The 111,382-nt window shown below is 39.0% G+C and overlaps 2 protein-coding genes across 5 annotated transcripts; one reads left to right on the top strand and one right to left on the bottom strand.

Moving 5' to 3' along the window:
* Nucleotides 1-5,064: 5,064 nt before the first annotated feature.
* Nucleotides 5,065-66,750, bottom strand: LOC121871263 (protein fantom-like). 4 transcript variants are annotated; one of them, XM_042373477.1, is made up of 22 exons: nt 66,671-66,750; nt 63,671-63,747; nt 59,082-59,211; nt 55,749-55,908; nt 54,875-55,060; nt 52,298-52,405; nt 51,346-51,574; nt 45,530-45,645; nt 43,008-43,139; nt 37,427-37,585; nt 35,902-35,988; nt 33,635-33,763; nt 30,930-31,356; nt 28,923-29,107; nt 26,077-26,199; nt 23,293-23,964; nt 18,377-18,512; nt 16,615-16,688; nt 15,510-15,668; nt 12,765-12,963; nt 10,518-10,656; nt 5,065-5,241 (listed from the first exon to the last, which is right to left on the bottom strand). In XM_042373477.1, exons 2-22 carry the CDS (start codon nt 63,732-63,734, stop codon nt 5,163-5,165), a joined length of 3,693 nt encoding a protein of 1,230 aa, XP_042229411.1. In that variant the 5' UTR covers nt 63,735-63,747; nt 66,671-66,750; the 3' UTR covers nt 5,065-5,162. The 4 variants fall into 4 exon arrangements, with proteins under 4 accessions (XP_042229411.1, XP_042229414.1, XP_042229412.1 ...); XM_042373480.1 differs by having other exon boundaries at nt 23,383-23,964; XM_042373478.1 differs by having other exon boundaries at nt 55,749-55,872.
* A 2,199-nt stretch (nt 66,751-68,949) lies between these two features.
* On the top strand, nt 68,950-75,832 carry LOC121871264 (NADH dehydrogenase [ubiquinone] flavoprotein 2, mitochondrial-like). Its single transcript, XM_042373482.1, has 7 exons — nt 68,950-69,083; nt 70,126-70,185; nt 71,466-71,528; nt 72,991-73,181; nt 73,723-73,930; nt 74,843-74,995; nt 75,670-75,832. Exons 1-7 carry the CDS (start codon nt 69,045-69,047, stop codon nt 75,685-75,687), a joined length of 732 nt encoding a protein of 243 aa, XP_042229416.1. The 5' UTR covers nt 68,950-69,044; the 3' UTR covers nt 75,688-75,832.
* Nucleotides 75,833-111,382: the final 35,550 nt, after the last annotated feature.

The raw sequence follows: 111,382 nt of genomic DNA, 5'->3' as shown, positions 1-111,382 counted from the left end.
CTCATCAACCATTAAAAAATTGAAATTTCTGAACTGATATTTCAACACATTACACAGAATTTCCTCATGACCTCAGACTTGACCCCAGTAAGTCAGGGAAATAAACCATTAAGACAAACTAAATTATCTACTGTGAAATATGAAAATACTTTGACACAGTGGGGGTTATGTTGGCTCCCATTGGCTTGTCACCTGCAGGCCTGGTCCGAGGGGCACGTGCCCCCATAGACACGTGCAAATCTGTTTTTGTGGCCCTGAAAGCATCATTTCACAGTCCACATAATTTAAATGTTTAAGTGTCATTGAGGATAGACTCTATAATTTACTAATGTTTTATGATGGGATAAATACAGTACAGTAAATCCTCAACATTTGTGTGGGTTAGGTTCTCTCAAAAACATCATGAATGTCAAATCTGCGAGTGTTAAACTCAAGACCTTATGGGAAAAATGGGGTTAGGGGATCCACACCCTCAAAGAGGTACCTTTTATGAGTAATATTGTAAATCATACCATCATAATTCCTTTTGTTGAACATTTGCTATGTTAATTCAAAACTCATTTCTCACCAGCTCAACAACATGCTCTTTTGGGGATGTCTCTTACTCCATCTTTTTTGATGAATGACTCATAATAGAGGAAAAAGGTTTTGAAGTACAATCAATGGTCAGTGATCTGCTAAACTCTCTGACAGTTACAATCTGGCAAACCCTCCCTTTATTTTATCCAAACAAATATAGTATGCTCCAAGTCAGTGCAATCTTACCATTCACTTCATGCAGCTGTGAGCATTTCTTCAGTCAACTGAAGAATCTCAAAAGTTACCTGTGCTCTACAATGAAACAAGACAGATTAAATGGTCTTGCCTTGTTTAGTGTTTATAGAAACATAAATATAGACATAAATTATCACTAACTTTGCTTGAGCTTATCCAAAGCGGATGGAATTAGTAGATATTTGGGGTGATAAAACAATATCAGTCATTGTATGATCTCTTCATATTGGCTATGTAAACTAATCCTGAATAAAGATAATGAATTGCTTTGATTTTGTGGTTACATTCATTTATTGCATTAAGTTTCAGTTACTTTGATTCATTGTGTTAATCTTTATGGTTTGGAGTACAGTACAGTACTGTATTGTAATGACGAGTGTGCAATATATACGGTACAGTATTACAGTACGTATATTCTTTAATTATTACGGTAGTAAAAGATCTGTATTATCCTATCCTATTAAGCAGTTGTTGTTTTTTAATTACTTTCAATTAAAAATTTAAGTATACCATATGTACACTTGATGGTCCAACTGTGCCCACCTCCTAGACTCTCTGTCTGTGTCCGGCCCTGATCTGTGTCTGTATTGGAATGTTGACAGAGATAAATTAACACTTGTGACATGTTAAATATATTTTTTCCCCTAAATATTAACATTAAGGACTGTATGACTTACCCCGAATCATTCTTAATTTGCAGAGATGAAACATATACTATTCGCATATTTGTTGTACCTGCAGAATTGCAAACTGTGGGACACCAAAATTTGTATGGTGTGGCCTGGAAGACCTGCATGGCTGACCAAGACAACAGATGACAGGGGCAGGTGCTTCTGTGACATCAGTACTCACCCAATCTCCTCTCTACTGTCCATTACAGAAAAGTCTTTGCTTGTAAACACCTCTTTTCAGGGCTATAGTTACTGCAGGGGAGGTTTACTATTTATTTAGATTGGTTCTGGCTACTAATGTTAGTTATTATGGGTCCTAATACATACACCAATCACCAAGAAAAGGGTTGCTGATCATAAAACTTTCTGATTTGGGGGCATTCATTTTATCCAACTAAGATGAGATGGCGTGAGTTTGATCTATAAAGTCACTTCTAAAATGGACACCAAGGAGCAACATCATTCCAAAATGTTACACTGTAACTTACATATGACAAATTACTAATGTTCTTCACATTTGAAATGTGTTGCTTGAGGCACGGTTGAGATATTTTCCAAGAACATAGTAAAAAATGTGAAATAGTTGTAAAAAAAAAAGCTAAACCCTTAGGTTTTATTTGACATAATACCTAATGAAAACAAAGGTGAATTGGCTAATATGAATGATAGGCAGCTTGAAGCTTGATCTGCAGTGTAAGTTAAAACAGCCAGATATTGTGAAATGATCTGGAATTCAAAAAGTTGTTACTCTATCTTTTTTTACTTTTATCCTCTTCACCACTGATCGGCTCGTTAGCCGCTTGGGCAATCGGTCACGTCTCTGATTACTTTTCCTTTTCTTTTATCCTCTTCACCAAAAGATCGGCTTGTTAGCCGCTTGGGCGATCGGTCATGTCTCTGTCACGCACTGTTGGCAAGTACTGGGCATGCACCGGCTCCTGAATGTACCTGAACCCGCTCCAGTGTTGGTCAAGTCTTGAGTGTTTACAACCCTCACTCCGAAAAAGTTTGCCCTCACAGTTTTCTGGACTCGCGGCTTCTTCAATCTTGAGTCGAGACCCCTTGTGGGGTGAGCGTACGCCAGCTTCAAGTAAGGACACTCGACCGAGTATGCCCCTTGAGATGCTTATACACCTCAATTAGGTCACCCCTTGCCCATCTAGTATAAGCTAGGCAAGTTCAGGCGCTCCAATCTCTCAGGGTAGCTGAGGTGCCGAAGTGCAGGCACCAGTCTGGTGGCCCTCCTTTGAACATTTTCAACCAACTGACAGTCCCTAGCATATCTCGGGGACCAGACGGGGTGACAGTACTCCAGATGGGGAAGCACTTCACTCTTGAAGATCGTTACGAGGGACGTTCCGTCTAGATATCTGAATGACCTTCTTATAAGACCCAATAATTTATTTGCCTGATTTACCCTCTTGCAATGGCCTGAGAACTTCAGCTCATTGTCAACATGCACACTTAAGTCCTTCTCACATTCAGTCAATACAGTATTTCATTGTCTTGGTAACAGAAACATCCATTGAAGCACTACTATGGCAGATGATCTTCTTTTTCCATTGTTAACTTCTTGGTTTCATTTATAATTTCAAGCTTTTTAATGCCCTTCATACATTATTGTCCCGCATTACTTTATTAATGTAACTTTGTCTAACTTTTGACTCTGTCTTTAGCTATAATTTTAATTTTGGGTACTGTAGTTTGTTTCAAAATGCAAGTACAGTACTGTAGTTTAGATCTGCTTTTACAAAAGCAGGATTGGTAAAAACAGCCCCAAAATATTTAGAGGACTGTGGTCACCAGACTTTAGATATGAGGATAGTACTTTGTTTGATTGATTGATTACTAAAGCAACACCTAAAAAAAAAAAGAATTATTTAGCAAAAATGATGATGCTGCTGAATTTAGTTAATGTCTTAAGGTGTTGAGATGATCTTGTAATCAAATTATTTGCCTTCATCCCTGTAAAACAAAACAAAAATTCTGGAGGAACAGAAAATGCATAACCATCCCTAGTCCACCAACACCTCTCTACCAGGAAATGGTGCATAACCATCTGTTTGGCCACCTATACCTCCGTATAAGAATTTAGGACTTTATCTTCAAATTTGTGAACAGACCTGTGGGTGGGGGGTCATGGTTGCCACTGCTAGTAGAGGAGGAAATACAACATGACCATTGCCCTAATTCACCCACACCTCCCTACCAAGTTTCAGCTTTTATCTTCAAAGTTGTGGAAATGCATAAGGAACACACACACTGGATTTTATTAAAGGCCTATAAGTCATGAATGCAACAGGAAATTTGCTAATAAAATACAGCAAGACACGCAACTCCTGCTTATACACGTCTGACCCCCTGAACCGCCCTTATGCTTGTGTCTCGCTCTTATAATGGGCATCTCTCGCTAGCTCAGCATGTTTATCACTCGTCCATGCTCATTTAAAGTGAACGTAAGTACAGTACTGTATTGAAGCAGTGAGCTGTAACTGCAGCCAGCCGCACTCCCTCTCACTATGTCATCATGGCATACACAGCACAGCAGCCACACATGTCTCTTGAATTAGCTGGGTGACTGCCTGGCTGAACTGTGTTGTGTGTATACAATGCTGTACCAGTAAATGTGAAGAATAAATAAAAATAATAAATTTACTAATAAAAAAAAATGCTGCATCGCCATTTGGCAATCAATTCACTACACACAGGACACAGGACAGTGAGCAGCTGGGATCCCCAAGGCCACTCCCCCCCTCCCCCGTTGTGTGTACTACGGTAACTCATGCACACGAAAAAATATTTATTGCCTTTGCTTTAACCTGATGATAATATAAATTTTTTTGCACATTCTGTATGAAAGATTGTGTGTGCATGCAACAGCATAAAAAAAAATGTATATCTACCTGAAATTATGAGTTGAAAATCAGCCTCACCCATTCTGATTGCCAGCTTTAGTGGCCCTTCCCTCTTGCATTGATTCCATGAACATTTCCCAGACATTCATGCTGGAAAAGTTTTTCTTTACTTGTGAATTTTACTGCAATCCTAGCCCTTAAGAGGAAAATTAGTGGTAGTGTTCGTGGTGGTGGGAATGAGAAGAAAAACGTGCATACTGTGAGAACTTTTGAAGGAAAAGTTAGAAAATTTGACTTCCAAAGGAGTGGAGTATCAAACTCTGAAGTTGCAGATCGGTTACCTGAGTATAAGAAAGGGATTACAGGTATCCTTCAGAATACGAACGTTCGAGAATAAAAAATTCACTTTTACAAATTTTCTAAATTACAACCCGGCAAAAATTCAAATCACATGCCCCCAGGAGTCAGCTGGGCTGGCCACACCCCCCTACCACTCTCCTTACCAGGCTCAGGTAAGTGTTATCTTATGGTTACTCTCCAACTCATAATTTTGAGTAGATAAACAGAACGTTCTTCAATTTTTTTTTATTATTCAGTTATATGTAGGAGCACGGAGGTTGAGTGGATACAGATTTGCACTTGTACGGGGATCCCAGGAATGTAACCCTCGCATACTCTGAGACACTACTGTATAGTAAATAAACTTCTTTATTTACAAGAAAGCTGTAAAAGTTTTGTGAGGTTTTAAATAAAACAATACTGCAGTAAATCTATTAATTTTTAATAGTTTGTGACATTCAGATGTTTGAGGACTTCAACAATGTTAAGTGTCACACGTAGAATGCCCATTTGGCTGCCATCATCAGCACTCTACAACTAAATCTTCATCTTGTAGATCTTGCCCCTTTCTCAACAGTTCATGGAGATTCACAAAAGCATACCTGATGTGACAATGAAAAATACTGTGTTATGTATGATACAGTGAGTTCTGCTATAACGCGCGGTTTCGATAACGCGAATTTGCTCTAACGCGATTTATGAATTCGGAACAATATTTGTATAACGCGATCGCTATTTGCTATAACGCGATTTTTGCTTACTATTTCTCCAATTTTGTATTAACTGTGAATATGGTAAAGAAGAATATCTCCAAAGCATTCTGATGATAGAATTCCGTGATTATCGTAAAAGAAAGGATATAACACTTGAAGAGAAGCTGATGTTATCAACCTCAAAATCATTCTCCCCCATCAAGTTACATTATATATTTTTCAAGGTAAAGTGTTAAATTTACTGTATGATTTCATTATTAGATATGAATGTAACATTTATTTAGACTGTGCTATCCTTTGTGTTAGGCTAACTACTAAATTTTTTCGATTTCGAGTAATCTGCACCTAACCCTATTTTCTCCATAAGCCCTGTTATTTCTATTACCTGCGCGATTTTCTATAACACGATATTTTACAAGAACACAATTATCGCGTTATAGCAGAACTTCTGTACTATGATTACAAAACCTTGACTACAGTACTGTAGTATGTCAAATTAGTGGACACCTGAATGTTCAAAATATCGTAAGACTGTGGACTGAGAATTATCTAGTAATATGCAAGCTCAGGGGTGAAACTTTAAACATACAGTACATGTCTAGGACCAACAAAATGTTCAGGTTACCAAACATTATTGATTTATAGTTTACTGTAAACCTCTTAATATCTTTTCTGGGGGGCTGTATTGAGCAAAATTAGTAATTCAAGGAAGACAATAGTATTTTTGGTGAATACAAATAAGCTTGACGGGATTAATGAAAAATCATTACGTGAGCTGTAAATATAAGTGCATTTAATAAATACAGTAAAAAGAGTTGGGTTACCAAATAATGTATTGTACAGATTTACATCCAAATTTCAAAGTATGTTTTCTTCAGAGTTTGAAGTATACTGAACAAAAATATTATACAGTACAGGTATATACAATATGTTGATATTATTGTTTAATGCATATACTGTATCTTATGGTAGGCAGGTAATCTTTGATAACCACTGGGAGTAGCAACCCTGCCTTGCCAGCTAAGAGGGCACTTGGAAGTCCTTTACATAATACCTGTACATTACCCACTTCCCATTCTGTAAAAGTGGGTTAGAGATAGGAAAAGCATACAGCTGTACAACTTACAGTACTGTACTTCAAATATGACTGCTGGCAGACAGGACATCGTACCACCAGATAATACTGTACTGTAAAGGCAAATTCACACAGGCATGGACAATGGCCATAAAACAGTGATGATGATGGTGTTGGAGGAAATGTTAGCATACTTAATTATATAAATCACTATATTTTCTTGTATGTTTACACTTAAGAAAAATATTAATGTACAGTTTTTCCTCTTTTTCTAAAATATAGTCAACCCTCGTTTAACACAGCAGATATGGTCTGGGAAAACAATTTGTACTGTACTGTACTGTGTTGTGTTGGATGAAATAGTTTTAATTGAATACTAATTTTCCATTCAGAGACATGTGCGAAAAAGGGATGAGTGAAGGTGAAGAGAGGGAAGAGTAACATGTAACAATTAAGTGCTATGTACAGTACAGTATTATAAAATTGTAATACATTGTATTCAGTTTATAAAACATTACTAAAAAAACAAAAACACTTAAAGCTTTATTCTGCATCACTTGCAAACTTACCAGATTGTTTTTTTTTTTTTTTGGTGTCTAATCAATAAGCTCAACAGCTTTTGTATTGTTTTCATAATCAAAGGATGAGAACAATTAACTCTCATTGCACTTAATGGAGTAACACTCATACAGCTAACTTTTATTTTGTCTGCATTAGCAGGAACTGATCTAGGAGGTTGGCTTCATTAAGGTTAAGAGTGCACACAATGTTCATCAGACATTCACCCTTTTCCAATCTTTCAAAAACACAGTTTCACTTCCATCAAAATACTTGCAAATTTTCTTTTTCTTTTAGGCGTAGAGGCACTGAGCCCACGATTATTAAGGGCTGACACAAATTTATCAAGATAAACACAAAAAGCACAACGATAAATAAACACGATTACAATTGAACTGTCTCCGAGAGAAGGGATGCAACCTGCAGAGAAATGCCATATGTGGTGTGTTGCAGTTGATTTCTCAGGGACTTCTTCTCAACTGTGTTAAATGTGTTTAAATGAGAGAAAAACAATTGTATACAGTGAAGAGTGTTCCTATACTGATAAATCCAATTACAGTATAGCAAAATCTTGTAAAATGAGGAGTTACTCGAGATGTATTTATGAAAAGTTTTACTAGTCTAGAAATTATTTATAGAAAAACTTATGTAACCATAGGCAACCATAACAGAACATAACTGGAGGTACACTCCAACTGAGAAATATTTGGCCCTAAAACATAATAAAACTACAATAAAAATTGCACCAAATATTCCCATCAAATATTGTTATTTTAGACTGTTAAAAAAGAAATTTACCATGCATTTACAAAAGCAAAAGAAAATTTTTAATATGAAATTTAGGGAAATACTACTAAGTGATCATCAGTTGTCTGTCTCCTCCTCCCTCCTCGTGACCAGCAGTGTCATTTACTCTTTTTTTTTTTATAAATACTGTAGTGTACTGTAAACAGTGGTCCCTCGGTTAACGAACGGTTCGATTAAAAAAATTTTGGTTCACGAATTACCTCCCTTAAGGATCTTCAATTTGGTTAACGAACAAAACTTCGATTAACGAAATCCTTACGACAAACACATTTTGATGTGAGCATCAGCTGATGGGCTAGTCTGCCAAATCAGTAATCTGTTCTATGTTTACATTCGTTTCCAGTGGAGTAAATATCAAGAAAGTTGTGCTCTTTAATATTTTTGCATTTTTATATAAAAATTATTAGTCATTTTAAAATATAGTTAACATATTGATAATATATGCAGTACCCGGTAGTTTTTTGTGCGCCCATCAGCCGCTTGACTCACCCACCAGGCGTCAGTTTGGCTTAGTTTACAGTGAAGTGATCATCGAATTTGTTGGTGTCTTGAATATTTTTACATTAAAATTATTGGTCATTCTGAAATTTAGTTAATATATGATAATACAGGTTGTACCTCTCTAGTCCGGCATTCTGTGGTTCGGGAACTCCCGTGGTCTGGAACGATTTTAGTTTGTCCAATAGGTAGATAGGCAGCTTTTTTTTTTTTTTTTTTACTTATCTGAATTATTATTATTATTACAGGAGTATTAAATTTTTGCCCCTCAGATCCCAATGTGGGTCAGTGACCTATGCCCGGGTGGGTTAATCTCCGTAAAAAAAAACAACAACAAAGCCGCGGGAAATTAAGGTTTGTTTACATCCGGCAGTTCGGCTGCTCTCTCTCTCTGCTTATCTATACAGAGTACAACATTTAACCCTTCAATATATATGAGCAGTAAATAAGTGTTGCTTTCATATTCTTATGTAGAGTAATGACGATATGTTTTCACATGTGCGCACTAACATACGCGGTCTCACTTTTTTTTTACCATTAATGGTAAGCTACTTATATTGTTCCATTTATTAACATTAAAAAACATTACAGGTACTTCAAACAACCATATTAATTTTTTTACATTAATTTTACTACAGCTACAATCAGGGTCTTATTTTCTTCAGTCTTATATGTAGAACCAATCAGTCACTGGTTTTGTAAGCTTTAACAAAAACAATGCCGGCAGCCGTCTCGTCTCCTCGTGTGTTTTAATATTCCACGTATTATTAATAAATTGTATTGTTAATTTTGCACACACAAACATTAATTCAATAAAAACAAATTCAGAAACATTAATTAAAATATATATCAACAGTAAATAAGTGTTGCTTTCATATTCTTATGTAAAGTAATGACGATATGTTTTCACGTGTGCGCACTTACATACGCGATCTCTCTTTTTTTCTTTACCACTATCGTTAGCTACTTCTATTGTTCCATTTATTAACATTAAATAACATTACTTAAAACAACCATATTAATTTTACTACAGCTACAACCAAGGTCTTATTTTCTTCAGTTTTATATGTAGAACCAGTCAGTCACTGGTTTTGTAATCAACGAAAACAATGCTGTCTCATTTCCTTGTGTTTTAATTCAATCAAAAAGACTTTCAGTAATAAACAATAATGAATCTTTTGTACATAAGAGAAATGACGCTGTTTACACGATTGTACACGTCGTCTGAACGTTGGTGGGCCGTTCAAACCTGTCGAAATTCGAGTTTCCGCCATCAAAATTTTTAAATGTATTGTTTTTTTGGTGTTCAAATAGAAAACGTCGAATTAAAAACTCGCGAAATTTGAGAAGCTACTGTACGACATTTAACCCTTCAATATGTCTTCAAAGAGACCATGAAGCAGAGAAAGTGGTGCTAGTGCTTCCAAGCCAAGTCACTATCTATCCAGGAAAAGGGTGAATTTCCATGGTCCGGAAATTTCCATGGTCCAGCACCGGTCAGGTCCCGAGGTTGCCGGACTAGAGAGGTACAACCTGTATATAGCGCAGTGCAGTGTTGATTTAAATAAAATAATCTTGAATTACACCTTGTGAACTTAAAATTTTATTGGTGAAATTACTGCATCAAGCATGGGTTCCCTGAAAAGTGATTTCTCCTCCATCCCCACTTCCTTCTCTTCTCCCTTCTCCTCCACCCCCACTTCTAATTCCCATCATCATCAACCAGGAGCCTTCTACATACACTCCTCAAAGTAAGTGTACTTTACTGCATTTTTTTTTTTTTTACTTTGTGTGTACATTTCTGTGAGCTGGAACCAATTACCCAATATCTCATTGAAACAATGGATTCGGTTAACGAACGACTCTGGAACGAATTGTGTTCGTTAACCGAGGGACCACTGTATTTTGTTCTTAATTTTTTTGTGACATGTGGAAACCCTGCCATGATATATCATCATGATCCAATGATCTTTCTATCTTGAAAGAAAATGCTTATTTCCATCAGAAATTGTTCTCTTTTACAAATGATGAGTTCAGCCATCTGTTGGAAAGATAAACTACTTTTCCTAATGTAAATTGTACTAAAAAATAAATTTCATTATCCATATCAGTAGTAAATCTTTTGGCCAATTATTAATTGTTGATAAAACCTTACTAATTTTGTCTCACCCATAATATACATCATCTCACAACATGAGAAAAACTTTTATTGTACTGTATAACTAACCCCAAGTCTTGGCAGTCATGAATATCTTGGAGCTCTTCAGATGGTTCTGATGTTACAGTAAACTTGATGATTCCTCGATTCTTCATCAGGTCAACCAAGGCTTGCTCACGCTCTGGATACTGTTTGCTGATACTAAATTCTGGGAATGTAAATAAGTTAAGGACTAGTACTGTACAGTATATAAATACTGTAGAGTGTATCAAAAGATGGTTTTTCATTTTCCTATACGTAATTGTTTAATCACATGCATATATCACTATGCCCATGAAATGGTAAAACAGAGGACTGAAGTATGAAATCCTATCTTATAGTTGAAGGAAAGAGATGAGTGATTTGTGCAATTCTGCAAATGATACACCTCCTAACAGAACCCTGTGCTAGGACAAGAAAAAATGGGAAGAATTGTTATGTATATCTATTTTCAACTTATTTTCATGCATTAACATTATCTGACATTATTTGAACAAGGGACTTGTTTCTAAGCAATGTCCAGTACAGGTAACCCTTGAGATACGAGTACGATGGGGTTACGTTCCTGAAAAACCCATCACTTGGTGAAATATCATAGATCGAGAGCATTACAAAATGGGGTTCAATGGGATACATTCCCAGCCATTCCCCAAACATACATGTATCACTGAAATTGTTTTTCATTCAATACTATTATCAGTACAAAACAAGTCAACGAAACTCACCAAATCATGCTGGATAAGTCTGGTCATCATCACTTGTCCCCTTCGAGGCTAAGGGGACTCTTGTAGGTGGAGTGGTGACGTCACCCTGACTCCCACACAGCCTCTGGGGAGTCTCATGCTGCTTAACAATGTCAAGCTTCACTCAGAGACATGGTTGTCTTGGATGCCTCACTTCAGTCACAAAAACAGCGAATGATGATAACAAAAACAATGATACCCATCGACTGCTCACATTTTCAAAACAACAGAGTCGAAGCAGCTTACAGTCGCAAAAACACAGAAAATATCACTTCACAGTCACCAAAACACAGCTCAATCTCAATGTTAGTGCAGTCCTCTCACTAAACAATATAAGAAAAAACACACTGATGATAAGTACACCACTACTGGCCAATAATCGTGCAGCGATGGGATGGCAGGTTTACGATCGACAAAGAACCAGACACGGCTGTTGTGAGCGGGTTGGCCATGTGGCGGCACGTAGGTGGGCTGACAAGTGAAGGTAGAGATGCATGGTGCACAGGGTTAAATATTGTTTCCTTATAAAATGTAACTAACTTGATGCATAAAAATATAACTTGCATTGCTGGACTTGTTGCAAGGCGGCAATTAATTTGAGTATAAACAACCCATAGTTTGCACTGAGGAGAACAAAAAATTCTGACCAATGGATATCGTTAAAACGAGTTGTTTTGATCGTATATAGTGAGATGGTGTTAATTTATAACCATCGTTAAAGTGAAATATCGCATCTCAGGGGTTACCTGTCTGTAATCATGAAAATTGTGTGTAGTATTGTGAGGAATTTCTTCTAAAAAGCCATGTATTACTGACCCAAACATGAAAATCTCAAAATATGTGCATCGACAAGTATACTGTACTATAACAAGCCTGAATGTCTGCTTCATTGAGTTAGGCAGTCTGCCAAATGAATTAAAATCCTATTTTCTAGAAATGAACTTAATTCAACATGGTCAATTGTCCTGAACAGTAGTTTGGCACAGTGTATAGGCTATGTGCATGGTTCTAAAAGATCTCCTACCTCAAGATGACAGCTATTACACTAAATCTCTCTCATTAGAGGCTGAAGGTGTGATGGGGAGGGATTAAGAGATCAAGATGGTTGATATAATGTGGGGATGTCCAGGGGCAGGGAACCCCTTCACCAGCAAACCACAGTGTGAGAAACCCCTGGCTAAGAACTGCATAGAAGTTAGGACAGCTATATTATTTCCTGTGCATTTAAGTCTGGATAACTACTCAAAGTGGTTAGAAATTTCTTTCACACTCAGCACAAGTTTGAAGTTAAATAAAAAACATTTTATTCACGGTCATTATCTTTAGTTTAAACCACCTGACTGGTGACTATTTTTTTGTGTGTGGAATAGTAGATTTTTTTTAAGGTTGCTGGCTTTAAACTAATTATCTTTTGATAAAGAAGTGAAGAAATAGGGAGTTTGTTATCCTACTGCATAATAAATGTCAATTTAGAAAATTTCCATTGCAATTTCTATTATCATTGCTCAAATGTTTGAATATTGTAATTATTTACCTTGACCAAAGTTAAAATTGAGACTGCGTCCTGGGGGAGGCTTTGGAAGAGATACTGGAGTCTCTAACTGATCAGGAGGAAGACCAAGAAACCCATGGTAATCAACGAACAGGAATTCCACCGATGGGTCTTGAATCACGCTAGAGTCACCATGTAATGTCAAGTTACATACTTCAACGTAGATCTTCAATTGTTTATCCTGTAAAAATGTTATGGACTCAGGTATACAATTCCATTTTATTATTACAGTGTATTACAGTGTTGTTATTATTATTATTATTATTATTATTATTATTATTATTATTATTATTATTATTATTATTATCATCATCATTATTAATTTATTATTTTATTTAAAAAAATGTCTTTTTAATTATAAATTTTATTTACTATGAATTATTATTATTACATTTTCGCCCCCCAGGCCCCGATGTGGGTCAGTGACCTGTGCCCGGGTGGGCTAATACCTGTAAAAAAAAACATAAAAACAAAACACCTTCTGGTAGAACCAGCAAATTCCAGATAGCCATCACAGGCCAGGATACAGTTTCAAGACAGAGAAGGGATGATATTGTTTTTATGGTAAAGAGCACTTTTTTTTTAGCTAAACTTGGGTTAAACACTCACTCCCACATGATTTGGTGGGCTACTCAAGATTCAGTATGGTTTCATGTCAGGGGCTTATAACCTCCTTTGGCCACAAAAGAAAGATCATACTCACACCCTTTAAGTTCCTGTTTACTCCTAATCACACCAAGAGAGGTGGGAGGGAGACTAGTTCCTTCATTTCTTTTTCTGAGTTAAATATTGAAAGCAATATACTGTACAGTACAGGGTATTATGAACAGTAGTATTTTTATTAATTCTACACATTTACAGAAGAATACAGATTAGACTGCGGAGGGACAAAGATGCCACACTAATCGGCGGATACTCGAAATTCAATGCCGTGGTTGGTGAAATGGTATACAGAGTAAAAACCGTGGATAACCGGAATCCGCAGATGAGAAATCCGTGGTTGGCGACGGTCTACTGTATTACAGTACAGTATGCCCTGAAAATTCGCAGATTTTTAATTCGAGGACCTCAATTATTAGCGGATGACACCCTGGAGGTACCCAAGAATGTCTGTGGGTAGTTTTAATGTTGCTGGCATTTTTGTGGCCAGGACAGGGAGCCATTCATTCTACAGACAGTATCGTATATATGTGTGTGTGTATGTAGACACACACAGAACATACAAATAAAAAATAATGGGAAAATCCTCTCACAAATAGTAATCAGAAACAAGACAACAAAATTTATTAAAAATAGTCTACCCTCAAGTCAACTTTTACTTTTACTTTACTTTTATCCTCTTCGCCACTGATCGGCTTGTTAGCCGCTTGGGCGATCGGTCACGTCTCCGATTACTTTTCCTTTTCATTTATCTTCTTCATCAAAAGACCGGCTCGCTAGCCGCAAAGGCGATCGGTAACGTCTCTGTCACGCACTGTTGGCAAATACTGGGCATACACCGGCTCCTGAATGTACCTGAACCCGCTCCAGTGTTGGTCAGGTCTTGTCTTGAAAGAGCTCACACTCGGTGCCGTCACAACACTCTCTGGTAGATTGTTCCAAGAGTTTACAACTCCGTGCTTTGTTATTAAAGTTAGACTCTCGCATTTTTAATACATTTTGTTGTCTTGTTTCTGATTACTTGTGAGAGGATTTTCCTATCATTATTTATTTGTGTGTGTGTGAGTGTTTACACGCACACACATATGTACAATACAGGTTAAAGAAATAATTACCCTAAGGGCAAACACATAAAGGGAATAGACATTTCTTTGCACACAAGTAAGAATGTAACCCCCCCCCACCCCCTGGTCAGCAAATGTTTTTCAGGGATTTGACTATTTGCGGCCATTTTGAGAACCTATCCCCAGAGAATTTTAAGGGCATGCTGTAATCATCTAAAATGCATATCAACAATGGAAACAGAGCTATAACTGTATTATCATATGTACTGTACTGTAGTTAAATTATTTACTAGTACTATAAACTAATAAAAGTAACTTTGTGAAGATTTTTCAAATACAAGTCATCCAACAATTATTTATTTATTTTATTTTTTTAATTTGACGAGACCATGGACATTTGTGCCATGGACACTATCACTTGATGACCCAAGAGGACTACTGCTCCATGAAACACCCTTTGACAAAATGTAGTTACCCGGAGCCATTCTTTTAATATATGTTTATGGAATATATTATATTACAATGGCCAAATAGTAGGGGATATTCTCTCCTACCTCGGTGGCCATGAATGATCTACACACAAGTGTGAGAAGAACACTGAATAGTGATCACTGTGACAGCTGAGGTTTCATTTCTTGCAACTCATTTTCTCTATAACAATCCCACCTCTGCTGTCACTTTTGTATTTATAAATAATGATATACTGTACTGTCCAGCAGTGTATGTCTCTGAGGAACAGTTGCAGTAGGAGATGGCAAACAATCCTGGCTTCTAATGTCGGGTCTCCTGGGTCCAGGCCTATGGGTTAATGAATGAGCAGCCTAGTTTTGGACCAGGCCATAAACTGGTATATCAGGAGCATGCCTTGAGTTTTCCCTAATAATGCTTAACATATAAATTCATCTTCTTAAACAACATCCTCATTTCCAACATCATGATAAGAGGTCTTTTACAGTTTCTTTCATAAAGGATGTGTAACAACTAAAATACCAGTAATGTATACCTTCTTTATCTTTGAAGCAACCGCTACAACTCCTTCAGAATCAGTAGCAAGATTGGATTCAGTCAGAGACAGTTGGCTGTCTGTTGCATGACTTTTGCTACTACTTGTCCCAGGGCTGCTGGTAGATTGCACCTGCTGTACTCTTGTGCCATGAATACTCTGCAAATCAAAGAGTTTCTTAAAAGGCATTACAGTGGACTCTTGGTTATATGTATTTTGAATAACTGCAATTCTTAAGGATCCCAATTCTCTGGCCATCTCAACCCTACCACAGTTTTGTCAGTTACTAGAAGCCCAAAAATAACTACTGTACCTGTACAAATATCTGCAACAAACATCCTTCAAATGCCTAATCTGTGACAAAATAGTATAACAAATCATGGGAAGTGCCAAAAATCATAAGCTCATCCAATCAATGATGAGATGAAATGGAGTGAAACTCAGTGTATTTCCCTAACATGAGTTATGCAATTGTGACTAATACGAGTACATTCTTACTTTAATATTCTAAAAAAGTAGAAATGTGGCATTAACCTTTGTTTCAATTTAAAAATTTATAGATCCAACAGTTTAAAAAAATCAATACAGTACTTACACAAGAGAGTTATCCTGTATTGAATCACTTTATAATCCTGTGTATTATTTCACCTTTATACTGTACCTGTAGTTATTTATTGTCTGTAATATTGCACGAAATAATGCCTCGTGATATATTTCATTGTTTACTCTGGTTTATACCAGAGTACAGTACTTACTTTTTTTTTGTTTCAACAATAAATGGAATACTGTAATATGGTAAAATTAAACTTGTTCTTTTCTAGTTAATGCTTTATCAAATTAATACAGGATCCATGCAAAGTGTTCTATGTACTGTACAGGGGTTCCCTCATCTTGCATACACTTAATCAGTAAAATTTCTAGAACTCTCCCTTTAAAAAACCCTGGATTAACCACTGATGAATCTTCTGTTACTAAAAATCATAACCCCTACTGCCAGATAACCAAGTACAGTACATATAAAAAGAACAATAATCATAAGGAAATCACACAAAAATACCAGTACTGTGCTATCAACATAATCTAAAGTGAATTGTATTTTACATACCATATTACCCTTAATACTTTCTTTTCTTGTAAAGGCTTCGCTGCACTGGGCTTCTGCAATAAGTTGTGTGGGACCTGAGAATATAAATAAAAGACCTCTACACAACACAGTGGTTAACAATCAATAAACGTTTTCTGCAGATCTATGTCTATAACTAGTTATAAACCAATAATGTAGTGACATTATTAAACAGGAGGTATAAAAGGCTATGCCAGGGCAGTCAATACCTGTACAATGAAGTTTCAGTATAAGCAGACTGAGTATAGTACTGTACTGCACTCTTTAGTTTGAAACAGTACTGGGAGACAATGTGATCTATTACTGATAAAAATAACACTGTTCAGAGAACTACAACACTAATGGATATAGCTGATCATAGTGGTACTACATACAAGTTCAAATTGTGATTACCACCTTTATGTTCTCTTTCATTTACATTCATGTACAGTATACCTGCTCTTCATATTTTCATTTTATTCTTCAGTTATCTTTCAGCACCTTTATTTTCTACATTTTACTTCTTTTGTTTTTAAAGTTATATAAATAAATTGCACAATTAACCCAGAAATATATGTTTTTTGTGAGAATTTTGTCAGGTCAAAGGAAGGTACACAAGTAACCAGGATTCTCTATTAACTAGACTGCTGCAAAAAAATTCAATTAATCCAGTTAAGGGAGAGGGTACCATACTTACATAATGATATAAAAATATCTGTTAAATCCTTAATTTGGGCACCAAATCCCATTTAATTCCAGTACTGTATCTAATTTTTTTTATCCAGTACAGTAATTGAATTTGGGTGTCCCAGGCATCCTGGCAACTACTGCATTACTGTACCATTAATCTCCAATGTCTCTTTATCTTATTTTTTCTATCCATATCACAATCACACCTTTATTATGTCTTAATTATGTACTGCTTTTAATAGACTTCTAAATCTTGAAAAAAATCTACCAATATCTCCAGTAATTTTACACTCCCTATCAAACTACTACCCGGTAGTGCACGCCCATATTGCATTCATGCTTTACAATACTGTACACTGATTTATGGTAATCCTAATAACTTCTTCAGAACTTAAGCCTCTTGTTTATCTAACAAATCTTATGCATTAAAAATACATTTTGATTACCATATAAGTGAATCTTTCACTTCTCTCTAGTCTGTATCATCTGAACAAACCTTACACTCTAAATCCTGCACTGTCTCAGCACACAAGAAATAGTAAATAGTATACAGTACAGTACTGTACTCCCACAGCCTACATGTACTGTATATACAGTATACCTACATTGTCAATATTCATGTTGAACTGTATAACTGCATAGTTTATAAACATGCTTATCCAATTGTAAAACCTGTATGACAATTTTACTGAAGAAATATTATTATAACTGTATTATTAATTTCTGAGCTACCACAACCTTTTTTTAATTCCTATATTTGCAATGTTTGACATTTCTTGTGCTATTTCATCAATTCATAGTTTCATTTACATATTATATTTCTATCTTCCACTCCTATCACCCTTTACCAATGTTACTCCTTAACCTCTTGTTTATGGTGTCGCCTCTGAGCTAAATAAAATCATCTGGCATTAGCCAAATAAGATACTAGAAGTGGCTAAGTTTATAACAATGCATACACTTTACTCATCTTGTAAACACAGTAATCTTATTCATCACAGCTCTTTCCACACTCCAAATGTTCCATACATCCCTCAGTTCTCTTTACTAACCTATTCTAAGAAAACACCTTTACCTTTTTGGACCATCTTATGTTGTGACTCCCTGCTGTCAGTGTCAGACTCACTGGACTCTTCAAACATTGTGTCACTGTTGTCTTTAGAAGATTCTGGAGAGCTATTTTCATCAGAGTATGCATGTTGTCTGAAAACCTGAAAGACACGATAGTTTGAATAATGCTTTCTGTTGATAAATTAAGTACTGTACTGCACAGTAGACGAGACAGTAGAACGTTGATATAATGTAAGAGTGTAAGAGTCGCTTTAAACCGAATTCCCACTAAATCGAAGTGTTGTTTCAATGGAATAATTTAGTTTGGTACTTGAGAGAAACACAAAATACTAAAAAGACTGAGAGTCTCCCCAGATGTACCTTAGCCCATCTCCTAGAATAAACAAAACATTGTTTTTTGTAGTATTATGTTAAAACAAACACTCATAAATCAACACAGCTAAAATTAAGGGATGTGAAATGGTGTGTTTACTGGCTGGGAAGATGGGGGGGAGGGAGGGAGGGAGGTGAGGTGATATGTTTGACACTTGATGCCAAGGTCTAGTGCTTATTTATTTATCTGTCCTTAAGAGTGACTAAGTTTTTCTCTTATAAAATGTCACTGAACTGACATGGGAGTATTTAATTAACATTGCTGGAATTCTAATAAGATAGTGATTAATTTGAATATAAACATGGTATAGCTCGCATTAGACATACAAATTTTAGTTCTAATTTAAGAATTTGATTAAAAGAGCCAAAATTTTATCTCTTGTGCAAAATATATGACTATTTGCTGTCTTGCAAGGATTCCAGCAATACAAATTATATTCTCCTAACTTTAGTCTGTTACATTATATAAGATAAAAACTTTAAGTCTAAAACACCAAACCCTGGCTGGGAAGATGGGGGGGGAGGGAAGGAAGTGACATGTTTGACAGCTGGGCAAGGTCTAGTAAAAGTATTTATTTGTTTATTTATGTCCTTTAGCTTGAGTTTATGTTTTTTGCTTATAAAATGTCACAGAAGTGACTGGGGAGAATATAATTTACATTGCTGGAATTCTTAGAAGATACAGGTAGTGATTAATTTGAATATAATCATGCTATAGTTTGCACTAGACAAAAATTTTAATAATCATTTAGTACATTATTTTGAGTACATGTAGTCCAGCTTTGCCCTTAGGACAGTGTAGTCTGCCCAGAGAAATATTAGGCGCAAATTTTAAAATATGATGCGCCAGATTGACTCGCGGAAAATAGGAAAGATTCCCTTTAAATTAAAACATTTTCCTTAATTGTGGGTGTTGCTTTAATCAATAATCTTAAATTGAATCGCTTTAAATCGACGTTCTACTGTACGGTATGTAAGGCTGACATTTATTTGACAATTTATTTTTTGTCTTTCTTCATTCATCATTAATGTGTTCTGCTATGGTATTCCCTGTCCACAACAAGACCTCAAATATCCAGCTATTTCACCCCTGTTGTTTCACACAAGCTACCATCCACCCATAAGCAGCATGTCCATCCTCAAAAAATACTCAGTGCCACTTTGTTTATTCACGAACACTGCTCCACCCTTCACCCTATCCTTACAACTTTTTCCTCCTACTAACCATCCCTGCCTTATTTATTGACTTCCCATGAATTCTCCAGCCCAAGGAGGAACTATGTTTCAGAAGGAGCTTCATTTTGTTACAAGAAATCCTTTGCTTAGGTAAAACTGATATTACCTATCAACTTCCCTGAGATCAAACCAAAAAAACCAAAAGGGTCCTCATAAACAAAGATGACTACGCAAAATCCAGCCAGGAAGTTGATAATATTCACGATGTTGATCCTAACTTTAACTCTGGACCCCCCAAAATCCATGACCAAGTATTGTATTAAATACTGCAGTGTCCTTTGTTTAGGTCCACAGATCTCCAAGGAACCCTACCAAAAGCCTGAATGGGTCAACCTTGTCACCAAATCCTTTAATTGATCTGCTTGCACAGTCTGATAGTAAATGGAAGAACTTAAGAGAGAAAAACAATAACAGTACAGCTTCTAAGTTGCCATAACAGCTGAAACCATCTGTTTGGTTATATTCCCTGCAGTCAAACCATGGACCATGACCTTTCCAACAAAGATTGGCCCCCTAAATAATAGGGTACAAGTTGTCTTTTCATAGGAAGCACTACAAATTATTGAGTAAAAGGTCTGGTTCCTGAAATCAGAAACAAATGTTTCTGAGACATATTGGACCACCAGAACTCACCTCACCAACAAGGCAGATGAAGCATCATAGACCACTGACCCAAGCAATTTTACCACAATCTTGGGTTGTCTGCTTCTCTCTCCAAAATCTCCACAGCCCAATGCCATGATGCCTTTCATTTTACTACTCTGTCCACTTTGAACAACACTCTCAAATCACTGTTTTTTGTGATGATTCTAAAAACATTATCTAAAAGTTTCTAGCTGGTACCTAAGAATAATGAATCATTGAGGCAAGTGCTTTAAAAGAACAGTGCAATTGAATCTATGGACATGTTTGGTACAGTACTACATTGACCACCATGTTGGGATGAGATAACAAGGCTACACTGACCCTCAAAAAAACAAACTTTGGACTTTGGCCAGGGGCCAGTTCTGTATGTCATAATTCTTTGACCCAGCTTCAGAGAGCTCAGGGAGAGGAAAAAAACAACTTCTTTTTCTGTTGGCAACAAATCCACTACAGTACTGATTTGAGCTTGTCACACTGTCAATAGAGATTACCACTTTCTTCCTATAAAGGAAAGAAGTGGTAATCACAGTACAGTACTATGTGAAATGTTACCCAACAACTCAGTGCATTCATTAAATCTATTTGGGTCAAACCTATTCATACTACAATACCTACCATGACTAAGATAAAACTCAAAAGTTATCAAGAATGTGGAGCTCAAGCTCACACCTGGGAGTCCAGCAAAAGTCATCCATATTATATCACTGTAAAAAACAGAAAGGCCATAGCAAAAATCAATAATGCAGGATAACAGAAAACAGGGGAACACTTACACAGTCAAAAAATGCACAAGCATATTGACACGAAACAATGGGAGCAATTTAACCCTTTCAATGGCTGCTTGTGAGGTCCAAATCACACCCGTAGACAAAGCCGATGATGCTATCTGCTTCATCCAAAAATGTATAGATCATTAATTGTATTAATTTTTCATTTATCATTTCTGGGTAAAATTAAGCATTTTTTTATTGAGTTAAAAAGATAAACCATTTGACTATGTGATAAAAGAAGAAAATTGTTGTATAAATGATATGGGATGGCTGAAAATGAGTGTGAAAAGATAATATTTTACCCGCCAGATCCCCGAGTGAGTGGTCTGGCCAGCATGAGTGCTCAGGGTCAAGGGAGACCTCTCGCTCATCACGGCCTGTGTAGTGAAGCAAATAGTGTCAACGGCCAGCGAAAGGGTTAATAGCGTGGGGAATGAGATTTAATGAATTCCCCATAAATACTGTACATTACCTGGGCTTGAAGGTAGCTGACAGTTGGCACAGACATTGTTGGTGAAGGGTAACTCACTCTTGTTGGGAAAATAGACTGAATCAACACAGATGAACTATCCAGCTAGTAGCTACCAGATTCTCTGAATGATTCCTATGTGCCCTATGATTAAACATAATGGAAACCAGAATGACCCCTAAACAGAGAGAACACAAATTGACCTGGCTAAAATGGAACTTTTGTGACACATCATTTCAGAATACACTTTTAAGGAAACTTGAATATACTCTTCGCAATCAGTGTCCCCACACTCTGGAAAACTAAAGTTTTGATACATACATTGGATTGTTGACATGAAGATGGATAGTGAAAGTGCCCAGTCTCCTGCCTACTTGTGAATTACAAACTGGATGATTCAACAAATATGAACATTCATATAGCAAGATAAAACATACTGTAACTAAAGTATAATACTAAACAGCATCTCAGACTGTGGTAACCAGACTCTCTTTAAACAGACACCCCAAAATATGGTAAAGGAAGCACTTAGCTGCTGAAAACACTGAACCAGCTGAAAGATACCTAAACAGAAGGAGGTGTGATTAGGAATTGAAGCTGGATCTCCTTTCTATGAGTTGTTTGGATCATAAAATATATGCAAAGAAGTACGGCAGCAGCTGATTTTTAGCTCTCAGTCTCTGAGTATTGAGTCATCAGTCCTATTCCCTTTTTAGGGGCAGGCTGTTGAGTCAATAGAGATCTTATCATTACTTTTCTATTTGATTTCTGAACTATAACAGAGTCACACTTGTAGAGGAGCCTTGGGAATCCTGCGGTGTCAACCTACAAGCCTGGTGATCCGATACATTGATCACATCCGAAATACCGTACAGTAATGTCTCCGTTAGCCGGAATACAAATTTTCCGAGGAGCAAATTTTCCGGAAAATTCCCCCCAAAATTGCCGATACCCAGAAAATTCCGGAATGGGGGAGTTCTTTTCCGAGTTTGAAAGACGAAAATTAGGTGCATTTTCTGGAAATTCCAAGAAAATTTTTCCGATACCCGGAAAATTCTAGGGATGGGGGATATTTTTTCGGGTTCGAGAGATGATGTAATGGACAATTTCTGTAACTTCTGAGAACATTTTTCCATTACCAGTAAAATTCCGGGGATGAGGGATTTTTTTCCGGATTTGAGAGTCATCTCGTTACCCGGAAATCTCTCATTCCCGGAAGTGCTTTGCACCAATTGTTCCGGCTAAAAAGATATCACTGTACTATAATGCATAGGGTCACTTTCTTTTATAATTATCCTTCATTTGATTTAACAAAAATCCTGCTAAACAAGTATCCAAACATATATAATAATATTGCAAAGAAAAATTTTCTCTACACACACTGTATAGTTCTAATACATAAGTCTCAGAAATAACTAAACACAATACCTGAGGGTGATTTTTGTGAGGTATTGGAGAGGTAGCACAATTCTCAGGAATAACGGAGATTCCCTTAATTTCCATAGAAGATTCACTTACACTCTTGTCTGCAGCTACAAACTTAGGTTGAGTTGCTGTCTTATCAAGGTGAGGTGATTCTACATGACTGGTAGACTGGTTAGACTTGCTTAAAGAATCTGATTTAGATGTTCTTTTTGATTTAATACTGCTGTGACTTCTACAGTCTTCTTGATCACTAGTGTCATTTATATTTGTTTTAGAGGGACTTTTACCATTATAGGATCTGGCTGAGCTGACAGACTGTGACTGTGAACACTGATCTTGAAGCACATTATTGTTAGCTTCACCATCACTGTGAGAGCCACTTTTAACTTGCATTACAGGGGCATGTTTATCTGTTGGTGAAGGATATTGTAAAGTTTTCTGTTGATGTTTACTTATTTCACCCTCTTGGGATGATGTCTGTTGAGTTTCTAAGAGCAGAGATGCATGTGACTGTGATCTTGGTGCTGGGCTTGGATGTTTCACTTTTGATGCACGTTTGACACCAGTTTTTCCTTTGCTCATGTCAGAGGAAGACTGTTCTGCATTTCCCTGTTGTTCCTTATTACCATTTTTGCTCTGCTTTACTGGGTTCTTTGCCTTTATCGTCTTGGAGGCCTGTAAATATACCATTGCATTTTTTTTTAAATCTACTTACACATTATGCCATAAAAGATTTCTGAATTATATTACAGTAATTAAGAAAAAATACTCAGAATAATTTTAAGAGCAGGAAGGTACAACTGTAGGTGTGAAGGTGGAAAGCTGTTATGGTCTAGCAGTACAGTGTACTGCAGAGTACAGTAGTGTCTCAGTATTTTAAAATACTTGGGACTAGGCCAATTGTGATGTAGTGAATTTAGCAGAATGCTGATACTGTAGTTTACAAGTGCATGTACTGTACAAATGTCTTGAATAAAGACAAAAGATAAGATGTTCCATTGTTTCCCCTTTTCCTGTGTGATTTTATCAAGATTTATCTTATCCACGTTTCCATTGTGGATCTACATGAAATATCTGTAATAAATACAAAACTTCTATACAAAACTTCTATACAGTACATACGTATCACTGTGATACAGCAAGTCCTCGTTTAACAATGCCTCCGACAATGTTGTTTCGTTATAACGTCACTACTCTTTAGATACCCATGATTCAGACAACATCTCGCCGATTTTGTATAGCGTCGTCAAGGACTACTTTGTACAGCGCATCACCCTCTCTCACCCAGTCAGAGCGGGAGGAGGAGCCACCCTCCTCCTTTCCCGCCCTCCTCCTCTCCCACCCTCCACCTCTCCACTACCCACCACACACTCACTCCACCTCTGCCCTTCAGTGAGTGCAATACAAAATTATTTAGTTTATTTATTTTGGGGGATGTATAATATATGCTCTTTTCTATAAAAATTCCATTAGATTTATGTATATGTAATGTATTTTATGAGGCAAAGGGAGGCTGGGGAACGTAACTCCCATATTTTATGCATTTCTTATGGGAAAATTGATTCTGTTAACATCGTGGTTTTCAGGAATGGAACCATGACATTAAGCGAGGACTTACTGTAAATACAAAGCATATGGATTGTAAAGCTATGCTCCTGTATCTACTGCACTGTGATATACTGGGTCGTGATCAACTTTCTTAACAAATAAATGCACAGTTCATTAAAAGAGAAAATCCATTTAGTCCCAGCAGAGAGAGTGTGTGTGTGTGTGTGTGTGTGTGTGTGTGTGTGTGTGTGTGTGTGTGTGATGATGATGATGATGATGATGATGATGATGATGATGATGATGATGAGATGATGATGATGATGATGAAAAGAAACTGTACACTGTAGTATAGAGCATTATACAAGAAAGTGAAAAAAATGTAAGAATGATGAATATACAGTAGAGAGAATCTGAAGGGTCACTCGACCCACATGATATAGATACTGGTTTGACTTCTGTTATTCTACTAACTACACTTTGAGTATTGGTGCTAAAATATATTAATATACAGAAAAAGAGAAAAATTAACCATCATTCTGCTTAACTCTTGGAGGACAGTGATAACAACTCGTGGTCCTTACCCACTGGATGGTGAAATATCAGGAGGGAGGTCATAAAATATTTTAATACTGTACAGTAAGGCTGTATTACCATAACTCCTGATTTACACCATCAGAGTTCAAGGATCAGGGAGAACAAGCAAAAAATCACTTAAATCCTGTGTGAGAACCTCATGGTTGGACACATGGCTTAAAGCTCTCCCCCCAACACCTGCAATTTCCCCATCCTCTTCACTCTAACTCCCCTTATATTCACCACAGTAGATCTATTAGTCAAATCTTGAGGGAAGTCACCATTTCCACCTACAGTATATAAGTCTTATCATATATGGGAGGGTCATCCTTATCTTCAGAATCAATTATAAAAGTATCAATTTCCTTCTGCACAGGGCACCACACACAAGCGGATGCGGTATGTCTTGACTCAGACATGGTTCATCCATTACTAATGGGCGAGGCATCACCCTGCCTTGGGGCAGTTGCCAGAAGCCTCCATAAAAATGATCAGCCAATACAAAATACTGTATAGGAAATTTAAATTGGGTCCACATGAAATATATCGCACCAGTTTCGGGATATATCCGAAACAGTGCGACCCTCCTTACTGCAACTGCTGCAGGATATGACCACCAGGAGTTATATAGTGTACTACTAAACACAAAGTGTAATACAAAATTACCTTGGGAATGAAATCCTCATAATGTTGAGTCGACCCTAAAACACCAACTGTGCGAAGATGCTGGGCAATGACCTCCTCACAGGCACGTTGTAAGTTAAACCAATAACGTAGTGTGCCAATTACCTGTTAATGACAGACTTTATTAATACCATATGTCACTCCATATCAAGGATGACTTTTCTAAAATCTATGCTATCTTGTATTTGTAGTGATAATCCCTAGATGAGAAGGTTTATCCATCCACTATAGGTGCAGACAAGAAATGATAAGGATTTGACTTGTATCATGATGTTAGAAAAATAAGAATTTTGAAGTGGGTTGATTCTAGCAATTAGATGTCAGATTGTTTTACAAAGAAAGACACTTTATTGGTCAACTTTTAGAAGTACTGTACTGAAGAATTAGAAGGACAATTAAACACTAGATAAGACCTGTAGAGAAAATATTCAAAACACATGATTCTGTATTTTATGAAAAGGATACAATGAAAGAAAGGTGCAACAAAAAGGTACTGGATGGAAAAGTGGCATTATTGTGACATGGGAACAGCCTTGTGAGAGTACATAGAAAATTTTGCAGAAATTCAAAGAAGCTCTCATCAAGAAAATGCTAACATACAAATGCTGTGTGAAGAAGATGATGTAGATGAACGTGATGACCACAAGACAGCAGTGAGGGCAATGATATTTACCTGAGATTGGTCAAAGAGTAAAATATTTTCCATTGGGTGACAATCATTGGAAAGAAACAGTTAATTTAAGCTGTACTGTTAAATCAACAGGGCAGCACAAACAAGACAGAAAATAGTGTTCATAAAATTTTTTATAGTACATGTATTGAGTAGATATGATGAAAAGAGAATGAAACATGCTAAGTAAAAATAAAATTAGAAAACTGGAAAAGATTTAATGTACAGTATATGAAGTGGCCTCATGAGTTTCGTGATTACTTTGTTCTGGGGACCCCACGTGGGACTACTGAATCACGGAACTCGCAATATATGTTTACATGAAAAAAGGTAATTTTTCATTCTGGTGCTTGTGCCCAAGTCCTACTTTTTTTTCTTTTTTCTTTTTTTTCCCACCCCTTCATTCCCCTAATTTCAACCAGAAAACAATACTCTAATGTGGCTTCGAAATAAAGAAAATACAGTATAATATAAAACTATAAAATAAGAAAAATAATAAGTAGAAAGGATATGGTGGTTGAGGGTGGAATGACTCAGCATAGGTTCCCCCTCTGGGAGACTTCAGTCAGCCCGACCCCATTAAAACGGCACTATGTAATTTCACCATAATTCCCACATAACTTAGGTTCATTTGGTGCTGGGTTAATAAAACATTATCATAAATTAAAAAATAAAATAAAATAAAAATATTACCCCACTCAACCCAGATGAGTTATTGTGTCGTATTAGTTCCTGGTGATGTTTATATCGATGAGCAGCTGACCAGCCAGCCAGGGAAGGAGTTGTTTATGTAATATAGAACTTTTTTATTTTATTTTTTTTACAATATCTATGTGTTTCTGTATTTTTTACTTATTATGTACAAAGTTTAGTGTCTATTACAGTCTTATGTTACCAAACTATATTTTATATAACAAAAAAAAGTCTAATGTATCACACAATAATATTTAACTTATAATTTAGGCAAGGTTTACACACAAAAACTCAAGAGGTATAAGGTACAAAACACATTTTATTAGTACGGGGAGTGTGAAAGTCTGGAGGAAGGTGCGAAGATGTAATGAGGCGGGGAATTTAGGGGTCCGCATGAAATTCGTGAATTGTTGAACTTGGGCTGCGTGAAACTCACGAGGCCACTGGACTGGTCAATAATACAGTATACAGTATTTCCATTCATTGGGTGTTCCCAGACAACCATCTTGAGAATGGACCGTGTATGATGAAGGCAAGGCTAGTAGCAAGAGGTTTTGAGGAAAATAAAGACTGTGAATCCTTAGTTGAGATAACTTCAGATTAGGTGGAAATCCAATGAATTGGGAATTGGTGGTTTCATTGGAGCTCATATAATTCCAGGCATTATATATACTGTACAGTACTATGGTAAAATTATATAATTTTTATTATTGTTATACAGTACAATATAGGACATGCATACTGTATTGTATATACTGTATTTAATTAGAATAATTAAATTTGTTTTGGTCATAACAGCCATTAGTCTAGTTACTATTGTTCCGGTAAAGTACACCAGAGGACAATAGTCTGGTAAGGCAAAAGCCGGATGATGGTAAGTTTAACTATTGACATCAAATGCTGTGCATCAGAGATGTTTCCACAGTTTTCTTGATGATGCCAAATATCTTTCTCTTACTTATGTGGCTGACCTGGATACAACTTAACAGATAAGCCATTATCATTAATATAGGAATCTACAGGTATTAAGTGAAAAATAATAATAATTATCATAAGGTAAAGAGTTTTAAGAAACCAGAGTACAGGTTTTCACCGAGTGCAGAGTAATGCTGACACGGTGTACACAGTTTCATGAAAAACATCAGGAAATGTCAAATTGTATCAAAGATGCTATCAACCCTCAGTCTTCTCAGGTTTTCAATGGACAAACATGCCTGACTGATGATGACTTGAAGCTTAGTAATGGATTTCCTTCATTCTTGCTGGAACCGGGAACCTTAGATTTTTGTGCGGTTTCGGTTCAAGGTTTGGTTCTTCTAAAATCTACTGGTTCCGGCAGTTCTGGGTTTGGGTTTGGCAAAGATGCCAATGGTAACTATGCCCAATGTCGTCATTTATTTGAAGGTTTCATGTCACCATAACTAGTGGATATTTACAAATAAGTAAGTTGCATGTAGTCATATACCTGTCCTGGCTGTAAATACAATCCTGAAGGCAAGTGTTGCATCTCCTCTGCATCATCATAGGACACCAAAACTTGCACAGAGCCATGAAGGGTGTTGCGTGGATAGTCCAGAACCTCACAAAATGTTAACTGACATTCACCAATTTTGGTTGGATGGCCAGAATCCAAAAGAATATACACAGACACTGCAACATATAATTAACATCATTTACATGAATAAATACATAAAGAAAATCATAACAAAAATGCTTCACATATGATGAGATTTGTAATTAAGCTCAATACCATATTCCTCTTTACATGGTAACAGATGCATGATAGAGAACATTTTAGTCCTTAAGCACATCAACTATGCTAATACTGTACCAATGAAGCAGTATTTTTTTAAATATCTACAAAAAATTTCTGCAAGCTGGATCAGACATCTTATAAATGAAGCTATTGTCTTTCAATTACACAGTCTCTATGCTGAGTAAAAATGTGTCATTTAGTGAAGTGGGGCATTAAGTAAGTCTGACCTTAGCTGTATGCTGGTAATGTATAGAGCATTATGTACTCAAAAGAAAGGTCTTACATAAAGCAGCACTATTCATAAAACAAAGAATTAAGTATTTTATATATACTGTAAATTAAAAACATATTTGTAGTATATAAAAATAGCATATATGAATTGCTCACTCCACTGTGTCACTTGTAAATGAGGGACTGATCCTGAAATTCCAATTTACAACAAATTTGGATTGACTGACTCTCACATACTGTGTTTGCCCTTAGGACAATTATTTATTTTACTTGTAGTATTGTATATATATGTGTGTGTGTGTGTGTGTGTAGACACACACACACACACACACACAAAACACATACAAATAAACAATAATTGGAAAATTCTCTCACAAATAATCAGAAACAAATTTATTAAAAATGTGAGTCTACCCTCAAGTCCGTGCTCTATTAGTAAAGTCCTGTAATAGAGCATAGATTTGAGGGTAAACTCACATTTTTAATAAATTTGTTTCTGATTATTTGTGAGAAGATTTTCCAATTATTATTTATTTGTTTGTATTTTGTGTGTGTGTGTGTGTGTGTCTGCACACACATATATCTACAATACAGGTAAAGGAAATTAGTCTCTAGAACGAATGGCTCCCTGTCCCAGCCGCGAAAATGCCGGCAACTTTAAAACTACCCACAGACATTCTTGGGTACATCCAGGGTGTCATCCGCAAATAACCGAGAACTGCGAAGTAAAAATCCGCGAACTTGGGGGCCGCCTGTATAAGAATTTATCTGAATCCAAATGTAGCAGCAACTCAGTGAATGGCAAGGACTGGGCATGGATTATTTTTCTTATTACCATCTAACTAACGTAACCGAGAAAAAGCTACTGGAGAACATGCAATGCCTACAACAACCTTATACTGTGAGCTTGAATGATAGCCATTATTTTCTGGGAACCATTGCTTTGGGTTCTGGTTATGTAGGGAGATTATAGAGAAACATGTGAGTAGCCCCCAGCCATTACTGTTTGGGATTAGTCTGGATACTAACCCTTTAGACTTAGCTGCCATAATGACATGGGCCCCTATGTTAAACATTAAATTAGAAAAGTCAAATCACATCATCACAATAAACTTGAGAAGGTTGCAGATTTGCTATTCATATATTGATAGCTTAATATTTAACATAAGGCCACCATGAAGCAATGGAATACTCACTCAGTCCATTTTACCAATAATAGCCACTGCCCTAGACAATGGAGGTGAGTACATAAATCTTCAAACTCATCTGAAAGGTTATTTAGCTGAAACCATAATAAGAATTTGAAGGGGCTACAGCAAATCCTCCCTGAGACATGATGATGATAAACAGACTAAAGGACAACTGGAAGGAAAGACTGACAAGGAAATGACAAGCATGAGTGATGGTAACACATGTCAGCATAAATTTGGAGTGGGGGGGGGGGTAAAAACATAATAAGAATACAACAGTCTCTGATAACATTACCTGTGACATTATCTTCTCGCAATGACTCAAGATTTCTATAGTTCATCTGAAACCTGTAGAGTGCTGAATAATTGTAGTGAGCATCATTGCCAATGGCAACATTTGTATGCTGCAAAGGATCTTCCAACGAGAATGGAACTGTCCAAGAAGCAAATGTTTTTAATTGGCTGAATTCAGGACCTTCAAATACTATTTTATCTATGTGAAACTGTAGCACATTATCATGTTTGCCGAGGTTTAGAGTCTGTGTAAGGTTATGGCCCAGGCCATCCAACTTCTCCTTCAGGCTCTTGTCGGTGATCATTAGTATCTGATGTTCCATCTTCTCACAGCGTTCATCACGCCTTTTGATTGTCTCCTGTAAACCCTTGATTGACAAACACAAATCTTTTTCCTTTTCCTGGGATTCTTGAGCAACTCTAGATACCTAAATTGAAATTTGAATTAGTTTTTAGAAGCAGTACATGAGTTATATACAGTACTAATGAGGACTACTGCTGTGAGGGCAACACAAAAGGTATAAGTGGTGACAAAAATAAAAGGAATGACCATAAAAGGATCAGCACAGAACAAATCATCAATGTTGAGTACAGTACTGTACATAGAAAAAGAAGAGGTTTTGAGCCATAGGATATTTTGCAAAGTAGAAATAAACTTCTGTGAAGTGCCTCAACTGGGAAGGAAATTGGTGAACACCCTGGTAAGAATGTACAAGTAAAAACAGTAGTTAGATTCGTCCCTTATAATTAAGAGTAGGCTGAGCTGACTTGAGAATAACTTTGCAGCTCAGGTCCCAAAATTTTAAATATTCAAATATGACAAAACTCTGCAAGGCCTTAGAACTCAAAGAGAGCTACTGCAGACAACTGGTATGAAATAAAACACAAAAATTAGAGAATGGCATATTCTTATCATGCTTAGTCTTGGCCCTATCAAACAAAAAGGAGAAGGAAAACAAAATTCTGTATGATAATTGTACAGATGACTTCCTTGAAGTAGCAGCATTTGCAATAAATAACATGGCATGCAAATAGTTGATGGAATTTAAGGGAATGAACAAGTAATCAAGAAGGTGAGGATCAGTGCCAAGCACTTTAATATTAGTCCACCAAATGTGATAGTTGATGTCAACCAAAAACATAATTTAATAATCTTTGATTTACTACAAAAAAAATGACATAAATCTTAGTCTGAGAACAATCACTGCTGAAGTGCAATGTATAGCCAATAATACTGTAAGGGTCAGAAGTGTAGACACTTTCAGCAGACACCAGAATGAGGTTAGAAGACTTCAAAATATGGTGTTACAGGAGAATACTAAAGAGAAGTTATACACAGAGAGAGAAATAAATAAGGAAGTATTGTCTTAAAATTGGTTAAAACACAATTTTAAATATTGGATCCTTAAAGAAAAAGATAAATCCATGTGTATATTATTTTGCCTTCATATAGTTAGGAATGAGTGGATTATCATAGATCCAATAATGATTGGGATGGATAAATTGAATTAATAGTCGAATTCCCAAAGAAATGCAAAATCTGGAAAGGCTGGTAAAAGCAGCTAAAATAATTTTTTTTTAATGGAGAGCCATACTGTAGTCACCAACCCTCAGACATGAAAATGACACCTTGATTGACTGACAGATTAGCTAACTGTTTAAGCTTATAAAGAAGAGACTGATGGAGAAAATAAGGGACTATTTTATAATTATCTCCAGTTGCACTTGAATGCCCTGTCAAGACACAATACAAAAATTATCCTGGATGGTGTTAATACAAAGACTGGGAGTGACAATAATACCTGGAGACATTCAATAGGAAGAAAATCATTAACATACTAACTTTTATAGTAAATATCCTAAGATTAAACACTAGGTGACAATTTATCTTCCCTGAAAGAATATCTAAAAGGGCAGCTGGAAACCACTTGATGGGAGGACTATTAATCAGAGAGATCACTGTGTCATATCAAGCAGAGTTAAGACATCAGAAAATCAGACTAAGAAATCAAGAGACACAGGTCCAGACATCAGTTCACAAAGTTGATGTTATAAAGCTATTACTGAGCTTCAACAACTAAGGTCTTTAAGAGCATATCAAGGTTAGTAATTACATTACATCAACAATTTAAAATCAGGAGACAGAAATCTCTTTATCACAAGGTTCAAGGAGTACAAAGACAAATTAATATACCAAAGAAAAAATAAAAGATTTATGAATTCAAAATTGATGTGAAGCCTTGGCTTTAATCAATGAGAGGCACAATCCATGAGTGCATAGAGTGATGACTGTACTGTAGTTGTAGAAAAGATATGTGGAAGTCAAGTAAGAAGAAACAAATGTTGCCAGTTATGGATAAAAAAGGTTCTATTTCAAATACTGTATACAATAAAATGAATTGGATTAGGAGTTAGCAACATGCAGTAATACATTAATTACTGGACAAGAGCACATTGAGAATGGTGTAAGACCAGATGGAAATTATAAACTGATAACTGGTAAATTACCAATGAAATATTATGCACTTTGTAGCTAAGCATTATCCAACCACTAAGTTTGTTGTATGGCAAATCTGCCATTAAACTCTGAGTCCTCTCTGAGGAGTACAGAGAAGGTCACTGGTTGTGTTCTTTCATAGGTCACTTATGATGACTTACAGATCATAAATGTCCAATAAAAAATATAATAATAAGACACTGTCTCACCTGGTTCTGTAATGCCTTGTAGGTCTCTGAGTGTGTGGTGAGAGTTGCTGTAATCCTCTCTAGCTCTAAAGTCTTCTCTCTATATAGCAGCTGTAGTTCACTATGCTTATGTTTTGCTTCTTCAAATTCCTGCAATTTTTTTAAAGATTACAAACAATTTCAGCAGATCATTTTAGGAAAGTGCAAAGGATCTCAAAACATAAAGCATCAAATGTGAAAATAGGTCAGATGCTCACAACAATGCAGTGAAAATCAGCATAAAGTACGATTACATTAGTTATTGATATATCTAACAATGCTATGACTTTCGAAAAGGTAATACAGTACTGGAATTAATTCCCTTGTACAGTATTGTCCCTTTTATATCATGCAAGATAACATAGATAATTATTGTACTGTCTCTCTCTTAACCCTTGGCAGACATGTCCTGCATCAGTTGGGAGAAGGAGGGTCACACCATTATGGACATACTTTATCCTGCAACAGTTGTGGGAAGGAGGGTCACACCATTATGGACATACTTTATCCTGCAACAGTTGTGGGAAGGAGGGTCACACCATTATGGACATACTTTATCCTGCAACAGTTGTGGGAAGGAGGGTCACACCGTTATGGACATACTTTATCCTGCAACAGTTGTGGGAAGGAGGGTCACACTGTTATGGACATACTTTATCCTGCAACAGTTGTGGGAAGGAGGGTCACACTGTTATGGACATACTGTATCCTGCAACAGTTGCAAAATATTTCAAACATGTCTAATTTATATTTCCCGTGCTTTGCTTTTGCTAAGCATCTCTGTGGAGGCTTCTGGCAACTGCCCTGAGGCAGTGTAGGTGTCATCAGTATTGGGTGGACAAGGGCTGAGTCAAGATGTACGGTACATTTTCCACTTGTGTGATGCTCCCCACACAGAAGGAAATTGGCGTTATAATTTTTTAATTGGGAGACAAGGATGACCCTCCCTTTCATAGTGATAGTGATTTTAGTGATAATGGTGACTTTCCTCAAGATTTGACCAATGAATCTGTGGATATTTAAAATACGATATTTTAATATTACAGTACATTTAAAGCACAACTTCGGTGCTTCATAACTTACCAATAACAGAAGCTACTTATCATCCCCCCCACCTCCTCCTCCTTGGAACCAGGATTTTATTTTCTCTACAATGGTAAAACTGATCAATTTTCACAGTTTTTTTAAAACACTGATACAGTACAGTATTAACCTGATCAGCAGTCACGATTGTAAGTTGTGATAACTATCTGCAAAGGGTTAAACAATATACCCTAGGTCAGTGGTTCCCAAACTATGATCTACGGACCGGTGCCGATCCATGGCTTAAAATTTACTAGTCCATTGGTTATTTTTACTGTCACTTATTTTTTTTTTTTTTTTGTAAAATATAATAACCTTAAACATTGTGATTATTGATAATAATAATATTATACAATACATACTCAGTTAATTGGTAAAATCTATTTATATTTAATCTTTGGCCAATTGTAGCTCACGAGCACTCTGAACCTACCAACCTACTCACGCACCCGGCACGCATCCCTGTGTTGGGAACATGATGCATTCCTAAAAAATTCGTTTGGATACCCGGAATGGAGAGATTTTTCCTGGAATTTCTCGGAGTGCAAAAAAAAAAAATTACGGCAATTAGAAAACTCCAGGATTAAAGATTCCAATTAACAGAGAGATTACTGCATGTACAAAGATTACTCTTAAGAATAAAGTAGATACAGCATGTCCTTAAAATTCGCGGGGGGTTAGGTTCTCAAAATGGACGCGAATAGCCAAATCCGCGAATCACATTTGCTGACGGAGAGTTACATTTTACTCATGTGCAAAGAAATGTATATTCCCTTTATGTGTTTGCCCTTAGGACAATAACTTCTTTTACCTGTATTGTACGTGTGTGTGTGTGTGTGTGTGTGTGTGTGTGTAGACACACAAAACACATCCAAATAAATAATAATAGGAAAATCTTCTCACAAATAATTATCAGAAACAAGACAACTAAATGTATTTTTATGTTAGAGTCTACCCTCAAGTCAACTCCGTGCTTTGTTATAACTTTAATAACAAAGCACAGAGTTGACTCAATGGTAGACTTTCACATTTTTAATACATTTAAACCAATCACTTTCCCTTCCCCATCCCACATATTGGCATTAAATGGAGGAGATAAAGTTTAATAGTCATCATCTGGAAATCACTTATTAAATCACACATAAGTCCTAAAATATTTTACTAACCTTGAGAGAAATATTATGAGAAGCATCTTCCTTCTGTTTCTTAAGTGAACTAGTAAGGTCCTCTTCTGTCAAGTCCAGTAGCCCAGCCTAAAAATAATCATATTATTGACTTATCTTAAACAAACTCTTCACTAGTCTAAGGAGTTACAGGATTTTCTATGACAGACTATATTTTTAAGCAATCAATCTCTTTCCATTCAATATACAGAATAGAAGAATTAAAACACAGATCAGGAAAGGGAAAAAGTTAGATTCAGTACAGTATATTGTGTGGAGACAGAATTGTACCAAAGGATGCAGAGATAGGGATGTACAGCAAAACTATTAAGGTGAGTGGTACAGCAGAATCATGCATGCCTCTCATTACTATGTCATGAGTTCAATCCTGGGTGGGGTTTTCTCTAGGCTATCTGGTTTCTTCCAGTACTAACACTGGTTGCATGGGGATTGGCCCTCACTGAACCTTTAGGGAAACTAGAGTTATCCAACATAAATGTAAAATCATTATGTAAACATGGACTTTGAATACAAAAGGAAGGAGCAGATTAGAAGTGACAAAAATTATATGTAAACAAGGGTAAACAGGATGAATGAGAGAAATAAGGCGATAAAAGAAGAGTTTAGCAGAAAAGTGTTTACAAGGTATGGGTATACAGTAAAATACAGTACTGTACTGCCAAAAAAAGGGAAGAGGAAGCAAGACTTGTATTGCTCAGTGGGGGATGGTATGTGGGAAAAGGAGAAGGAAGGACTAGGTAAAAGATGCAGTAAAAGTGAGGAGGAGGGATGTCTAAGAAGCAACAGTATGGATGACTTGGTGAAGATGACTTAGTGAAGAGTAAAGTGTTCAGTGATTTTTGGAAAAGGGTTTACTGCTGATGGCCTTGTTATGCATGAGGAAGACCCAAGCAAAACATTCCTATACAGTATAGCAGTAAGAATAAATAAGTGAATAGCAACAAACAGAGGGAAAATGTGTGTGTATGTTAGTTTTGTGTACTACAGTATTAGTTTTTTATTCTGGGCACCCAGTAATAAGTGAGAAAAGACTTGAAAGAATAAACAAGTTTTGCAAGTTAATAAAACTTTGTAAAACAATTCTTGTATTGTTTACAGTGCCAACACTCCTATTAACAAATACAGGGCAGGCAGACACTTATTAGAAATAAAATTTCTATACAATTTAGAGCAGAGCCATGCCACAGTAACTCAATCTATATGCTTACATGAGCCTTCTTTACCTGTTTGCCTTTACTCAAAGGTGAATGTTACAATCCACTCTACTGTGACCTTTCAAGACATACAGTATCCCAATATACAAAAGAAAGAATCTAGTTTGCTTTTCATTATATAAAATTATAAATTAAATCAGTCACTACACTACATGACATTCCTTTTAAGTTCTAACATTTATCATTTATGTAAATTAGTGTATCATCTTACCTACATACAGTACTTTAGCATCTTTCTAATTATCTGTTCACACAATATTCCTACTTATACTGTACTGTATTTTATACAGCACCTTTGAAAAAATATTCAACTTCCGAGAGGTTTCCTCCAAATCTTCTTGAAGTTTGATGTTTCTCTCCCTTAGTGTTTTCACTTCAACCTCAACTTTAGCAAGGGCCTCCTTATCACTGTTCATGTGTTCCAAGAAAGTTCCTCTTTCAATCAGGTCACTCTGCAGACATATAAAAAGGAAAAATATAAAACATAGTCTGGAATATGACAAGAGAACTCTTCAAATATGACCAAAAGATTTATATTGTATAAATCAAGAATCAAATCCTGAAAACCCAGTTCATGGTCAAGTGCTGGAGATAAGTAATTGATTTACACTAGCCACCTCTTGTGATAGAACCTAACTTGGTATACTGAGATAGAAGTCATATGTTGTTTATTACATCCTACTCATAGTCATAGCTGGATTCCAAAGATAATACAGTACAGTAATCCCTCGGTTAACGAACGCCTCGGTTAACAAAATTTCGGTTAACGAATTACCTTCCATAAGATTCTTCAATTCGGTTAACGAAAAAAAATTTCGTTAACGAAATTCTTACAAAATCATGTCAACATGTTTTCGCTTGCTCACCAGCTGGAATATTAGTCTGCCAATACAGTAATCGGTTCTAGGGATTAAATTCATTCCCATTTGAATAAACATCAAGAAGGTTGTACTATTCAATAATTATCCAAGTTTTATATTAAAATTTTTAGGCATTTTAACACTTATTTAACATACCATAATTGCAGTACAGGAAACTAGTTTTTGGTGTGCCAATCAGCCACTTGACTCACCCACCAAGGCGTCAGTTTGTATCTCTGGTCAGTGGAGGTAACATCTTGCTTATGGCTCTCTTGAACATAAACTATTTTTTACGTTTTTACAGTACAATTATTGGTCATTCTGAAATTTATTTAACATATTGACAATATATAGGGCAGTGCAGTGTTGATTTAAGGAAAATAATCTTGAATTACACCAAGTGAACTTAAAATTTCATGGGTGAAATGATGGCATGAAGCATTGGGTGATTTCTCTTCCACCCCCACTTCCTTCTCTTCTCCCTTCTCCTCCACCCCCACTTCTAATTCCCATCATCATCACCTTGTGCGCACCATTTTCGCGCCTCTTACACAACATGGCGGATGGCGGGAGGTTTGGATCCAAAAATGGCGCGGCTTGCCAGCCGCTCTCCGCATAATGGCGTTCGCGACCGCGGAATGTAAGAATGTTAGGTTCTGGCAAGGCACCGCGTTAACGGTGAAATGCAGAATGCGGGACCGCTTAATGTGAGGACCAACTGTAATAATAATAATAATAATAATAATAATAATAATAATAATAATAATAATAATAATAATAATAATAATAATAATAATAATAATAATAATAATAATAATTCATAGGTCTAGGTCGTGTTACTCACTTTTTATCTTTTTTTCATTCTTGTATTTCTTTATTATTATTATTATTATTATTATTATTATTATTATTATTATTATTATTTTATTAATACAGTATTATTGTTATCATTATGATTTTATTTTGGTGTATTTTTTAATTAAAATTTGTCTTTACTATGAATAATTACAGGTATTATTATTATAATTATTATTACAGTGAACCCTCACTTTACGCGGTCAATTGAACCCACGGCGGCCCGCGTAAAGTGAGAAACGCGTAAAGTGAACAACATAACATATGGGATTAATTGAAATAAGAGACAAGGCCGACCCCCAAACTCCACTTTTTCAGACACAATACGTACGTTGTAGTAAAAATAACTTCTTAATTTTATGATGGTATGCACACACAATTAATAATTAAGAGAAATATCAATAATATTAGGTTTTTTAACACTTACATTAGTAGAAAAGATGGCTGGGCACACGGGGATGGGGGGGTTGGTTCCGAGGCAGAGGGCAGATTATTGGCCCTCACCTGTATCACTTGTATCAATTGTTTCACTATCCACCACAGAGGCTTGCAGGGCCTCTTTGTCAAACCCCTCAAAGTCCATATAAGTCCATATCCTCACTATCATTATCACTATCACTGACTTGGGCCGGCTGTGGTGGGTGGCGGGTGAAGAACTCGGTAATGTTTTGATGACTGGGCGACCTTGTGCGCACCCTGCTCGCGCCGCTCTCCGCGTAAAAGGGTACACACACCGCGGAAAGTGAGCATTCCGTGTTCGGCAGGGTACCGCGTAAACGTCGAAACGCGTAAAGTGGGACCGCGTAAAGCGAGGGTTGACTGTATTATTATAATTAGTATTACTATTTCATTTTTGCCCCCCAGGCCCCGATGTGGGTCAGTGATCTATGCCTGGGTGGGCTAATCCCTGTAAAAAAAAAAATAAATAAAAAATTGCTCCACAAAAAACTTTCGGTTTTCAGAGCTTTTCGGTTTTCGGAATTTCGGATAAAGGGTTGTCAACCTGTACAAATAAATAATAATGGGAAAATCCTCTCACAAATAATCAGAAACCAAAGTATTATAAATGTTGAGTCTACCCTCAAGTCCACTCCGTGCTTCGTTAATAAAGCACGAAGTTGACTTGAGAGTAGACTCACATTTTTAATACACCTGTTTCTGATTATTTGCGAGAGGATTTTCCCATTATTATTTATTTGCATGTGTTTTGTGTGTGTCTACACACACACACACACACTGTATACACAATACAGGTAAAGGAAATTACTGTCTCTAGAATGAATGGCTCCGTCCCGGCCACGAAAATGCCAGCAACTTTAAAACTACCCTTAGACATTCTTGGGTACACCCAGGGTGTTATCTGCAAATAATTGAGGTCAGCAAATTAAAAATCCGCGAATTTTAAGGGCATGCTGAGCTCCATTTGGGATAAGGTTTCGATGGGATTATTTTCATATTATTCGGGAAGGGTTTGTATCGGGTGTTTGAAATTTGGAAGAAAAGAACAGGATAGGGACAGACTGCTGCAGCTGGTGCAGGCCTCAGTAAACCCTGTCATTTTACCACATCATTCCACCACCCAAGACGAGTGAGCTTTCCCAGATGTGGTGACTAAGAGAACTCCCTATACCTGCAGTACAGATAGTCAGTTCTGAAGAAGCTGCCAACTACTGAGGCATTGGGTGAGGAGCTACTAGGACAGGTGCTGTAGGTGTTAGTTGGAGGAGCTGAGGACTGTGTGTGCAGATGGGAAGCCACTGATGCCCAGTGTGTTGTGGAGGAGTTGCTACTATGAGTGGTTGGGGGAGGTGCGGGTGTGGATGGTGTGCTGCTGACCTTCCTTGGTGACCTCTCCAGTACACATTTACAGTGTTTTAATACACAGTACGAGCTGGGGGTGACCTGGGCTATGGCCTCTCTGTAACGTCACTTCTTCTCGGTCGTGTCTCTTATATGGGGCCCCTAAGACGAACCGCTGGCCTCCACGTGGCAGGGTCTGGTAACTGGGAGTTAATCTCAGGCTAACAGTAGTCGCACATTTTTTTGCAAATAGTAGGTAGTAGGCAGCTACCAAACAGGGAGGTACTACTGCCTGGGAAGATATTGGAAGCATAATGTGTTGTCTAATGGTAGACCCTGCTGCCATATGGCATCACGAATATTGTGACAAGTCCCAGGTTGCTGATCTGACTTTCTGCCTCATTTACACACAATTGCAGAGTCTCAATTACTATTGACAACACAACATATTTATATTGTTTCTCACTTTTGATCTTTCTTTTTTTTTGTACTTATGGTTCTATATTTTTATTATTACTATTACTACTACTACTACTGAATTATTATTATTATTATCATTATTATTTTATTTTTTATTAAAAATTTTATTTACTATGAATTATTATTATTATTGCAATTTCGCCCCCCAGGCCCCGATGTGGGTCAGTGACCTGTGCCCAGGTGGGCTCATCCCCGTAAAAAAAATAAATAAATACCGTACATATTAATTTAAGAAACTGGAGTCTTTGTTCATCCTCCTCAGCCTAATCCATTGTGTGGTACTGTAACAGGAATCTGTCCCACAATAAATATTAAATTGGACTTGGCCTGGATATTCCCAAAGTGGATCTTCCAAAACATTTTTTTTTAACCATGGATGTCACTGCATACCTTTCCAATAATAAAAAATTAGACAAAAAGTGAATATCTGTACTGTATATGGTGTGGGGGGGAGGGGGGGGATAAAACTGCTTTTATACAGTATATATATATATATATATATATATATATATATATATATATATATATATATATATATATATATATATATATATATATATATATATATATATATATATATATATATATATATATATATAGTATACAGGATGGGTATCCCTTATCCAAAATTCCCAAGTCCAAAATGCTCTGAAATCTGAAAATCTATTTCATTAAATTTATGGTAGATAATACACTGAATATGGCATATATCATAATTTTTACGAAGGTAAATATGCATATGTAATGAATAAAGGTAAGACACAGGCTGCTTAGTGCCTCAGAGTCAGGCGTCATGGTGATGCCAAACAGACGGTAATGATTGCTTACCTTTCTGGGTCTTTGGTGTACTGTACATCTTATCATATATTTCATACCCAAAATGATTAAATTAAATTTTATTAAACTACCTGCAGAATATATGTATCCATATGTTGTAAATAAAATATAAATGAATTTTGTACATAGACTTGGGGCCCCATCCCTGCTGGGTGAGCCGACCACAATCCCCCACCCACAAGTCAATCCACAATTTTGAAGATATGCTCTGGATTTTGTTTCAATAATAACCCAGGTGAAGCCATTTACCTCAGTTAGTCTACTGTATAATACACAAGGAGAGTATGTAAGCCTGCAGTACAGCACAGTATATTCCATACACCAATATGCCAAAATAAACATGCTGGGGTACATTTATTAATTAAGGCTTTGAACAAAATCAATTTGGCATCTTAACCTGTTAAATCTGAATACACCATACATGATAATGTACTGTACATCCATGGTAACTGTGATAAATATTGTGTGGGAAACTTCAGACCAAGGAATGTAATCAATATAACAAAGAAATATTTTGAGCACTTAACCTCACAATACATCACAAGAAGGTGGACTAAATGGATGAATACAGCACAATACATGTTACTGGCCTGGATATTAGCAAGTAAATGAGGGGGGGTTAGAGTATGAACTCAACTTTATGACTGAAAGAAGGGTTTGAAAAGCATGAGCTAATGAACTTTAGCAGATGTAGTTAACTCTGAGAACTTTAATTTCTCAGTAGAGCACGAGTTTACCAATAGTCCTAATGGGTTTTAATCAATCTTGAATCAACTGTGTGAGAAAGACGACCTGTAGCAAAACTTAATTAGTTCATTTGGCTGGCTTAGAGTGTAACTGCCATTAAATTAAAGGCCATCTTTGGAGGATACAGTCAGGGTGTTTAGTGGTTTTTATACCTCACTGTTCACTTGCTCATGACCAATAATCATAAAATAATAAAGAATTATTTCACAATAAAATTTATAAACTGAGTAACTGGAAGAACTTTCACAACAAAACTAAAATATCTTGAGTGACCATGAAAAATGTGAAGACTTACCTGTAAAGCTGATTCTAGTTGTGCAATTTGAGACTTCAATGACTCATTTTCAGATGCAAGTCCTCTTTTTTCAAAAGTTAAATTAAGAGAAGTCAGACGTTCATTTTCCTTTTGGAGATGACTATTTTCATTCTGAAAGAAGGTACAGTAGTACTACAGTATTTACATACTATTCACTTGCCTAATCAGCTACAGTTTATATGTTTCCTTCCATACAGAGGCTAAGTCTTATTAGAACAGAGTCTAACCAATAAACATCAAACTTGCCAAGATATATTATCCACAGTTAGGATTTCCAGACAATACAGGTACTGCCATTTTAAACAGTTTATAGCTGATACTGTAATGCATAAGAATGGCTGCAACAACCTGGCTCCCCATGCTATGCTTATACTCTTTGAAAATTAAGTGTCAACCCCTTTAGTAAGCATGTTAGGATCTGTTAGCTAGAGTTGGGACAGTTCTAGTGTTATCATGTTATCATTTGGAGTGAGATGAATACCAGTTCTTCTATATGTTGTTTTATATGGTTAATTGACATATTTCACAGACTCTACCAATTCTGGGTTAAGCTAGAAATGGCTAGCCTTAACATTCAAGTTCAAAGACACTTACTTACAAACACCATACCTCAGTCCATATATTTTCAGGTCTGTTGATTTGCATGACCCAGGACTTGCTGCAGAAAGGTGATTTAACCCCTGGTGGATATATCCCTCAACAGTTGCGGTAAGGAGGGTCACACTCTTTTGGACATATTCTACATTTGTTGAAATATATTTCTTGCAGGCCCAATTTTAAATTTACCATGTTCTGTATTTCCTAAGCATCTTTGTGGAGGCTTCAGGCAACTGCCCCGAGGCAGCAGATCTTGGCCAAATCAAGATGTACAGCATCCACTCATGTGTGGTGGTACAATGGTGCTCCATGCAGGAGGAAGTTGGCTTTAATAATTATGCGCCAATCTGGAACTTTGATTTATCTGGACCACTCCCAACTGAACTAGTCTTTTATTCTTTTTCTTTTTTTACAGGGAATAGCCCACCCAGGCACAGGTTATCGACCCACAACGGGGCGAAAAAATATGAGTAAAAAGAAATTTAAAAAATAGAAAAGAAAAATATTATATTAATCTACACCACGAAGATGCCAGAAAACCGGCTTTTTGAAGTGAGACAGATTGTGTGAGGATGGAAACACAGAGGAAGGCAGAACATTCCACAGTTTGGCTGTGTGAGGAAAGAAGGAGGTACTATAACGGGTTATTCTAGTGTGACCGACGTCCACAGAGAAACTGTGGGCACCGTCGGGGAAGACGAGTGTTATGAGCCCACGGCCTTGCCAGCGGTACACAGGATGACAAATCCACTGAACATTACACGTTAAAGTACCTGTAAAAAAGAGAGTGAAGTAACATTGCGGCAAAGAGAAAGGGAAGAGAGATTATCAACTAGAGGAGGAGAGTTAATAAGACGAAATGCCTTTGATTCCATCCTATCTAACAGTTGGACAGAAGAAGAGCCACCCCAGATATGAGAGCAGTATTCTAAGTTAGGACGAATGAATCCCTTATAAACTTGAAGCAACTGCTCAGGAGTGAAGTAGCTATGGCATCTGTACAGCATTCCCAGCTTTCAGGAGGTAGCTTTAGGAATGTTGAGGATGTGTGGCTTCCATGACATATTAAAGGAAATAGTGAGGCATAGCATATCTATTTTAGAATTTGGCAGAATGATTGCGTCCTGAAATGTAATTGGTGGGACATCATCTAATTTGGAAAGTGTAATTGGTAAATACTGTGTTTTATTACTATTGAATTTAACCAAGTTTCTACCGCCCCATTCGGAGCTGCTGCACAGATCAGCATTGATAGATGAAGTGATATCAGCTCTAGAAACAGATTTAGTTTGAGAATTAGGGGGAAGGGAAAAATGTGAAGAAGAGTGAAGAGTAGAATCATCTGCATAAGAATGGATGGAATTAGTCGGAGTGTGAAGTAAATCATTGATAAAAAGAAGGAAGAGAGTAGGTGAAAGAACAGAACCCTGTGGGACACCACTATTGGAAGAGATAGAGCAACAGATCGATCCCTTGACAACAACTGCCATGGATCGGTTCTCAAGGAAGCTAGAAATTAGAAAACAAAGAGGGGGAGAGAAACCATAAGAGGAAAGTTTAAAAAGCAAAGTGCCATACCCTGTCAAATGCTTTGGAGATGTCGAGGGCCACAACATAAGTTTCCCCATAATCCCTAAGAGAGGATGACCAAAGATAGGTGCAGTAGGAGAGCAGATCACCAGTAGATCTCACTTGGTGAAAGCCATACTGGTGATCCGACAAAAGAGAAAAGGCATTCAAGGTGTCGGAGAAAATGAGTGTAAAATAATTTAAAAAATCTTAAGAGAGGGATGAAGTTACGGCAAGGGGTGATAGTTAGAGGGATTGGTATGGTCACCCTTCTTTGGGATGGGCTGAACCGAGGCATGCTTCCAAGAAGAAGTCTACTGTTCTACAGTACTTACCTGTAAAACGTTTTTCTTCTCTGTAACCTGCTGTAACTGTCCCACTGTATTTTGATGTTCTTGTTGCAATTCTCTTAACTGATTTTCAATTAACAGAAGTTTCCCAGTGATTCTTTCTGTTATAACAAAATGCAAAATGTAAATGTTCGAGTCAGTTGTACAACATTTAGGTCCATATTATAACAATCACACCAAGTATGACTGATGGCATTAAGTTTATAAACTGATTTATTCAATACTATATACTGTACAGTAGAACCTCTATACACCAGACTTTCCTTCTATTCACCAGAAATATTTTAAAGTCCGGAAAATCCAACATCAGTCCAGACGGTTTCCGTGTTCATATGTGCGATTGATTGTCTGTGCCAAGGTGTCTCACTCTGAGTCCTGCCTTCACACCTATCATATCAGTGTGCCGCATCTCGCTACCTACAATCATTTACATGATCTTTTTATGTACAGTAGAGTACATATTGTCTTTAATGGGGGTACTTGAGGGTTTTAGGAAATGGGTAAAATTATGTAGAGTACAGTACATATTTTAACCATTAAAGCACTGGTTATGTTCCTCTATGTCCACCATAGCAATCCTGAATGATGTTCCTCTGTACCCTTAATTTTCATGTCATAGTTTGAATGTCCAAGCGGGATAAAGTACTTTGTATAAGATATATATTTACTTGACAACTCAACTCCCACGTAATCTTTGTCTCAAGTCTAGTGGTCCAGTTACCCAACAGCTATCATGATCGATGCACATCCTTCAAAGTCTCATGACCCGCCTCACACCTCCACTCCCTCGACACTAGTGCTATTCATCAAGAGTCGCTTGATTTGAGTGGCACTGATATAGTATTGGGTGACAAAGACAGTGATTGGAGGAAACAGACCCAGATGATGTCAAGTATGCTGAGGCAGCCAGCGGTGAGAACAGTGATACAGACAATTGCGCTCACTCCCCCCCTCCTCACCCTTCATTAAGATCATAGTCATGGACATAAGGGACCACGTGCAGACAAACCACAACAGTACACTTGGAGTGACTGCACTACTTTTATGCTTGAAATACCAGTTTTAAACAATTTTCCCCCCTCCCCCCAAAAAATATGTCCACATAGGGGTCCCCCTGATGTGGGGCATAAGGGTTAATAAATGTGTACTGTAACATTAAAACTACTGTACTACTAGTACTACTACTACTACTACTACTACTACTACTACTAAAATATTGTATACTGTACTCCTAAACAGTGATCTAATCAGATATGATGTAGACCTAAGAAGAGTTACTAAGTATGAGAGCCAAGACACTATGTATGTAAACAAGCTGGGGGTGGCGGGAAGGGAGAGTACGTTGCCGCATTCGCCATGATTATTTATTGAATCAATATTAACTTCCCCTATGATCAGCCTCTTATGGTGTGTGATTCTTCATGATTAATATAAAATCATCACTCAGGATGTGTTCCTGGAGAGGGAGCTATCAGCAAATTAGCTTACAACAGGGTCATTATAACATAAAGTACTGTACTGTACTTAATACAGAGATACCTTCCTAACAACATTAGTTATTGCCTTTGAGTGATACATAATGGCTACTTGTACATTTCGACAACTGATTACAGTAATGAATAAACCAGGGAATATGCAAATGCATAAAACACTACAATATTATTAGTGCTGATAAATACACTACAAAATTATTTATTAGGTGATGATAATACAGTACAGTACTATTTACTAAGTGCTGAAGACAGATGTTGTGGTAAGCATGAGAGATGAGAGCGCTGGTAAAGGAGCTAGGACGATCAGCTGTTTGAGCTTTATAAACAAATGACCAGGAATTTAATATGACACAATGACTCATTTCGGACTGAATGTGAGTTTATTCTGAGGAGTGTTAATTATTTTGTGATAATATATTATCAACCCAGCACCAAATGAACCTAAAAATATGGAAATTATGGTGAAATTCATAAAGAATTGTTAAGGGATACTATGGGAGGGGGGGGCTCCCACCTGCACTATGAGATCACTCTTATTCCCACACACAATATACCCCGAAACTTTTATTTTTATTTTTATAGTACCGTACTGTACAGTATACAGTTTTCTCTTGATTCATAAGGCAAATTCTGTGATTATTTATAGATAACACTTTACAATACCGTATATCTCGGCCTACAAGGCGACGGGGTGTATAAGACGGCCCCCAAAATTTCCATTTAAAAAGTAGCTTTTGAGCCCTATTCGCTGTATAAGACCGGTACCCCAAATGTGACACTTACCATTGGGAGCTTACTGACCCAGTAGTCCTTTACCAACCATCCCATTGACCAGTGCTGTTTACACATCCTTGGTTTTTTAAAATAAAGCCAATTCACTTCAAGTAATGGCATCAAATTTTACTGGTTGGTGTAGTGTAAACACTAGTGACTCACTTAAAAGTTTGTTATTTAACTTGAACTAATGTCGGTGTCGAATACAATTGTTTCATTTACTTAAAATGGATTTACCGATTTATTTGTTTATTTATATCATACTGTAATATATTAAACACACTGGAAGTATTTTCTTTAATTTATAAGCTTGCTTCAGCGAGCTACAGTATTCTAATTCAATAGTGTTTCATTAGGATTTGAGTGAAAAAGATTACTGTACATACTTACTACATACATTTATTACACAAATATATATATACATATATATATATATATATATATATATATATATATATATATATATATATATATATATATATATATATATATATATATATATATATATATATATATATATATATTCACAATATTTTATAATTGCAGTCATGTACTGAATATTCTATGTAAAAAATATAAATTTTAAATGAATTATTTCTAGTGTGGTCGACTTCCTACACAAAGACAGGCTATAAATAGCCGTCTTATCTCCCCTCTGTTCTGAGAGAGAAGGTCTTGGTAAATAACTTTTGTTTGTTTATTTTCATTGTTTGTCTAATTTATCATGTTGTATCAAAGTAATATTACTAAAAGTTTTAGGCAGCTACCAAACAGGGAGATACTACCGCCTGGGAAGATATTGGAAGCATAATGTACAGTATTGTCTAATGGTAGATCCTACTTCCATATGGCATCACGAAAATTGTGACCAAGTCTTAGGTTGCTGATTTATCTTACTGCCTCATTTACACACAATTGCTGAGTTTCAATTGTTTCTCTTCCTTTGACAACACAACATACATACAATATAATGTTTCACCTTTGATCTTTTTTCCATTTATTTATGGTTGGTTATTTAAAATAATGCCAATTCACTTCAAGTATTGGCATCAAATTTTACCCGCTGGTATACACTAGTGACTCACTTAAGCGTCAGTTATTTAACTGGAACTAATGTTGGTGTGAGTAAAATATTTCCATTTACTTGAAATAGATTTGCCGATTTATTTGTTTATTTATTTAGCTATAATATATTGTAATACATTAAACACACTGCAAGTATTTTCTTTAATTATATACTTGTTTCGCGAAAAAGGAAGGCTACCATTATACCTGGTAGGTGAAGTTGACCAGACATTTATGATCATTAAGGACCAAACTCCGAATCCATGACGTGACTTCTGTTAATCATTCTCATCCTAAATTTACCACTGTCGGTAGTTTCAAGAATTAACGCAGTCATTTACTGAATATTCTTTGTAAAAAAATTAATTTTAAATTAATTATTTATAGGAGATAAGTATTATGATCAGTAAATATACAGATATGCATTACTGACCACCTCCGAACACAAGGACGGCTAAAAATAGCCACAGGCGGTCACTGTCAAGGTCGCTTTCCCTTTCTCGTCACTGGCAAATGGGGGGGGGGGTGATGATAGCAGCTGTGTTTATTACCGGGGTATATTGTTCTTTTACGGTATGTTAGACTGGTTTATAATACATTTTTATTATTTTAATATACCGGTAATCTTCATTTTAATCCAGCTTCCCAAATGTAAGTTTCAGTATAAAATAATTAGTGGTAGGACCTTGTGAGTGGTTTACCATGTTTCCATCACCACTCTTGACACGCTAAACCGCAATATTTAAGAGGTAAGAATTTTATCTCTGGTGCTTAAGACGACCCCCTAACTTTGGGCTGATTTTTTTTTTGTTCAAATTCCGTCTTGTAGGCCGAGATATACGGTATGTAACAATGATATCAGTGAAAACAGTTGTCGACAACCAGACTTAGTCTGAGTTTCACCCCAGAGAATTCTATCACTCATATTTTTTGTAATTGTTGACCTTAGTTGTTGAAGCGCAGTAATATCTTTCGCATTTTCCAGACTGGAGCCTGACCCAATTAGTCTGATGTATCAAGGTACAAATACTGTACTACAGTATTGAAATACAATTACTCGTATACAGTGGTATCTCCGTTAGCTGGAACAATTGATGCAGAGCACTCCCAGGAATCAGAGATTTCTGGGTAACGAGATGACTCTCTTAAAGCCGGAAAAAACCTCATCCCCGAATTTTCTGAATTTTTCGGGTAACGGAAAAATTTTCTCGGAAGTTCCAGAAATTGCCCATTACATCACCTCTCAAACCCGGAAAATATCCCTCATCCCCGGAATTTTCCAACATTTTCCAGGTAAGAGAAATTTTTTCTCGGAATTTCCAGAGAATGCGCCTGATTTTCATCTCTCAAACCTGGAAAAAACTCACCCATCCCCAGAATTTTCCGGGTACCAGGAAAATTTTCTCAGAATTTTCAGGAAAATGTGCCCCTTGGAAAATCGTTCGCAAAGCCAGAATTTTCTGGAAAATTCCGGCTTTGGGAATGATTTTCCGAGAAAATTTCAATTCCGGCTATTGGAGAGTTCCTGGTCTGAGGGATTCCGGCTAATGGAGATATTACTGTATAGCTATTTATTTGTTTGAAAGATTATTGGAAGAAAATCTAAGAAACTGTATCTTTAGAAGAGTCCTCAGAGAAACTAAAAATTAAATCATACTTCAAAATCAGGGATATGTAATGATGAATGACCACATGGTGAAAAATGAATGATTAATCCTGAAATCCTATTTTCTGGATGAGCTCAGAACTACTGTATTGTCGCTGGCTGAAACCTTCACCTAAGTGACCAGGAATAATGTAAAGGCAAGATGTACAGTTGTTTTTGTGTGGTGTCATTGCTGATCTGGTTTCCTTCCTCTCCTGTCCATAAGGGAAAAACCTTTGTTTTTAAACAACCATTTCTGGGGGTTATAGCTGCAACAAAGAAGTCTATACTAGAAGTCTATACAAGGGGGTACAAAGGAGTCTATACTGCTTTAGTCCCAGCCATGAATAAATGGTCTTCAGGGTTATAAACCAATGGCTTTGCAAGCACATATACTCAAGGGTGGCTGACCTTAAATGTTTATGGTTAGAGAAGATGGTAAACTATAGTGGTGGGCTGTCACTAACAGTTATTAAGGTCTAGAACTCTATATGTATATCAGTAAGGAAAGTTAAAATATAGCAAGACCAAACTGTATTACAATGGAGGAAAATTTTGTATGAATAAAGATTTAAGTTTCACTAATAAATCAACTTGGTACAGTGGAGATTCATAAAGACATAAAGTAGTTTAAAGTCTTGATGAAATTTTTTCACACTGAATTGACCTAAGAATACTTTTTTTTTTGAGTGGGGGGGGGGGGTTGAACTTATAGCACCTGCTCCTACCATTTAATTGAAAATGGGGTAAAGCTGATAAGCAGATATACAGTATATAGAGTACAGTGTTAAGATTTAATTGACTATTTCTTCATCTACATTTACCAAGTTCATTTTGTAGAGCCTCCTTTCTTGTCCTTTCTGCTTCAACTTTCTCCTCTGTAATTACCAGCTGCTCGTGAAGTGCAGTGTTGCGAGCAGAAAGAGTGCGAGTTTTACGTTCAGCACATACAACTGCTACAGAGTCATTTTCTTCACGCACTCCGCGATCCTGCAATTCGTCCTTCATCATAGCTATTTCTTGTTGCAGATCATACTCTGCATCTTCATATGCCTGTAAGACAGAGAAAATCTGTATTATTTAAATAAATAACACATTAAAGAGATAATACATTTACAAAATTAAAGCTAGACTCAGTAGTTCTTTGATAAAAGTGAGCATTATAGAGATGACACCCTCTTGTTCCAGGGACTGCTACAAGATCTGTTAATTCAGTGCATAAAATATCACATCAAGCAGGAAACTTGTCAATTTCTCTGCAGTGTTGTGTGGTCTTGTACCGTCCGCCAGCATTATCAATTACATATGATGGCTACAGGGATAGATGCATAGAAAAAACAGCCTTTGCAGGAATTTGAAATCCATAGAATTTAACCATTACCAGTGGCGTAGCGAGACCATACCGCTTGGGGCTAGACTTCCGAGTGCGCCCCACTCAAACCTACCCCCCACCCTCGCCACACCAGTGCCCACCACCCTTTGTCTGTGATGTGTCAGTTCCAGATTGACGCAAAAATGCAGAGTTTTGGCAGTTTAAGCATGAGAATGATTCGGTGGTAATCCTTTGAAGTGCTGTAACATTTTTATACATTCTGAGATTTTATTTGAGTATGGGACAATGTGTTAAGTGCTTGGGACATGACATGTAAGAGGGTCACAGTGACTACACATACAGTATTGTCATATGCTTCATTGTAATAGTGTTATTTTGAGATAGTGTGTGGTTGTATTCAGTGCCTCCCTATAAAGTAACCCTACCACATAACATTACTGTACCTGTTGTTTCTCAATAAGTTCTTCCTGAAGATCATCTCTCTCAGCTTCTAAAGAAAGAATTCTCCCTCTTGCTTCTTCTAGGATTTCACGGATTTTTTCTGGTAACACCTAAATAAATAAATTTTAATTAATTTGGGAAAAACATTGATTAAATTTGTACTTTAATAAAATAATAGTTTTACCCTCAAATTTTGGTCTCTTAGTTTTGGCATTGAATAGTTCTGATTACCTATTATCTGATAACTTCACTTAGTAATACAATAATTCTCCATTCTACTCTTCCAGTGAAGCTTTGGCATCTCACCTCTCTAATTTCTGAAGAAGAAAAAATATGTACAGTATGCCCCTTTACCATTTCATCACAAATCTCTTGAGATCACAGAAGTGTCTGCCATACTCAAAAAAATTCTCTCAACAATACTACTGTATGTTATCTTAAGTCTTCTTCATTTTAGCTCAAACAAGTTATCATTCTTTTTACAAAATACCTGTAGACACATTCCTAAAAAGTTTTACACTTCTTGAAATCATATTTAGAGAAAACTATTTACTTTTACTTTTACTTTTATCCTCTTCACCACTGATCGGCTCATTAGCCGTTTAGGTGATCGGTCACGTCTCTGTTACGCACTGTTGGCAAATACGTACTGGGCATGCACCGGCTCCTGAATGTACCTGAACCTGCTCCAGTGTTGGTCAAGTCTGGTCTTGAAAGAGCTTACACTCGGTGCCATCACAACACTTTCTGGCAGATTGTTCTAAGAGTTCACAACTGTCACTCCGAAAAAGTTTGCCCTACGGAAGAAAATTTTGTCCCAAGACGCGATGATTCTACATTAAAACCTCACTAAATATATCCATTAAATTTATTCTTTTATGCTGTTGAAACTTAAAATTAACACATACAGTACAATATACAGGGAAAATTTTTTGAAACACTACAGGTTAACTGCCAGCTGCCTGTCTCTCCTCCCTCCTGATGGCCAGCAATGTCACAAATTCAGAAATTTGTCAGGGCAAACTTTTTTGGAGAGAGAGTTGTGAACTCTCAGAACGGTCTACCAGAGTGTGTTGTGACGGCACTGAGTGTGAACTCATTCAAGACCAGACTTGACCATCACTGGTGCAGGTTTAGATACATTCTGAAGCCAGTACATGCCCAGTACTTGCCTATAGTGAGTAAGAGAGATGTGACTGACTGCCCAAGTAGCTAACAAACCCATTAGTGGTGAAGAGAGTAAAGCATTTACAGTACTCTGCTTACATATATTCTTGGCACTTGACATGACACAGCTCATGACATTTAGTATCTATAATACATACAAGCATGTATAGGACAAATATTGTTTTCATGCATATTTGTTTTAAATTACCAAAAACTAACAGCTGTATTAAGTGCAATAAACACTGCTTGACAGAGTAAATTTTACTGCTCGCCATTCCTGTTACAACCTGGCCCTCCCTCCCTCACAACCTAGTTATGTTAACGTTCTTCACTAAGTTCAATATCTATGAGATATTTTTGTGACTACTGTACTGTAATCATATACTGTAATAAGTAAAAATGTAAAATTACTTTACATCTGTACTTACTAGGGATGGTGGTTATATCTATACAGTATAAGGTAATGTTTAAAGACTGTATGAAATAGCTCCATACAGGCCTTGTGGTGCAGGGTATGATATGCTCTATTGACAAAATAAAAATATCGGGAATTCACTATAACAAACCAAATTTTAATATTAATGGCTTACACTAATCTGTTTAAGTAATCTCCCGAGAAGCAACACTAGCCCTTAAATCCCAGATTTAACCTTGCTTTATCCTTTTTGCTATTTTTCAGCTTACTAGCTGGTCAGGTGGCCAGCATATTACCTGTCATGAGCTGTTGGCAAGTACCATACTGGGCTTGTATGGGAGCTTGAATGTACTTGAACATGTGCCAGTGTTGGTAAAGTCTGGTCTTAAATGAGCTCACATTCGCTGTTGTCACAACGATCTCTGGCAGGTTATTCCAAGAGTTCACAATCCTTGCCCTAAAGTTCACTCTCAAACATGAGATCCCTCACCAATAAAGCCCCCAACTTTGTGCATAAGGTGAAGAATGTTCAATCTGATCTTCCTCTTGTCATAAAAACAAATCTGAACCTCTAATCTTTTTAAGAGTTTTGTTGTTTTGGGAAAGATTTACTTGTTTAGATTAGTAACAGCTACTGATGTCATGGTCTTTTGAATTACAGACCACTAGCATAGAAGGTGAATACTGTACCATACTCAAGTTCATGAACTTTGGCCTAAGTCATAAAATGAGATTTCAGGACTAATCCTGTAATTTTTTTGGTGTATACTGTGGTCATTTTTCTATACTACAGACTTTACTTCTTACTCTCTTCACTCTAATGTCCTTGCCTTTCAAAATGAATTCCATATGAACATCAGAATGGCTGTAATAAAGAGGAAGCACAAATGTAAAAAAAATGGAAGGGTGTTCAATAAAACTCCTAGAGAAAATTATGAATGGTATAATATTGATTTGAGAAAAGTGTGGATGTGTTTAAAATTCAAAAAAGACTTACAGGGTCTGGTTGATGAACAGGTTTTGAAGGTGAAGAACTAGGTTGAGGAGGCTGCCTCACTTGTGGGGTGACTGATGTACGTATTTGCTTTCGTCCACTGTCAACTCTTGGCCCCACATGACGAAACAACAAGGGCTTATTCTTTTTTGCAGTACTCAGTTGAATGCTTGCTAATTTCAACTTTTTCTGTGAAATAAATAAACTAATTAACTTGCTATGGAACTAAAAACCAGATGTAAAGAAATTTACATTTGGTAATTCTATTATTGTTTGTACCAGTCAAAATTATGAGAGCTGCAGACTGAGCTGAAGATTGCTTAAACAGTGCAGTAGCCTTAATGCTGCGTGTAAGTGTCTGGACACTGTCAATTCATCCTCCTCATTAATTCCCTGTAGCTAAATGGATATACAGTATTCCACTGAAGCATAAAAAATTTAGTAGTTCCCAGGAGACCAACCACCAAGTGGTCAATATTCAATTGCTCCGCCTATCAGCAAAACTGGAACAAAAGAGAGAGGCCCATCTCCTGTCTCTATTCTAACAGCCTTGAACTGTGTCCCCTTATCTGGCAAGATATCCAAGGGAATTAGACATGACATCAATAAAGCAAAGATTAAATATGGTGATTCCCCAAATGTGAAACAATTAACCACCTTGTCTGTCATTGAGCCAATCTTCTGTGTATCTGGAGTTTGAGAAACAAGTGAAATTTCTAAACATTTGGACTCCAAATTCCAAAAGTTTCACTGACTAATTGGGTTTAGAATAAAGGTATGTCCTAGTGAATCTATGAGTGCCTGGTGAACTATTGTGAACACAGGATGAATATTGATTTTTCATTGTGTAGAATGTCTTATAACATTGTTTTTTTACCTCCAGATGATCATTTTTCAACTGTAGATCCCTGATGGAGTGACGATGAGTTTCTAAAGCATCCTGATATTCTATCTCTTGAGTACTAAAGGATGTGCTTCCTTTCGTCATGTCAACTTTCTTTCTGTCCGCAATAAATTTTCGTAGTTTAGTTTGTAGCCTGAAACAGATATCAAGTTACACCTTTACAAGATATTCACTATGTAATAAACTATTGTTTGCTCCAAAGTAATTCATTTGATGCATTGTGGGTAATTACCATGGATCTAAAAAACAATTTAACTACAAATAAATGTGAAACAAATGATCATCATGCAAGCCAATGCCAAATATTCCTAAAATGAACATATGTATAATGTAAAAGAACTACAATTACAGTACAATAGATGGATACTGTAAATGGTTCGGGATAAAGAGTTGTGTGGTGCATAAATTTGCCATGAAATTATTTCTAAATATCATTTATGTTTCAGTAACATTCCAGTGACAGCTGTGAGTGAGGTGAAATAAGTTCTATATACTGTACCGTAATGATCAATACTTTGAAAATCAAACCATCATCCCTCATCCATATGAACCAAAACATTCAAACCCATTACAGTGCCTGTCATCTATACATCAACACATTTTGGAAACAAAATATAAACAATCATCCACCTTCTCTGCTATCGTTCCTTCCACTTGTAAAAAAGGGGAAGGAGCCGGGACTCACTAATGGCTGCTATGTTGATGTTATACCTAACCAGCTCTTTTGCCACAAGGGTGGTTTTTCTTTCAGGACGCTCATTTGTGCCAGTATCCAGGAGGGTCCTGACATTCCATGCAGCGACCATAAGAGGTTGTATAATTTGTATTTGTTTTGATCTGTGATTATGACTGTGTTTTTGACCGCATAAGGATGACCTTATTGGGTGCAATTGCCCATTCAGGCTGTTTCTTTAGGCAGGCTATGTTTAGGGCACCTTTTCTAGCCCCCTCCCAATGTGAGGTGAGCAGAGTGGCTCCTTGAAAGGGCTGCTCAGTTGCACAGACAGGACCGGAGTGCACTGCTGCCTAGATCCCAGTACATAAACAACCATCTTATCTATGCTGCCCAGGTGCAGAGTTGTGACTTGAGACTCCCGGTAGTTATCTCTGCCTGTCCTCGTCACCACTCGTCCATCGCCATGGGACTTTTGGGGGTATAGGGTCTTTGATGATGAGAAGTATGATGAGGTGGATGATGCCTGCTTGAGTTAATTCACGTGGTGAGGCAGGAGCGCAGTCGGCAACCACACATCTTGGCTCTTCCTTTCCCTGATCCAGTGGTGCAAGTGTTGCAATGACTGGGGAGAGGGAGAGTTGCAATGGACTGCCAATAGCCCAGTTTGTTGGGTTTCACCTTAGTAGCCTGTCCATCTTACATTGCCTTCATTCGCCAGTGTCGCCGTTGGGTTCACAAAGTGGTCACCCCTTTCACCTATAACGGTAGAACGTCAATATAACACTAGATACATTCCAAGAGAGGTCGCTTTAAACCGAATTCGCACTAAATCGAAGTGATGTTTCAATGGAATAATTTAGTTTGGTACTTGAGAGAAACACAAAATACTAAAAAGACTGAGTCTACCCAGATGCACCTCAGCCCATCTCCTAGAATAAACAAAACATTGTTTTTTGTAGTACCTGTATTATGTTAAAACAAACACTCATAAATCAACACAGCTAAAATTAGGGGAAGTGAAATGGTCTGCTTATGAGCGATCAGCTGTTGGAAAGATTGGGGAGGTGAGGTGATATGTTTGACAGTTGATGCCAAGGTCTAGTGCTTATTTATTTATCTATCCTTAAGAGTGTCTAAGTTTTTCTCTTATAAAATGCCACTGAACTGACATGGGAGAATATAATTAACGTTGCTGGAATTCGTATAAGATAGTGATTAGTTTGAATATAAACATGTAATAGTTCGCATTAGACATACAAATTTTAGTACTAATTAGGAAACTTATTATGCATGGCTAAAATTTTTATCTCTTTTGCAAAATATATGACGTTTATATTCAAATTATTCACTGTCTTGCAAGTATTCTAGCAATGAAAATTATATTCTCCTAACTTTAGTCTGTGATATTATATAAGATAAAAACTGTCAGCCTATAACCACCCAATCCTGGCTGGGAAGATGGGGGAGGGAGGGGAGGTGACAGTGACACGTTTGACAGTTGGGGCCGAAGGTCGAGTGAAGTATTTATTTGTTTATTTATGTCCTTTAGATTGACTTTTTGTTTTTTGTTTATAAAATGTCACAGAAGTGACCGGGGAGAATATAATGTGCATTGCTGGAATTCTCTTATTAGATAGTGATTAATTTGAATATAATCATGCTATAGTTTGCACTAGACAAAAATTTTAGTAATCATTTAGTGCATTATTTTGAGTACATGTACAGTACAAGTAGAGCTTTGCCCTTAGGACAGTGTAGGGTGCCCAGAGAAACATTAGGCGCAAATTTTAAAATATGATGCGCCAGATTGACTCGCACAAAATAGGAAAGATTCGCATTAAATTAAAACATTGTCCTTAATTGTGGGTGTTGCTTTAAATCAATAATCTTAAATTGAATCACTTTAAATCGACGTTCTACTGTACTGCCATTGGGTCTTACTGGAGCTCTATAAGCATGTCTGCTTGTTGTAGGGCTCAACAGCAGATTTTTCATTTGGAGTTTATTCCCGTGGCCTTGTACCTACAAAGGTTAATCCGCAAGGCAGTGGAGCAATGGTTGGTAGGCGCCAAGACGTGTCCACATGTCAGTGGGCCTATGCGCCATCCCTCTGGGGCCCACTGCTGCTCCGAAGTCCCCTGCTGGTCCAGCTTGGGCCCACGAGGCACCCAGTTACTGTGTGTTACCACGAGGAAGCACAGCAGCAGAAGTCTTGATGGTGAAGAGGCTGTATACTGGCAGGGGAGGACTTATGCAAGTTGCTTCCCTGTTTGCCACGGGGGCTAGCCAGCGGTGGTAGCTGAAAGCGAGAGGAGGCAAGCAGTACTTGCACCTTAACATTAACATAATGCTGCCACACAAGATGCATGGTTCATGTGATCTGGAAGCCAGTCATGTACAGTATTACAAATTCATAAGAGCAAAGTTACTTAAAGATCTATTATCTTTATCTAAATACATTCTTGCTGTAAATAACTATCTTACAAAATGATGAAACTTTTATACACATTATAAATTTAACAAAATATTTATAATTACAAGGAGAAATAATACAGTACGGTATTTGTGCAACTCACTGCTGAAAAGGTTAACAGAGTACTATAAAATTTTATGAAAAAGCTGAAATTTACTTTTTTATTTTGTCTTCTTGTTTGCAAGAAAATTTCTTTAGTGTGTAGAAATCATCCCTCAGACCAACATATTTTTCACACAGGTCTTCTTGGTTTAGGTGACTCAACCAGTACATCTCTTCAGGAGCAGCTGAAATGTAGGATGAAAGTTTTCATGTTACAGTATTTATATAGAATTTTAAAGTACAGTACAGTACAAGGCAATGCAAAAGCATCAAAATGTCAATCATTTCTTAAACTCAACAATACGTCCCTCGCCATCTGCGGGGGTTTGGTTCCTGAAAAAACCTGACGTTGGCACGAATAAAGGCTTATGAAAAATAAGGGGTTAGGTTCCATAGCCGCAGATAACACTCATCAAAGCTTAACTAAGTTGCCAGTTCCTTCAGTAAACAATACCTTTATTGTACACTGAGTTAAATTTGAGTCAAATGCATATAAAATAGCTCAATATAAATTAAACGGTAATACTGTATAAATGTTCCAGTACATCTCCATGGAGATGGCATGTTGCTATAAAATAAGAAAAATGAAGAGTATGGGTGTGTATGTGTGTGAAGTGAATGTGTTTGTGTGTGTGTTGACTTGGCAGGTCAACAAGTTAGATTGTCCCTGTAACTGCATCCCCTAACTCTCCTTCTACCAGGCCAAGCTGTGTTATGAAACGCCTCCTTACCAGACATATGATACGCCTCCTTACCCTTGGTACGCCCCAGGTGCATCCTCTTACACTACGTGACATTGAATCTCAGCACCCATTTCTTCGACCATTCTTGGAGATCACAGAGATCCTTCTGCAGCTCTTCACAGTCCGCATGGTTCTTGATTTCCAAAATAACTTGGCGTCATCGGCAAATATTTGTATGGAGGATTGTACAACGTCAGGCATGTCATTTATGAAACAAACAAACAACAGCGGGCCCAATACACTGCCCTGTGGTACCCCGCTTGTGACAGGTACGGATGATGATTTCGTGCCATTAATCACCACACACTGCTTGCGGTCATGTAGAAAGTCTTCTATCCACGCTAGGACATTTCCCCGAATTCCGTACCCTTCCAGTTTGATTTTCAGCCTTTCATGGGGTACACTGCCGAAAGCCTTGGCAAAATCTAGGTATATACAGTATTGTCGATATTACCAACCCGTTCCAGAATATGGGTCCAAATATCCAATACCTTGAGCAATTGTGTTAAGCAAGAGCGCCCCGGCATAGAACTGTGTTGGCAATCTTTTACATGGTTGTTTCGTAGTAGATGTTCCATCGTGGTATCTCTGATAATACTCTCAAGTACTTTATATATTATGCTGGTCAGCCTCACCGGTCTATAGTTGTTCGTGGAGTGACGATTGCCTTCTTGAAGATAGGATTCACATAAGCCACTTTCCAATCACTGGGGACCTTTTGTTCATCCAGGCATTTAAAAAACAGGATCTTCAGAGGCTCAACAAAATCGTTGCACAACTCTCTTAGCACTCTGGGATGCACCATGTCAGGGCCAGGACTCTTATGGACCTTTAGCTTTGACAATACCCTCTTCTGTGAACACAATGTGGGTCAGTGTTGTGTCGAACCGTCTGTCCTCAAACGCAGGAAGGTAAATTGCATCCTCTCTTGTGAACACCAAGGAAAAGAAGCTGTTCAATGACTCAGCTTCATCCTGGTCAGAATCTCCTGCTCGCGTTTTTAATTTTGACTTTGCATAGCGGTAAAACGCCTTTGGGTTTGACTTGACCTCACTTGCAACCAGCCTCTGGAACTCCTTTTCAGCCCTTCTACACTCTGCCTGTGCTTGGTTTCTGGCTCTTGCATACATTCTCCTGTCCTGCTATCGTTTGACCCAACCCACATCTTGAATTTCTGGGTTTTCTTCTTAACTTTGTCGACCGCCGCATGGTTCATGTGCAGGGATCCCCTAGTATTCCTAGAGGCACTGGGTTTGGTCTTGGGTATATATTTATCGATCAAATGGGTCACTTTACTAGTTATGATATTCAGCATAGTGTCTGCGTTCTTGTGCTTTAATGAGTCAGGCCAGTGGATACCCCTCATCTTGTTGTAATTTCCCATGTAATATTTGCACCTTGGCCTGGCCTTATCTTGAACTAGGTAACAGTTAAATCTGAATGACACCACTATATGGTGACTGGTGCCAACTGGGGCAAGGTGTTCCAGTTTGGCCACCATACCCTCCTCGTTTGTTATGATGAGGTCTAGTGGCTTGGGTGTTTGCTTCCCTCTGTAATGTGTCGGGTCTCTAACATGTTGGAACAGAAAATTATCTCTCAGTTTCTACAAAAAGAGTAGCAGGGTTATTCAAATCATTTGGGGTGAACTCATTTCTCCAGTCGATGTCGCCATAGTTAAATTCCCCATGATAAGGAGGTGGCTAGGGTTGAGCATTGCTGCATTGTCTATTAAGGCTCTTAAGTTCCTTTGATTTAGTGGGCCACAGTTTGGGGATCTGTAGATACACCCAACAATAAGTAGGTCCCCTCCCTTTAATTGAATTTTACACCACTTGGACTCTTCAAAAACATCCTCTCCCTGTACCCTCGCCTGGCTGGCTCTAAGGTCTTGCCTAGCATAGATAACCACACCCCTCTTGCAAGTTTCTTGAGAAAGGTTCATAAATGAGTCATATCCAGCAATACTAAACTCACATTCCTCTGGGTTGATTCTCCTGTTTTTATACAACAATTCTACAACTCCTACAATATCGGGTTGGTGTACCTTCAGTAGTGTTTCAAACTCCTCTCTCTTATCAAGGAACGAGTCAGTATTAGTGTCTCTGCTCTTAGTAGTAACTCCAGGCCCCCCTACATTCTCAGAAGTTGCAATATTTGCTAAGTACACTGTATTTTGCAGGGTGTGGTGAGAAATGTCATTGTTTACACGGCGCTCGCCTCCTCCAGGCTGGTAGGCGGAGCTGGTGCCACCTCCCAAGTGGGGGGTAGAGCGGGTGGAGGGTGCACTACTGCTCCCTGGCTCTGTGTCGGCACACTTGCTTCCACTACCCTCCCCCTGAATATAACCAATGTACACCCGTCCCCGTTCCTCCTCGACTCCTCCCTCCTCTGCTTCAAGCCCTGCAGGAGCTTCTTGTGCTGTTCCCTCTGCATTACTGTGCGATCTGGGTGAATGAATACACTCCGAGATGCCTCACTCCTTGCTAAGCTTTTTGCCTGCCGAATAACCTCCCATTTCTCCTCCTCACATCCTGAGGGATTGATGGCATCTTCAGAACCTCTGTACAAATATTCTTAAACTGCATCTTATCATGTGTTATCTTACTCTCAGTTCCATCCGCCTGCCTTTCAGGGACTCCAAAAACTATTACATTGTTCCCGTTGTTCCTCCTCTCCCCTAACAGTATGTCCGCTAATTGCCATTTCTTCGACACACTTCTTCAGAGTCCCTAGCTGCTGTAGAACCTGTTCTGATCCTGCATTACTCTCCACCACCTCCCATGGCCCTGCTAAGGCCTCAGCATAACTCCTCTTAGCAACTACCTCCATTCTATAGGCTACTTCCTCAGTCTTAGCAAGGATCTCTTTCCCAACTTGTTCTAGTTTGGCAATCAGCAAGGATCCAGATTCATCTATTTTCGTCCTCAGGGGACTCGTTCCGCTATGGCTTGCAATCGCCTCTTTCACCTTGACTATGCAGTCAGGGTAATACCAACAACAGCCTTCATGCTTTAGGGCAACTTGCATCATCCTAAACACTGCATTGGTCAGGCCTGTACCATCTATATCTGTCGCCCCCCCTGCAGTAATCACATATCATACACTTCATGGTTGTTGTTGTGGGGGGTGGGGGTGCAGACTGTGTATAGATCTACACCTATTTAAAAATAAAGAGAAAAAAACAGTACTTAGCTGCCCTCTGCTGGTTTTAACCTCCCCTGTTGCCTTTAGAGTTGTCATCTGTTTTTTCTTCTCTTTTTTTTTCAGTTCACTTCGCCGATTTGTCGATATCGGTGAGCTATCTCTCTGTACACTGCATTTTCTATGAATAACGGATTTTATACGCCCACTCAGTCCTTTAGAAACACAGATAAGGAAAAGAAAACTTTCTTTGAGGCGGTACATTCAATTTCATTCAGTACCAGCCATATTCAATGTAATTCCCACCCCAAACCTATTTTCTCAATATTTTTCCTTACAGATACACTGTACTTTAATTTATGCACTTATTAATAGTGCAATTGATTACCAAGAAAAACACTAATTAAATCAAACCTGACGTCATCTGGCTGTGTTGTGACAGTAACTAGCACTCAGAAAAACTGTGTGAGTAATGAGTGCCTCCTGCCACCTACTGGTGTAAGAATGATTCCAAAGAGTGCTCTTTGTTTTGTTAACTTATGAAGAAATGGGATAATTAAATTCATCACTAACCTGAAAGTCACAGACTTCCAAATAACCATTTGAAATGAGTAAACCCTCTCCTAAAGTTTAGGGCCAAAATCTTTCACCAAAGTGTAAGTGCTTTTAGTTACAGACATATGTGCAGGTATTGTTATTCCTACCGATGCTAATTTAAAGCCACAATGATCATCACAACAATGAATATAATACTCACTATATTTTGGATGTATAGCATGTCCATCCCGGACAGGAACTTGGTAATCATCACTTGTAGACATAACTGCATCAAATCTGAGAAAAAATATACAGTATATGAGTACAGGTATACATAATATACTGTACTGTAGTACACTGTCTTAATCTCTACATGCACTTGTACAAATAAAAATACAATATACATATATATATATATATATATATATATATATATATATATATATATATATATATATATATATATATATATATATATATATATATATATATATATATATATATAATATATATATATATATATATATACAGGTAGTCCCCAACTTACGACTGCTTGGACTTATGTCCATTGGTACTTACGACCTGCTCTGACCTTACAACCGTCGGGACATACGACTGCGGCAGTCGTGATCAAAAATATTTTCAAATGTCGCGAGCATTTTCTATACCGAAACGTTTCTATCCTGGGCGAGAGCGTGGGTACACTCACTTAGTGGAGCGCTTAGTTGGTGTTTGGCTATCGTATCCTATACTGATCGCGCTGTGAACTTTCATTATTATCGTATTTAATTGACTTTATAATGACTGGAAAGCGTAAAAATGAGAGTGCTGGTGGTGCTCCAAAGAAAAGGAGACAGGCAATTACTTTTGAGATGAAAATGAAGATAATAACTCAGCATGAGAATGGAAAAACTGTAGCAACAATCTCAAGTGACCTAGGTTTCTCACACTCGACCATATCCACTATTCTGAAGGACAAGGAACGTATTCATGATGTAGTGAAAGGAACAACACCTATAAAGGGAACTATAGTTTCAAAGAAAAGACAAGGTCCTATTCACGATATGGAAAAATTATTGGTGATATGGATAGAAGACCAGATACAGAAGCGTGTACCCTTAAGCCTTCTAACCATACAGGCTAAAGCAAGAAGCCTGTTCCAAAGCCTGAAGGAGCAGGCAAGAGATGAATGTGATCAAACCTTTGCAGGAAGTCATGGGTGGTTTGATAGATTTAAAAAACGCTACAGTCTACACAATGTTAAGGTGAGTGGAGAGGCCGCTAGTGCCGATGTTGGTGCTGCCGAAGCTTTTAAGGAGTTAGATGAAGTGATTGTGGAAGGGAATTATTTGTCTGAGCAAATATTCAATGTGGATGAGACTGGATTATTGTGGAAGCGCATGCCTGAGCGGACATACAGTTTCAAAGGAGTTAATGAAAATGAAGTTATTTCGGATATTAGTAACAAGATAGTGAAGTTAGGTAAACAGTTGGAGTTAGAAATTGATAATGAAGATGTTGAACAGTTGGTTGAAAGTGTAGCAGAAGAGCTCAGCAACGAGGATCTTATTGAACTACATGCACAGAAAATTGCAGAGGAAGAAGAGAGACAAAATCTAGAAGAACCTGCACCCCCCAAAAAGTTTTTAGTGAAACAAATGGCAGAGGCATTTGCTACAATTTATAAAGGAATGCAAATGTTTGATGGCATGGATCAAAATTATGAGCGTTATGCCAAAGTTGACAGAATGATCCAAGATGCACTTGCTTGCTACAGAGATATTCATAATGAAAAGAAAAAACAAACTGTGCAGTCTAAATTAGACATCTATTTAAGAAGTCCCCCAGTGCTGTCTCCTCATGCCCCACCAGTGCTGCCTCTTCACTCCCTCAAGATGATCCAATACCTTCAACCAGCAAGTTTCCACAGCACATAAACCTGTCTGAAGAAAGAGACATTGATGACCCACCCAGCCCTGTCTCCTCTTCTGCTTCATCCAATTAATATAATCTCCATGTATCCTGTAAATAGAAAATTATGGGGGCCCCGTGTGCATTCTGCTGACTACATTAAAGGTAAGTGCTCAGTCACACTGTATCCATTCCTCATTATTTATTACTTTTACTGTACTGTATTTCATTGTAGATTTTTTATTTTATTTTTTTAAATATTTGATTTTTTTTTTCTGTCGGACTTACGAGCAATCTGACTTACGACCGGGATTTGGGTCCCTAACCCTGTCGTAAGTCGGGGAGCACCTGTATATATATACAGTATATATATATAGTACTTTTTTTTTTAATAATAAATTTTAACTCTTAAGTCCCTGGGTTAGAATGCCACTCAGGAAAGGAACTGTTTATTCTGTTAATTAGGTAAAATCAAGTTTTCTTCTACAAAAAATTTCCCTTACATGGTGTCTTCCTATGAAACTGATATCTAACGTATTACCTTTTCTGGTACTGTACAGTATTATTATCGTTTTGGTCACCCAGCGAATTTTAGGATTTGAAGTTACCACGGTCCAAGAGAGCTCTTGTGTGTTCATTTGTTGGTTACTATGCTGCATTACGCATATGCTAGAGTCTGAAGCATGCGTTTGAGAAGCAGTGCTGTGACCGATTTTACTGATTGGGTTAGGTTAGGTTGAAATTATGTTTTATCAATGGTTATTGATATGCTCTGAACGATTCTGACCTTCATTTCTATCGCAAATTATATTTTAATATATTTTCCCCAATCCCAAACCCCTGGCTTCCACTGGGGGTCCCCCATTATCGTTGGATAAGAGGGGGGGGGGGGCGCAAAAAGTAGTGATTTCAATAGTAATGAAGGTCAGAATAGTTCAAAACGCATCAAAAACCATCGGAAAAACATAAGGTATTATTATCGTTTCGGTCATCCAGCAAATTTTACATTTTAAGTTTATATTAGGTTAGGTTGAAATTGTTTTTCCCATAGTTTTTTAAGTGTTTCGAACAACTCCCAAATAGGTGGATGACCGGGACGATAATTTTACCCCTTCTCCTTCATAGAATGTTTAACCTGGCCACCTAGTAGAGCGGTGGTGGGTCAGCTGGCGTCAGTACAGTTAAGTGTTATCATTAATATGGTGGAAATGAACCAGTAAAAAGCACATATTAAATAGAAATTATAATGTAGTAGGTGTTATGTACAATGCCATGAGGTAATGTGGTTATAAACTACTTTTTCACTCACGGCTGCGAGGTGAAACATATCTGTCAAAGGAATTTAAATGTTTACTAATAGTAGACATTCGTAAATGACGTTTAAACTTGTTTCATATCATTTCAAATTACATAATAGGTAAATGATAATTTATACGTATTAAATTATAATAAACATTATGATTTCAAAAATGTTAAAGTGATGACTAAATTGTATAAAAAAATCTAAATAATTAACAATGAATTCATATCAATACATCGCAAAAGTATTCACGAACAAAAGGTCTACTTGTTTTAGGACATCCTACATAGATAAATAAATATTATTTCATTAAAATTGTCAAACAAATTCACATTGCTTCATCCTGTACAATACATTGATAACAGCCTATTAACAGTTCTCTCTCTCTCTCTCTCTCTCTCTCTCTCTCTCTCTCTCCAATGAGACTCAAAATCTATCCTTTGTCTGCTGGAGGTTAAAAAATTGTGCTTGTAGAAGACGTTTGCATAACCATGGAAAAAGTAGACTGAGTCACACGAAAGTCTGGCCACTATGATAACCAAGGATGTATGCTAGGAAGCCAAGTCAGTATAGAAGGGCTGAAGAATTTCCAGAGGCGAATATACATTATTGTAAATACTTTTGAGTTTTGGGAGTCCCTTCCTGTTACCCGTGACTTACAGTGGCAGCAGACCGCATATTATACAGATCCTGGAAAATCTTATGTGAAGGGGTAATTATCTAATCCTAATTAATGTCCACAGCAGAGGACATCAGCCTGATACATCATTATCATCACCAAATTATATGTGAGCCCTTTCGCATCCACATCTTGTGAGTCGGTTGCACATTTATAGATCTTAAAGGTATAGTGTAGCCAGAGACAGTAACACACAAACACCACACTTTTTTATGGGGAATGACCCACCCGGGCACAGGTCATCGACCCACAACGGGGCCTGAGGAGGGGGGTGTAAAAATGTTAAAAGAAAAAGTGTGTATGAATCTACACCACGAACGGAAGATGACGGAAAACTAACTTTTTGAAGCAAGACAGATTGTAAGAGGATGGAGACACAGAAGAAGGTAAAGCATTCCATAGTTTGGCTGTGTGAGTACAGAAGGAACTACTATAACGAGTTATTCTAGTGTGACCGACATCCACACACAAACGGTGGGCGCCGCGGGCAAGACAAGTATTACGAGCCCACGGCCTTGCCGGCGGTACACAGGATGCCAAATCCACGGAACATTGCCCGTTAAGGTGCCTGTAGAGAGTAGAAAAGAATGAAACAACATTGCGGCGAAGAGAGATTATGGCTCGCTGTGCCATGGTCTGCCAGATGTCGGCCCACACCGCTGTCTATGATTGGCTAATTTGGTGATACCCGAGAACGACCAATGTCAATGAGGGTGGTTCACGACCTGTATGCTTATATAAGTTTTCTAATGTTTTACTTTTACTTTTTACTTTTATCCTCTTCACCACTGATCGGCTCGTTAGCCGCTTGGGCGATCGGTCACGTCTCTGTTACGCACTGTTGGCAAGTACTGGGCATGCACCGGCTCCTGATCAATTAGTGAAGAGGATAAAAGAAAAAGAAAAGTAACAGAGATGTGACTGATCGCCCAAGCTGCTAACGAGCCGATCCGTCGGTGGAAAGGATAAAAAAAAAGTAAAAAGTGATATTGTGGGGTATGGGATGTTTCGGTTCACACTCAGGATGGGATGGAGAAAGGAAACTCACAATATGCTCTCTGTATACATGTTGTATTGGATGTACAATGCAGCGTGGTCACAAGCGTGATGTAGAGAGAGCTGGTTGGTGAGGATGCTCAGAGGAGGACCAGCTTGTGGGTCGCCATGCTCGCCGGAGGGAGCGAGGACCGCCAGGCAGGCGGAGGAGGAGGAGGTGTTGCTGGCTGGTTGGTGTAGGTAGAAAAGAGAGAGGTAGGTCACCACGAGGTCAGGTCATAAATAGCGGAGCTAGGCGTGGCTTAGTAGTTGATCTCCGTCATGTAAGCCGGCGCTGGTTGACCTAGACCACGAGGCATACACTGGGGAATTCGCGGGATCGGCTACTCAGCGACAAACAGCGTTTGTGGGGGAGGAATCCACTACAATATCCACTGACCTTATAAAAAATGACAGGTTTTCTCCGGGTACTCAAGTTTCCTCCTGTACTAACAATAGACAACGAAGGTCGTAAAAAATAGATTGACAGCACGAATGGCTACTAAATTGATGTCAAAAAAATATAAATAAAAGAGTTCCCCCTTAAAATCAATTTTCTTAGGTAAATGTTCAGTGTGTGTGGCCTGCAGATGGCAGCAGTGGTGGCCGAGGCTAGCTCAGCTGATCAGTGTTGGTGTTACAGCTGACTGGAGGTTTACCTGTGTGAAAATGTTATCCTCTCTGGCTAGGGCCCTCACCTCCACCTCGGTATGTTACAGTTAAGAATCATCAAAATAAACTAATGGAGCATACAGAAATATTTAGAATGGATGAGATATGGTGGGCTAAACACTTGGAGTATTGGAGCAGCACCGGTGTTTTTATTATTATTACAATGTATATTTATTTCGCTGTACCAAAAGAAAGCCAGATGTGTTTAATCAGTTTTACTGTAATTTGTTTTTTTACCTTGCTATCTGCAGTCATTTTCGGTCCTTTCGGATGGATCACATTAGAAATAACTGGTTTTAATACTCTGTGTTAGCCCAGTGAGTATATGTTACAATATACGTGTACAGTATATGTGTGAATTTTTACCCCAATGAAATTAAATGAAATCAATCAAGCACCGCAATTCTTGTCCATGTCCGCCCGGGCACCCTAATACAGGTGTGGGCAAGTGGTGACCTATTTTTCCTCTTCTATTTCATATTCTTGGTTGTAAGATTAATAGTGTTACATCTGTGTGTCTTTAAATCTTTTGTTTCTTGTGTGGATTTTAGTCTTACACAGTTAAAACAAACTTATCAGTAAATATTCTGCTAAAATATCATAAAATGGAATAGTAGAGCTAAACATTTTTTTTGTGTGAATATTAAGAATATGGTCGGCACTTCATTCCCCGACATAATTTGATGGGATATATTTGGATACCCTGGTGTTTTAATTCACACAATGAAATTTTCAAAAAAAAAATTGTCTTTCAGGGAGGCTGTAGGGTTAAGCCATTATGGCTGTTCACATAAATCAATTTCACATACGTGAAACTAATGTTAATTTATTTAATTGGGTTTGGTTTTGGTGGCTGATTACACATGCTTTCATTATTGTTTTAACCTGCTGCCTCCCTGAAGAAGGAAGTTAAAAGGTTTTTTTTCTAGACCAATGGATTTACACTGTTTAAATTAAAACATACCCAATAAAGACATCTTTTAAAAATTACAAGGAAAGATAGTGACAATACAGTAGTCTCCTTTAACCAACACAGTATAGTACCAACTTCAACTTATTTTATACTAATGTCACACAGGTGCGGAGTGTTCGTAATGTGCATAGAAGTGCTGCTGCCTGTAGTGATAGCCTCTTTGTGGTAAGTACAACAGTAATATCTTGCAAAGGAGGCCCTTAGATTTGCTTCTTTAATTACATACAGTAGTCTGGTGGTGATAGCATTGTACATGCCACTTTCTATTTTCGCTACTGTATTTGCTGTGAGCTTAAAGTTTAACTTATATACTGTACTGTAAACTTTTTTTTTTTACCTTTAACTTCTTGCTTAAAATTATTAAAGGAGTACAATTTGTGAAGGACTACCATTATATACCAAGATCAATGACTTCATTCCCTTATTTCATTCTTTCGTCTGTAAATTTTTTTTAATGCTATGGTGCTTTCCTCCCACAGAAAATCCCCAGAAACCTGCCTGGTTTTGGTCCCCTTGCTTCATACACCAAAGCATCATCCACTTACAGCACATTTGTCCCTCAGAATCACATTCTCTCATCATTCACACAGACCACTGCTTCCTGAATGTACATCACCTTCACTTTTAGTGTATCCTTCACTCCATCCTTCTTGGTCTTCCTTTCTCCCTTTTATCATCATCCTCTAAATTATATATGCCTTTTATCAATATTTTGTTTTCTATACTCTTAGTGTGTTTGTAACACCTGGGCAAACCATGATTAGCTTTCTGCCTCACACATCTTTTACATCTCTCCTTTTCTAGGATGTCTTTGCTAGGCAGCTCCTTCAATCCCTTCTCCTTCATCCCTATTATGTGCTGGGCTGTAGTTAGGCTACAAAAATAGAAGGCAAAGAATTGTAGAGTATGTAAAAACATGCACCATCTCTTACATATTAATCAATCAAATACCGTACTTGTCAATTTCAGAGGAGCCAGTGGCCTCCTCTGTCTCATAGCTAGCTATGGCACTGATGTGCCCATCTTGTATCATTCTGTTCTTTATATTTCTCGCCTTGTTACTCTTTTTTAAACTAATTACAATACTTTTACAACATTCTCAGTTTTGAATGTCTCACCTTGAACCTTCCATTGTCTAATAATCTCATTTCTACCAAATAATAGTTAAACAGTTCCTCTTAGTACATTAACATCATTCAATGCTTCTGTTCACCAACACAGTGTAACAATCCTCTTTCTTCTCCATTATTCCACCCCCATATAATGTATGTATATAATTATACAGTACAAGTACTGGATATAGGGTTAAGGTATGGAAAATATATATACCCCCCATAAATATAATTACAGTATAGAGGATTTTGTTGAGAATTATTTATTTTTTTATACTGTATACCCAGCATATATTTTTTTTAAAGAATTACCGCTATCACTCTCTCCTACAGCACCGAGACTCTGCAGACAACAATGTTGATACACCATTTGAGTTTACTGCAGAAAATTTGAAGGTACAGTAAGTGAATAATGAAGAAAATGGTCAGGAATGGGATCAGAGGTTTGAGTGAAACTGCACTAGTACTGTATATGTAGCTATCTGTTATTGCCAAAACAACTAGGAGCCTTAGAGTGCAGCTAATTCAAGAGTTATTTTAACAAAAATTGCCTGCAAAGGTTTATTAAATATAATAAATAAAAAAACCCACTAAGATAAGTAATGAGTTCTGAAGATCAAAATGGAGGAGGACAGTGTTAAGGAGTCACAAGTTTAAGAATTTGAATAATCATTAGATTTGGGTAAAATACAGTACTGTACACACTACAAACTTATACGTCAGAACTCTTAAAAAGATTCTGTATCCTATACTGTACTGCCATCAGGAAGCTGCAGTGCTAGTAAATTATGAACTTACTGCATGGATTATGGTTATAAACAGAGTTAAGCAATGCTATGTATTATCTCCAACATTTTATGATATCCTTTCAGAATTACATGAGAGAAGTTGTAAGAAGCATTTAAGGAATAAGTTAATGGTAAAGTAATAAAAATTATTTCGTATGCAAATGAAAATTCTCTTATTACACATAATAAAGAGGCATTACAAAAACTGGCTAACAGTTTAGCCATATACAGTAGGTTGTTTCCATATAAGAAATAAATCCTAAAATAGGGAAAATGGTGGGTAACAGGAAACTGAAAACAGGTGGAACATTTTAAGTACTGTATTTGGGAAGTACAGTACTGTAACTTAAGTTGTGAACAAAAATGAGTTAGGTAAAAACACCAATTAGTAATCTTAAAGATCTATTAAACAGGGACATGAAGATAATGGCTGCTAAATTGAAGTACAGTACTGTACTGCACTGTAAATGGTCAGTACTAATGTATGAGTCAAAAGTGTGGACACCCTCAGCAGACACCAGGTGGCTTGAGGCCTTCACAATGTGGTGCATCAGAAGGTCGAGAATGAGTTAGTGTATTATTAGAGAACCAAGTGAAGTATATATGTACTGTCATAAGATCAGCTAAAGCAACATAAAAAACATTTGAAATCTATAAAATAAAAAAGCAGTACCTTAGAGATATAATTAAGGATACTGTAGTTAGAATGGGTTGATGTTGGTTATTATTTACACCATATGTTGGTAGCAACACTGTACTGTACAGTATTATTTTGGTGTAGTTATATACTGTATACTATACATTATGTTGGTACAGTACAGTAGTTAAGTACAGTGACACATGTATGTAAGTACAGTACTAAGTACTGAACTCAGTTATGTACAATATTAGGTTGGTGGTTATGTACTGTAAAGTACAGTACAGTACAGTATTGTTAGATTTTCAGTAGTCTATTGTATAACTGGGAACAGGTAATACTACCTCAATTGCCTTTCAGCTGTTGATCTGTATGTAAAGTTTTATAATGTATATTTGTTTATTTATAGTCATCAACTTAACTTGTATTTCAGCGAGCTCAGGCAATCATATCGATCTACCCAGATGGTCATAAAAAAGCTGCTGTTATTCCCTTGTTGGACCTGGCACAACGTCAGGTTGGGAACTGGCTCCCAATAACAGCTATGCATGAAGTGGCCAAATTATTAGACATGCCAAGGATGAGAGTATATGAAGTTGCAACTTTCTACACCATGTTTATGAGGTAAGGTTATTATTATATCATGTAAAATGGTAATGATTAAAGAAGTGATTTGAGTGATTACTAAAAATGGATTACCTCACTTGATTTTCAGGATAAAATGGGAAATACTGTACAGTGCTGTATTAGAAATGCTTGTTTTGACTGGACCCCCATGAGGAGGGTGTTGGTGGCAGAATGGCATTGCATGTTATCTCTCACCACCATTGTCTTGTTATTTCTCACATCCCAACAAATACATTAACTGTTAGCTGAATTCTAAGAAACAGTATTTTATCACGACTGTCTGTATGTTTCAGATCAAGTACTATACAGAACTGTATTTTGTGTTTTCACTTAGTTATGAAGAAGGTTTTTTGTACTTTTAATTAAGTACATTTAACCTAATATCAGTAATTCAACTTAATTTTTTAGTACCTTTTCCAACTTAACAGGAAAGACACCGACATTACCTTTTTCCCCAAAGGATTGTTTTCATTGGTGATTGTTGTCAATCAACATTATACCTGGTGGCTGCATGCTAATTAAATGAACATTGTTTCAGAAATCCTGTAGGCAAATACCACATCCAAGTATGCACAACCACCCCTTGCTGGCTGCGAGGCTCAGATGATATTATGGTCACCATCCATGAGAAGCTTGGTCTTAAGCCAGGAGAGACAACAAAAGATGGCCTCTTTACACTTTCTGAGGTTGAGTGCCTCGGAGCATGTGTCAACGCACCCATGATGCAGATCAATGATGACTACTATGTAAGTTAAGCATGAATTGATAGTTTTTGTTAGTGGGTGTTATATTACTGCTGGTTCTCATTGTGAAATGCCTTCGAATGCTGAATATAAAATTTCATCACACAATCCCTTCCCAAGTAGATATTATTCTACTGAAAGCATTTAATTTTTGTGGGTATGCCTTTAAATTCATAGTCCTCTCTGAACTTTTCCTGGTAATTGAATTTTTAATCGTTATTGAAATTATATTGGTGTACAATAGTACAGTAATTATTGTATACTGTACATTGGTAGGGAAAAAAGATAAATTCTGATACTCCGAATCCTCTGCTGCAATGGTACACTCTCTGCCTCCTGCACACTATCATGTCTTAATACCCCATTACAACCACTTGTACATAAAAATTAATAATTAAAAATAAAATTGCTTTTCTGCTCAAAAGATTGATAAAATATGGTACTGTACAGTATACAGCATATGTCTTGCCCATCAAGTACAGTAATGGGTTGATAAAGAGTTAAATTTCTGGCACCCAAATCAATTTATGAACATTCTTTGTTTTTTGTTTTGTCTTTTTGCTGTTATTCATAAATTGTCATCACTGGAAGTAATTAGTCTTCAGGTAATGCAAGTACACACTTGATAACTGTGGCTCTTCTTTAACTGCTGTCAAGCTCTTGAAACATCTTGCCTAATTCTCATTACAATGTACTGTTTGCTTCACCTTATAATAAAATATAAAAAAATTGGTGTGGAATTGTCACAACTGCTATGGTTAGGAAAACAAGGGTGAGGCTTATTTCCTGATGGAGTTAGAAAACATAGTTGATATGGATTGGAATGGTGTACACTAAGCTACCTGACAAAGACATATCTAAACCTGTCAGGAGCTTTACATGATCTCTCCACATTATATAACTTTATTATTATAGGAAGACCTAGCAGTAGCTGACACAAAGGAAATACTCGACACCTTGACTGCTGGGAAGAAGCCTAAAGCTGGGCCTCGAAATGGTCGCTTTGCTGCTGAACCTGCTGGAGGTCTCACATCTCTCACTGGTCCCCCTCCAGGCCCAGGATTCATGGTAAGCTCTCTTATTGTAATTATCCTTCCCATTATGAAAGTATTGCATAAGGGGATGGTACATTTTCCAGCCTATGTTCAAAAAGTGGAATTCTAAGATGCCTTTCCTTAAAAGGTTGTTCCTAGTCAAATAGAGCAACATTGTTGAGCACTTATTGGTGGACTCTTCAAATGTGATACGTATTATTGAAGAGTATTGGTTTAATTTGGTAAATTAATTCACCACAGTAGCATAGCTACGCATTCTAATGCAGTGAGGGGGGCCGCAAAGACCTAAATTTTATATTTTCTAACAAATGAGCATGAAAAAACATTGTTTATCAATCATCTACTCATCAAGCATAATAATATACATATAGGCAATACACAATCTATTAAGTGTGAGAAACACACGTGATAATAAGGATAGGGAGAGGCATTTATTAAGAAAGTTGGGGGTTTACACATTCATGGAGATTATAAACGTTGTGCATTACATGCTGCAGCCATAATCATAATGAACTCTGCAACAGATGTGACCATATTTGTTTAAAGTTAAAACACCAATATAAAATATTTCCTCGTGGTCATTTCTTTCCTTGAATATACTGTATTTAATAATAACAAATATTTTTACATATAATATACAGTAGTGATACTCATGTAAAAGAAAATTATGGTGAATTGTTTTCTCAGGTTCGAGATGACTTGTGAAGTTCACAACAGAGTTATGAACGTTGACATCATCAATTGGATTCTCCACTGGTTTGTAATATTGTCTATATGATTTTATGAACTAATTGATGGAAAAAAAGTGTGAGTCTTATGTAAATAGTTTCATAAAGTTGTAATCAACCATTGTACTGTATTATTAAACCTACTCTTATGTTATTAATTGTAGTACAGCATTCTCTTAAAATTCGCTTGGGTTTGGGTCTCAAAATGTTTGCAAATTGCCAAAGCCGCGAATATAATTTGCTGACGGGGAAGGGGGGGGGGATTCCTTCGTGTGCAAAGAAATGTATCTCCCCTTTGTGTTTGCCCTTAGGACAATTATTTCTTTTACCTGTACTGTATATGTGTGTGTGTGTGTGTAGCCATACACACACACACACCCACTAATAAATAATAATGGGAAAATCCTCTCGCAAATAATCAGAATCAAGACAAAAAAAGTATCGAAATATAGAAAAAATGCGAGAGTCTACCCTTAAGTCAACTCCATGCTTTGTTATTAAAGTTGGGTTGGTTAGGTTGCCATGCAAAAAAAATTTTCTCGTAAAAATTACTGTATCTAGAATGAATGTCATCTGAGCGCCAGCTGGATTGATACATAGATCAAACTTACAAAATTTCTTTCTTAGCCATGTAGCCAGTCCAACATGAAGGATGTCGGTAATTGTGATGTAATACTATACTTTTTTTCACAATACTGTATGTGTATAATATGGTGTGTGCATGTAAACGAGTAAAAATAAATGAAGAAAGTTATGTATATCTACTCGAAAATATGCGTTGAAAAACGACCTTAACACCTCACAGCCATAGTTTTTTTAAAATAATATATACAGTACCAGGAAATGTGAGGAATAAATAAAAATAATACCAATAAATAAGTTACAACAAAAAATACTATTGCCAAATCAGTAAATAAAAGCCAAATGAAAGTTTAACACAGTCACCATTTGCATACACTACCTGCTGCACCATACTAACGAAGATCAGCTGGGACTTCAATTCCCTAGCAACGCTCCCCATCAGCTACACTCTGCACTCTCCTCCCGTTACGTGTTTGCCCTTAGGACAATTATTTCTTTTACCTTTTCTCACAATACATATGTATTTAGGATGGTGTGTGCATGTAAATGAGTAAAAATAAATGAAGAAAGTTACGTATATCTACCCGAAAATACGAGTAGAAAAAAACCATAACACTTCACAGCTTGGCCCAGTAGCCTGGTGGTTCCTTGATGAGCTAACCTTGGTACAATGCTATGATTAATCACTATTAAACACTATTCTATCAGTAAACATAAATAATAACAGTACAGTACGTATACCCAGTGAAATATGGCCGGAGTTTGAGGAGAGTTACAAGTACAAACGACGCGCTAACTAGCAGTCACTCTCTCCCGTTGCCATGCATATGTATGGGAGAAATACATGACCTTCTTTTCTCTATTCACTTGTTCGGGCACCTTCCCGCAGCTAGATGAAGGTGATTGAGGGCGTTTGGGAGCCATCAAAAGCACAAGGAGCACAGTTGTTAAGAGAGCAGAGTAGCAAATGTGCGAAACAGACAAGTGTTTAACCCAGACTGTCACTGAGGTGGAGTGAGAGCACATGGCTCAGTCACCTGGGACAAGAGAAAAACCTTGCGGGATGCCATAAAACTCGCAGGCTCCCTGTCCTGGCTGTGAAATTGCCACCAACTTTAAAACTACCCGTAGACATTCTTGGGCACATCCAAGGTGTCATCTGCAAATAATCGAAGGCTGCGGATTGTAAGGGCGTGCTGTATTTGTACTGCATTACATGCAGGCCTCGAGAGAGACATCTTGGGGCCCCTGAGGCCTCAGTTATTCATTCCTCCTTTCTCCAGGGCCACCCGCCACTGTTACACATGCAGTATACCCTTGCTATTCATGAGTTTGCGATTCGCAATTTCGACGATTCGTGGTAAGCAAATGGTGGCTAGCTTGCAAGCCTTTTCCTATAGCACAATGACTCACCCCACACAGCATCTCGTGTTGTAATCTCAAAACTTTAGTGTTTCTGTGTGAAATGGCCCCTACGAGACTGCTTAGTGGAGTGAAATGTAAAAGGCAGAAGTCAGTGATGACCATGACAAAGAAAGTTTAAAAGGGGATGAGTGCTGCTGCAGCTGGTCAGTTGTTTAGTATAGGTATACAGTAGTGCACTTAGGTAGTATAAGGTGCTATTCGGGATTTTGCTATTTCGTGCCATTTCTTAGAACCTATCCATCGCGAATGGCAAGGGTTTACTGTACATGTCTAACTTCGTGAATGAGAAACAGATAATATAACAAAATTCATCCTCATTTAAACTCCCATAAACACATTTTTTGGTGTGATTGTTATATTTCAATACAGATTGTTTATGTATCTTTAAAACAAAATTTTTGGCATAGCCTAAAGGCTGCACTCAACTACCTGCTGGCCTGGTGGGCTCTCATGTTTAGGTACCATTTACACCCCTTTCCTGTACCTTGATTACATTGGAATAAGTGAAAAGTCAGGTTGCTTGATTTTATGGAATGGGCTGAAGAGGGAGGGAAGGACTGGGGTGTGGGGAAACAAGGTTGAAAGGAAGGAGTAGAGGAATCATTGTGGACATACCATTGGCAGTTGATTGATGATGTGCCATATACAGAATGGATCTGTTGTATGTCAAAAGTGTCACACTGAGGGTACTCTTGAAATTCAGATGATGAGGTAGGGCAAGGGTGGGTGGAGGAAGGAAAGGGGATTTGAGGAAAAGATTGGGTTGGGGTGTGGAGAGTTAACTGTAATTTAATGGTAATCCTTTCCAGTTACCAGAATAATAAAAGAGCTGTCTACTGTTTCAAAATATGGTACAACATTCCTGGATGAGCCTATGAAGTGAATTGGTCAGAAAAGACCCATAACTAATAACTACTTTGGCCTAGATAACGAACCACATGTAAAATGTATGTAAAATTTTACTAAATTCCCAAGGAAAATAAGAACAAATGAAAAATTATGTGTTAAAAACCAGCCATGTATAGATACCGGTATGTCCCTTCAATCATTATGGATGATACAGACTAACCTGCACAATCTGAACATCAAGTAGAACTACTGTAGTAGTTTTATCTACCTAATACCTAACCTGGAACAGATGCAGACTGCTTTTGATAAGTATAAATTCCTCAATAAAGCTCAAAATCAATTATTGTATATATATATATATATATATATATATATATATATATATATATATATATATATATATATATATATATATATATATATATATATATATATATATATATATATATATATATATATATATATAAGCAAGCCACAGAATATAAATAAAATTGTGTTTTACATATTTCATATTCAAATAGGTACTGTATATGACAAGACTAGACAATTCACACTGCAAAACAATATTATACCCTGAGGGTTTCTCCTAAGGGTGGTACTTTACCTGGACAATGGGCCTTGGAGTAAGTTTCATTGGGGGTTGAGAAACATATGTATGCAGAACCAGGGTGGGACTGGACCACCCCCCCCCCCTTTTATAAAGAAAAATACTTTTAATTTGCTTATGAAACCAATTTCCAGTTCTACAATAATTATGAGAAATACTGTAATGCAAAAATGCAATGATGTAAACAATGACTAAAAAAAGAAACACTAATGCACTGTACTGTTGTACACTAAAACAGCTGTAGTCATTTATCAAAGCTGCTAGTGGCCCATGACATGAAATTCCTAGGGTTAGCATATATCCTCGAACTCAGTGAATTGGGAGGGAAGGTGTGGTGATGTGTAAAGTTAAAAGGGGAGTTCGAACCGTGCTGTGATGACCTGGGTAAGCCAGCCACTCATTGACCAGTAGCTGCCTAACTCGGCAGTAATAGTGACGAAAATGTCTGAAGGAACATCTTCATCAGTGGTCCGTTGTGGAGTCAACTAACCCTTGAAAAGAGGTACATGTCACCAACACTTGTTTTATGGCCATTTTCCACATTTGTGTGGGTTAACTGATGGCACAGTACAATATCTTGCACCATCTCTTGTCAGGTTCTTATCGGGGGGGCTATTTCTTACAACCTCTTCCCATGTCAATCTTGGCCTACCCCTGGGGGCTCTACCTTCCACATTCAAACAGTTCAAACTCATGCATTTCTTGACTCCACTGCTCTTTCATTTTCTCTTCCTGACCCGTATCATCTCAGACTAACTCTATGCAATACCTAGCCAGTTGTATACTCTGTGCTTAGCAACTCTCTCTGGTCTGAACAGGGTTTTCTATCTCTCAACGTCATGTTACACTGTAGGGTTTCGTGATATTATGTGGTCTAGCACTCAGGATGGGATTGATGGAAACTCTAAGGTGGTGGTTTTCTTATATAAAATATATTATATGAAAGACAGTCTGGTGCTGGAGATGCCATGTGGTGAGAGGCTTGCTCAAGAGACACGTTCAGTGAGTAGCGTGCTTTAGGAGTTATCTGTGCAGGAGCTTCGTTAGAGATGTTGCATGTTCAGGAACGTAGGGTAGAATGAATCTCAATGGAGAGACTGCGAGCTGATATACACAGCAGCCGTAGCAGCTGGTGACCCCCCCCCCCCTGAGCAGTTGGCTGGTTGCAAGAATACTGTCGCATTGGAATGCTGATGTAGTTGCAGGGGAGAGATCCACTACAACACATCCATTTCACCATTCTTATTTCAACTCACGCAAGCCCACCTTCGTCATCATCTTCATCTGCCCATGATTCACTGCCATACAGCATCATGTTTCTGATGCTGGTTGCACGCAACTTTCTTTTTACGTGAAGAGAAGGTTCTCTCACTGTCGTTAAAGGCAATACCTACCTAAAGTCAGACAGCTGAGGGACGACTATTAATTCACCGAAGGCACAGAGGTCACGACCTTCATGCTGTGGCCAAAGTTAATTATTGTTTTCTTTACCCCTAATTGGATTTGGATTTTATGAATTAAAACGTTTGGTAATGTCTGAGAACAGCACTGCCTGCAGAAAAAGTTGTTCGATATATGGTAACAATGAAAGCATCTTTGGTCAATTTATAGTATCACACCGGGCTTTATTTTTATATTATTTTTTCCAGTGTATTTTGATGAGTTTCGAACGAATTTTATATTCATTTCCACAGGAAATTACATGTTTTTGTTTTAGATAATCCTCCCCCCCCCACCCAACAATCATAACGGAAAAAGTTGGATTTCTTTTTTTAGAATGAAAAAATTATATTACCAACCAACCAAGAAAACAACATAACCTAACCTAACCCAACCCGTTGTTCATGCCCCAGACGTTTAAAGAGCGAAGACGGAGGCTGGAGAGATGGTGAGCAGGGGATCAGACCAACCCCGCCATTAAGTAAACAAACCATGGCAACACTTGTGACTGAGCGAAAGTAATAATCTTTAATAATTAATATCTCGGCTATCTTTAATTTCCGGTGGAAATATCATATAATAAAAATGCCTTAGAATTGTGTAAACATTACGAAATATATGGTTTTAATGCGGAAATAAAGACCGGTGTGATACTATAAATTCGCCGCAACGTTGTTCAAGTGTCATGGCGTAATTTGACATTTTTATGGACATGGAGTACACTCGAACCCCGCGGGTCGGTTGTAAACAAACATGACACGCGGCGACTCTGCAGATTTTTCGGGGGGGGGGGGGAAGTATTTTCAGCAAATAATTAATTTCTTCACGTACGCTTTAAAGCACGTAGAGGCATCATTTCAAAGGCATATTATCAGTTTTTCACCGTGTACTTTCCTTCATGCCCTGCCCACACAGGTGATTTATGATTGTAGATAGAAAAAACAAAACATATATATATACGAAAATACTTATAATTAAAATAAAAAGTTGTCGTCTCTTTTAAAATACAGTGCGACTGAAGTATGCAGACTACAAAGATATCTTGCGTCTACCTAACCTAGCCTTACCTAATCTAACCTAACCTGACATAACCTAAGCTAATTCAACCTAAATATCTTATAGACCGCACGCTCTCGTAGCATCTAAAATACTTATTATATTGTGGAAAAATGAAGGAAATCGAACAACTCCTGGTAGCAGTGCTGTTCTCAGAAATTACCAAACGTTTTATTGAAATCTCTGACGAAACAAACCTTTAATAAGTACGAAGAAACAGGTTGAAAATGTCCAGTATACGTCGGTGTGTAATAAAAGGTGACGGTGGTCTTCGCGGACACTGCAACAACTGTAAGTAAACCTCTGAGACAGTATGCCTCAAGATCCACGGCCGTCACACTTACACTTACTAATACAGTCGAGTGCGCCGGGTCGTGGGTGGACCCCACAGCCGTGCTTGACACTCTCAGCAGTACAATTTAAAAAATAAGAGAAATAAGATGGGACATGTAGCAAGAGTCGTGGTAACAAGGATAAGATACTATTTTTAATCCTTTATTGGTAGTGCCCACAGCAGAGGGAGGGGGGGGGGCATTTTTAAAGCATTTTGAAGCAAGTTGGGTTAATTTCCTGATGATTTATATGACAAACCTGTAACCAATAATAACCAACAACCATCTCGAAATGTCTGCTGACGCTCATTTTATGCAGTCTCAGACTGTAAACACCACCACTACCCGTCTACCTTAGAGGCCAGAGAAAAGTCAACCTCTCAATAATGCAGTTATTCATTACGCTAACACACGTACGACTCCTCTATGTCGCTACCGTCCGTGAAAACGTGTACCGAACGCGTACACTTCACCGTTCTCACGAATCGCCGAGTCGTGGGGGACGCGTTTTTAAAGCGTATACCAAACCTGACTTCATTAGTATTTATGACCTCTTTCTTTACTTAATGCAATTAATACTGATAACGTTCCAATCTTCAGAAATGCAAGTTAACATCAGAGTATCAATAGGATATATAGTATAACATGAGCAGGATACTGTTGTTCTGTCGAAAATATAAGGCTGGAACTTTTAAGTGTTTAGTAATTTGGTTATTATTCATAGTGGACAAATGATAGTGTGGTACAGTGAAGGAAACACGACTAAGAGATATAGCTTTACTCCTGGCGAAACTCCATCTCTTTTTTAAGTCGTGTTTCCCTCACTGCCTCACTACCGCCATTTTGGTAATTATTCGTTTTAGGACCCTCCACGACTCTATGGTCAATATTATGTTTTTATTGTATATATCGATGTTAAATGAATTTCGCATTCAATTCTTGCTCAAATTCATGGGAACCTTTAGCAACCCAACCCGAATTGTGTGGTAAAACGCGCCAAAAAAATAGATGAGGCTTCTCCTCCTTGAGTTAGAAGGAGAAATCACGTTTAAATCATCACTAACAATCTGAGAAATCACCTGGAAACGACCAAGAGAACCAACTGCAGACAATCTGATTCAGGAAAGGGAAGTCCACCTCGACAGCGATACACCTGGCATGTGAGAACATAACCTGAGCCATAGCGAGTGGTAACCAATGTAACCTAACACTTCGGGACGCAGGGAAGGAGTTTGACAAAGTTTAGCACGGCGGCTTAAAATATAAGATCTCCAACTCGGACTACCCGTCAACATCGAAAACCTGCTTTGCAACTTTCTTGACGGCAGAAACGCTAGACTAAGAGTGGGACCACATGAGCGGAGTCCCTCAGGGCAGCGTCCTCTCTCCCACCCTCTATACAGTATATCATCTCCACAAGTGACACTTCACCTCCTACTAGAATAGGAGACGAAGATGTTATGTATGCAGACGACATTACTTAAATAACAACACATCGAGAAAAGTCACGAGCACTACAGGTCGACAACACCAGATGGAAAATAGAAAAGGTACATAACTACGAAAAAAAATGGAAAATCGAAACCAGTCTCCCCAAATTCACAGTGATAACCTTATGCCAAAGGCAAACCCATCCATTAGTAATCAATAATGCCCAGATAGAATACAAAAGCAGAGGCACCCTTCTGGGCCTGAAAATACCCACGACAGGTTACTCCCATTAAATTCACACCAGGAAGGAAAAGGAAAAAAGAGAGCTGTAAAAACTATACTGGTTTAACGCGCCTCCTGAGAAAATAAAACTCCGCCTAGTTACATCACTTATCATACCAATATTAACTTACCCAGCAGTACCTCTGCACACTAGGAGCGCCACTCAATTATTAAAACTACAGGTAGTCCAGAACGAAGGCCTGAAATTCGTCACAGGTGAGAGATACCCCTTCACCAGAACTAGCAGCTACACACCCTGTTCAGCAGTCTGGCAAAAAATAGAACAACCAGAGCAAAAACTCCTACAAGGACTACCACCAGACAACGACAACAGCTAAAGATGGTTCTCAAATAGTTACCAAACCTCATGAAGTCCATTACCACTCCCGATCTTTACGGCCAGGCAATAGATAACCTCCCTAGACCAGCATCCGCCAGTAGGGTCGGCAGAATATGATATATGGCTCTCAAAACACCCATATAAAGGAGAGGGTAGGCTGTCTAGTGCCTGTGCTGACAGAGAGACCAGCGAACCAGAATCCAGCTCTAAGAAAATCACCCACAATAACTAACCCCCGACACAACCCTAACACACTATTAGCTTAGTTACCCCCCCCCCCTCCCACTTCCAATCTTCTTTCACCCCTTCTTTCTGTACAAAAAATATCTTTTTTTTTAACCCGGAAACATGTTCATATTGGAGTTTGTCAGGGAGTTACACCGGATGGCTCCTGTTTCAAGGTGTTTGTCATGTCCACTGAAATTCCAGATTGCTGTACAGTATATCGAATGACCTTTTACATGAATCACCCGTAAATTCATTTTTGACAGTATGTGCAGTACAGAGAAAATTTGACAATATAGGCTGTATCCCCTGCAGACTTTTGGACAACACTTACTCTATCCAATAGTACTTTACGAAAATTATCGGATGTGTCATATTACAGATTTGTAGAAAGGCGTATTTTAGACTGGAGGGCGGGGGGGGGGGGCTTCTGTCGTACTTAAATACGAAACTTACTGCCCATCGACAACCATTACTGTACAGTACTTATAGATTTAGACATCCTGCTGGACTGTGCTAGGAGCCGACGGTGAGTGGTATCAGGAAAAATTACTTTGGTTTTGGTGAGAGTTGAACTGAATAGATAGACAGATAGGAAAATACCCAATATAACTGTCATACAAGCTTACATTGCTTCAGCATGTGCATAAGCAGTACAGATATACAATTTACAGACAGTATAGAATATACATAAACAGTACACGTATTCAATGTACAGTGAGAGAATGAAGTATCTTCCCAGCTTTGCCCAAAGTATAATGAAACCTGACTACTCAACACAGTGAATGGTGTCACTGGTGACCTCTTTCCAAGGTTCCACAGGCCTACCAACTGTTTGGGCTCCACACATACGTGTCGAATGGCTCAACCGTTCTGCCATGTATTCGTCAAAACCCCAAGAAGTTATTTCATTCTCTCACTGTACATAAGCAGTGCATATACGTATGCGGTATACATACAAAGTATAACGATTGCTTTTATGCAAGCAATGTAAAATACTAGACACTGTAAGTATACAAATAATATTGCACTGTGTCTCGTACGCCGCCATGTCTCATCAGGTTATAATTGTACAACTATTAATTACGAGACAACAACAGTACAGAGACAAGCACACAGTTCAGGTGTACAGCAGATCTCGTAAATATGGGCACAGAATTCATACGTACAGAGACTAGTACACACACAGGATAAAAAACAGGAACACAAACAAGTGCGCATGTACAGTAAATATAGGCACATACTGTATGTAGGTACAAGTTCAGACTCAACTCACACCCTGAGGGTTTCAGGATGGATGGACCTTCAAAATATCCATATATGAGTATAATATTTCCTAACACTACAGATCCTAAAGAGTTAATGATAAGTGACTGAAATCTAAGAGGTTCATCCTGGGAAAATGCAGGCTTGGACGTCACCAGAAGCTTGGGAGAGAGAGGATGGGATGCCTGGTGGGAGGGAGAAGAGAGGATGGAAGGGGGGAGGAAGGAGGATGGGAGGGGAGGAGAGGATGGAAGGGTGGTAGGAGAGAGGATGGGAGAGAGAGGAAGTAGAGATGATAAGAGGGAAGGAGGGAGACAGGTGAAGGTGGGCGGGATGTGGGAGGCAGGAACAGGCAGGCAAGAGGATGGAAGGGAAGAGGGGAGGAATGAATGCAGGAGAGGATAGGAGAGATGGAAGGAGGGGGAAGGGCGGGAGGAAAGGAGGAATGCAGGAAAGAGGATGGGAGGGAAGGAGGCAGATTGGAGAGGGTGGGAGGGATGGAGGGACAGGCAGCCAGGAGAGGATGGAAGGGATGGAGGGAGGTAGGGATGCAGGAGAGAGGATGGGAGGGAAGGAGGAAAGGAGGGAGGTACACGTGGAGGTCGTGAGTATTGATCTGGGCCATAGAGGGGCGGGCCAGGTCCTGCTTCGGTCCACAGATCGAAAGACTCCTCCCTAGGGGCGACTCTCTGGTCCAGTTACGCAAACGGTAGATGGATGGCAGGCCGTCGTACAGGCATCGGACCGTCAGAATAGACAGTGGACCGTCTGATAGAAAATATACGGATATGTAGAGTGCCATATGGATGGCGGACCATCTTCACTGGACTGGCAGAGTGGGCAGTCTCGTTGGGTCGCCATAGACGCCGTGAACCATCATATAATATATATATATATATATATATATATATATATATATATATATATATATATATATATATATATATATATATATATACTAATGCTGTATATATATCCCGTATGGAAATATTCCATTCATCGATTAAAGAGGAATTGGTCAGGAACTGACTGGCTGGAGAGAGAGAGAGAAGGTGGGAAGAGTGTCAGGGTGAATGAGGGAAGGATAGAAGGAGTGGAGGGGCCCGGAGTGGTGAGTGAGTGAGAGTGGAAGGAGGGGCTGGGTAGGCAAGGAAGGATGGAGGGAGGCGGGGTGACAGGGGAAGACTGTGACGCAGTGTTCAGCTTGGCTCCTCACGCAACAGGTAGACTGATCCTCCCACCACTTGTTACCTGGAGGAGAACCTCCTCTCCTTGTCTCTTAACTGGGGACGACCTCCTCCCCTCACCTCTTACCTGGAGGGACGACCTCCTCCCCTCACCTCTTACCTGGAGGGACGACCTCCTCCCCTAACCTGTGACAGTCTCAAACACGGACACACAGACATACGTAAATACACACAAAAGAACACAGTCAAAAGTACATACATAAAAGATATGTGCACATAAAGACGTAAAAATACACACACACACACACACACACTAACTCTTGCTCTCAGCACATCCCAGGTAATCCTAGAGTCCTGCCCTCAGCACATCCCAAGTGGTCCTAGACTCCTGCTCTCAACACATCTCAAGTGATCCTAGACTCCTGCCCTCAACACATCCCAAGTGATCCTAGACTCCTGCCCTCAACACATCCCAAGTGATCCTAGACTCCTGCCCTCAGCACATCCCAAGTGATCCTAGACTCCTGCCCTCAACACATCCCAAGTGATCCTAGACTCCTGCCCTCAGCACATCCCAAGTGATCCTAGACTCCTGCCCTCAGCACATCCCAAATGATCCTAGACTCCTGCCCTCAGCACATCCCAAGTGATCCTAGACTCCTGCCTCAACACATCCCAAGCACCACCCTGCCCTCAGCACATGTTCCTGGGTGGTCCCAGACCTGCCCCAACATCCCAAAGCATCCTAGACCTCTGCTCCCCAGCATCCCAAGTGATCCTAGACTCCTGCCCTCAACACATCCCAAGTGATCCTAGACTCCTGCCCTCAGCACATCCCAAGTGGTCCCAGACTCCTGCCCTCAACACATCCCAAGTGATCCTAGACTCCTGCCCTCAGCACATCCCAAGTGATCCTAGACTCCTGCCCTCAGCACATCCCAAATGATCCTAGACTCCTGCCCTCAGCACATCCCAGCCTAGAGACGGAGTATGGCGTCGCCCCGGCTACGCCCGTGATCAATATATGAGATGCCGAGCCTAATTTATTCTAGGCTACCTGGACTAATTACCCCATCCTTCCTTCTTAACCCCCTGAGTACGATGTCAACCCCTGGAGTACGATGATTTCGCCCCCTGAGTACGATAATCTAGTCCCTTGAGTACGATAACAACCCTTCCAGTACAATCATATAACCCCTTGAGTACGATGCTTGAAACTGGTGATTTTCATAATAAAATTTGGATCCAAAACAAAGAATATTTCAGTTGTGTATATTTTACTTTCTTCTATTTTCTTTCTTGATTTATTATGTGTTATTAGTTCCTTCTTCGTTTATGTCTCTCTCTCTCTCTCTCTCTCTCTCTCTTTCTCTTGGCATGATTGTATCCCTAATGGTGATGTTCTATTCTTGTTATTACTCCATCTTTTATCTTTTTGTGCCTCTTCTTCTTCTACTTCTTCTTCTTCTTCTTCTTCTTCTCTTAACGTTACTCTTTCTCTGTCTCTTCTCGGTTCTATGCCTCGTCCTCTTCTCGTTAGTTTTACTTTAATTTTATTATCTTCACGTTTTATGTATTCCTTTCTTTGTGATCTCTCTATGGTCACACTATTGCCTAATTGAAAAAAAAAATGCCAGGTCAGGACAGGTCAGGTCAGGTCAGACTATATCAGTAGTCCTGGCCAGGTTAATAGTAACTAAAGTCAACTCAATGCAACGTCCCTAAAGGAATTTACCTGAGTGGACATTGTTTGTATACCTGCATTGTCTATGTAAACACACACTCTAAAAAGTATCTTTACGGAGAGGTTCAATGTATTTCAGAATGAACACTGTGACTCCTATTGTCTCGGTAGGGTTGTCAAAATCCTTCGTCCGTTGTGTCATATTGTCTAACACAAAATCATAAAGATATTTTTGGGGCGTGTGTACATACCTGCAAAATCTATATACATGCTGAATCACTGTAAACTTGTATGAAGAATTTACTGAATAAATATATCTATCTATTTGTCTGTCTTGATAATTTCCAATATGGTGATGTGGGAGGATACACGGGAGTTCGTCTTCATGTGCACCTTTGCTTGGGTTTTTAGAAGCATGAAGGCACTTGGCGATATTAACATCCTGGATCTTATTAAAGTACACTCTAGGTCTAGGACTAAACTCGTGGACAGCCGCACGGAACCTCTGGCAATGAGGAAAACCCCAAGTTAAAACTATGATATAATAAATACAATAATAAGATTAAAATTTTAAATAAATAAAATTACTTATTTTAAGGTGATATGTAATTAAGTAGCCATAAAGCAGTTAAAAAAAATTCCTGGAACTCAACTATTTTTGTTCACATCCAGTTTGTATTACAATAAATATGTGGCGTCCACTTCCAGGTTGTTTTGATTGCTAGTTAATCCCATCACAACGATATTAACTCATCTGTTTTATTCTAGCTACCGCCAGACGATTTTATTCAACTGGGGAAGTTCCATTTCATAACCAAGGAGGTTAAATAAAACTCTGCTGCTTCTGCTTAGAGCATGATTTCATCCCACTCTCATCTTATTGTAACTATAATATTTTCATCTAGCCAGCGCTACTCAGCTGAGGAATCCCCGCAGGTGTTGGTAAATCATTATTCTTTAGTGTAATCTCTCTCAACTGATATACTGTACACTTTCTGTCCTCACCCCTAGTACCCCGTCCCCCACAAACACGTACCCCGACGCACCCCTCCCCTCCCCCTCTCTCTCGCTCACTAGCGAATGCTTTGAATTCACACTTCAGAGTTCAGGGTTCACACCTTAGGGAGGGAGAGGATTAGCAACGCTAAATGGTAAACGCAGAAGTGGAGTCAACTGTACATCATGTGACAGTAAACAGTTTATGTACACCATCAGTGACAGTAAACAGTTTATGTACACCATCTGTGACAGTAAACAGTTTATGTACACCATCTGTGACAGTAAACAGTTTATGTACACCATCTGTGGCAGTAAACGGTTTATGTTACCGTGAAAAACATTAGATACACTATACTGTATATATACAAAATAATAGGGCACAAGAGTAACATGCAGCCTCCGTATAACATCTAAATATATATATATATATATATATATATATATATATATATATATATATATATCTATCTATATATATATATATATATATATATATATATATATATATATATATATATATATATATATATATATATATATATATATATATATATATATTTCCTAGGTATTAATCTCATTAGTTACCAGAATGGTCATCAAACTATAAACTTATTATCACGTAATATAAATATCCGCCTCTTAGGTTAACAGAATAGTGTTTTTATCCCTCAGTACCACCACCTACTGTCACCAACTTCAAACTGAATCCAGGGATGCACCTCACTGTCGCCGCCTCACTGCTCTATAATGATCAACAGTCCTTTACGTAACGTCTCTCATTACAGATAATATAACAAAAAACAGTTTCAATGGGTCTTTGTTTGCCTATCACATTATTACTACGAATTAATTGTTATTGTGCCGCATTTTAACTCGGCTAATGAGGTTGCAATCACTGCATATTATTAAATCCTTGTCACCAGTACTTTTTGGTGTTTTAAGTATCGTAAAAATGAAAATCTTAATACTACATTATTATTTTGAGAAACAGAAATCAAGTTAGGATGAAACATATCGTTAGTTTACGTCAGGTTACTACCAAGAGTGTAGTGGTAGCGTTGCCAAGTCGACTGTGTGAACGTAGTTATTACCAAATTCTCAAGTCCTAAAACCCTCTCAACATTGACCAATAAAGATGAATAAATGCAACAAAATCAGCTACTTTAAAGAAGAAGTAACAAAGATATTTAGTTCAAAACACTCGACTCATGGGAGGTCAGGAGAGCCAGTAGTCATTTTGCTTGAGTCACGTGATATTATCTATACCAAAATCACAAATTGTTACTTCTTTGGCTATATTGTTCCTGAAGTGATATATTGTGGAAGAAATGTTTTGTGTTTGTAAGTAAATGTGTTGTGACTGTACAGGTAAGTGTGACCCGAGGCAACATGTCTCACCTTTTATCATTGAGGCAGTAAGTCGTTCACTCTCCTGTCGTTGGTTTAAATTCATTGTATATTGCCAGGCTGCTCCATTGACACCCGCACAGGATTTATTGATCTGTATATCAGTGAAGGACAGGACCCGAAGGACCTCACAGGCTTCCTTGGCGCCACACGTCTAACTGACACAGATGACTTTCATTTATTAACATAAATGACACAATAATTAGATACTCGGAATAAAATGATGGCTTTAATACATACTGTAGGTGTAATTTATTAATAATACAATCCTTAATTTCATTTCAATCCTTAATGAGGGAATTAATTGCTTTTGCCGCGGTCAATGGATCTAAAAAAAAGTCATTATTGGTGTTCGGTGTACGGCTCCCCCAGCACCACCATCACACACTACTCAACCTTCCCATAATCTACACTTACTGCCACGCTGTGACCCACCTTGCAGCCTCCTGTGATAAAATTATGATAATTGAAGTGGCATCTGGCTATGACGTATCGGAATCTGTTGGACTTCGGGTCAAGGAATTGTCTTGTTGAAAATTCTGAGTTCTACAGTATTTTTCATCGTCTGTGTGAGTGTTGTGTTGTGGGGTGCGTGGGGCTGCATCTCTCTCTCTTGTTTTACTGACCTCGCCCAAGACCTAACAAGTTGTACTCAATAAAGATGATGCCAGAGACTTCATGTCGAAAACTATATCCCCTGTGTTTCCTCAGCGCTTATCAACAGTCTGGTGTCCACCGCACAACACTGTACTCAGTAAAAACTACAGAAAGCAGCTCCAGTTGTTTTTAGAATGGAGTTACCTAAATAGTGGCCTAATCAGGTCATAGTTTTTCCTCCGAGATATCATAAGAGAAGGACCCCCAGAACACTGGTCACTACACAGGTGGTCATCACAAACACCCAAACTGTTGACGTTGGTTGTACTAGGCGGTCATAGTTAACACTACTACTGACTGTGTTTACTGCCCGTTCATTAGTAAGTGTCGGGCTGCCATTAGAAAGGATAATAAGGTCTAAGTTTATTATGATCATCAGGCACAATGGCGCCAACACAGTACACCGAACACACAGTCTTTTTATAATATGTTCTACATATTAGTGAATGTTAGAGTTAATATTTAGTGACCTTCGTTGTGGACAAGTGTTGCTTCACCCTGACGTTCATCTCTTCGGCACAGATGATACCTGTCTCGAGCGGCTCAATCGTCTTCTTTCACCTTCGCCTCTTCGTGTTGAAGGATCTTCTGCATTTTGGTTAAATTAAAATAATTTATATTTATGGTTGTTTATGCACATGTCCTCTGAAGTCCCAAAGTAAATTACTGACTTATTAGTTTTAAGATTTACCTGTGTTGTTGAGGCTATTTTTGGATATTGGAGTGTAAGTGACCCTTCCCCGGCCACTAGAAGACGTTCACTTTAGTCTCGAGAAATTACACCCAAGGAGCTCTTTTCAGTGTGTCCTCCTCCAGGCCACTCGTTGAAGGAGGACATGTGAACTGGGAGGGACATTTTGACTTTCCATTTTTTTTATCTTCGTCTTTTTGTATTTTATGGAACCAAGAAATTGTCTGAAAATGTTTTGAGTTGGAGGATCGCGTTCATGAGGACACTCAAGTAAAAATTATATCAGTTGTATAAGTGGTAGGTCTTGTGGTGTGTGTGTGAGGCAATGGTGGTGTGTGTGAGGAAGGAGTGGTGTGTGTGAGGCAGGGGTGACGCGTGTGAGGAAGGGTGTGAGGCAGGGGTGACGCGTGTGAGGAAGGGGTGTTGAAATCCAAAGAAATATTATATACATAGAAATACAATGACCTAAAAGTACATAATACTTATCCCTTATTATCAGAGTACACGGGGATAGTGAATGATCAAATTACCACACTTGAGGGTCATACACAATAACTGCACAAACACCCAATAATCTGTCCCACAGTCTACCACACCAGAAGAGAAAAAAGTGAGAGTGGGTTCCATAGTTACGACTGTCTATTAAGGACAGCGGCTGCAGTACACCGTAGTGTTTAGTAAGGCTTCGATATACAAGGGTGGCCGACACTGCACTCGACCGTCTTCACGACACTATAAACGACACTCAACTCGCTCCTGTCCCTTTGTATTCACGGCCTCCCTAAACCAGGACTTTCCCGAGTCATCACGCAATGCCTCGGCCACTACCGCACCTCTGCTAGACTGAATAAAAAGTTCCCCCTGAGAAGTCACAGTTGTCTTACACCAACCCGCTACTACACGAGTGACAACCCAGGAGGCGGCCTCAGGTGCACGGGCTGGTCACCTCCTCCCTTTTTTTTTGTCATATTCGCCACTTATCAGCTTACTAGCCGTTTGGGCGGTCTATCCAGTGTTAGAACAGGAGGAAACCGGGACCGGGAAACCTGTGGTGTTTGGGAGGGTCACACTGGACCACCCTTCTCACGTGTGTCCGGGCCGAGGCTCGAGCCCTTGACATATTGGTGAGAGTTATGCGCGTTACCGCTGTACCACCTTGGGAGAACAGGACACTAGCCAACATTAACACAACTATGAAGTGAAGTAACTAATTAGAAAGCAGCTATTATATGAAGTAACCCAATTTGCTGACTTAAGTGTTGAACTGCCACATGACATTTGCCTTCAGTGTGGCGAGGTGAACACTCCCAAAACTGTCAAACGTAATCAAATCCTCCTGCCACGACATTCTCCCGACACAGAACAACATTCACACACAGTGTAAACTTTCACAGGGACTTCAGACTAACCGAAAGTTATTATTATCCCCGAAGACCTAAATCATATGTATTTGGCAGTTTCAACAAACCTAACAACTCTGAGATCCTTTGAAGTCTTCCAGTGTCTGTTGCTCCATCATGCACAAGAACTCCCAGCTGGGAACAACACTACTGAGGATTTATTTAATTTTTACGGATATTAGCCCACCCAGGCACAGGTCACCGACCCACATCGGGGCCTGGGGGGCGAAAAAAAATGTAACCAAGTTTAAATATAAAATGAAAAAAACAAAAAACAAACCACAAGTGACAAATGCTATATATATATATATATATATATATATATATATATATATATATATATATATATATATATATATATATATATATATATATATATATATATATATATATATATATATGTCGTGTTGTCAAAGTAAGTGAAACAATTGAGACCCTGTAATTGTGTAAATGAGGCAGAAATTCAGATCAGCAACCTGGGACTTGGTCACAATTTTCCGTGATGCCATATGGCAGCAGGGTCTACCATTAGACAACACATTATGCTTCCAATATCTTCCCAGGCGGTAGTACCTCCCTGTTTGGTAGCTGCTTACTACCTAAGGATATTCACACCAATATGAATGGCTGTAATTCCTCATAACAGTGAAACATTTTCACCTCAAATGTGTCATTCACCCAAAATTTAGATTCAACTCTTACAAGGATGTTGCCACTTGTCAATTTTTCAACCTATTCAGCTCCTTCAGGCCCCCTATAATAACCTTATTAGTGAAGGGATTGAGGGAAGCCAGTGAAATAGCCAGTTTAGATTAGCTCCCTGCCCTCCCAGGCTTATGTCACCTCACGATTAACCATACTGACGCTAATCTAACCTAACCTAACCTAACTCCCCAGGTAACGATAGGGTGGTTAATCTTCAGGTGAGCCGAAATATTTCGCAAGGATCGGTTATCCAGTCCATTACTTCCTCTCATAAGACCCGGCCATGGCCACACACCCAAAACCCCCAGTAGTTAAAGATTTATGTCCACTTGAAACCACAAAATAACCAAATTATTTTCCTTGGTCTAGTCACCTGGTGATTAGCAAGGTTAACAAGCACGCGCCGTCAAAACACACACACACACACAGGGGAAATTTTGAGTGTTGAGTGATGTGATCTAGGTAGTGAACGTCACCTTGAGGGAAGAGACATAATTTTATTAGTGCCGTGAGTCCCTCCTTCAGTGTTGTGGCCGCGGTAGATCTTCACTGCCAGGTGTTGAAAGGTTAATTATACCAGGGCAGGTAAGTGCTAGTATTGCCTCGCACATCCACAACACTTGCCCCCTATGGGGACATCTTTGTTTTACTCCTCGTGTGTGTGTGTGTGTGTGTGTGTGTGTGTGTGTGTGTGTGTGTGTGTGTGTGTGTGTGTGTGTGTGTGTGTGTGTGTAGAGGCTTGGTGAACTACGGTGTTGATGGGAGAGTATTATGACTGAACCATCCACAGCTGTATGTATGGGAAGGCTGGTATTGAAACGGGGAGATCCAATAGATTAAAAGAATGAGAGGGACCAGAGGGAACACGATGGCAGACTCGGTCAAGAGTTTTAGAACTGTCAAGGTCACCAATATAAGATTCACCAAAAGTTATCGAGAACACAGTCAAGGTTAGGAGAGTGACCAGGAACCATATTAGGCGAGAGAAAAGAAGTATAGTGTTCTTCAGGGTGTTTGGGACGAAGTTATTTATTTTTGGTGAGTTTCATTATCTTTTGAGATGACTGAAGTTAGGGGAGGAGAGCAAGAGAGGAATACGGTATAGTGAAGATGAGGGGACAGTAAGAGATGAATAAACTAGAGTAAAACACCAAAAAGAGGATAGAAATTAAATTCATGATCAGGTCATGAGGCTTTGTTTGAATCTCAACTGGGAGGAAGAGGAGGAGGAGGACAAGACAATACTAAAACCGGCAGGGCATTTAGGTGGGTGCAGAGATCAAGGGTTTAATTTTGGTCGATAATGAACCTAGAGTCTTAGCGGTCGTGGTGGCTGTTGCAACATAATGACGGATGAGTCTGGGGCTAGCAAAGGTATTTTAAGACGTCTTACTAAAGGGGCCAAACCAAAAGTCATTTGTGGGTTGTGAGTAGAGCGTTGTGGACCAGAAGACAGATATATATATATTTTTTTTTGGTGTTGTTTGTATTGTTTTCGGCAGGTTTAGTAAAGGTCACGAGTGGTAAAGTTTGTATTGTGAATTTCTTGGTTTGGATGACGTCTCCATTGAGTGTAAGAGACTTGTTTACATTCAGTTGTTCCCGGGGCCAGAGATGGTTGAACCAGAGGGCGCGGACTGAGGGTTTCTTTGTAAGTACAGAATGAGGGGGATAAAGAGTTCCATACTGACGTGAATAGTTGGTGAAATGTTGCCTGCAGAAGTGAATAGATCTATATTAAAGGTCTATTTTGAGTGAGAGTAAAATTCCCCCAAACCATCCCAGCCAACTGTAATAATGCTGGAGACTGAGTGAGTGTAGGAAGAGGCGGAGGAGAGAGTGACACACAGACGCAGGAACCAGACAATAAACAAAAGAAATACGAACCTGGCAGTAGGTGCAAGAGGTGTATTTAATTGTTATCTTCTTTGTGTTATATTTGTTTCATAATACATATTTGCTACTGTAGTTATGTAAGCTTCTTTCGTTCGCAAGTCCTGATATAAGGAATCTATCTTGATATCAGAGTGCCGTTCTCGGACTGTTTTTACCAATCCTCTAAGGTTATTTTAATCTCTCTGGGGACCCATTCATCCCAGTCTCTGCCTTCCCCTGGCCCTCCTACCCTCAACTTTGCCCATTAATATTTGTTATTACCCTCTCACCCCTAATTACATGACCAAAGTATCTCAATTTTCCATTTCTGTACAGTTCAAGTATTTCTCTGCACACCACATTGTAAACTGAATCATTTAACAAGTGATAAGTGTCCATCAATAACATCACTACATCTGGTACCCTGACGAAGGATCCAGCGACAACAACAGATGTGAACTCAGGTAAACTCGCCACTCATTGCCACTCGCTTACCTGCCGTCTAAAAGGTTATCTCACCCCTGGTTCAGACTTTGGAAATTATTCAGAGCATTTAAAGCACACCGGGCACAGTGTCGACCACCAGGTCATCAGGCTCTACCACGGTGGTATGGTGGCGGAGGCAGCACGTGGCCCTCTCGTGGTTGTGGAGGCAGCACATGGCCCTCTCCTTGGTGTAGTATACTGCAGGTGTTGAAGATGACCTCGTCAACCTGCCAACAACAACACCTGGTCAAGACAGCCCCACCATGGCAGGTGTTATGGTCACCTTAGACACACTCACACATGTGGACGGTGAACTGGTGACCTGCCTGTGGTCATGATAGAAGTACTGGGTCTGTCGTTCGAGGCGTGACGACTATTTGCTCGTCAATTTTTGTGGCATTGTATAAACCACAGTTGAGGAAGTATCGTCTTAGCTCGCTCTCTCACTCTACCTTCACTATTGGACACAGTACCTTCACTAGAGGACACAGTACCTTCACTAGAGGATAAGTACCCTCACTAGAGGACTGAGTACCTTCACTGAGGACACACAGTTGCCTTCACTAGAGGACACAGTACCTTCACTGTGGACACACAGTACCTTCACTAGGGACACAGGCACTCTAGGGACACACAGGTACCTTCACTAGAGGACACAGTACCTTCACTAGAGGACACAGTACCTTCACTGGGGACACACAGTACCTTCACTAGGACACAGTACTCACTAGAGGACACACAGTACCTTCACTAGAGGACACACAGTGCCTTCACTAGAGGACACACAGTACCTTCACTAGAGGACACACAGTACCTTCACTAGAGGGACCACAGTGCCTTCACTGGGACACAGGTACCCTCACTAGAGGGACACACAGTGCCTTCACTAGAGGGACACACAGTACCTTCACTAGAGGACACAGTACCTTCACTAGAGGACACACAGTACCTTCACTAGAGGACACAGTACCCTTCACTGAGGGACACAGTACCTTCACTAGAGGGACACACAGTACCTTCACTAGGGGACAAGTGGTACCTTCACTAGAGGACACACAGTACCTTCACTAGAGGACACACAGTACCTTCACTAGAGGACACACAGTACCTTCACTAGAGGACACACAGTACCTTCACTAGAGGACACAGTACCTTCACTAGAGGACACAGTACCTTCACTAGAGGACACACAGTACCTTCACTAGAGGACACACAGTACCTTCACTAGAGGACAAATGTGACCTTGTTAGGAGCCGACAGGTGTTGATATTAGGGTCAATCAAGGGGGAAACACCTTGTTATCAGTCCACGTGATGCTCTAGCTGCCTAGCAGATAACAATAACAACAACTACAGGAACAACAACAATATAACAATAGTAATAAAAATTATGTAAATTAGGTGTTTTAAGATACTTGTTATTCGCTTTAATTTTAGTTTTTGAGGTATGGGCCAGATGTATGGAAAGCGCCCTTACAACTATTACACACAGCGGCAGGGGGACTTACACCACAATGGATAGAAAATCTCCCCAACGTCATAGCAATTAAACGTGTTTTCATATTAATATTCTAAAATGGATGAGTGACGGAGAAGATGGATGAGTTACGGAGAGGATGGATGAGTGACGGAGGTGAACGAGTGACGGAAATGGATGAGTGACGGAGATGGATGAGTGACGGCGAGGATGGTGGAGTGATGGAAAGCTAAAGCGCCCCAGCGTCTCTCTCTCTCTCTCTCTCTCTCTCTCTCTCTCTCTCTCTATATATATATATATATATATATATATATATATATATATATATATATATATATATATATATATATATATATATAAATATATATCTGGTGTATGCGTCAGAACATATACCCGTATGTATAGGTGAGGTGACGTGAGTACTGTGAGTGAGCAAACAATATTTACTGGTGTGTGGGAGAGAAGGTCGCCAGAAAGGACAAAGTCTGACCTATGACGTCAGTACTTAGAGGAAGTCGCTGCCTTTGGTAACATTGCTGTCGCTCGATATCTCCACCCGCTACCCTAACACACCCCCTACACCAGCGAGCGGGAGGTGTGGCCCTATACAACGATTGATTTATCCCCAGTAACTTTCTCTATGGTGTTTGGTGTTCCTTCATATATTCCATTAATTACCTATGGCGTCACTTATCTGTGTCGGTGCTACTTATAGCAACTTAAGCCTCACTCAGCAGTTTTGTCGCCACCTAAACAGTTTACATAATTTATTCACATTTCGTTCCCACCTGTTGATCTGTCGGTACGTATTTCACTCGTGGACATAAACCATTAAATCACAATGGTTTCTATGACTATAAAAAAAGTTATCAAATAGTTATTATTGCGAGACATTTAATATTAAGAGAGTAAATGTGTTTTCAGAGGTTGTTTAAAGAAGTGTGTGGAGTCATTGCTCAAAACCACACCATGCCTCCACACCCTGATACTTTACGGAGGTCTGGGAGTGAAGCCCATGGGAGGTTAGGTTAGGTTAGGGTTTGCTTTATAATTGTCTCTATGATACATTATATGAGTGAGTGGGGATAAGGAGAGATTATGTATGGATGAGTGGGGATAAGGAGAGGCTATGCATTGAGAATTTTTTTACGGGGATTAACCCACATCGGGGCCAAAAATAAAAACAAATAAATACAGAAATGGAAAAAATAAAACAAATCAAAATTGTGAAACGATATGTATGTTGTGTTGTCAATAGTAATTGAGACTCTGCAACTGTGTGTAAATGAGGCAGAAAGTCAGATCAACAACCTGGGATTTGGTCACAATTTCCGTGATGCCATATGGCAGCAGGGTCTACCATTAGACAACACATTATGCTTCCAATATCTACCCAGGCGGTAGTACCTCCCTGTTTGGTAGCTGCTTACTACCTAATCCTAATGGATGAAAGACGGAGTGACAGAGATAATTAATAAGTGACGGAGAGGATGGATGAGTGATGGAGAAGGTGGATGAGTAACGAAAAGAATGGATGAGTGATGGAGAGAATAGATGAGTGACGAAGATGGATGAGTGACAGGGATGATGGATGAGTGACGAAAAGTTGGTGAGTGATGGAGAGGATGGATGAGTGACGGAAAGGATAAGATGAGTGACGGAGAGGATGGATGAGTGACGAAAAGGATGGATGAGTGGCTAAAACAAACATGGTGCACGAAAATGAGCATAACATGATAGAAAATTTGCTCTTCTATACCACATTCGTCTCTCATTGGCTGGTGAATCAGCCAATCAAATGCCGTCGTTCGACCAATGCATACCTGTTGTCTGTGGATCTGTCAACAAGGAGCCAGTTTACATTAGCAGCGGCCTAGGATGAAGGAGTAAAATTAGTGTGTGGTGTGGTGTGGTTGTGGCATGGTGTGGTTGTGGTGTAGTGGTGTGGTTGTGGCATGGTGTGGTTTAGTGGTGTGGTTGTGGCATGGTGTGGTTTAGTGGTGTGGTTGTGGCATGGTGTGGTTTAGTGGTGGTGTGGTGTGGTTGTGGCATGGTGTGGTTTAGTGGTGTGGTGTGGTTGTGGCATGGTGTGGTTTAGTGGTGTGGTGTGGTTGTGGCATGGTGTGGTTTAGTGGTGTGGTGTGGTTGTGGCATGGTGTGGTTTAGTGGTGTGGTTGTGGCATGGTGTGGGTTTAGTGGTGGTGTGGTGTGGTTGTGGCATGGTGTGGTTTAGTGGTGTGGTGTGGTTGTGGCATGGTGTGGTTTAGTGGTGTGGTGTGGTTGTGGCATGGTGTGGTTTAGTGGTGTAGTGGTGGTTGTGGCATGGTGTGGTTTAGTGGTTTAGTGGTGTGGTGTGGTTGTGGCATGGTGGTTTAGTGGTGTGGTGTGTGGTTGTGGCATGGTGTGGTTTAGTGGTGTAGTGGGTGTGTGGTGGTTATGGCATGGTGTGGTTTAGTGGTGGTGTTAAAGCTTTCATTAACATTTTGATAGCTTACTGTACTGTACGTTACTCACCATAAACCTCAACCAGAACCACAATAACCAGTGAAATGGGACAGGTGTTGTGGTTAAGAGCCATCAGATAAACAAAATCCGTTCAAAAATAAGTTTAGTTTGGTTTGGCTTGGCTTGGTTAGAGGTTAGGTTAGGTTAGGGTTAGGTTAGGTTTGGTTTGGTTTTGTTTGGTTTGGCTTGGTTTTGTTAGGTTAGGTTAGTTTGGTCTTGGCTTGGTTTGGTGGCCTCTGCCTGGTTAGGCTTGGTTAGGTTGGGCTGGCATTGCTAGGTTTGGTTAGGTTAGTCAGGTTAGGTTAGGTTTGGTTAGGTTAGGTTAGATTTGGTTAGGTTAGGTTAGGTTAGGTTAGGTTAGGTTAGGGTAGGTTAGATTGGTTAGGTTAGGTTAGGTTTGTTAGGTTTGGTAGGTTAGGTTAGGTTAGGTTCGAACTTATGGTTCTGAATTAAAAATGGAATTATAAAAAGAAAGTGTTTACGAAAGAAAGAACGACGAAAACTTAAAGTAGAAATAAAGTATTTAGGAAATAAAAAAGAAATAAAAGAAAAAGTACGATTATGAAAAGGAGAGAGAGGCATCAGAAGAGAGGGGGAAACATAGGAACAACAAAGACAGCGAGAGAGGAAGGGGATGAAGAGGGAGAGAGAGAAAGAGGGGAGAGAGGGAGGGAGGAGGGTGGGTTCTGAGGATGATGACGCAGTAACAAGGGCAAAATCCATGATGCACCATCCCCCCCTTCCAGCACTATCAACGTCACCATCCCCACCACTACCTTCATCAGCATCACTACAAGTCTAGCTCACCACCACCATCACCACCACCCAACCTCACTATCACACTTCCAACACCATCACCACCAGTACCACTATCACAGCCGTCACCATCACCACCACTACCATTATCATCATCGCTACAAGTCTAACTCACCACCACCATCACAGGTCTAACTCAGCACCACTAATACTACTACTACTACTACCACTACTACCACCATCACCACTACTACTACTACTACTGTTGCTGACGACTCATTCACAGGACAAAGCCGCCCCCCTCGGCTTCTCCCTGCGTCGCTTCCAGCTATGCTCCTCCCCCCAACCCCCACACTTCCCTCTCTCTCCATCCCCTTTCTGCGTCACTCTCAACTAGACCTCCCCCACCTTCCTCCATCCCCTCCCTCCCTCCTCTTACTTCTACTACCCTCCCTGGGACTGGAAGGGAGGGAGGGTGGGAGGTGAGTCATCGAGTAGAAGCCCCCGGTAACAACAACATGGCCACCTCATCACCCAGGTACTCAGGAGCGGATCACCTAACACACGGAGGCTGTTTCTCTAGGATCCCTCACGCCATCTAGCTAAGGAGAGGCGGTAGCTACGAGTGTGTCTAGGTGTGGCGGGAGATGCTGAGGAGTCCTGGGTGAGATGGGAAGGAGAGCTGGGAGAGAAGGGGGGGGTGCGGATGCGGGTGAAGCGGCTGTAATAGGAGATGGAGAGGAGAGGGAGGGTGAGAAGAAGAGGAGGGAGGGAGGGTAAGGTGTACAAGAGAGGAGAAGTGGGATGGTGTTGTTGTATGAAGAGGTGGTGGGGGGGGGATGTTGGGTAAGTGGGGATAGAAGGTGGGGGTAGGAGATGGGGGAGAGGGAGAGGGTATGGAGTGAAATTTTTTTTGTGAGAGGAGAGAGAGAGGGGGCTTAGATTAAAGTGGGTGAGGAGGGAGGCAAGGGCAGAAGGAGAGTGAGACTAAAGGAGGAGTAAGTGGAGGTGGGAAAAAAAAAGAAGAGGGAGAGAAGTTTATCGATGAGTGCGTTGCCTGCTCTCACCTCCACACACTGACCATTAATCCTCACTGCTCCAGAACTCGAATACAGTAATGATGCAAAAAAGAATATATATATATATATATATATATATATATATATAATATATATATATATATATATATATATATATATATATATATATATATATAGATAGTCAAGATGTTTGTGTTTTTCCCTGGTTCTCCTCTTCGTTATAAAACACTTTCTGCTAACAAGTCCATTGCTGAAATATATATATATATATATATATATATATATATATATATATATATATATATATATATATATAGGGTGCGGAGGCCGAGTGGATACAGTGCTCGCTCACCTCCTGTCCTAAGGATCACTGGTTTGAGATCATGGCGCCCCCAGTGAATCTAAGTTTACAGTTGGGGAAGTGTAGGCAGTCAAGTGTGGTGCCGGCCATGCTGTTTCCTTGTGAACCAAAGGTTATGTATAAAGTGTGTTGTATATATATTGTCCCTAATGGGCCGCCAGGTCTATGTGAAAGACGTCTATTTTCACACATTATTTTTACTATGTTATGTTAGGCGAGGTAGCAGGGAAAATTGTCTTTATTCCCAGAGATTCGTAAGCTAGACTGTCACCCTTGTTAATCATTTGAAACCACTTCATCAACGTCACCATAATGATGGCCTTAATGGCGTCCAACCTAGACTGAGACTCCCCTGTCACTATAAGCGCCGCCTGTGAGCAGGTCTGAACACTAACACAAGTCATGACGTCAACACCATCCAACCAATTAATTATCAAATGGGTTGTTGCAGACCAATCAGAGGTTCAGTTACAAACGATGTCCTTGCCTGTAACACAATACTGTGCCTATGTTTTACACAGAAAATATTACTGTACTGATGCAACTGTTGTTAAATTAAAGCGGCAGTTATTTTAATATTTGTCTATAATGAATATGGGTGGCCAGGCAGTTTGTTGTGTTTCCGTCTAACTAAATAATATCATGAAATTATGCTCACACATCAAGACAAGGCGGTGTTAACCCTGGTCTAAATACACCGACAAACTCATCAACTCTACTTTCTGGGGCCTTACATCAACTAAGATCTGTCCCTCGTTACAAAGTTTTCCACCACATAACGACTGTAAGGCTACTCTGGTCTATACCCCCACAACTTGTGAAAAACAATCTAGCAGACATGTTTGATGACGATGCTGAGACGTCATCAGAACTTTTGGAGTCTGTCACCAAAAGGCAAAAGCTGGACAACTGGACGTAATTTCTTTGTTTGTTCACCTTACCTAAGTTGCATGAACGATATATAGTTAAGAAGCTAGTATGTGTATTTGTGTGCGTGTGTGTATGTGTTTAAATATTGTTGTGTGTGTGTGTTCATATACATGTATGCCTGTGTGAATTTGTCTTAGTATATTGTTTATGTACATACAAATCCGTGAGAACAGGTGTTTAATGAGTCGACTAATACATTTCAATACTCATCAAATCAAGTGACGCGGCGTGTTACCCAGACCCGCCGCACCGCCCGTAAACCTCCCTTGTGTTCTAAAACTCAGGCCACCCCGCTTAACTAGTCCTCCCTCTACATACGTTTACCAACTTACATTACCGCTGGAGGATGTATCTACTAAGTTGTGTTTTATCATTATTATCGTCATTTTTCTTTTCATGTCGTTCGTGATTGTGTTGTATTGTAATGGATTATATTCATAGGTGTTACTTGTAGGTGGTGTGTGGGGGGGGGTCTTGAATTAAGGAAAATAAACAAGCAAACTCGTAAATAAGTACGAGTATATATGAAAGTAAACAAGTAAATAAATGCTTAAGTAATCAAGCACACAAGTAAGTAATCAAGTAAGCAGGAATACTAACTTCTCCATCATTCACTGTCGGGGGAGTAAGGGTTGTGAACTCATGAAACAATCTGCCAGAGTGTGCTGTGAAGGCCCCGAGTGTGAGCTCTGGCGCAGGTACAGATATACATACTTGAGCCAGTACATGTCCAGTACTTGCCAACAGTATGTAACAGGGAGCCAGTACATGTCCAGTACTTGCCAACAGTGTGTAACAGGGAGCCAGTACATGTCCAGTACTTGCCAACAGTGTGTAACAGAGGCCAGTACATGTCAGTACTTACCAACAGTGTGTAACAGAGGGCCAGTACAGTCGATGCTTGCTAACAGTGTGTAACACAAGAGCCAGTACATGTCAGTGCTGCCAGCAGTGTGTGACAAGGGCCAGTACATGTCAGTACTTGCCAACAGTATGTAACAGGGGAGCCAGTGCATGTCAGTACTTGCCAACAGTGTGTAACAGGAGGCCAGTACATGTCCAGTACTTGCCAGCAGTGTGTAACAGAGGCCAGTACATGTCAGTACTTGCCAGCAGTATGTAACAGGAGCCGAAGTACATGTCAGTACTTGCCAGCAGTGGGAGCCAGTACATGTCCAGTACTTGCCAACAGTATGCAACAGGGAGCCAGTACATGTCCAGTACCTGCCAACAGTGTGTAACAGGGAGCCAGTACATGTCCAGTACTTGCCAACAGTATGTAACAGGGAGCCAGTACATGTCCAGTACTTGCCAACAGTGTGTAACAGGGAGCCAGTACATGTCCAGTACTTGCCAACAGTGTGGAACAGAGATGTGACCGACCATCCAAGAGGCGATGAGTGGCGAAGACGATAAAGTAAAGTAAAGTATGCGCTAACTTTTTCACCTGTATAACAGATGAGCTCGGCTATGTTCCTCCCCTAACACAACAATGCTTGATTATTCCCTGTTGCCTCACACTATACCCTGTCTCATGGCACACCCGACACTTTGTTGTCTGACCAAACACACACACACACACACACACACACACACACACACACACACACACACACACACACACACACACACACACACACACACACACACTGCTGTTTCCTGGATAGTCGCCCTCCCCTCCTTCATTTCTAGGGTATCCTTCACCCTATCTTTCCACTTCCTTCCTTTTATTCACTCCTATCATCCACATCCTTCCTGTTCTTCCCTCATTCCACATTTCTCCCAAACAAAAATCGGGAAAAACTCACATTGACTCTCTGACTTGTATTTAATTTATTCTTGCGTTTTGTTCTTATTCCACATTTCATAATCTTTGTATCTTCTCCATTCATCAGTTTCATTGTTTCTTACACATATGTACAGAGGTCATGTTTTTCACACACACACACACACACACACGTAAGGTTGGCTTATTGATTCACCTATGTTAAATATTTAGCTTGGGTTGCTTTCGATAAACCTCTCTCTCTCTCTCTCTCTCTCTCTCTCTCTCTCTCTCTCTCTCTCTCTCTCTCTCTCTCTCTCTCTCTCTCTCTCTCTCTCTCTCTCTCTCTCTCTCTCTCTCTCTCTCTCTCTCTCTCTCTCTCCATAGGTTTTTCAATGAATCCTGCATTTTTTTCCAGGTTCTCCTCCAAATTCACCTCTAATACCATGGCCTCCCCTGTCACTCACTTTTCCATTTAGATCATCACCATCACTCTGTCTCTCTTGGTGTAGCTTACAGTGTAGTTAAGATCTTCTCAGAACCTCTTTCTCCTCCTCGTCTGGCACACATGGATCTACGATCACCCATCTGTTACAACATTTGGTTTATCTGAAGATTAGAAACCTCAACTTATTTCACCAGAGGGTTAAAAATACTAACCCAACCTAACCTAACCTAACCTAAAATAACCTAACCTAACATAACCCAACCTAACCTAACTTAACCTAGCCTAGCCTAGCCTAGCCTAGCCTAGCCTAACCTAACCTAACCTAACCTAGCCTAACCAAAGGGTGTTTAGCCATCAGGTGAAATAAGCTGGGTTGCTTATCTTCGGGTGATCTAAGTATCTTTAACCCTACCCATAATATTCCGAGACTGCCACTTTTATACCGCCATGTGACCCAACTTAACAACACCTCCCTGGAACCCCCATGAGTAAAGCTCAAGTCAGCGAGAACATAGATGAAGGTAACACTATCGCAGCCATCAGGTGAATCACCAGCTATGATAACCTTGCTGCCAGAGATGCTCACACAGCCTAAGCTCTCAAAGCTGAATACCCAGCCAGAGAACCCAGTGACCTCACCGCTGACACGACCAACACACAACCATTATTCCCTCAAGAGACAGGTGAGCCCTGTCTCCCCTGTCTGGGGCAGCCACGAAGCTAAAACTTCAGCAATGAAGAACAAATGGTTATCCCTTTCTCGGTACTGTTACATTAATTCCTTAACAAACTCAATAAACAAATCACCGTTTACCTGTGTAGAAATCGAAGGAGGACAGAGCAAGATGTAACAAACTTTACCTGGACGACACACCGTGGAGGAAAGCTTCACTCTCGGTCAGTTTCGGTGGTGTGGGAGTCCACACAGCTTTAAATATTGCATTACTAACATTCCTGTCATGGGACACAGAAGCCAGTGAGCTGGTGGGTGAAATTCTCTTAGGGACTCAGCTGGAGTACAGGACCCCCTTCTACACTAAGAGAGCCACCTGATGGGATACCCAAACTGCACCATTACCAACACCAGTCCTCACGACACTCACAAGCACTCCAGCTAAGATAACTCCATCGTCACAGCAGTACTTAAGGAAGTGCCATCAGGGCAAGAGATGGCTTTAAGCTGTAAGTGTTCCCCACGCCGAGGACCTCTGACCATCCCAACCTCCCCAGCAGGTGCCCGCCTCCACACTCGAATCGTACACATCAGCACTGTTCTTCGCTTCACTGCCTCAGTCAGCAGTGTACACAAGTGTATCTGCAGGAAGGTGAAACTTGACTGATCTCAACTCCATTGCCTTACCAGTAAAAATTCTAATGGATGACACACACGTCACGGTGCAGTCAACCGCATCAAGAGCCTCACTACAGCACAGCGTTCAGTAGAGCCTCGCCTCTTCAGTACCGAAGACTCCCGAGAGCGTCTTGACAGGGTAACCTCCTGTGTCTAGAGTCTAGAAAAACAGCAGACAGTTGATGTACTTTTACCATGGTCGCCACCTACCATGGCCTACTGTACCATAGTCGCCACCTGCCATGGCCTACTGTACCATAGTTGCCACCTGCCACGACCTACTGTACCATAGTCGCCACCTACTATGGCCTACTGTACCATAGTCGCCACCTACTGTACCATGGTCGACACCTACCATGGCTTACTGTACCATGGCCGCCACCTACGTTAAATTCACTCAGAATGAAGTACATACAAATACGGGCATGAAATATATACTCTTAAACGTGTATAAATGATGGCTATGTAAAAATAGAGTTGTAACTATGGCCCACACGCAGGGTCAAGAGGCAGGACTCCACAACCTGTAGTTCAGTTTCCATGGCCCCGACCCTGCCTATTCCACTTGCCCGTCTCCACTACCAAGGATACATCAATAACGAGCATGAGGACATCAGAGGTCGTGTCCCGGGTCACAGTACACACAGGGAGATCAATGTGACTGGAGGTGTACATATTTGTGCTTGGATGTGTGTGTGTGGTGTGTGTGGTGTGTGTGCAGGGATATGTATACAGTATATGGTCATAGCGTGAGAGATGACGAGGCCTTAGGAAAGAAAGGTGCGAGAAATTTATATATGGGTGTTAATTTATAGACAATTAACACAGGTGGCTGGTGTGGCTGTGCTGAGTGAATGTTTTTGTTCAATTGTCAGACAGCGTACATGAGGGTAAGTAAACTAGTCTACATTTTAAGGATATAGTTAAACCTCCATCAACACGATTAGTAAAATATTCCAATTCAGTCATAGAATATCAGTCATGTAGTGCTTACTTGTGCTGTTTAGATGGCCTCGTAGTGTTGCTTAAACTGGTAAGTCATCTCTGCATCTCCCCATTCACACATTAATCTTAAGGATCTGTTTTAGCGCAGGTTGATGACTAAACAAGCCAGTGAACTCCTCAGATACAGAACACTGACAGAAGAACAAACAGACATAACACTGTGATGCCTCCATGATCCAGTCTTGTGTGTTTTGTTTAAAGAGTCCTTGGCGAGGAAAGAGGAATCTAAATTAAATGATTCCCGGGTTTCTACAGACGCTGACCTATATACTCCGATAATGTAGAGTAGTTGACATTTCCGGCTTGCTCTCCCCGATAAGGTCATCTCTTGTTAAGGTATAAACATTTGACGTCTTTTGTGATAGAGGATATAGCCCACAGTGTACCGGTACTATCTGGGGGAAAACTTCAGTGGTGTTGAAATATTTGTTTGACCAATATAAGTAGGATAATATATGATAAACTTTCTATGTGAGCCGCTTTATCTATTTAGTGATGGATAACCCACATTGGCCTTAACCACGATAACTTGCCTCGGTGGTGTGGTGACAATCATATTCCCAGTTTATTTTGGGGGATAAAACAAACGAAATTTAGTTATTTATCTTATAAATGAAATGTTGTAATAAAATCATGTATCTAATGTTTTGCCGCGGGACTGAGTTAAGCCTTCAGATGTAAACTGCACCAGAGTGAAAATGGACGCTGATGAGGGAACCGCCAGCCATAACAGCGGCCACGGTTGAGAACATAATCCACTGCTGTGATGATGAGAATGACCACTTGGTGTTGATACAAGTGTGGCCTCGTGGCAAACCTTGCTAAGGGTTGCTAAGACATGCACAAAGTAAGGCTAAGGATTTTCTGGAGGGAAAAATCCCATCAAAACTGTACCACATGAAGAAACTTCTCGATGGGATCATTGCCAAAGGAAACACGTCCAGTGATAATTGGTCTGATGTGCATGCCAAGTTCGTGCAAGGTGACTTTGCAGTTCAACTCGGCTCCACCAACCCCATTGGTCGAATCCCCGTAGACTAACGATCGAGGAGACGGTGAACAAAGATACTCAGACGCAAAGATGAACAAAAGGATTCAACTTGGAGCCCAGGGGAGAAATCGAGTCTAGTCAGCTTCCGCCATGCAGAGCCTCCCCATGCATGTCCTACTGGCCAACTACCAAACAGCAACCTGGTAATGTTGTCTATAGTCAACCCTCAGTAAACAATGATGGGCGATAGTTGATGATGGCACACCAGCTGTAGACTGGATGAGTACGGCCTTGGAACTGTCAGCTAGTGTGTGCGCTTCCACAAACTGCCAGACTGTACCTGCTTTACTAACGGACTGACTTGCACTAACAGGTGCAAGTTACAGACCTGCACTAACCAGAAACAAGAGGAGAGAGTCTGCTGTTGAACTTAAGGTCTCTACTGACGACACAGATGAAGCGTGATGTGATGAACTATGAGTCGTACTTCAGCTATACGACTACTGACCCTAATACACTGCCTTACTTACTGTTGGACTGCAAGTTAAACCTCAAAGTGTGTGTGTGTGTGTGTGTGTGTGTGTGTGTGTGTGTGTGTGTGTGTGTGTGTGTGTGTGTGTGTGTGTGTGTGTGTGTGCAGCTTTCTAAACAACCTAAATCTCATATATTGGTATTGTTGGCCACCATATACACTGCAAGCTCATGATATGTGACGAGAAAGTAATAAAGTTTAATTCTATAGCCTATGTCGCCTTGGTTGTACGTACTTATACATTGTGGTCTCGGTGGATCAGTCAATAAATCATGAAGGAGATATGGGTAATAAAGAGCTGATATCGACCACTAAACTACCACTCACCAATGGTTATCATGTCAGAATACACATAAGGACGTTACTGAAAACCCTTACTAGAACTTTGCCCCAATAGATGAAATTATGACTGCATGTTTATTTAGTTGAATTTCTATTTGGGTTTCTCTTAACGTTGTTCCATGTGGCTGTTTTATGTTATTCAATTTCCTTCACAGTTTATAATCATTCAGTAACAGGTGAAGTAGTTGGTCATGTATTTAGTGAATATTAAGATTTTTGGTGAACATAAATAAGCCTTAAACCCGTTCTCTGTCATGCCTTTCACCCCTCACCAGCCCTCCACCCCTCACCAGCCCTCCACCCCTCACCAACCCTCCACCCCTCACCAGCCCTCCACCCTTCACCAACCCTCCATCCCTCACCAACCCTCCACCCTCACAGCCTCCACCCTTCACCAACCCTCCATCCCTCACCGGCCCTCCACCCCTCACCGGCCCTCCACCCCTCACCAGCCTCCACCCTCACCAGCCCTCCCACCCTCACCAGCTCTCTACCCTCACCAACCCTCCACCCTTCACCAACCCTCCCACCCCTCACCGGCCCTCCACCCCTCCACCGGCCCTCCACTCCTTACCCTTACACCAGCCTACCACCCCTCACCAGCCCTTCACCCTCGCCCTTACCAGTCCTCCACCCCTCATCCAACCCCGCCCTCCACCCACACTGGCGGTGACTCATACCTCCCAGGGGTGCGTCCCAGCCCGCTCTCTGGGGGTCCTGTCTCCCTCTCCCTCTATCTCCCGCCCCCCTCTCTCTCTCTCTCTCTCTCTCTCTCTTTGTGCGCCTTTCTATCTATCACAGTCCTCCCCTCTCACTTTTTCTTTGTCCCTATTTCTTTTTATTTATTATTGTCTGCCTTCTTTCTCCTTCTCCCCACCACTCTCTCTTTCTTTCTCCCTCTCCTCCACTCTGTCTCTCCCTCCCTATCCCCCCCACTCTCTCTCTCTCTACGTCTGTCTTATTTCTTCCTCTGTCTGTCTGTCTGTTTCTCTCTATACATCAACTGTCTTATCAATTTATCAGTACATCTTTATAATACTCATCTATCTTTATCATTATCATTTATCTACGTCTTTCTCTTTGTCTTCGCCTATGTCTCTCTCAATCTGTCTATATATCTATCTATCTGTTGGGGAATATCTTGCAGTTTTTCCTTAAATAGTTAATTATATAGATTTAAAGAGAGAGAGAGAGAGAGAGAGAGAGAGAGAGAGAGAGAGAGAGAGAGAGAGAGAGAGAGAGAG

The sequence above is a fragment of the Homarus americanus genome, unplaced genomic scaffold (genome assembly GCF_018991925.1).
Source record: "Homarus americanus isolate GMGI-L3 unplaced genomic scaffold, GMGI_Hamer_2.0 scaffold46973, whole genome shotgun sequence".
Classification (NCBI taxonomy): domain Eukaryota; kingdom Metazoa; phylum Arthropoda; class Malacostraca; order Decapoda; family Nephropidae; genus Homarus; species Homarus americanus.
Note: the sequence above shows the minus strand (reverse complement) of the source record. Positions and strands in the feature narration are given on the sequence as shown.

What these genes read in the sequence shown, in the direction of transcription:
- LOC121871263 (XM_042373477.1), bottom strand. Translation starts at nt 63,734, where the DNA reads ATGTCTACAAGTGATGATTACCAAGTTCCTGTCCGGGATGGACATGCT. An exon ending in CAAGAAGACAAAATAAAAAA is followed by an intron (nt 55,909 to 59,081) that starts GTAAATTTCAGC and finishes TATCTGTTTCAG; the next exon opens with GCTACAAACTAAACTACGAA. An exon ending in GGCTCTACAAAATGAACTTG is followed by an intron (nt 45,646 to 51,345) that starts GTAAATGTAGAT and finishes TTGTTATAACAG; the next exon opens with AAAGAATCACTGGGAAACTT.
- LOC121871264 (XM_042373482.1), top strand. Translation starts at nt 69,045, where the DNA reads ATGTTATCCTCTCTGGCTAGGGCCCTCACCTCCACCTCG. An exon ending in GGGCCCTCACCTCCACCTCG is followed by an intron (nt 69,084 to 70,125) that starts GTATGTTACAGT and finishes AATGTCACACAG; the next exon opens with GTGCGGAGTGTTCGTAATGT. An exon ending in GTAGTGATAGCCTCTTTGTG is followed by an intron (nt 70,186 to 71,465) that starts GTAAGTACAACA and finishes TCTCTCCTACAG; the next exon opens with CACCGAGACTCTGCAGACAA.